Source organism: Patella vulgata, chromosome 4 (assembly GCF_932274485.2).
Source record: "Patella vulgata chromosome 4, xgPatVulg1.2, whole genome shotgun sequence".
Classification (NCBI taxonomy): Eukaryota; Metazoa; Mollusca; class Gastropoda; family Patellidae; genus Patella; species Patella vulgata.
Window position 1 is genome coordinate 8,407,519 of NC_065882.2, and position 144,179 is coordinate 8,551,697.

The 144,179-nt window shown below is 39.0% G+C and overlaps 1 long non-coding RNA gene across 1 annotated transcript; it reads right to left on the bottom strand.

Annotated features, from left to right (window-relative positions):
- Window positions 1–7,300: 7,300 nt before the first annotated feature.
- On the bottom strand, window positions 7,301–54,505 carry LOC126819142 (uncharacterized). Its single transcript, XR_007679516.2, has 5 exons — window positions 54,173–54,505; window positions 27,476–27,547; window positions 18,967–19,017; window positions 12,965–13,015; window positions 7,301–10,901 (listed from the first exon to the last, which is right to left on the bottom strand). It is a non-coding gene; the product is annotated as an uncharacterized LOC126819142 (long non-coding RNA).
- Between the last annotated feature and the right edge of the window lie 89,674 nt (window positions 54,506–144,179).

A 144,179-nucleotide genomic window follows, 5' to 3' on the forward strand; every position in this document is an offset into this window, starting at 1 on the left:
TATAAATAATTTAACAAGGATCATGAAGCTTACCTCCGAATTCTCTGAGTGTATTTTTAATTTTATACGCATTCTTTCGATCGAATAATAACCGCTTCAGTAACATCTTTAAGCGTGTTGCGGCAGACCTCAGCGTGTCTATTGGGTGCCCGGGTGGGTATATAATGCTACTAAGCCCGTATGACCCCGTAAGAAGCGGAACATTAATTCTCGATTCGACAGTTTTGACCGAAGTGTGATAAAGCCCGTAAAACGAATGTATAGTTGTGTTTGTGCTGCATGCGTGTTCAAAAGTAAATAATCCCATCCGAGTCGCTAATCAAATAATTAGAACAAAATATTTCAAAAAGTAAAGCTATAAAATTTGCAGAGATTTTACTAGAATGTAAAAGACGGTAACTAAATACAGGAATGCGGGTAGTTATGTGTGCGAACGCTCAAACTCAATGCCAATTGTCGTAGGTATCCAGACCACTCGGACCAAAGACTACTCGGACTAAGACCAGTCGGACCAAAACAAGACCAGTCGGACCAATTAAATTATATTATAAGGCTAGACAATATGCTATTTATTTATTATTAAATCACAATACAAAGAAGCAAATAATTCTTATACGGAATTCTTATATTTAGAGTTGTTTATCAATTTTGTGTACGGAAAATAAATCAACGATTAGTTTTAAAATTAATTAATAATGGTGCCAAAAAAAAATATCAATCTATTTTTTCTTATTTACAATGAGACTCGGTATGTCCAGACTTTTGACAGTTTCTACATATACGGGTATACTGTTCTTATCTGATAGCCTAATTTTACTTTTTCCACATTCGCGGTATCCCCAGTGGTTTCATTCCGTTCTACCCCACTAACCCCTGGGTTTATATATATGGGGGGAGACACGTTTTCAAGTTATCCGCCCTTGATGCGTTAATATATACAGCACATAATAATACGAAGACCGGACGTTTATATGCCCCTTTTTAAACGTGACTACAAGTGTGGTTCTCGATATTTTGCGATTTGGGATACAATTATCAATTTATTCAAACAACACGTTATTATTAGTTCGAGTAGTCATATTAAAACACACACAATTAGCAATTTATTCAAATAACACTTTATTATTGGTTCGAGTAGTCATATTAAAATAAACACAATTATCAATTTATTAAAATAACACTTTATTATTGGTTCGAGTAATCATATTAAAACAAACGCAATTATCAATTTATTAAAACAACACTTTATTATTGGTCCGAGTCGTCTTTTTGTTGGGTCCGAATAGTCTTTTTGTATGGTCCAAGTAGTCTATTTGTTTGGGCTGAGTGGTCTATCAGTTGGTCCGACTGGTCTTGAACCGAGTGGTCTTTGGTCCGAGTGGTCATGGATTCTTGTCGTAATTGTACTTGAATTTCCTATGCTGTCACCCCTAATACGAAATGATATCTTCCGCAGAGTGACGTAACCATCTTCCATATTGGTATTTTTCTCTGGGAAAAGTTTGTGATATTTCAATTTTTCAAGAGAGAACTTGTTTTCATCGTTGTGATAATTAGTTGTGCAATGGATTTTATCGAACGGGAGTTGATTACAAACACACAGGTAAGTTTATAATAACCAAAGTTAAGTAGTTTGTTCATAATCGAAGAAATCCGTTTAAAATTTACCAAGACTCAGACAGTAGCTACTTTAAGTCTAAGAATGCTTTGTGAATTCGGGGTCAGGAGGGTTAAATTTGTAATAAACAACAATACAGAGAAGCAGGTGTGTGTTTAATCAAGACATGATAAGCTCTTACAACTTCTTGCTGTATCTTATCTTTATTAAACATGTATTATGCAAGAGCTAAATCTGCCTATTGCAGATCTTTCTTTAGGCCTGAAATATTATCTAAATTATTAATTAGATATTTATTAACATGACAAGACCTTAATCAACTCTCGACGTCAACGCTAGCCTGCGATATTTGTGACAAAGTACTCTATAACTTTCATCAAATTGAACGATCATTTAGAATTAGAACTTTAAGACCTCCGCTGGTTTTTGATATACTTTTAAAAAAAGTAGGGGATATTCAGAAACAATACAAAACTGCGGAAATGCACTGCTGTTTTATTAAAGGTAACCAGTGTATGTTAATAACAGGCCAATTGCCTACACATTAACATAAACAGTTCATATGGGCGGCTTATCTGACGGCCCCATTTCACTCACAAAGAGATACACTGTCAAAAGTGAAAATGGACGTTTTTGATTTTTGTCTTATTAATGAGTAATTGCTCCACCAATTCTCAGACATCCAGCAATTCGTCGTGGCATAGCTCATAATCAACCGTCCAATTTGGGACAATCTGACCCACTCCTCTTGCAGTGCCAATTCTTGCAGTGTTGTCGGTTAACGTTGACGTCGACGAACACGACTCTCGATCATGTCCCAGACATGCTCTATAGGGGAAAGGCCAGGCTCATGGCTGGCCAAGGCATATGGACAATATGGTGACGCTGGAGGTAGTCATTCACGACACGGGCGCGGTGGGCACTGGTTTTATCATCTTGAAAGATGAAACGTGGTCCTGCACGTTGAGCAAAGGGCAGAACTATCGGTGCCAAGATGTGGTCACGGTAGTGCACACCAGTGACCCTTCCTTGAACAATATGCAAGTCCGTTCTGCCAGTCATGGTGATTCCTGTCCACACCATAACAGACCCACGCCCGAATCTGTCATGCTGTCTGACGATAACGTAAGCATGACGCTCATTTACACGCCTCCAAACGCGAGCACCCCTATCGGTGAAATCCAGAGTAAATCTGGACTCATCTGAGAACATTACGTCCATCGACGATTAGCCTAATTTCTACGCTCCCTACACCATTGACGCCTGTTTGCCATGTGCTGGCAAGTTAATGGAGGCATAACACGCGGTCGTCGCGCATGCAAATGGGCTGCATGTAGCTCGTATTCCTGTACAGAAAGCTGATTGGCTGTTTGTCCTCGATTTCGCAGGACCTGTGTACGAATGTATCGATCCTGGGCTTGTGTAGTGGCTCTAAGACGACCTGAACGAGGTCTATCATCAACATTAAGCATGTTGCTCGCTGTGTAAAACCCATTTGAAGCATGCTATAAATAGCACGTAGACGTGTATGGCTCTATTGCGTGTCGCACGTGCAGCTCAAAATGTCTAAAAGGCCCTGATTTTCATTGCTAATATAACTTAGATGGGATCTACAAGTTTATCAGGTTTAGAAATAGCCCCACAGAAAATTGAAAATCTGTAAAACTGAGTTAATAACGTACAAAATGTTCAAAACAGGGGTTGGCTCAATTTTGCTACTGTTTTACCCAGAACAAGCATTTTTTTCTTCTTTGTAACATTAAATTCTTGCATTTCCTTCACGTAGAAAGCAATATTCCAGTCTTTCTAGCCATTTTTAACTCCGCCATTTCCTTAAGAGAGGCTATAAATGTCCCGACCTTTTTTATTAATGTGTTTTGAGAGATTTAATTGCACCTGTGTTGACAATTAAATGATAGTAATTGGAATTTGTGGTTGAATTACAGCTAGGAATGTTGTTTTTCACTAATAAATAGCTATTTTGTACATTTCAAAGATTTCTAAGCTGTTTTGTTTAAAGTCAAACTTAGAACTCAGAGACATGTCAGGCCAATGAGACCACACCCTAATATAAAACTGGTGTAGATGTGTAAATGTCAGCTTAATGTCCAATATTTTCTTATCAAAGTCTAGGATTTGTGGTGATTGTTGCATTTATGTTACTTTTTTTATGTTACTTCATCTTGTCAACTCTGTCATAATTACTTTTTGGACTTCATTTTTTCAGGCAATTGATTTAAAGGTCCAGACATCTTGCTTCAGCACAAGAATTGCAATAAAGATTTGTATGGTGCTTCTGAGCCTTGAGATGTTGAAAACATTGAAATTTTCCCAAATTTGTGAAAATTGTGTATTCTGTGACCCTTTTGTTAGAGAGGGGTGGCCATAGACCAAATATGGCATTTTTTTCTTTCACCAAGGCCTATTTTAAACCATAATTCATATTTATTGCACATATTTTAGTTTATATGTACATATGTTCGCCAGGGATGGTAAAACATAGCTATTAGACAGATTGCTTTAATGATGTTACTTCTGCAACCAAAGATTAGATTCATTCAGTCAGTGACATATTTAGGGGGTGGGGATACATGTTTGAGTATAGATCTCTAATATTACAATCAATGCAACTGATTTGTGATTTTTCTGTTTGTATATTGGCCAGGGTTTCTAAATATATATCCCTTTTCTGCCTGGCTATCTAAAAAGTGGAAAATAATTGTTTTTTTTTGAAAGATGCTACATGTAAATTTTGTACATTTTTCATGACATGGCAGTAAAAAATTATATTTTTGAAAAAAAATCCAGCTTATGAGTGTTTTCTGTGTAATTTGTTTGTAACTTGTCTAATTTTTTCACAGAACTCAAATACTGTTTTTAATAAGAGAGATTTTTAAATTTTAGCACGAAAGGCCCATGGACCTGAGATGCACTACTGTACATAAAGCGGCATGTATACTTAAAGGGCAGTCATTTTTGCAGTTATTCTTTGATTTTGATTTCCTTTCACCGGTATGTTACCAGAACATATGGGAAGCATATAAAAAAGACTTTTTGGTGATACCTGAAGTTTCATCCCTATATAGGACACAGCTCACCAAATATTTCTACGCCGTCACCAACGAATGTAGGGCAAAAGTTATTTTTAGTCTTTCTCTCCCTTTCCCTTTTTCCCTCTTTTGCATGGCGATTTTTGTTGACTTTTTGGTGTAGAATCGAAGAAAAGGGGGTTTGAAAATACATTTTCTACCCGGTTTTGGTGAATATTCATGATTTTGAGGCGGAAGGATACAAGAGTTGAGAGGTTGGTTAGGTTGAAATGTAGAGTCCAAAATTGCATGTTTTCTTGTCTCTACTTCCAGCTTGTGTATCTCAAGTATTTCATGGTGAACCTCATACGTGCTTTTGGGCAAATGTTTAGTGATCTTTGGCCATCAACATTAAGCATGTTGCTCGCTGTGTAAAACCCATTTGAAGCATGCCAACAGCACGTAGACGTGTATGGCGCTAAATTGCGGGTCGCACGTGCAGCTCAGTGGTTCTGTTGGGGCGATAAATTCTTCATCTGTGAACATACTCTCAAAGCATGTCAAGTGTCCATGACTATTTATCATATCGCAACCTGCATAGGTATTTGCATTTCAATATCCCCTACTCTTTTTGAGGAGTATATATGATATTGGCGTTTCAACTCTGTATAAACTTCTGTTAAGGCACGAACTGGCTATGATCTAATTAAACATGTAATTAATCCCATATGTCATTTACCAACTTCATATGATCTGTGAACACTCCTTTACTTCAAAGGAATAGGCACTGGTAAGTAAGCATGCCATGACGAGATACAATAGACAATTGCATGTATGACCACGGGCTTATCTATTGTCCGAGGGTATATAATCGGGGGCTTGTTTCGCTAAGATAAAGTTACATATTTACTCGATTAGAATCCGAACTGCTGCTCAGCATTCATTGATAATTAAATTTAAAAAATGGATAATCGAGACTATGTTTTTTTTATCGTACCGACTTTAATACTGATGATCAAGGCTAGGCCCAAAATTCAATCGCTAAATTCTCGGTTCAGAGTGGATCAATTTGACGGAAATTTTCTGCAAATACCCTTTACATTATCTATTTTTACACTATTATAGTGAAAGAAAAAAGGAAAAAAATGTGCTGGGGCGAGACCTTTTTTTGCCCCCCCCCCCCAACATCCCCCGTTGTTTTCCAACACGAGTCATATTTAGATGATTCACTAGCAGATTGCGATAAAGCAAAAACTTTTGTAATACTTATATAAGATTCAAAGGAACAATAAGAAAGACCATGCATAATTGACCATTTCAATTTTGAACCTTGATATTCATGGGCCCCATAGACTCTTATGGGCCCTGGGCATAGCCGTACGGGGAAATGTTTGAATGGGGGGGGGCGGTGGTGGTTGGTGCCCAAAAAATGTAGTTAGGTTCTTAGTATGTTACATAATAATAATAAATTCGCTGTTAAACTGGACACATTCAAGAACGCAATATTATTTTATACAACTTTTACAAAGTACAATTGTGTGCCCAAATTTTCCCAGCATTTGGTGCCCAAAATCGCCCGAGCCCCCCCCCCCCCCCAGCTCGTACGCCTATGCCCCTGGGGCAAGGCAACGGCTGCACCCCACTCAGAGTAGCGACCATTCATAGGTTTTGACATAGCGACCTCCACGGAAACCTTGACATTGAACGAACTTTGAACTGTGCAACTCGATCATCACAGGTAGACATTTTGGCTGGATCGAGGAATCTGCTAGGCTCTCAAGCTAGGTGAATACCCAATCAACATTTAGTGTCGAAACATGCAGGGTATTACGTGAAGGCCTTGATAAGATATACGGAGTTAAAAGTGAGATCAAGTTTTCTATTGAAGTTGGTCTTCATTAGCAAAATGAAAAAATGAAATGGAGTTTAACGCCCTACTGTTCTGCTCCGAACTGGGCTAATGATGACGGGCATACGCCATACAGTGTGCTATGAGGGAAAATTTGCCCGGACAGCGGCACTCCGGCAAATGTGTACACGGGACCTCGGTTTTTCGTCCCAGCAGAACGACTAGACAGCTGTCCTTGTCCTGGATCACTGACAAGGGGAAACCACGCCGGAAAATCTGGATGAACTTTCTCGGCCAATGCAGTGATCTATCGTAACACCCGCCGTTCAGGCTAGCGAGCCAGCGTCTTACCCACCGTGACCACAGTCTTCATTATCCCGGTCTGTGCAGTAAAGTAGGAAGCTAAACCCCATTTCATTTCTAATTTGAAACAGAATATAATAACCCAGATGTTTTCAACCTTTTTTGCCAACGGCACACATTGGAACACATGAAAAAAATAGCGGCACACCTGGCTGAATTTTGCAGAATAAAAACATGGAAAGTCAGACGGCATACAACCGTAAACAGAGATTAGTCATAGACACATAGAAAGACTCAAATTAAATAAAGAAAAACACAGCTATGAACTTATCAGTAGACACCGCTGCAGTGAATATTCAATTGGGATCACGTGTTTTGTTGTTTTTTTCTCATTTTCTTAAGTGTCCCGTTCAAAATTTCGCGGCACACTCAGGAAGACCTCGCGGTACACTGGTTAAGAATCACGGCTATAACCCATGTATTTACATAAGACATAACACGTTTGTAGCATTGTGATAGCATATCATTTATTATCATAAAAGAGAAAAAAAAATCGTAAAAGCAAGGTTTGCCACAAAATTAAATTCGAATTATTGTAATTTACAATTATACAATCAAAGATATAATCTTAATAAAAATTAAGATTAGAATCAAGAACATAGGTCATTAACATGATAAATCTACTATAGTACAACAATTTGAGAAATACTAGTGTTAAAGGGACAATAACACTCTTGCTGGCTTGACAGCTCCAGAAAATAAATAATAGCCTTATTCTAAGTATTAGATGTTTATGTGTCCTACCTGTTGTGTAAATTATCCATTACATCCTATTTTACTTGTCCAGAGGGTTCGAAAATATTTTTTAAATCCAAGTCACATTTGAAAAGGTTTACGTTAGGCCTCTCAAATCATGTACTTGAATATTCCCAATTTTTTAAATTAGGTGTGCTAAGATGAAATTTGTATCATCAAGTAATTGGAAAATTGTAAAATAGTACAATTTGTTGACTAGAATAAAGATTGAGACATATTATTCAGTTACAACAAGAGTGGTATTGAGCCTTTAAAGAATTAGTTGCTAACGAATTTGACAAGGTGATACAGCTAGATTCAATAGGTTACATTGGTAGGAGGGGGTGGTAACTCTGTACTAAAAGCGGGTTTAAAAGGACATCATTCACAGGTGAGCCTTAGTCACGTGCTTTACAAATCAAAATGGAGATGGCGGCCATACTGTTTTTAACTACACGGAACCGTTGTTACGCCATGTTCATCACAATGGACGATGCTGTGGGGTGGGTGGGACTAATGAGACAACTGGATTCAGTAAATGCCGCCAAAAATCCAAAATTATCGGAAATTCGGAGACGGAGTGTAAAGTCTGTATAAATATTCAATAACAGGAATGAATACGTGCTTTCAGAAATCAAAATGGGGATTGCGACCATAATAACTCTTTTTATGGAAGAAAATCTTTGAGCGCATTAAATGTGTCAAACAATCCAGGAAACTGAAATTACTTTCTGATGAAATGTGGTTTGATAATATCTTTCGAAATATCAGAGATACTTGCAAATATTAGATGTTTGTGCTGGCTGAATAAAAACCGTGGGCTTAATCCCGTATCTCCATAAACTAAGATATATTTACAAAATCCTTAGATTGTATTTGTATAGGTAGAATAATGGAAGATCTTCCGTATCAGCTTGAAAAGTTTTTCCATCGTGTTATTGATATAATTTTGGTTAGAACCTCAACAATAATAAAAGAGCTTTATTATGTCTTTGGATGTTATTAAAAATCGTGGGATTATGCTATGCTACTATTGAAATGAGAGAGCTCGCCATTTTGTATAACCCAACACAGTAGTTGCATTTTACGTGGCAATGCAGTCGTGGTTCGTGTGAGGTGCTTGAAGCTGCGCACAGCGGTGTAGTAACGTGGTTGCCTTAGCCCGGAGCATGACAATTATTGACCCCCCCACCCTTAACCCGTGGGTCGCCATGACTCCCTAATGCCAGTCCAGTATCGACCCCCTGCCTCCCAAGTACACGTAAAACTACTGACGTAACCATTCTTTTCGTTTGCAATTTAGAACCCCATAACAATTTTGCGCTAAGGGCAACCACCCCGCTGACCCCGCGCAAGCCTCGTCTCTGTCTGCGCAGTATGGCAATCCAGGCAAAATGCTATCTACTATCATAGCTAACACATCCACTAACTGTCATAAAACATTAAACATCTCTTTAGCGTGCGATACACTTAGAAGTGCTTGGACATGAACTATGCACTTAAATGCACATTACTCATACAATACGAATCATGCAGTTAAAGGCCCATTATTTTTCACAGAATATCGAGATCCATTGCTCCCGGGGTGTGTATTAACGATTTGACCTCTTTAATTTAAGACAGATATAAAATTGTCGATGATGTCTGATTTTGTAAAGATAACGCCAATGTTGAGATACAGCCTATTTTTTTGTTTTACTGTCGACACAGGAAATCAATAATGGAACTAACATTTAATAACTAAGTCGACTTTCGCTTTCTATTTTGAAACAAATATTGCGTGGTTCGGACCTTGTCCCATCACTAATCCAAACAACACATTATATTAACCCAAATCAACATTTTATTTTGACTCAAATCAAGGAGGTTTAGCTGTTTTAAACACATTTTGGGCACCCATACACATTGAATTGGGGGTCTTACACGTGCGCTGTTGTAGATTACAGTGTCTGTCAGGTATGGAAGGTCGTGAGTTCCACCCCGGTATTTAAATACAAAGGATCAGAGACACTTACCGAACCTTCTAGATTTGGTCATGTTTCTACCCTAGCCTTGTACATGACAAAGAGGGGGAGCTATATGCCTAACCGCGTGGGTTGTTTTCAGCCACGCCCCCACTGATAGAAAACAACAAAAATACGCCTAAGCGAATTAATGAAATAGAAATATTTCCCCAATGACCTAGCTTATGTTAAGTGGACGTTAAACCCCATTCTTCCAATCTCTCTATTTTTTCACGTGACATGGGCCTGTGATAAAATTAGCACGCTGGGAAATCAAGACTAAATCATATTTATATACAAACGATATGATATGTTAATAAATACAGTCTAAAACACCTGTAAATGTAATTCTAGACTTTACACCTATATTAAAACGCAATATAAGGTAGGTAAAAAGCAGAAAACACACCTGTAAATGTAATTCTAGACTTTACACCTATATTTAAATGCAATAAGGTAGGTAAAAAGCAGAAAGCACATCTAATTTTTAAAATGTATACACAAAAAAGTGAAAATGTTGATTCATCATCGATGTACGGTTAGTACTAAATGATAAGGCCAGCTCAATTTTTCGTCATTGGTCACGAGATGTAAACAAGTCTAGCACTAATTCCAACGGTAACCCTAAGCCCCAATGCTTACCATAACCCTAACCTACCATCTCGCCAACAATCACGTGCCCTAACCTTATTTACATCTCAACGACCTTGACAAAAATTGAGCTGACTTTAACAAATAGATTTAGCCATCGATGTACGGATGCTGTTTGGTTTTCGGATCGTTTGTCTTCTTATCATCTGGCATCCTGCGATGCAATTGTTAAACCCCTTCTAGTGGGTTACACAAACAGCTTCTGTTTCAAACCATATAATAAATGAAGTTTCGATTCTATTCGTTTCGTTTAAAAGACGTTGTGTTTTTTGTTGTTGTTGAATAATGTCTGCTCTTATCAGTAATAAAACCTCCAACCAACCGTAAAGTCCATACGGAACAAACAGATAAATTAAAAGAGGGAGGAGGGGGGAGGAGGGGGGAGGGGGGGCTACTAGATGCAACGTATTGAAGGGCCTGTGTAAAAATGATACGATTTCACAATCCCTTAAAAGTTAACAAACAAATTTGCGTGAGTGATTAGGGCCTGACGCCTAACTCTTGCCAATATTATAGGCCGCTGTTGTGCGAAATCGTCCAACACTGTTTAGCGCATGCCCTATGTTGAAGTTTGCACGTGCCATATATCTCTTTTACGCCACTTGTCCTGGAGCATTCGATAAAATCAGGCACACAGTTTTCAACATAACAACCTGAAAAAAATAGAAGAAATCGTGGTAAGATAATTTAATCTCTGTATTTAAATGGCTTCACCGGGAATATCATATATATTGACCCCAAGTTTGCTTTGTCAAATGTGGGACGAAAAACCGAGGTCCCGTGAACACATTTACGTGCACGTAAAAATTCCTTGACAGTTGGAATTCGATATAAGAGTAGGCCGTAGTGGCGCTGTCCGGGCAATATTTCCCTCATAGCACACTGTATGGCGTATGCCCGTCTTCATTAGCCCAGTTCGGAGCAGAACAGTAGGACGTTAAACCCCATTTCATTTCACCGCCTGCTATATCACCTACGTGGTAGCAGACGTTAAATAAAGTTATTTCACACACATTAAATATCATTATCTGCGATATCATCCAAGGTGAAAGCGGACGTAAAATGTGATTGTTTGGATAACGATACTTGTCGCAATGTTGGACTTTCAGAATAAAACTGGTGATTGTTTCCCATAAAAATTGTGTTCTGTTAAGATTATTACGGTTTACAATTTGGGTTAAGTTCTTCTTGTCAGATTACCCAACGAAACTTTATTCAACAATGGATTTGGTCATAGGCTTATTAAGTTTACGGGGTTTTATGGTCAAATTACGAAACTATACTCAACAGGAGGTTTTACTGCAGTTCTAATACTGATTTCATGGATGTCAGGAGATTTGCGGAGATTAAACCTTAATCCCCGCATTAAGCCAATCAACCTCTCTTGGGGACTATGAAGATGTGGTGAAATGCTATCTTGAGAAATTGTGCAAGGTTTGTTTAGGCGTAATAGGTTTTCTTTCATCATTAAACCACTGTCAACAAGACACGATGGGAATGAAATGTGATGGGGTTTCACGTCCTGTTTCTCTCATCCGACAGGGCTAATGATGACCGGCATACGCCATACAGTGTGTTATGAGGGAAATATTGCCAAGGCAGCGGCGCTACATCCTAGTCTTATTTCCAAATTCCAACTGTCAAGGGATCTTTTTGCTGCTGTCCGGGCAAAATTTCTCTCATAGCACACTGTATGGCGTATGCCCGGTTTCATTAACCCAGTCGAAGCAGAACAGTAGGACGTTAAACCCCATTTCATTTCATTTACGTTACCGATGAATTGCTCTAAATAGTATACATTGGGTTTTTTTTTTTAAATTTTCTTATAATGTTTGTTTTGATTTTTCGTGACCAGGACAATAGTACAGCACTATATGACGTTAAACCCCATTTCATTAATTTACTTTTTTTTTTCTAAATTATATTGATAACATTTTGAGGGGTTGGTTGGGTTTTTTAATTTTTTTTAATATATCAACTATGCTCACTGTAATGATAAACCGAAACTCTTTCAACAGGATTGACTGCCGATATCAGGGTGAAATTCGCCCTAAAAGTACAGATTTGACGTCATCCTTTGATATTGGCAAACCATTATTTCAAAAAATGATACGGGCAGTGTACCAAGCGTACATTATTTATACTAGTTGCAATATTGGACCCGCGTGACGTATTTCATTGCAAAGCACGTGCGAGTGTCTGTATTTTAAGTTGTTTAATGGTCTCGAGCTTAAGGCGTGGTTTCGAATTCTCAGTTGTACATGACAAGGAGTAAAGTCGCCTGTCAAACCTTGTGGGTTTTCTCCGGGTCCACCGGTTTCCTCCCACTGCTAAAGACCCCTACACGCAAGCGAATTATTGAAATAAAAATTGAACCATCCATATGTCATTCCTGAAATGACCTCTCTCTCTCTCTCTCTCTCTCTCTCTCTGACAAAAACAAAGGTTATTTCGGGACTAACATATGGTTCTCTCTCTCTCTCTCTCTCCGGGTTGGGCAGCCGAGGTTGCTCATATATATGGAAACAACACGAGGGGTATTAGTCCCGAGTTGTTGTTTCAATTACTTAAAGTCTCGCGCTCGACCATTAAACTACACATATAGCACACTACACGACCTTAAACCCATTTTATTTATTAACGTTTATACTGATAATATATTCAGGGTTTGTTGTTTTGGGGTTTTTTTCTAAATATATAAACTTACTGTACTTACTGTAAAGATTAACCGAACCTCTTTCACCAGGATTGTCCGTTATCGAGTCACCTGCAAATAAAAATTCTATATAAACGAGTTGATCAAATAGACCTAATGACTACCTTAACTTGACCAGTGAATAGAGAATTTTACTCCACGTCATTACTGTGTTGTGATTACTTTTACGGAATGATGGTATCATTTCCTGTAACTCTGATTAATTCCAGGAGCGAAGGTTTGCTTGGCTTCCGTACAAAAGTGGTGTTTACATAACTGCGTTTAACGCTGTTTTCGTTTTGACCTTATTAGATTGAGTACACAATTTTACTGATACAATTTGTATGGGGAGATGGGCTTGGGGAATATGATGGAATCACGTTTACTAAAATTACACATTATCGGCTCGCTCACCTACATATATCTCGGTTATAGGTAATGACAGGTGAAATTAGATTCAAACAAAATGGCCGAGTAATCGTAAGATTTCAAATTGAATATATACCATAATTATATAACAATATAATTATATAACAATATAATTACGTCCTTAAAGGCTCAATACCACTCTTGTTGTAACTGAATAATATGTCCCAATCTTTATTCTGGTCAACAAATTGTACTATTTTACAATATTCCAATTAATTGATGATACAAATTTCATCTTAACACGCCTAATTTAAAAAAATTGGAAAAAATCAACTAAATGATTTGAAAAGGCTGACGTAAAGCTTTTCAAATGTAACTTGGATTTAAAAAATATTTTTGAACCCTCTGGACAAGTAAAATAGGATTTAATGGATAATTTACACAACAGGTAGGACACTAACACATGTACTTAGAATAAGGCTATTTTTTATTTTCTGGAGCTGTCAAGCCAGCAAGAGTGTTATTGTCCCTTTAAACAAAGGACCATAAACGCCAGATATCCGAAGAGTCCAGGGGAAGAACGATCTAAGTCGCATTTTTGTCTTTTCGCATAAAAGGCAAAACAAACTATTGGACGAGACTGCTTGACGCGAACAGAACAACGAGTGGGTTTAATTACAACTTCAAAATGATGTTTAATACGAATCATAATTACTAGTATAACAACTGACTTCCACTTTCCAGCCAAATTAAGGTCAAATAAAAGGTAGGATGGACGTATTGGTCCGGGAGGAAATTTCAGAAGGGACTTGGTTTTTGTCGATGTGACTCCGGTCGTTTTTACCTGAAATTGATTGTTCCACAGAAAGCTTATACAATTTGCTACCAGATGGCGCCGATAACTGGGATTCATTGAAAAAGTGACTTAGATCGTTCTTCCCCGGGGTCTTCCTGTAAACTCGCAATTGTGAATGTTGAGCTTATTGTGCAAATATCATTACTTTCTTATTGAAAACACCAATACCCTTGTGCAAAAAAAAATTCATTGCAATACCCTTGTGCAAAAATAATTCATTGCTTCCAGTTTTAATGTGGGGTTGGATAGCCGAACTTTAACGCGTGTACGCTGTATCATAAGTTCTATCATTGAGTCAATTGGTGTGGTTTCGATTCCACGGTTGTACGTGACAAGGAGGAGGGTCGCCTGTCCAACCTCGTGGGTTTTCTCCGGGTCCTCTGGTTCCCTTCCACAGCTAAAGACCCTTGAATTATTGAAATACTTAGACAATGTTTTCTCAAATAAAAAAATAAATACAATAACGTTTATTAATAATTCTATTATGGGCGTCGCAATAACAAAGACAATAATTTTAATGTTCACAAGATTTAAAAACCATGTTTAGAATAAAATACTGTTTAAATAGCATTTATTAATTGAACACAGAGAACTGTTGTATCTAATTTAATGTTTAGAATATCATAAATTAGCGATTTAGCACCCTTTAATGTTTAGAATACTATGAATTAGAGTTGTTAGATAGATAGGATTATTGATAGAGAAATGGCATGAACAGACATAAAGAAGTAATAACTATGTAGTTCATTAACAGGGTACGATTTTCATTTATTGATATTCTAGTTAAAATGGCGGTTTTCAAGGCCGCTAATTAGACTCATATTAAAGGAGCTAAGTCTCTATTCTTTGGAAACTAAAATGAACGTAAAACAAGAGCATATATTAAAGTTGTTATTTCATATTTTTAAGTTATATTTTTAAAATGTATTAAATAAAGCCTTAAAATAGATGGTATCTATAAACAGTCCTACCTTGTTAAAGAATAATCCTATTAATCCTATGATTCACTATTGCCAGTTGAGAAATTGGCAAAAATATCATTTTCAACTTCAAATTCAAACGTTTGAAGATAGCTTTTCCATGGTGGGGGGAATAGAAAAACAAGGGAGCTAATTGTGTTCTTATTTCCGGGGTCAAAGGATTTTTAAGTGGGAGAATAATACCTATGATCGTATAATCGTGATTTGACAACCTATTGAGCAAAAGACATAGAAATAATTATGTTTTGACTTCCTTAGAAAATATGAAATTATCGCTTTAATGTTTTATGAGTGTATATAAACTGATTTACATTCATTTTGTAAAACTGACATTTTGCCTCGTTCATCAAGACACCCCATTACAAATGATGCTCGAGAGTATAGAGTCCACGACGTCGTGTACCCATTTTAAAATTGAAATTGTAGTTTAATTATCATATATCAGGAGCCCCTGACCAATAATTCGGGTTTATAATGTCGGTGGGAGGTTGTACGAATGGTTAGCACGTGCGCGCTCTATCATAAGATCTGTCATTGAGTCAACTGGCGTGGTTTCGATTCCCCGGTTGTACGTGACAAGGAGTCCAACCTCGAGGGTTTTCTTCCACTGCTAAAGACCCCTACGCGCAATCGAATTATTGAAATAAAATTGTACCATTTCTTAGTCCCGAAATGACCTGTTTAAGTCGAGTGGACGTTAAACACCTCTCTCTCTCTCTCTCTTTCTCACTCTCTCTCAGTCTTATAATGTCGAAGACCGTGGATTATATTGAGTTAGAGCTCCACACCCTTTAATATATACCACAGTCTATCATATAGACCAGGTCAATAACTCGAATACACCACAGTAAGATTACTATACCAATTTAATTAAAAGGGATGTTTTTGATAATACCTAACTACAGGTTTAATGAAAGATAACACACAAATCATAATGACAAATGGAATTCTGTGTAGATTAAATTCAATGATTAAAGGGTTTCCGTTGATGGAGGTCTTTTGTTCCGAAAGCTAGGGATTTGATATGGACTGACGCGTTTTCTGTAGTAAACACATTAAAGGTAATGAAATGAAATGGGGTTTAACGTCCTACTGTTCTGCTCCGAACTGGGCTAGTGAAACGGGCATACGCTTTACAGTGTGCTATGAGGGAATTTTGTTATATCGCATTCCAACTACCAAGGTATCTTTTACATGCATGCTATGAGGGAAATTTTGCCCGGGCAGCGACACTTTCGCCTACTCTTATATCGAATTCCAACTGCCAAGGAATCTTTACTTGCATGCCAATGCATACACGCGACCGCGTTTTTTTCGTCCCTTCCGAAATACTAGACAACTGTCCTTGTCAGGACCTCCGTCCTGCACCACTGACAAGTGGAAACCACGTCGAAAAATCCTTATGAACTTTCTCGGCCAATGCAGGGATCGAACACGCGATCTGATCTCCAGGCTAGCGAGCCAGCGTCTTACCCACTTAGCCACTGTGGTCCCCAACTCTAACTCAATACAATCCATAATATTCAAAAGTAAAAATGAGAATTAGAATTGGCTGATTCACAAAACACAGAGACCCCCCACCCCACCCACCCCAAAAAACCCGTTTAGAATGGATTAAGCAGGTTCACATGACTGCCGTTCAATTTGGACTGTTCGCGCGTTTCACCAAACCTAATTGATTAGAAATTACAATAAAATATTTAACAATTGAATGTGAGTCACTTTATATATACTTATATTAAATTAATGTGTGCTTTTAAAACCATTTTCGTCTAGTTTGAGATTTCAAAAGGGGGATCACGAGGCTAAGTGGGTAAGACGCTGGCTCGCTAGCCTGGAGGTCGGGTGTTCGATCCCTGCATTGGCCGAGAAAGTTCATCCAGATTTTCCGGCGTGGTTCCCCCTTGTCAGTGATGCAGGACGGAGGGCCTGACAAGGACACTGTCTAGTCCTTCGGATGATACGAAAAACCGAGGTCCCGTGTATACATTGGAATGCACGTAAAAGATCCCTTGACAGTTGGAATTCGCTATAAGAGTAGGCGATAGTGTCGCTGCCCGGGCAAAATTTCCCTCATAGCACACTTTAGCCCAGCATAGGAGCAGAATAGTAGGACTTTAAACCCCATTTCAATTTCATTTGAGGTTTCAAAAAATAGAGCTATTCGCCCTGTAATAATACACCGCTTAGTCTTGTTCATTAAACATACATTATGCAAGCGCTAACTCTGCCTATTGCAGGCCTTTCTTCTAAATTATTAATAAGACATTAATTAACTTATCCATACCATAATCAACTCTCAATGTCATCGCTGGCCTGATATATTTACTGAATTTGAACTTCAATAGATTTTGTGAAGGATGATTTAACGTCAAAATGGATAATCGAAACTTTGTTTTTTTTATCGTACCGACTTTAGTAGTGATGAAACTATAATAGCGAGAACTGTTGTGACGAATTTAGTAATGATGATCGAGGCTAGGCCTAAAATTTAATCGCTAAATTCAGCATATTCTATTTACATTATCTAGTTTTTAACTATTATAGTGAGAACTGCCAGCTCTTTATCTAATCTCCCATAATGTATCTTTAAATCAAGTTATTTCAGATACAGATCTCATATTAGGGATTGCTGCTATATAATAGGTGCCACATAACGTAATATGAATAGCCTGCAATATTAACTGGGTTAGAACCCGGTCTGCTGCTTCTGATTAAATCAAAAAATGGATAATCGAGACTATGTTTTTTTTATCGTAACGATTTTAGAAATGATGATCGAGGCTAGGCCAAAAATTTCAGCAAATTCCCTTTACATTATCTAGTTTTTAACTATTATAGCGAGAACTGCCAGCTCTTTATCTAATCTCCCATAATGTATCTTTAAAAAAAAAAATTGTAACTATTGTGGTGAGAAGAGAAAAACCTTTCAGCGGCCATTAATCACTGTTGTATATACAGATTACACCAATCATCTATAGGGCTTTTATATAAAACAGAACTTATATAACATCGCTTGAACTATTCTCATTTATTAATTAGACAAGTTAGTGGCAGCTTTAGCAACCAGGGTTTTAAATGGATGCCTTATTAACACAATGGACTCATTTAGAAAGAAAATTGGTTGGGGAAGCAATACAAAGTGCTAATGTAAAGGTATTACTAGTCTACATGTGAAAAATGTGTTTTACGTAAGCATTTCGAGCGTGGGTCACACCCAAATTTCAAATTATAGAAATGGACGAGATTATAGTAAGATGGTCTGCGAACATTACATACGGGTCCAATAAACACAATCTCCTCCCCAACCGACCTGAACTAACTAACTGGATAGATCTCCCAGGCGGCCTGATCTCCTCCCCACCCGACCTGTGCAAATTAACCGGCCTGACCCCCTCCCCCACACACACACCCAAACTGACCTGATCTACCTAACGGGCCTGACCTCCTAAACAACCGGACTAATCTAACTAATCGGCCTGACCGCCAACCCAGCCGATCTGAACTACCTAACCGGCCTGACCTTCCACCCAACCAAACTGAACTACCTAACCGGCCTAACCAACTGGTCTGCTCTATCCAACTGGCCGGATCTACTCCCCAACCATTCTGATGTCCTCCCCAGCCTTTTTGATCTTCACGCCAAGCAATCTGATCTCTACAATCGACCGGTTCTACCCAACCGGACTGATCGCGAACCCGTTCGGCCTGATCTACCCTACCGACCTGATCTCGAACCCGTTCGGCCTGTTCTACCCAACCGGCCTGATCTACTCAACCGGCCTGACAATATACAACGTAAATACTAAACTACATACCTGGTTGTGATATCGTATTAAAATCGCCTACTGATTTTTTGCTCCACCATGCTGCAAATATAAAGAAAAAATAAAAATTCAATAAAATGGCAATTATTATATATTTTTGGGACTTCCAGATATGTACAAAAGTAAATAAATGAAATAAAATGAAATGGGGTTTAACGTCCTACTGTTCTCCCCCGACTGGTCTAATGAAGACGGGCATACGCCATACAGTGTGCTATTAGTGGGAAATTTTGCCCGGGCAGCGGCACTATGGCATACTCTTAAATCGAATTCCAACTGCTATTGTTTGTGTCAGACAGAGAGAGAGAGAGAGAGAGAGAGAGAGAAAGACTCTCTGGGTTCAAAATAAACGAGCGAAGTACAAAATACATTACGAAATAATTTGTTCTTAAGGCAAATTTAACTTTCAAGAAGTGTTTAAAGAAGGATCAATGCCATACATTTTCCAAGTACTCTTGAAGACATGCCAGTGCAAATAAACTCAAAAAAGAGACCACTTATGCTAGATCTGTTTCAAGCTGAGTTTACATTTTACCACCAAAATGAAACTCCAAAAAGTAAATTAATTAGGAAAAGTGCGTATGAAAGTGCGTCCTCGTGAACCCCTTCAAAATGTCCCGAAAGGTTCGGAACTTTGTACATTGTCCCGGATTAAACGATTTTGATTCTCTTCAAGAACAAATCGTCTACTCCAAACAACACAACCTTCCCCGTTGTTTAGCTTCTTGGCGCCATAAACCTATCCAGCCTATTAGGTCAGTGTAAAATCCTATCTCACAGTCGATGTAAAGACATAAGACATCGTGCTGGAAGTAATGTTTGTGTGCGCATTTTGTTTTCTTTTTTAAAAGAGCTACACACAAGAGCTAATATAACGGAATGTGACCAAATATATAATTGTTTGAACTATCTGAAATTGGTCCTTTAAAGACTCATCAGTACCATTTGTCGGTAATAAAATTAATTGCTAATTGGCCGTGGGTGGATTTTACCTTTACGTCAGGCATGTGTTTAAATTATATTGCATCCAAACTTGGAGAGAAATAAAATGTGGTTTAACGTCCTACTGTTCTGCTCCGACTGGTTTATTGAAGACGGGCATACGCCATAGTGTGCTAAGAGAGAAATTTTCGCCCGGGCAGCGGCGCTACAGTCTACTCTTATATCGAATTCTAACTGCCAAGGGATCTTTTACGTGCACGCCAACGTGTACACGAGACTTTGGTTTTTTGTACGATCCGAACGACTAGACAATTGTTCTTGGCAGGCCCTCCGTCCTGCATCACTGACAAGTGGAAACCACGTCGGAACATCCCGATGAACTTTCTCGGCCAATGCAGGGATCGAACACGCGACCTCCAGGCGAGCAAGCCAGCGTCTTACCCACTTAGTCACCGTGGGTCCCCAGACATGGAGAGAGATCCGTCTGTATACTGTCCTATACCTTGTTATTTGTTTTTATTTCCAAAAAAGGGCTTTAACGTCCACTCGACACAAACTATGTCATTTAGGGACTAACACATGGTTCAGTTGAATTCAAACTTCGCTTGCGAGTAGGGATATTTAGGTAGGACACGGCGAAAACGCAGGAGGTTTGACAGGCGACCCCACTCCTTATCACGTTTAACCAGGTATCGAAACCACGTCAGTTGACTCAATGACAGATCTTATGATACAACGCGTACACGTTAACCATTCGGCTATCCAACCCTCCCGAACGGATATGGGGTAGCTTCTGTAAAAGACACCGCCCATTCCGCACACGGAGAGCCGCACACTGATCCGCAGTGAATATTTGCTAGGCCGCTACAATCACTGATAAGGATGACATCGATGCGGCTTAATGAGCCAGTAATATTAACTTTTTTCCTGCGACAAATTAAATTCTAAAACATTTTTTTTATGTATTGGAAAAATAAATAAAGGCGTTTGACGTATTTGTAGGTAAAAATTATTTCCTATTTAGTGTAAATGGGTATTAAAATGACTAAAATGCAGCATTCTCTCCGAAGCAGTAACGTCTTATGTAAACAATGCAGGCGCCATTCAGCCAATGATTGACGCCGCGTGCTGTGACGGCACGTGTCAAGGCAGTCATCTTTGACAGAGATATATTACTAGACTCGTAATTCTCTGTGAAACAGATTGGGAGAGCCGTCTACTTCGTGAACAGACGCGGGGCTGTTTGTCGACAGACACCGATATTGTCACACGATGCTAGTCCGATCATTTCCAGTTCTTCCCACGTGCACTGCATTCTGATTCAAATACAGATCTATATTTCGTTTCGTTTTTTTTATACTTTGGATGTCATCTACTACATGAACATCTGACCGGTTGTAGTGGAAGGTCGCGCCAAGGGTCGCACGAGCGGCTTTTGACCGTATGACGTCAGACATTCGATTTACCAATCAGCGTTGATGTTTCTACTGAGATACCCACTGTTCCGTGCAACTCACTCCAATAACTCGCTATAACAGACCGTTTCAATGGCTAATCCCTCACATGAATCAGAACGCCTGTTATATAACAATTCTTCCAGATCCTAGTGTAGTAAAGACAAGTAAAACAAAATTTTGAACTATAAAAAACGAAACGAAATAGGATCTGTGTATTAATCAGATTGATTATTTCCAGTTCTTCTTATGGATCTTAACGTCCGCTTTCATCTAGGGTGCTAGAGGGAGAGAGAGAGAGAGAGAGAGAGAGAGGATCAAAAGTTCTTGGATGAGTTTCACTTTGGTACGCATGAGACCTTCCATTGTAAAGCTTTGGCCCATGCAATAGAATGTTAGAAAAACTCTTCCCCGTCGTGTTTTGATTAGCCAATCTGTCATAGATACAACGGAAATGAGATGGAATGAAATATTCGACTTCTCAGTAAAGTTAACTTATCGCGACCTTAGCAGAGAGAGAGAAATGGGGTTTAACGTCCACTCGACACAAACTAGGTCATTTCGGGACTAACATATGGTTTAATTTTATTTCAATCATTCGCATGCGCGTAAGGGTCTTTAGCAGTGGGAGGAAACCGGAGGACCCGGAGAAAACCCACGAGGTTGGACAGGCGACCCTACTCCTTGCCACGTACAACCGGGGATTCGAAACCACGCCAGGCGACTCAATGACAGACTGTATGATACAGCGCGCGCACGCTAACCATTCAGCCATTCACCCCCCACCCCCCATCTAGGGTGCAAACGCAGACTGTTTATTTATAACTGGAGTCGTACCCGACATTTTTTTTAATGATGCTTGCCTATAAATTTCACGTTATACTCAATTAACTTTCCACTTTATTTAATATTGCGAACTGGAGGTAAAATTTACGTTTTAAGAATCGCTTCATCAATATTTCTGTCTGATGATATCCATAGAAGTTAATTTGAATCATATTAATGGCTTCGAAGGGTAAAAATCTCTCTGGGTGATTTGGCAAGTCGCTGTGTGTAATTGCTTAAAGCAAGGTTTCAGAGACGAATTCACCCAAGCAACATTAACACCAATCGTGTCGTTAAGGAGTTTGCATGTTAACCAAGTCTTAAATGTATCTTGGTTAACGGTAAGCCAATATTTGGAGGATATGATGCACCATGGACGTAGGCTTAGAGCACTGATAACCACGCCCCCCAATGACAAAACGTGACTATGCATCTTTCTCTGACAACCTACGCTTTACGAGGTTTGTGAAAATTTATCTCAGAAAATTTTAATATTAGTCCCACCACCGTCTTCATTCTAAAGGAAAGTTATATTTTGCGTAGAAAACTTGATAATTTATTGAAATTTTAGACTATGGCGCCACTTTTACGACGTGTCAACGGCGACGCAAGGACGTCGTGTTCACACGTCATACGGATTAGGTTAGTTAGTTATCCATCTAACATTATCTTATATATATATTTGTGACTGTCGTTTGTCTGTCTGTCTGTCTGTTCGGGGTTGGCGGCTACACTAGGTCTGCCCCGAGTCTGAAATTTGGGGTATAGGGGTAGCTCGGACCGGGGAGTAACATAGGCCAGGTGGCGTTAGTCTACCACTTCCGGTTTTGGAGTTATGACCCCCGAGCGAAGCCGGTCTGTTCGGGGTTGGTGGCTACACTAGGTCTGCCCCGAGTCTGAAATTTGGGGTATAGGGGTAGCTCGGACCGGGGAGTAACATAGACCAAGTGGAGTTAGTCTACCACTTCCGGTTTCGGAGTTATGACCCCCGAGCGAAGTCTGTCTGTTCGGGGTTGGCGGCTACATCTGCCCCGAGTCTGAAATTTGGGGTATAGGGGTAGCTCGGACCGGGAAGTAACATAGGTCAGGTGGCGTTAGTCTACCACTTCCGGTTTCGGAGTTATGACCCCCGAGCGAAGCCGGTCTGTTCGGGGTTGGCGGCTACACTACGTCTGCCCCGAGTCTGAAATTTGGGGTATAGAGGTAGCTCGGACCTGGGAGTAACATAGGCCAGGTGGCGTTAGTCTACCACTTCCGGTTTCGGAGTTACGACCCCCGAGCGAAGTCTGTTCGGGGTTGGCGGCTACACTAGGTCTGCCCCGAGTCTGAAATTTGGGGTATAGGGGTAGCTCGGACCGTGGAGTAACATAGGCCAGGTGGCGTTAGTCTACCACTTCCGGTTTCGGAGTTATGACCCCCGAGCGAAGCCGGGTATCCTGCTAGTACATTATAAGAGAGAGAGAGAGATAGAGAAAGAGAGAGGGTGGGGGTTAACGTCCACTCGACACAAACTGACACATGGTTCAATTTTATTGCAACTGGCGTGGTTTTGATTCCCCGGTTGTGCCTGATAAGGAGTAGGGTCACCTGTCCAACCTCGTGGGGTTTCTCCGGTTCCCCGGTTTCCTCTCACTGCTAAAGACCCATACGCGCAAGCGAATTATTGAAATAAAATTGATCCATATGTTAGTTCCGAAATGACCTAGTTTGTGTCGAATAGACTTTACCCCCCCCTCTCTCTCTCTCTCCCTCTCTCTCTCTCTCTCTCTCTCTCTCTCTATCTCTGTATTTATGAAAAATAAATGAAATGGGCTAATGAAGACGGGTATACGCTATACAGTTTGCTATGAGGGACATTTTGCCTGAACAGCGGCGCTACGGCCTACTCTCTATTCTCTCTATCCCTGACAAGGAAAGCTGTCTAGTCGTTCGGATGGGACGAAAAACCGAGGTCCAGTGTACACTTTGGGGTGCACGTAAAAGATCCCTTGGAATTTGATATAAGAGTAGGGCGTAGTGCCGCTGTCCGGGCAAAATTTCCCTCATAGCACACTGTATGGCGTATGCCCGTCTTCATTAGCCCAGGTTAGGAGCAGAACCGTAGGACGTTAAACCCGATTTCAATTCATTTCATTTCTATTTTCTCTCTCTCGCTCATATAGTAAAATATTGGCTATTAACAAATTCGGAATTAATAGAAATTCTCACTTTACATTCCATATTAAACAATAGCCTTAATTAATCAATTAAAATGAACGAGTCATTCCATTGATGATAAACGCCTACACCAGGATATCGTCACGGAGAGTCGTCAACTATTCACGACCTTTCATCTTGTCCATAAATAAATACATATTATCACTTTCACCCTTTGTGAGTCTTTGTTACAAGCGAAACAAGTGATTATGTATCGATTGAAGCAGTTGATGCTGGTTATGGATACAGATTATCACGCAATACGAAGCTAGAGACCACTCTACGTGACACTGCCAATTTACGGTAATAAAATCGTCATTTGATAATCTTGTCCAACAAGGTATTTAAATTGCTCTGCTAATTAAAAAAAAAACACGCTAGGTTTTCTATGCGTATTTAATGATTGTAGGATTATTGAATGGGTAACTAGATATTCCTATTAAAGGGGGCAGTTAACTTACAGCTATATATGAACTAGCAGCATAAAGACTGTTTTTATGGGTTAGGTTTCTTAAAAAGGCCAGGATCACGAGATGTAGACAGGGCTAACGCTAACCCTTACCCTGGACCTAGCCCTAATGCTTACCCTAAGCTATTTACATCTCAGCGACCTTGACAAAAATTGAGCTGTCCTTAACAAATAGATTTAGCCTGTTTTCATGACGCTGCTGGCGGATCCAGAACTAGTAGCATCAAGACTGTTTTCATAAGGTTGGTGTCTGGCGGAACCAGATCTAGCAATACAAAGACTGTTTTCATAACGTTGCTGGCTGGCGGAACAAAACCTAGCAGCATAAAGACTGTTTCCATGACGTTGTTGGCTGGCGGACTGTTTTCGTGATGTTGCTGGCTTGTGGAACCAGCAACATAAGACTGTTTTCATGACGTTGCAAGCTGGCGGAACAAGAACTAGCCAACTAAAGACTATTTGCATAACGTTGCTGGCTGGTGGAAACAGAACTAGCAACACAAAGACTGTTTGCATGACGTTGCTGGTCGACCAGAATTAGCGATATAAAGCTGTTTAATTTTGGGGGGCCAGATTGGCCCAGTAGATGTGGCGCTAACTTCTTAACCAGGGGTTTGATCCACGTCTTGGCCGAAAAGGTTGTGTGTAATTTCCCGACTTAGTTTTCCCATAGTCAGTGTTGCAAGGCAGAAAACTGACAAGGAAACACATCCGGTCATTCGAATCGGACAAAATACCAGTGGTATACTGTGGAAAGTTCCGTAGCTCGGCAATCAGGGCAAAATATCGAGGTCACGTGTGTACCAGTGGTATCCTATGACAGGTTCGGTAGCTCCGCAGTCGTGGAAAGTTCCATAGCTCCGCGTTCAGGGCAAAACGATTCTCATGATTTATACACGTCTTCGATCAGTAGTTTAACCCCATTTCGGGGTTAGCGCGTGTGCGTTGTATTATAAGGTCTGTCGTTGATTTAACTGGCGTGGTTTCGATTCCCTGGATGTACTTGACAAGGAGTAGGGTCGCCTGTCCAACCCCGTGGTTTTCTCCGGGGCCTCCGGTTTTCTCCCGCTGCTGAAGACCCCCTACGCGCATGAGAATTATTGAAATAAATTTGAATCATATCTTGGTCCCGAAATGACCTAGTTTGTTCCGAGTGGACGTTAAACCCAATTTCTCTCTCTTAAACCCCATTTCATATCATTTGTTAGGTTTCAGCTATTGACAAAATCATCAACTATTAAAGCCACCCATGGCTTATCGTGCAAGATTTGCACGTCCCATACTGCGTGAAAAATATGTTAAGCTAATGAAACTATTCACAAACGTCATTCACGTCTTATCTTGCCGGATATGCACACCCCATACTGCGTGAAAAATATGTTAACCTCGAAAAAGACAATCCGAAATGAAATGAAATGGTTTAACGTCCTACTGTTCTGCTCCTAAACTGGGCTAATGAAGACGGGCATACGCCATACAGTGTGCTATGAGGGAAATTTTGCCCGGGCAGCGGCACTACGGCCTACTCTTATATCGAATTTCAACTGCCAAGTGATCTTTTACGTGCTCGCCAATGTGTACACAGGACCTTGGTTTTTCGTCTCATCCGAATGACTAGACAGCTGTCCTTGTCAGGCCCTCCGTCCTGCATCACGCCGGAAAATCTGGATGAACTTTCTCGGTCAATGCAGGGATCGAACACCCGACCTCCAGGCTAGCGAGCCAGCGTCTTACCCACTTAGCCCCCGTGATCCCCTTATTTCTACATAGTTTAGACAAACGATGTATAATGCATTCAGAACAATCAATTTTAAATAAAACATTTTTCTCACCAATCGTTTAATAAAACATTTTGACCAATTAAAGACAGCAGATAATTGCATGTGACATGCAATATTCAACAAAATACTTTACATAATCTTTTAGTGACATTTAGCTGTTGGAATCATTCCAAAGACTAACACAGTTGTATATGGTTTATTTTATACAAGCACAACGTTTCGCGATAAGTATTCTCTTATCTTTAGCAGTGGGAAGAAACTGGAGGACTCGGAGAAAACCCACGAGGTTGGACTGGCGATCCTACTCCTTGTCGCGTATAACAGAGGCATCAAAACCACGCCAGTTGACTCAATGACAGACGTTATGATACAACGCGCACCCACAAACCATTCGGCCATCCAACCCTCACCCCTTTCCAACAATATGGATAATTCTTACAAGTTCTCAAATAACCCATTCGAGTCATGTGACTTATTAACAACTAGATCTCTTAATATGGTTGACCTCTTGCACCACCTGGGAAGTAGCGGTGTGGTATGAGGAACATTATGCCCAGGCAGCGGTATTTTGGCCTACTTTTGTCAAGGGTTCTTCTATGAACATTCACTCCGGTGTGTACGTTGGTTGGGCCTCGGTTTCCTTCTCAGCCTCACGTGCGTTACCCCGGATATGTATCTCGAAAAATCCTAATGCACTTTGCGGCCTACGCCGGAATTCGAACCCTTACAGCTCGCCCCTCCTCCTCGCATGTTACTTCCCTCTCACGAAAGATTAACATCGTAAATTCAATAATTCTAGAACTGTAAAACAATTGATATACTCCAATACTTACAATTTCTTTTATCGATGTTATCCAACCAGTAACTGTCTTCAAGCGATGATAATGAACGTGCAAATGATAAACCTGGAAATAAATAAGAGATATTTTATAACATTAGACTATACTTTATAACTAAATGTTATTATTATATAACTAAATGTTATTATTATATAAATGATAAACCTGGATGTAAATAAGAGATTTTAGTACATTACACAATAATTTATAACTAAATGTTATTATTATATAACTAAATGTTATTATTATAATATAACTAAATATTATTATTATATAACTAAATATTATTATTATATAACCAAATGTTATTATTATATAACTAAATGTTATTTTAGTATATTAGACTATACTTTATAACTAAATGTAAGTATTACATAACTAAGAGTTATTTTAGTATATTATATTTTAATTCATATGTATATATGGCATTATTATATAACTAAGAGTTATTTTAGTATATCAGATTATAGTTCACATGGATATAATATGGTATTAGTATATAACTATTTTAGTATATCAGATTATAATTCATATGTATATCAGATTGTAATCTATGTATATCAGATTATAATTTATGTATATCAGATTATAATTCAAATGTATATCAGATTATAATTTATGTATATCAGATTATAATCTATGTATATCAGATTATAATTCAAATGTATATCAGATTATAATTTATGTATATCAGATTATAATTTATGTATATCAGATTATAATCTATGTATATCAGATTATAATTTTTGTATATCAGATTATAATATATGTATATCAGATTATAATATATGGATTTACATGTATATGTTATTCGTGAGTTATTGTAGTATATCAAATTATAATTTATGGGTGTATATTATATTTTTGAGTTCAAATAATATATCATAGAATTTTGAGTCAATTCGAGTCTAAGTAAGTAGTAGTTCTGGTTATAATAATATTATATATTACACCATGATCAATTGCTCTGGTTATAATATTATATAACACACCATGATCAATTATTGCAGTAACCATGTTCCTATTGTCCCGGGGGTGTGGATGGTCGAATGGTTAGCACGTGCGTGCTGTATCATAAGGCCTGTCATTGAGTTGTACGTGACAAGGAGTAGGGTCGCCTGTCCAACCTCGTGGGTTTTCTCCGGGTCGCCCGGTTTCCTCCCACTGCTAAAGACCCTACGCGCAAGCGAATTATGGAAATAAAATTAAACCATATGTTAGTCCCGAAATGACCTAGTTTGTGTCGAGTGGACGTTAAACCCCATTTCTCTCTCTCTCATATTGTCCCGCTCAGAATATAATTATAGGAGGAATGTGCTTCGTCCGTTCGCCCACCATTTCGTCTAGGATTTGGCATATCTCCTAAACTGTTAAAAATATCTTTATGAGAATTTGTATACATATATATCAACACAGGAAATAAATCAGATTTGCCGGTTTAGAAGTTTCTTAGACTTACAAAGATTTCTTAATGATTCTTTGTACGCACCTGTTACGGCAGTTTTGTCTTTAGCTAATTAGAAATTTCTCAGTTTTAGTGATGTTTGCATTTCTATGGCAACAAGCTGGGTCACTAGGGCACTCTGTTAAATTATTTAATGAATGATGAAGATAAAACATTCTATTTTTAAGAGGATTTAAGCCCCGAATAAAATTTTTGCGAGTAAAAGGTCACATAAAAGTAAACTCCCTGGACGTCCAAATCTTGTAAAAAGTATAGTAATTTCCGTCGATTCACAATCTTCTGTAAATCTCTGTTGAATGATTTTAAAACTTGATAGTATTCAATCTGATTAAAACACAGATCCTATTTCGTTTCGTTTTTTATAGTTCAAAATTTCGTTTTTACATGTCATTACTACACTAGGATCTGGAAGAGTTGTTATCATTGACATGTTCTGAATGGTGTGAGAGATTAGCCAATGAAACGGTCTGTTACGGCGAGCTTTAGGCGTGTTTTTCACGGAAATGTGGGTAATCCACTAGTAACATCAATGCTGTTTGGGTAATTAAATGTCTAACCTACCGCTACAACCGGTCAGATCTTCGTGTAGTGTAGGCCGTCGAAAGTATAAAAATAAGAATAATATTGTTCATCGGATTCCAAGTTTTGCATTTTAAATTAGGTTACAGTGCGAATTACTCGATCGGATTTTTTAAAAGATTTTTCTATAGGACAGGCGCCACGGTAGCTCACGAACCGGGTAGTCTGGGTTCGATCCCGAGATTTCCAGCTTGGTTTCGCACGTGTCAGTGGAGCAGGGCGAAAGGGTCAGGCAAGGAACGACCTTTAATTCGTTTTCACAGACACCCATTATTTCAATTATAGAATTTCGACAAACTTTCATCCTACAATAATTATACAATACTTGACACAGAGAGGTGGCTTTATATTACAGGATTCATGGTTGCTACGGTGGCTAAGTGAGTAAGTTGCTGGCGGTTTCGATCTCGGTGTTGGCCGAGGTGGTTCATCGGGTTTTTCCAACAAAGTTTCTCCTTGTCAGTGATGCAGGATGAAAGGCCTGACCAGGACAGTTGTCTAGTCGTTCGGGTGTTACGAACAACCGAGGTCCCGTATACACATTGGTGTGCACGTAAAAGATCCCTTGGTAGTTGAAATTCGATACAAGAGTAGACTGTATGACGTAAGCCCGTCTTCAATAGCCAAATCGGGGCAGAACAGTAGAACGTTAAACCTCATTTCATTTCATAGGATTCTTGGATTCATGGATTCATTTTAACGTCCTGCATTTTTGCGCCTACCAGGCTAATGCAGACTGGAACGCGTCGTCTCCAACAACTCCAAATCGAATTACAACTGCCAAGGGATTATTTACGTTTGCTCAAAACCTTCAACCAACTAGACGTTGTTCATACACCAGGGGAAACTACATGTAGGTTGAAAAAATCCCGACTGATTCAGCAGCTTAGTCACTGGTCCACCGTGGCTCCAGCTGTATTAGTGCATATCCTTCTACGATGCGTTAAGACAATTAGGGTGGATTTACCCTCCCCTCTTGGGAGCACGATAATGACACTCAACACAAATTACTGATTCATGACATGTATTCCGTGATGTGTCATCCGTCTGTAGCGTGCCATAATCCAAATTAATCACTGGATTACATTTGTTAATGGCGACGACAGATCACGGGGATTACATTTCACTTGTATCTTCCGGACTATGGTAATGAGTGTCTTGTATATTATCACATGCTAATATGTGTTTACATGTTTTCGTATTAACAGCATTGATCTGTTACGAATATGAGCGTGCAGGAGTAAACACGCGAACTGAGAGAGAGAGGGGGAGAAAAATGAAATGAAATGGGGTTTAACGTCCTACTGTTCTGCTCCTATACTGGGCTAATGAAGACGGGCATACGCCATACAGTGTGCTCTGAGGGAAATTTTGCCCGGGCAGCGGCACTATCGTCTACTCTTATATCGAATTCCAACTGCCAGGGGATCTTTTACGTGCATTCCAATATATACACGGGGCCTCGGTTTTTCGTCTCATCCGAAGGACTAGACAGCTGTCCTTGTCAGGCCCTCCGTCCTTCATCACTGACAAGGGGGAACCACGCCGGAAAATCTGGATGAACTTTCTCGGCCAATGCAGGGATCGAACACCCGACCTCCAGGCTAGCGAGCCAGCGTCTTACCCACTTAGCAACGTGATCCCCAGAGAGGGAGAGAGCGTACTGGTGGATCCGTAATAACGTAATGTAGAAATCGAAAGTGAAACAAATGAATGAAATCGATTATTGTTACTGAAGAGAGAAAGAGAGAGGGAGAGAAGAGAGAGAGAGAGGGAGAGAGTGAGAGAGAGAGTTTAACGTCTACTCGACACAAACTAGGTTATTTCGGGATTAACATATGGTTAAATTTTATTTCCATAATTCGCTTGCGCGTAGGGGTCTTAAACAGTGGGAGGAAACCGGAGGGCCAGAAGAAAACCCACGAGGTTGGACAGGCGACCCTACTCCTTGTCACGTACAACCGGGGATTCGAAACCACGCCAGTTGACTCAATGGCAGACTTTATGATACAGCCGCGCACGTGCTAACCATTCAGCCATCCAATCCCACAAAGCAAGAGTAAACAATTAGCAGAAGGGGGAGCCCTTGCATTAACTATTAGTGGGAGCCTAGCTCTCCGCTGTCAAAATCTGACGAAATACCAGACATACAATAATCATGTTTTTGTTTTAAATTTGAAGTGGGAATCATCATGTCTATCTTGCAAAAACAATCTCGATAATGAAAAAAATACCGTCCTTGTCAATCACAATACAAACAAACAATGACGTGGCATTTAAAGGACAATATTGGTGTCAGTCATAATTACATATGTAATAAAACTGGTTAAATACATTCCAAATATGATTTTAACACAGAGATCATTGCTGCGGTAGATGTGTAACAAGCACGTGAAAAAACGGAAAGTGACGCAAAACATGACAAACACGAGTTATCCTTCTATGTTTCTATGTATCTGACTGATGTAACAAGCGATAACAGACAAACGATCGAATTTCATTTCACTGATAATTCCGTTGAAGTTGAAAAGTTATTATATGGGGCGGTGAGAGGGTAACTCACAATTCAAAAATAGAATTGGCTGTCACTAGATAAGGGAAAACGAGAAAAATAGAAAAATCCCGTGCATTCCCCCGTTTTTATTCATTCTGTTCTTAATAAAATCATGGTAATGCACGGACTTTTTCTAATTTGTTCCTTATCTATTATCTAATGACAGCCAATTCTTTTTTTGAATTGTCAGATATCCTCTCACCGTCTCAGATAATAGCTTTTCATCTTCAACTGAATTATCAGTGAAATGAAATTCGATCGCGTGTCTATTATCGCTCGTTGCTTCAATCAGTTATATAGTAGGATAACTCGTGTTTGTCATGTTTGGCGTCACTTCCCGTTTCTTCACGTGCTTGTTACACATCTCCCGTAGCAATGATCTCTGTGTTAAATTTATATTTGGGATGTATTTAACCAGTTCTATCACATATTTTATAATGACTGACACCAATATTCTCCTTTAACGTTAAGTACAGAAAAAATTACGTCTGTCTGCGATCTGCTGGTGCCACCACAAATCGACGTCCAAACCATCGCTTCAGTTATCTAGTTTCGAATGTTGTACACGAGCCAGGATATGCTTATTCTTTCTAGAACCTCTCCATACCTCTTCCCTTCCCCATAAGCTTAGCCATTAGTAGTGAGGAATGTCGTACACGAGGCAGATCATGCTAACACTCTACGCGATGAATCATAAGGTCTGTCATTGAATCAACTGGCGTGGTGTCGATTCCCTTGTACGTGACAAGGAGTAGGGTCGCCTTCAAACCTTGTGGGTTTTCTCCGGGTCCTCCGGTTTCCTCACACTGCTAAAGACCACTACGCGCAAGCGAATTATTGAAATAAAATTGAACCATATATTAGTCCCGCGAAATGACTTGGTTTGTGTCGAGTGGACGTTAAACCCCATTTGTGTTTGTGTTGAGTGAACGTTAAACCCCATCTCTCTCTCTCTCTCTCCCTCTTGTTGGACATGGCAGGAGCATGTTTATAATGACAAGCCCTCTCTCTCTCTCTCTCTCTCTCACTCTCACACTCTCTCTCTCTCTTACTTTCTTGTTGGACATGACAGGACCATGTTTAAAATGACAAGCTCTCTCTCTCTCTCTCTCTCTCTCTCTGGTACTAACTGGGCTACCCTGGCTCCCGCGTGGTTCATGCTGGTGATATTATTTTATATGTTCTATAGTGTAATAATGCCCTATAGTCATTCGTTCATCCTACTCATTTAGCTGGAAACTTAACACAAACGTCACCAGGTGGAAGGTTACCCTGATCCGTGGCCCTAGGTTGTAATTTTTATTCAATAATGGCCATCATGGCTTCTAGCTAATGTCAGTTTTCCTCAAGGAGATATTTTCTGTCTTGATGACATAGCGTACTGAAGAAAACAATGAATACAATTCCATCATATTCAGCATCATTAAGTTTCAATGGCTTAGACATGTCCAGCCGATTACTTGCTTACAGCAAGAATGCTAATCTGAGTGTTAGGCCTATTTTCGTATTTAATGATGCCCAGTTTCGTATTTTCAGAAACAAATGGATTATATACACCTACCAAATTAACCCAATCAAACGAGTGGTAGACAGTGGTTGCATATCCGACAATTTGTGCTCACTCCGGCCATTTATATCAAGATGCCATTCCGGGGAATAACAGCTGTTTCGTGACCTGGGTCGTCTATGGAGTATTATAGGCCCCATGGCAAGCATGGCAACTTGGTCCTCTACCTACACAACCACTCACGGGAATAAACATGTAAATAATCGATAAACTTTATTTCATTTGTACTTACAAACAAATCAGTGTTTATACATTGGAAGATAAAAATTTGGAAGTAACAAAAAAATAAATATATTTATTTTTTTGGTACTTCCAACAAAATCAGTGTTTAGACCCCTCTGATTAAAATACAGATCTATATTTCGTTTCGTTTTTTTATACTTTTGATGGCCTACACTACATGAAGATCTGACCAGTTGTAGTGGAAGTTTGCGTCGGGTGTCGTATAAACGGCTTTGGACGCTATGACGTCAGACATTGATTAATCAATCAGCGTTATAGTTATTCCCGAAATGACCTGGTTTGTGTCGAGTGGACGTTACCCCCCCCCCCCTCTCTCTCCCCCCCGGTTGGAAAATCCCAAGGATCACGTGTGAACCCTTTACATCCTGGTCATTGATCCTGCGTACTGACCATTTCATTAATATGCATAATTGATGACGTTTCACAGGTCATATGATTTATAGCCATTAATCACTTAACACGTGTGACATGACCAATTAACAACTACTTTGTTTCCATGATAACGTAATTACCACGCTCCCGGTTATTTATTTATATCCTTTTTAGACATTATACCAGTAGTTATGCACTAAGAAGCACATATATTATTTAGAGGGTTAGTTTATTGCTAACTATTGTTAATTATGACCGCCTTTTTATGAACTCACTTATGAGAGAGAGAGAGAGAGAGAGAGGGGGGGGGGTATCGTTCACTCTACAAAAACTAGGTCATTTCGGGACTAACATATGGTTCAATTTTATTTTAATAATTCGTTTGCGCGTAGGTGTCTTTAGCAGTGATAGGAAACCCGAGGACCCGGAGAAATACCACGAGGCTGGACAGGCGGCCCTACTCCTTGTCACGTACAACCGGGGAATCGAAACCATGCCAGTTGACTCAATGACAGACCTTATGATATTATTTTATTTTCATTCTGAATCAACATTTATATGATGGATTCCACTAGCTCCGGCTTGCTGCGATCATTTTTCTGTCCGATAATTCGTTCAAAATGCTCTTTCAGACGTTTGAGATTATTGGACCATCGGACTATAGAATCTTTGGAGTGTTGGATCCTGTGACTATAAACCCGACACGGGAATAAACATATTCTGGCTAAGGTGTAAACAATTCTATTAGCTTAGCTTCGACTAATAGGATTTCTGTCATACCACATTTAGCACAACCATTATCTGTTGAAACAGCAGAAAATGAACATCACGAAAGCTGGAAAAATTCTCTGTTCGTGTCACAAAAAATCCCAATACGTGCCAATCAGAAACCGGAAATACGATCGACTGCGTGCTTTTATTTACATTCCTTTCTTCTCAAACTTGATATTTAAACCACGATTGAAACACATCCGGTTCATCGACGCAGACGCAACTCTCATAGATTTCATTTGTCACTAACTTCCGTTAATCAACATAGAAATTTGTTTTAAAACGGAAAACGAAACTTTGAACAAGTATAAAGAACTTTATTGGGCACTTCTACAAAGTGATGTCTCCCTTCATGTTGCTTTCCAAATAATATTCTAAACTAAAAGAAAATATTTGAGCTAGACGTAAAAATAATCAGGTCAAACCGCCGATAGCTCTGTATTGTTTAACAAAGTTTTCATTTAAATATTTGAATTGGACTTTCATGACTTCGAAGTATATTTGTACTTATTTCATTTTAAGGTTTTTATTGAACCGTTCTGAATTATAAACGGGTTTTGATATTGACAAAAGTGTTGGCGTTACATAGGAACGAGGCGGCCACCCATCTTTATTTTCCGTGAACCAAATTGATGGGCCTGTTTTAAAACGGAGCCGGTAGATTATCAAGAGATGGTATTTTGATTTTGTTTTTTAATTAAATGTTAAGTCATCAATCTGAGTACTTATTGCTTTAACAGATGGGGGTTGGATGGCTGAATGGTTAGCGTGCGCGCGCTGTATCATACAGTCTGTCATTGAGTCGACTGGCGTGGTTTCGAATCCCTGGTTGTACGTGACAAGGAGTTGGGTCGCCTGTCCAACCTCGTGGGTTTTCTCCGGGTCCTCCGGTTTCCTCCCACTGCTAAAGACCCCTACGCGCAAGAGAATTATTGAAATAAAATTAAACCATATGTTAGTCCCGAAATGACCTAGTTTGTGTCGAGTGGACGTTAAACCCCATTTCTCTCTCTCTCTCTCTCTCTCTCTCTCTCTCTCTCTCTCGCTCTAACAGATATTTAGACGGCATGCATGGTAAGCGGTAAGGCGTGGTCGTAGAACGGTCATGACACTGGACTCACGTATTCTCAATTCACGCTGGGATTCATCCAGTCATGTTATACGTAAGCCCTGTAAACATCTGGCACCGGTTGTTCAAAATCTCCCCGCTAACTTTTAACGACTCATTAACATGGAGATAATGGATCGTTATCTTTACCAGAGAGAAAGTCTTTTGCTGGAAGCCCAGTTAACTTTAACATGTCGTTAACATTCCGTTATCTTGCCGTTATATCTAACGGGTGTGTTGGGTTGCATTATCTGTTAAAGGGTTGCATTAGTCGGCTGTCAGTCGAAGTATACCCTTAGCAAAAAGTCAGTGTAATTTTCTATAGACCATTCTAGAGGGTTGGGCAATTGGGGAGGAGGAGGGGGGGGGGCGCCATTCCATTTTCTATAGGAGGAAAGTTTATAGTATTCTTTAGAATTTTGGGGATCTATTACGAAATAATGGTCCCAAATAGTACAATAAGTGTGTTCCCATAACTTACCCTAAATATAGCTTGGAAAAATCATTATACTACCCTTTCAATTTGCTGAAATATGAACTGGTTTACACGGGTTTAGGGGAAGCGGGGGACGGTGATTGGCTATCTCAGGCTCCAAGGAGACGAGTCCATAAATATTCAAAGGGGATTTCTGGTATGCACTTAGATAATTTACGCCCCCACCCCTTAGCCAGCACCCCTGTGTGAGTGCCCTGATTATGAAAGAGCTAAATGTGGATATTGCCGGTCTTTCTTTGGGTTTTAAATAGTATAGTATACAGACTATTATTTAGACATTTATTAACATGAAAAGACCATCATCAACCCTCGATGCCATCTGATGGGTCCGATATTAAACATATTTAAGCCCGATCTGCGGTTCAACGATGGTTGATGATTAACCGTAAAAATGGATAATCGAGACTTATTACCGTAACAACGGTAAAAATGACAATCGAGGCTACAGTGTTATTGAAATGATAATTTCTCGACTCTGAGTAAAGTAATTTGACCGAAATTTTCATCAGCATACTTCCTCTCTCTACATTATCTATTTTGTAACTATTATAGCTAGAATTTCAGCTCTTCATACAGCCATCCTTAATGTCGCTGTGAATAGCCGTGTTGAATTTCCAATATTTTATTCACTATAAATGAATGGGAGATCGGGCAAATGACCTTGTTCCCTAGCGGTGTTGAATTTCCAATATTTTATTCACTATAAATGAATGGGAGATCGGGCAAATGACCTTGTTCCCTACAATGAATGATAACCGGGGTCATTTAACGTACGGGTAGGGCCCTCTTTACGTCCTGATATTAGTTTCTTAAAACCGAAACTCTTTAGGTCCGGAAGTTGTAAGTCACCCCAATTTACAGTCTCGAGGCAACGACAGTGTATCCACCATCCCCGAACAGACAACCAACTGACAGTCACAAATACTTGTACAACTACTTTCTTGTTGAGGGGGTTGGATGGTTAGCGCGTGCGCGTTTTATCATAAGGTCTGTCATTGAGTCAACTGACGTGGTTTCGATTCCCCGGTTGTACGTGACAAGGAGTAGGGTTGCCTTCCAACCTCGTGGGTTTTCTCCGGGTCCTTCGGTGTCCTTTCTCTGCTAAAGACCCCTACGCACATGTGAATTATTTAAATAAAATTGAACCATTTGTTAGTCCCGAAATGTCCTGGTTTATGTCGAGTGGACGTTAAACACCCCTCTCTCTCTCGCCCTCTTTTTCTTGTTGGACATGACAGGACCGTCTTTAAAGTGAGCAACTAAAATGAATATCCCACTTCAAACGAGGACACTGTCTAGACTTTTAAAAACAGTCTTTTTCTTCGCCAATTCAAAATGCGCAGTCTTTAATATAAAGCGCGTGGACTATATTTAGTGAAAAGGTCGGGGACTATATTTAGTAAAAAGGAAGAAGTAATCAGGTCCATTACTACGCCATTTAGTCACCCAAACACACAAAACTAACCAACTTCATTAAACAGAAGAAGCCCGATATAAATACAACCCAGTTGATCTTGTTTGTTTAATTCGATAAACGAATCGCTGCCTTGTCTTATATATCGACTGACACTATTTCAATGGGTGATTTAAAGGTAGTCGTTAGCTCGTTGAGCTTAAAACCAGCTCTGATTTAAGTCAACGGACTTGTAGAACGAGTCTCAGGGGACTCGTAAGTGATGTCATTAGACTTGAAAGACTCATTGTCTGTGGTTTTTATTTGAACTTTTCAACACATAAACACGACAATCTGACTTTTATTATTCACGACTCTAACTCGGTAATAACACAAAAATAATGTATTTAAAAGTGAAAAATTAATCACGACCCCTGTCCAATAAACGGAAGCCTGGCGGTCCATTTATAAACTGCATCAACGAGATAAAAACCCTTAATGTGTTTTTTATATTTTATGGCCTATAGATATAATGTTATCGATCTTTAAGTTGTAGCATTATAAACGTCAATCAGATTAATTGTATGATATTTCAATTAATATGGAAGATTTAATTGTTCGGATTTTAAAAACTACGTCTTTGATCTTACCGCGTGAAGTTTACAGATAAAATTCCACATAAAACATTTCATTGTATCCACTAATGCTGATTTATCTACGCGGAGTTCATTCCCTTGGGTATTGTATTGTTAAAGGCGAATTTATCTTTTTAATTCCTGACAGAAAGCATTCAGTATTTTATAAGAATTGTCCTTTGTTGTCAAAAAGTGTTTTCGATCAAGAAAATCAAGCAGACAAGCAGACAAACGGATATGCTTCCAGTCAGAGATCCCCTTACTTTTTTTGTCATGTTGGCGCCTCGGGGGTGTTTTTCAGGTAATCCATTATTTTTCTAGTGGGGTTTAACGTCCACTCGATACAAACTAGGTCATTTCGGTACTAATATGTGATTCAATTTTAATTCAATTGTTCGCTTGCGCGTAGGAGTCTTTAGCAGTGGCAGGAAACCGGAGAACTCGAGGAAAACCCACGAGGTTGGACAGGCGACACTAGTCCTTGTCACATAGAACCGAAAAATCAAAACCACGTCAGTTGACTCAACGACAGACCTTTTTATAAAAAGCGCAAACGATAACATTCAATGTCGAAGTCAAGTCGAAACATGTCATGATCAGCGTCGCCCCCAAGAACAATATATAAAAAAGAAACGCAGTTATGGTCGACTTCGTTCGGCCATCGCGACTTTGCTACATATATCTCCCACAGTGCTCTAAAAAGTCTGGTAACATTCAATCAACTTGGCCCATCGCTACTCTCGAAAACATGCAGCGTGCACCCTTATCGACCCTGGACACCGTCCGCCCATCTCTAGTCTCGACACCCGTAGCTACGTCATAGGCTCTACAAGACGTGACGTGCAAAAGGACAGCACTACAGGGAAAAATATCTACAAGACAAACTACATAGACATTGCAAGAAATAAACAAAGTCTATCAGATCCATTAAAAAGCCTGGCGTATTTTTTGTACTGACACGCGTACTATTGATAATGTCGAGCGGCTATTAAGAGGAACACATCCTCCGTTTGCTTCTTTGTATTCAGTATTGTTTTTTTTCCTCCATGTTTGTGGTAAACAGGGCATATGCCCCAATCGGATTAAAATACAGATCTATAATTCGTTTCGGTTTTTTTATATACTTTCGATTGCCTCCGTTAGATGACGATTTGGCCAGTTGTAGTGGGAAGTCGCGTCAGGGGTCATTTAAGCGGTTTGTGACCCTATGACGTCAGACATTTGATTAACCAATCGGCGTTGGTGTTTCTAGTGGGATACCCACAGTTCCGTGCACTGCACGCCAAGACCTCGCCGTAACAGACCGTTTCATTGGCTAATCTCGCACATCAACCAGAATACGTGTTATATAACAACTCTTCCAGATCCTAGTACAGTAAAGACAAGTAAAACGAAATTTTTAACTATAAAAAACGAAACAAATTAGAATCGTGTTTTAAAGAGAATGGGGCATATGCCCTAACTTTGTAGTCTATACACCTCAATTATTTCGAAGGCTTATAATGTTTCTCACTATAAAATAAACCATTTATTAGTTGTAGGCTACCTGGGTTTTTTTTTATACATTTCACCGATATGGTTACTTGTATAGGTAATTTTTCCCTTCAATATGCTTACATTCATATTTCATGTGGCATATTGCAGATCATGATTCGTGCTAGTATTACACAATGGTTTTGGGATATATTCCTCCTTATTGTTAGTTTTCATTTTTGAGTGAAGTCTGTATCACAACAGGCCCGGGACTTTACAGCGCAGTGGAATCTTACGACTAGCCCCTGGATCCATTCACTTAATTTGAGATGTACGCTTGTTTGTGATTTCTGCGTATTGTGTCTGATCGGTAGATTTGTTTTGTGTAATTGTTGGTGGTGCAGCCCCCCCCCCCCCTTGCACTTACTATTAGCATCGACCAGACAGGGGGTTAAAGGGGGTATGGCTCTATATTTTGGAACCTTGAAATGGACCAAAATGGTTCTAAAAGCACATATTAATATGACTGTGTGTAAAGTATATTAATATTCAATTTTTGAAAGATAATATTGTAATTTCTAATCAATTATGTTCGGTGAAATACATGAACAGTTCAAATTGAACGGTAGTCGTTTACGCCTGCTTAGTGCATTCTACGCGATTTTAAAATTGTTATTTTGTCGTTTGTGAATAAGCCTTTACTAATTACTTCCACATTGTGTTGTAGGACGTGTTTTTGTACCATATGGTACACGACTCGTGTACAGATGTCAAAATGTTAAATGTTTTTTTTAAATATTGGATATTAGGATCCTATAGTTTCACGACGAGATAACAATATTGATTGATTAAAATTGGTCAATATTGAATTCTAATTCGTGTTTATATTTTCGAATATTCTGGAAAATATTGAGTTAGAGACTTAGCTCCTTTAATTGTGTGTTGTGCAGTCCCCCTGCTTTTGCTGTTTCAGTGATAGCATGACAGACTCTAGTAAATACTTATCTCTAATAAAAAATGTATGTAAGATATCTATAAATAAACGCGTGAGTTAATTAATCATCTAAGTTATGAACATGTACTAATAGAGTGCCTGCAAACTTAAATCAAATGGGGCTTAACGGCCTACTTTGCTGCACTGACTGGCCTAATGAAGAAGGACATAGCCATACAGTGTGCTATGTGCTATGAGGGAAATTTTGCCCGGTTAAGGATTCTTTTAGGGATTTCAATTTTTCGTAACATCCGAACGACTAGACACTGTCTTTGCCTCTTTGCCAGGCCCTCCGCACTACATCAATGGAAAGGAAAAAACTACACTGGTACCGTCATAGGTATATTGGTTATAATAGTCAGACTGTGTTGGAGAATCCGTTAAATAGTGAAATAAAGAGAGAGAGAGAGAGAGAGAGAGAGATGGGCTTTAACGTCCACTCGACACTAACAACTAGGTCATTTCGTAACTAACATATGGTTTAATTTTATTTCAATAATTCGCTTGCGCGTAGGGGTCTTTAGCGGTGGGGGAAGCTGGAGGACCCGGAGAAAACCAACGAGGTTGGACAGGTGATCCTACTCCTTCTCGGCCAATAACCGGGTATCATTTTACAGATATAAAAATGGTCGATACAAAATCTCACGTCCGATTTTAGCCAGTCACGGATATTCGTAATATCACACAATATATTATAAACGCAGGATTACATTCGGAAATTATACACGGAGTTTATTCCCTTTACTCGTTCCGGATGAGTGGTGTGAAGGGGTTTGGCGATGCCCGGGGCCAGCTCCTGGATTGTATGTCAGAAATGTAAGAACGGAAGCCATTTCAAACATGTAAAAACTGATGAACTAAACGTGTTATTCAAATAAAGTTTTCAGATACAGTTTAAGACAATAACTTTACTTAAAATAACTCACTCTTTAATTGGATGTCCCCCTCCTCATCCCCCTCCTCTCCCTCAAATTCAAATGGATGTCCGGCGCCGTCTCCCCTACCCCTCTCTCTGTGCACATAACTGTCTTGGACAGCGCCACGCCACTGTTTCGGATAGCGCCACGCCACGGTTTCGGACAACGATAGTTCCCGCAAGTGAATATTTTAAAAAGTACTGATTATATAAAGCAAGGCTACGGGTAGCTTTAAAATGAAATACGAAACTATAGCTTATGAAAGACTTCCCAATCTGATCCCGTCCATGGTTGGTGATTTCCGTAACTCATTATCGCATGTTGATTACATGAGGAAACCTTGCAACAGACAGACATTGTTGGGTGTCTGTGTGCGGTTAGGTTGTAATTTGTTACGTCATTATCTACCGCTCGAGATACGTGACGACTGCCTCACGTGAGTTGATTAACTGATCATTTGATCTATATCTGGTCATCAATCCTATTGTCAACATAAGATAAACCTCGGAGACACAGACAAATTAAGGCTTCAGAAAAAGAAGATGCAAAAATAAATATATCTATCATATTGGATTCTGTTTACTGGTTTTCCTAATTGATCTTGAAGTTGGGAGCCGCAAGAGAGAGAGAGAGAGAGAGAGAGAGAGAGAGAGAGAGATGTCATTTTGAGACTAACATATGGTTCAATTTTATTTTAATAATTGGCTTGCGCGGAGGGGTCTTTAGCAGTGGAGGAAACCGGAGGACACGGCGAAAAACCACGAGGTTGGACAGGCGATACTACTCCTTGTCACGTACAACCTGGGAATCGAAACCCCGCCAGTTAACTAAACGACAGACCTTATGATACAGCGTGCACGTGCTAACCATTCGGCCATCCAAGCCCCCTCAGCCGCAATGGCCCGGTTAAAAAGAAGCTGGTTCGCTAACCACGAGGTCTTGTGTTCGCTCCCGGTGATGTCCGAGACAGTTCCTCGGTAATTTCCAGCGTGGTTCCCCCTTTTCAGTTGTACATGACGGAGGGCCGGACAAGCAACAGTGTCTAATCGTTCGGATGTGACAGAAACCCTAAGCCCGTTTACACATTGGCGTGCACGTAAAATAACCCTTGACAGTTGGAATTCGAAATAAAGGTAGGCCGTAGTACCGCTGTCAAGGGGAAAACTTCCCTCATAGCACACTTCACATCGCTGTCTTCATTAGCCTAGTTTACTTCTGTTGTAAGAATGCCCTTAAAGAACCCACGTCTGTCACAAACTAAAAGAAACTCTATAAAAACTAAATGAGAAATCTCAAACAATCAAGACCTTCTAGTGACAACTGCCTACTTTCTATTTCGGTCTTGAATTATATTGGATTTCAGTCAAATTTGCGCAAAGGAAAATGCGCTGATTTGATGCAATATTAACATTTTTGATGGTTCCAACATTATTCCATTAAATTATTGGAAATCCGTCGCGTTAAAATAAGAAAACAATTTAAAATCGCGGATTTTCATTTGCATTCATCTATGACTTTTCTTATAATAGTACCGAGGTTTCTTCCCTTTTGTTGAGTCGGACCAGTGTTATGCAAAGGTTTGGTGATGCCCGAGTTAAACTCCTGGATTTTATTCCCTTAAGACCCCTGGATTGTATACCCTCAAAATTTCCTGGATTTGCATACCCTCTAGACTCCTGGATTGCATACCCTCAAAGACTCCTGAATAGCATACCCTTAAGACGATATAAACAAGACTTAAGTGTGTTTAGTTAAACTGGCATTTGGTTTGCATATAAGTTCGTTTTAAAGACAATGAAATGAAATGGGGCTGAGTTTCCTCCTTTTTTGCACCAACGCCATTGGTTTCGAGCCCCCATTTGTATATGACAAGAAAAAGGGGTTGCTTGTCCGATCGTGTTGCCTACTTGCCCGAACCCGTACGTAAGCAGACTTTGTTTAACCCTCTGCGTCATCGTTACAGCTACCTGTTTTCAGAACATATCAATGACTCATTCCAGCATTACGTGCTGTTAATAATAAAACAGGTCCCATAATGATTCATTAATGTTATTAGAATTCACAGTATTAATATTAAATATATAGGTAACTTCTTTCAATGATGTTGTGTCAAAGTGAAGTATATCCTCCAGACATTCGTGTCTGAACTCATAGTAGAAGAGATTCTACCTCCTATAATACAATCAGCCCATGGCACATTGCCATATAGTACAGTGTAATCATCAGCTCATGGCATTTTGTTTTAAATAACAGGGAAGATTAGAAAATAAACAACAATTATATGTACATTGATGGAATTGAGAGAGAGAGAGAGAGAGCGAGAGAGGGGGAGAGAGAGGGGATAAACGTCCACTCGACACAAACTAGGTCATTTGGGACTAACATATGATTCAATTCTATTTCAAGAATTAGCTTGTGCGTAGGGGGTTTTAGTAGTGGGAGGAAACCTAGGTCATTTGGGGTCCTTAATAGTGGGAGGAAACCTAGGCCATTTGGGACTGACATATGATTCAATTTTATTTCAAGAATTAGCTTAAGCGTAGGGGTCTTTAGTAGTGGGAGGAAATCGGGGGACACGGAGAACCCTGATGGAATTGAATGGAATAATATTATGATTATCAACTAACAAACACACACACACACACACTGCAACTGTTCTATTCTTTTGGCCTTTTAGATTAGAAGGTATGTCATTAAGTCAAATGGCGTGGTGTCGATCCCAAGCTTGTTTGTGACAGGAGTAGGGTCGCTAAAGACCCCTACGCGCGATCGAATTGTTGAAATAAGCCCGTACCATTTGTTTCTCTCTCTCTCCCTCTCCCTCTCTCTCTACTAGTATTAGGAAGGTGGTAGAAGAAAATTAGAAAACACTCGAGTTGACCATCGCGAGGTTTTAATCCAGTCTGATTCCTTGAAGGATAATATTACGTTCCTACCTAATCCTCCTAGATTACATAGCTGTCGAAAACCTCATACATATTCATGACTTGTAAATTAAATCACAAAATTGAATCTGGTATACGATATCAACTATAATGAGGAGACAACCACTTTATTAATTAGTAATTAGTCCAGCGAAACTCGCAACTCGTCGCTCCAGCCTCTCAGAAAACAGTGTGAAGAGTCCTCGAGAGAATAAGCCGCTGTATACAATGTTAGCAAGAATTAGTCCAGCGAGACTCGCAACTCTTCGCTACATCCTCTTAGAAACACGACGTGAAGGGTGCTCGTGAGAATTAGCCACTGTATACAATATTCGCAGGGTGTTATACGAGAATTCCTAGTGGATTTAAGCATTTATCGGATAATTTACTTTCATGGATATCAATACTTTGGTGTCATCTATTTTAATGACAGATTGGATTGCGGCGCTTCATCGGATACAGTTATTCGATCCAAAGTTTGATATTTCGGTTGACGATGCTGAACATGTTGAGTCAACTGAGGTAAACAGAAATGAAATGAAGCGAGTTTAACTTTCGACTGTTCTGCACCGACTGGGCTAATGAAGATAGGAAAGCGAATAGAGTAGACCCTATAGATCAGCACGGGCACGGAGCGGCGCGACTGGACAAATATATAAGTTCTATCCATGATTAATTACGAAGATTACCGAGAGTCAAGGTGAATTAGTGAGTTAACCGGGATTGTCAGTGGAACAAGGTCTAGTCGTGCGGATGAGATTGGAGTTTTTTCTCACCCTAACGACTAGGCGCCTCCTCGGTTCTGCAACTTTGACAAAGGGATGAAGGACTCGAAAATCCCGAGCAACGTCCTTCTGTCATTGACAGTGGGCGGAAACCGGAGAACCCAGGGGGTTAGACAGGCGACCCCACACCTTGTCACGTACAATCGGGGAATCGAAACCACACCAGTTGACTCAATGACAGACCTTATGTTCTACAGCATTGCTGTTAGCACAATCTGACGTTGCATATTACAGCGGCGGACATCATACCATCATACCTATTGCTCGTGGTTCAATGTGGAACAAAAAAACTGTGTTGACCCTGTAGTGTCAACCCTAACGGCAGAGATCACGCCGCCGTCCGCCATCTTGGATTGATTATCGATTTTCGCCTAGACCCGCAAATCCGATTTTGGAAGACTTTTGGTATGTACCATAAATACAAAAACAGTTGAATCCAGCGTCCTGCAAATTTATTCCGGGTCATAGTTGGTATGTTTCATAGATTAACTGGTCTATCTATGTTTTGGGAGTTTTTATTAGCAACTCGTAACACAAAAGTAACCATTTAAAATCTCAACCCCGCAAAGGTCTGATTAATATTGTCACCGGCATTCCTTAATGTGTATAGATATTTATTTTCACCAATAATAAAGAAATCTTTAGATTCGGTTTTATTTTGCTTGTGCACTTCAACTTTGATAGCTATGTGAAATCCTCAAATGAGGAGTGATTTTAATTGTACTAGAAAGACAGGAATGAAATGAATTGGGATTTAACGACCTACTCCAATTAACAAGGGTTCTTTTACCTGCACGACAATGTGTACACGGGACCGCGGTTTTTCATTCCATCCGAACGACTAGACACGGCCATTATCGGGCCCTCCGATCTGCACTATTGACAAGGGGAAACCGCGCCGGAATATTGCGAGGAAATATCTCGGCCAGGGATCGCAATCAGATCTATATTCATTTTGAATGCTGAACTGTTAAAGGTGTTATTGTTCACACAAATGTGTTGTTGTTCCCATGGAAATTCTCATTTTAATTGTTATTATTCTACAAACACGGGAAGAGATACTATTTTACGAAAAACAATATGTAATAAAAACACTTATGCGCAATTGAATTAATGAAATAAAATTGAACCATATTTTAGTCCCGAAACGACCTAGTTGGTGCTCAGTGGACGTCAACCCCATTTCTATATATAGACTATACACCTGGCCCGTAGAGTGGCTAGTCGTTCGGATTGGACGAAAAACCGTGCTCCCGGGTACACATTGGCGTGGACGTAAAAGAACCCTTGACAGTTGGCATTCGAAATAAAATTAGGCCGTAGTGCTAATGTCCCTCAGAGCACACTGTATGCCCGCCATGATTAGCCCAGTCGGTGTTGAAAAGTATCTAAACCCCATTTAATTTCACCTTCTGTTTTCATACAATCATTCATATAATATTTAATATGTCAAGTACTTATCGCATATTATCACCCAAGAATACATTCTACAGCAGATAAATTTCATAATCGCTTTAAATGAATTTGATTGGTCAATTAAAAAGGAACTACTTTTATTATTTTCAAAGAACACTTCATTTTTTTTTAAAGTAACTTCTTTCTTATTAAAAGGGAACTATTTTTATTTAAATGACCTTGATAGAAACACTGGGTCAACATAAAGGACTTTGCAATGGTTGAATTGCTGTCAAAAAAAATGATGTATCACTACGCCGTAATCTAATCAGGTTCAGTAAAAGTGAAATCTAGCAAAGAATAATATTTATGTATTTGTGCATGTAAGAAAGGATTAGGTGATAAATTATTATTATTATTATTATTACAGCATATTTATAGTGCGCCCTTTCATATAACGCGTTCAGTGGCACTTTACAAAGTAACAATGTAATTATAAATAAACAACAAAATTATGGACATGTTAACGATTGTATACAGAGTCAGTTAAAAGCCTGATTAAATAAATGTGTTTTAAGTTGTTTTTTTTTAAAAGAATATAGAGATGTACAACATCTTAAACTAAATAAAACCTCCTACCCGTCTTTTTTAATATAAAAGAATCTCAACACTCGGTTTTTTGGGTTTTTTTTTAATTTTTTGTTTGCTTTATCGATATCAAAAAGAGACTCGTTGGAGATTCATTCTTTATTACCAGCGAATTGCCCGGATCATCTTTTCAATATGGAAATAATTAGACATCGTGTACTATTAGTATCAACCTTTATGCTACTTTAGAAAATCTTTCAGCAATAACACTCTCGTATCATCCTTGCCTGTTCAAATATTACAGTTTCGTTTCAAGTTCATATTAACTGTCCTACCTCGACAAAAATACTCCAATTACCGTGAAATTGATATAACCTGTGTCGATCGAGATTATTATCTTTATCTAGAACATGATGGAGTCTTTTTATTTTGCGGTCACTATGTAATTTCATTAACTCCTTTAAAGAGATGCATTACTTTGGCCGTATCCCAGATAATGCTAGCTTCCCACAGTCGCGCGATGCTTTACGATAGGAGAGAGAGAGAGAGGGGAGAGTGAGAGAGAAGAAATGGGGTTTAACGTCCACTCGACACAAACTAGGTCATTTCGGGACTAACACATGGTTCAATTTTATTTCAATAATTCGCTTGCGCATAGGGGTCTTTAGCAGTTGGAGGAAACCGGAGGACCCGGAGAAAACCCACGAGGTTGGACAGGCGACCCGACTCCTTGTCACGAAACCACGCCAGTTGACCCAATGACAGGCCTTATGATACAGCACGCACGTGCTAACCATTCGGCCATCAATCGTTACGATAGGATTGTTCCTATTGAGTGCACAATCGGGTTCGGGTACATGCAGATACGTTCGGATACGTTTCGATACGATCAACACGATTGCTACGACTATAAGATCGCCACGATTTCAATCGCAGGGTGCTAGTAGGAACCTATCATTAAAGAACGGCATTTACTCTGGCCATATCCCAGCTAACCGATAAATTCAGGTTTTCATTTGACTTGATTTGAGACCAAAGAGGAAGTGCTGCCCGATTGGACTTTCAGACATCTCGATTAACGAACAACGGGGTGGTATAGAAACCAGAAAGTGTGAATCATTTGATAAGGAATAACAGATATTTTAATGGCCGACGGGGGTTGGGTGGGTATAGCGCTAACGGAGGATGTCGATTTCGTTGTTGAACGAGAAAATTACACGGGATAGTCCAGCCCGGTCTCCTCTTCTCATTGGTGTAGGACTGGGGTCCTTTCTTGGAAAAATGTCTTGTCGGTCTGATGGAACGACAAACCGAGAAATCTTGTATACCATTAAAAGCACGTTAAAGCAGAATCCACGACAGTTGGATATTGTAATAAGAAGTCCAATCTGATCTATATTTCGTTTCGTTCTTTTTTTATACTTTCGATGCCCTACACTACATGAAGATCTGACCAGTCGTCAGGCGTCATACGAGCGGCTTTTGACCTTATGACGTCAGACATTGATTAATCAATCATCGTTGACGTTTCTTGTGGTTTACCCAAGTTTCCGTTCACCTCACGCCAAAAACTCGCCGTAACAGACCGTTTCATTGGCTAATCCCTCACATCATCCAGAAAGCAGGTTATATAACAACCTTTCCAGATCCTAGTGTAGTAATGTTGAACCATAAAAAAAAACGAAACGAAACAGAATCTGTGTTTAAATCAGATTGTGAGAAGTCGCCCAAAGCTCACAATTTCTCTCGTTTTCAGTCGCTAGTCCATTTGTTGTAAGATGTTCAGAAATTTCATTCAGACATATTTAACGTCTAGATAGAATACTTGATTGTCCGGTTATTGCTGATCACCAACGGCCAGAATGAGATACCGTATATAGATAATTGGGCGATGATTCGACACTAAATGGTTAATGTAGCGAATATTGCCACAAACGACGGGCTTATATACTCTAAACACAAAACATTACCTTTAAATACAAAGCATTACCTATAAATTGCCACCTAGGAAACGGAATGAAATGAAATAGGGTTTAACGTCCTACTGTTCTGCTCCGACTGTTTCGAATCCCCGGTTGTACGTGGCAAGGATTAGGGTCGCCCGTCCAACATCGTGGGTTTTCTCGGGGTCCTCCGGTTTCCTCCCACTGCTAAGACCCCTACGCGCAAGCGAATTATTGAAATAAAATTGAACCATATGTTAGTCCCGAAATGACCTGGTTTGTGTCGAGTGGACGTTAAACCCCATTTCTCTCTCTCTCTCTCTGCTCCGACTGGGTTAATGCTAATGAAGGTGGGTATACGCCATACAGTGTGCGCTATGAGGGCAATAATGACGGGTTTATATAACCCAAACACAAAGCACTACTTTTAAATTGCCAGCTAGGAACCGGAATGAAATGAAATGGGGTTTAACGTCCTACTGTTCTGCAGTGTGTGCTATGAAGGCAATAACGACGGGTTTATTTAACCCCAAATACAAAGCATTACCTTTAAATTGCCAGCTAGGAAACGAAATGAAATGAAATGGGGTTTAACGTCCTACTGTTCTGCTCCGACTGTGTTAATCCTAATGAAGGTGGGCATACGCCATGCAGTGTGTGCTATGAGGGCAATAACGACGGGTTTTATAACCCAAACACAAAGCCTTACTTTTAAATTGCCAGCTAGAAAACGGAATGAAATGAAATGGGGTTTAACGTCCTACTGTTCTGCTCCGACTGGGTTAATGCTAATGAAGATGGGAATGCGCCATACAGTGTGTGCTATGACGGCAATTTTTCTCTCGGGCAGCGGCGCTACGGCCTACTCTTATATTGAATTCCAACTGTCAAGGGATCTTTTATGTATACGCCAATGAGTACACGGGACCATGGTGTTTTATTCCATCCGAACGACTATACGTCGCCTCTTGCCAGGCCCTCTACCCTGCACCACTGACAAGGGGTGATCACACCGGAAAATTACTAGGAAAAGACATTATGCCAGAAAAGCCCATCGGCGAGAACGTGATTTGGCCCTGTTAATGGTACAGCACGGATAGCCGAGCTCGAGAAACTGTCTTGTCGTTCGGATGGAAAGACAAACCGAGCACGTTAAAGATCCCTTGGCATTTGGTCTATTCCCATCTCCATTGCCTCAGTCTGCGCATTCTTTATAATAAAACCTGAATCCCGGCCATAAATGATTGATACACGATATTACGTCCCCTGTGAGATCTTCTTTTTTAATTTCCAAAGCAGATACAATTGTTTTTAATGAAAGCAGAATTAATCCTAGTCTGCCAACCAAGTTTTAAACCCAATTCTGTCAATTAAATCCTTTTCAATTGAATAAAAGCTTCGATAAAACGGTTTGCGAAAAATTCTAATTGGTGAAAATACTAAATGTTATAGGCACCATAGTCCACACAGAAATGCAATATTTTGACTTTCTTTCACAATGCATTGGTCCAAATATTATTATAAACGACCAATAAGATGTCCATCGAAATATTCTGATTACATTCCATTGATTTCCCATCGCCATCTTTATTATCCTATAATCATCAGTGGGCTACTGAAGGATAATACATTTTTATCCCGGGACATCAGCCCCAAGATGGTAATTTAGAGAGAGAGAGAGAGAGGGGGGAGAGAGAGAGAGAAAGAGCTTAACGTCCACTTGACACAAAATAGGTTATTTCAAGACTAACATATGGTTCAATTTTATTTCCATAATTCGCTTGCGCGTAGGAGTCTTTAGCAGTTTGGTAAAGCGATCCTATTCATTGTCACGTATAACCCGGGAATTAAAACCACGCCAGTTGACTGAATGACGAACCTTATGATACAGCACTAACGTGCTATTCATTCGGCCATCCAACCCCGTAAATGCCTTCAAAGGTTTATTAATATATTAATGAAATATGTTGGTCCAGAGAGTTCCTCGGGTTCTTTAGCGTGGCTTCCACTTGTCAAGCATATGTAGGAAGGAGGGACTGACAAGGAACGGTGCCTAGGTCTTCGGATTGGGCGAAAACCTATGTCCCCTGTACAGGTTGGCGAACTTTCCTCGATAGAACACTGCATGATGTATGATCAGTAACCCGATATCATTTTAGTTCATTTCAATTATAAAATGTTCATTCATAATTTAAAAGCCGGACGGAATGCAGAGGGTTTTCTCAGGGTCCTCCGGTTTTCTCCCACTGCTAAAGACCCCTAAGCGCAAGCAATGATTGAAATAAAATTAAACCATGTGTTAGTCCCAAAATGATCTAGTTTGTGTCGAGTGGACGTTAAACCCCGTTTCTCCTCCTCTCTCTCTCTCTCTCTCTCTCTCTCTCTCTTATCGTTTTTTTGTTTTCCAGATGAACGATCTTGTTTGTGTTTTGTTTAGTTTGCACAACTTAATAAACGTCGGAATTTACTTTTTCAGGATTCTGACTTTTAGAAATAAGTAAACATGACAAATAATGTTAGATGTTCTGATATTCTATGATTTGTTTTGTGTTTTAAGATAACATATGAAAGCCTATAATGTTTACAGAAACAACGGACTCGTCTACTAAAATCATAGTTTGCTTTTAAAAACTAGTTTACTAAGTAAATATATAACATGACCCTAGCTTCTGATGAGAGAGAGAGAGAGAGAGAGAGAGAGAGAGAGATTTAACATCCACTCGACACAGACTAGGTCATTTTGGGACTAACATATGGTTTATTTTATTTCAATAATTCGCTTGCGCGTAGGGTTCTTTAGCAGTGAGAGGAAGAAGGAGGACCCGGAGAAAACCCACGAGGTTGGACAGGCAACCACTCGACACAAATTAGGCGATTTCGGCGATCCTACTCCTTGTCACGTACAACCGGAGAATCACAATTTTGAGATAAGAGAGTGCGGTGACAGATTTATCCAAAGTTTTGCGCTGATATAGGATTTTCTAAAATTTCATAAGAAAAATGAATCCAAGTCTGAATTTCGAAATGGTTTTCTTTTTCAGTTATCGTGAATAAAGTTTATCTTTTTTTAAAATTAAAGATTAAACAAACTTTAGTGAAAGTTAAAATAATATTATAAATATCAATGTCGGCACCTAAAAAACACTGTATTCCATAAACTATAACACGTACTTATGGAAAAACAGTTACCAATTTATTAAAAAGTTATAATAATATTATAAATATCAATGTCGGAACTTATGGGAAAACAGATAACGATTTATTGAAAAGTTATAATAATATCATAAATATCAATTTCGGCACTTAAAAACTATTGTATTTCATAAACTATAATACGTACTTATGGAAAAGGGCTACTAATTTATTTGGGCGACGTTTCGAACGAAGAGTATTCTCTCATTGTTTTCAATGTCGGAATTTAAAAATTATTGTACTCTAGTTTGTTCCGTCAGTGTTCAATAGAGATAAATTGAATTGGTTTTTGTTTTATCATAAAATGTTCATTGATCGATTATTATTAATAATTTGTGCTGATCTGTGATTTATTTGTAGTACGTTTAAGGAGTTTATAAAAAAAGGGACATTAATTTGACAATGTTTTTTTCTTTTTTTCCGGATGAATCTTCTAATGATGTGAAGGGTTTTAAGAATTTGGTTAATGAACGAGAAACCATTAATCAAAAATCGTTCGAAACCTCCGCTATTGATCTGGTTCATTATTTTAGAAAAAAAATCCACACGGTCGCCTTTTAAAGGATTGTATCGCCAATGTATTTTTACTTTATATATAAAAAAAAAAAAAATTAAAATGTCGCTATGTCTGAAATTTAAGGTCGTAACATAACTTTGGAAAAACATAAGTTACGCTTCGCATATACATTTTTTTTTTGAAAGTTCTCGAAAATTAAAAACTTTTGAGTTTAAGACATTTGGGTGGGTTTGCGATGGGAACCGGATTGGGTCTTCAATAAATGACGGTATGTCTTAAATTCAAGGTCTTAACATAACTTCAGAAAAACAAAAGTTACGCTTCGCAAAAACGTGGCTTAACTTATTTTAAAAGTTCTTGAAAATTAAAAACTTTGGAGTTTTAGACATTTGGGTGAGTTTGCAATGGGAACGGATTGGGTCTTCAAGAAATGACGGTATGTCTTAAGTTAAGACTCTTAACATAACGTCAGAAAAACAAAGTTACTCTTCGCAAAAACGTGGCTTAACTTGTTTTAAAAGTTGTCGAAAATTAAAAACTCTGGAGTTTAAGACATTTGGGTGAGTTTGCGATGGGAACCGGATTGGGTCTTCAATAAATGACGGTATGTCTTAAATTCAAGGTCTTAACATAACGTCAGAAAAACAAAGTTACGCTTCGCAAAAACGTGGCATAACTTATTTTAAAAGTTCTTGAAAATTAAAAACTTTGGAGTTTTAGACATTTGGGTGAGTTTGCGATGGGAACCGGATTGGATCATTAATAAATGAACTTTCTTACCTGTGTGTGTAAATAGTAGAACAGTTGTTAACATAGCTGTTAAAGGCACAATACTTTGAGACACCATATCTGGTTAATAGTCAGGCTGCAATCAGAAACACGCACCAATATTTTTAAAATTATATTAATTATGAATAACAACGGAATAAAAACGTTTATCAAATGTTGTTCATCCTCATGTAAAGCAATTCTTATCCCTCCTTTTAGTGACTGTGTATGATACTTGCTGTCACTTCAGTCTCTTTAATACGCCTTACTATGTGACGTCACGATGGCACGCGGTATCATCTATTGATCCTGGAAGACCGGTGGGAGTCGGTTACCTATCGTACCTTAGTCTATACCCACGACCTGAACCAATCTCTTAATGCGATGAAAGAGTCTAATTGGCTAATTACAAATGGGTTTTATTACAACGACGGGAAAGCCCGCGTGTTAAGTGCCGCGTGTTTCTCTGTATAAATATAAGCTACAGAGCTAACACTTTACAGGAAATAAACGTTCATATCCACCATCACCGCACTGTGTAGTTAATGGAATAATTGACACTAGAAGGCATTAAACTATTACAATAAATAATCATTAACAAATCGTTGAGGTGTTAATAGGTTGTTATTGAAAACTGGCTATATGGATATTTGGTATTGATACCACAAGCAACCCAACCAGGCACTGGCCGTAACGGAAATGAAATGAAATGGGTTTATCTGTTCTGCTCCGACATGGCTAATGGAGACGGACATCGCCATACAGTGTGCTACGACCGACACTTATATCGAATTCCAACTGCCAAGGGATATTTTACGCGCACGCCAATGTGTACAAAGAACCTCGGTTTATCGTCCCATCCAAACGACTAGACAACTGTGCTTAGGCGCTGTCAGATATGACTATCAGAGCAGTGTACCCTACAAAAAAATGGACTCTGATACCCCTTGGGCCTTATTCACGAAAACGTAAGCTAAAATATTTTAAGAATGCAGCCTTTTAATTGGCTAAAAGCTAATATTGTACTAGGATTTTGTCGAAATTATAAGTCACTGACAATGAAAAATGAATGAATTCTATATCCTTGCTATTAATTAACGTGTCAAAGGTTAGAATATTCAGAAGAGGGGCAAATTTGCAAACGAACAGATAGAATTGAATTGTATAACTATATTTAAAGATTGCCGAATAAGGAGCCACAATGGCCCAATGGGTATGGCGCTGGTTCAGTAACTAGGAGGGTGTGGTTTGTATCCGGATGTTGGCCGAGAAAGGTCCTCAAGATTTTTGAGGCGTTGAGACTTTACGACCCGTGTAGAGAGAGAGAGAGAGAGAGAAATGGGGTTTAACGCCCACTCGACACAAACTAGGCCATTTCGGAACTAACACATGGTTCAATTTTTTATTTCAATAATTCGCTTGCGCGTAGGGGTCTTTATCAGTGGGAGGAAACCGGAGGACCCGGAGAAAACCCACGAGGATGGACAGGCGACCCTACTCCTTGTCACGTACAAACGGGGAATCGAAACCCCGCCAGTTGACTCAATGACAGACCGTGTGATACAGCGCGCGCACGTGCTAGCCATTCGGCCATCCAACCCCCTGTTAACATAGGAGTAGGGCCTACCACTGGAAATTTGGAAGTCGATTAAAAATACGCCATAACCGCGATCACCGAGCAACATTTACCCCACAGCACACGGTATGGCTTATGCTCGTCTCTTTTGGCCCGGTCGATGAAGAAAAGTAAGGCGTTAAGACATTTTCTTTTTATTTCTTATCGATTAAAAACGTTTATCTGGGGCACCGTGTCTTTTAAGACTGCCATAATTGTTGTCCCTCTTTGTGTAAATATATATATATATATATTTAATAAAGAAAGAAAATTTTTCTCGGCAGCTACTTAATCCATTTTTATTATAATCTTAAAAGACTATGGACATTCAAATTCAACATGGAGATGAATTTATATAAGCTATGGCTTGTTTTTCCAGATCGACAATATCAGTATTGTAAATAATCATGATAGAATAGAAATATTGTTTAAACCACATTCAACACGATAAAATTATAAAATTTCAAAAACAGAAGTTCGTTGACGTCACATTTGAGACACCAGACGCTGTTACTTAGTAACCTACTAGGAAACTACTTGACTTTACAGAAAAATCAACACAGAAAACAGCTTAGAATCATTTAAAGTTATATATCCCGGATTTCCAATATTTGTTGAATACTTGTCCCGTCGCTATTTAATGGATGTGCATTGATCGGCGGAAGGGTATGAATGCGCTCACGATGAATGAAAAGAAAGAAAGAAGTTTCTTCCTGTAGTTTTTAAGTGTAAACTGAAACTCGACTTTATTACAATGGGAGACGGGTTGATTCATAAATAAACGTTTTTGTTAAAGTAACGGAGCGTGATTTGAATTCTTCGGAAAATATTTAATTAAGAAATAAAACTAAAACTACCAACGCTACATAACCTGCAGGCTTGGATTCAATTGGATTTTAAACAGGCTTATCAATGCTGGTGGCCGTCTTGTTACACAGGGTGCCACAGAGCCCATAAAGTGTACGATTCCACTCTTATATAATCATTTCATATATTTCATATATTAATTCGTTATAAGGAAATAATTGATTAGAAATAATTAATTAGTTTAAACGAAATACTATTTCGTATTAACTATATAAGATTTCGTATTAACTATATAAGATTTCGTATTAACGAATAATTAATTCGCTTAAACGAAATAAGATTTGGTATTAACGAAATAAGATTTGGTATTAACGAAATAAGATTTGGTATTAACGAAATAAGATTTCGTATTAACGAAATGAGATTTCGTATTAACGCAATAAGATTTTGGATTAATGATATAAGATTTCGTTATAACAATATAATTTTTCGTTATTTTCATTAGAACAAATTAATATTCCGTTATACCAAATTAATATTTCGTTAGAACACCTTAATATTTCGTTATAACAAATCAATATTTCGAATAACGAATCAATATTTCGTTATAACGAATTCATGGTTCGTTATAACGAATTAATGGTTCGTTATAACGAATTAATGGTTCGTTATAACGAATTAATAGTTAGTTATAACGAATTAATAGTTCGTTATAACGAATAAACAGTTCGTAATAACGAATAAACAGTTCGTTTAAATGATATAATTATATAAGAGTGGAATTGTGCACTTAAGGGGACTCTTAAGTGTAAACCGAACCTCGACTTTATTACGTTGGGAGACGGATTAATTAATAAATAAACAATTTTGTTAAAGTATCGGAATGTGATTTGAATTCGCATTTTAATGCAACTAAGATCGCCAAATTGTTGTTCCAAACTTTGTCAGAATATTTTAGAACATCGTTTTGTGTGCGTCTTGTAAACATTTTTGATAATCGAGCATGCACGATACTGTATTGTGGTGAACGTAAACAATGACGCTAAGACTGGTATGTAAACTGCTTTTTGATTGGTTTGTAGAACCAACCTACGTGGCCAATGAATTCGCCAAAGGCACATAATTTGAATCGTGAAAACTCTGTAAAGCGACCCAGGGGTTAGTGGCGTAGAACGGAACGATGCGACTCGGTCTTACTAAGGATGCGCCACTGCTAAAGACCCCTAAGCACAAGCCATTTATTGAAATAAAAAATGAAGATGTTAGTCCCGCAATGACCTAGTTTGTGTCTAGTAGACGCTACCCCCCTCTCTCTCTCCCTCTCTCTCTCTCTCTCTCTCATTAGTTCATCAACAAAATACAGTTGTTGACAGTATGTATGGATTAACACGATGTCTCGTGAGAGGGTATATGTCATAACTGATAACTTCTCCCACTTATACAGCTAAATCTGTCGCCAATTCAACTACAAACAATAATATTCGTTATGGAGGCTTAAGTACCATGTTTTGAATATGACGACAGTGAGACTTCAACATTTCTAAGCTAACAACCACCTCCGTACATGCCAGGTACTTAAAATATATAGTCCACACACGCACTGTTGAATATACACCGGGGAGAGTCTGATAAGATATAACACATTGTTTATATTAAGATGACTATAAACAACATTGTTCATGATAAGATGACTATAAACAACATTGTTCATAAGATATAACAACATTGTTCATATTAAGATGACTATAAACAACACTGTTCAAGATACTTGACTCAATGGCTGGCCGTGAGATCTAAAGTGCATGTATTCGATCATTCGTCCACCTGCTAACCCTCCACCATTTAGACAATAATGGCAGTTTTCCTGGTAGATTAGAAATTATTAGAAATTGGCAAATAACTACTTGTTCCCTAACTACATTATCATTTTACCTGTTCTATTTCTACCTATTCCATAACTACCTGTACCAATTTTTACCTGTTCAATAACTACCTGTATCATTTTATCTGCTTAATGGCTACCTACATCATTTGTACTTATTCTAAAACTACCTGTACCATTTATTCTGTTTCATAACTACCTGCACCATTCCTATTTGTTGCATAACTACCTGTACCATGTTTACCCTTTCCAAAACTACCTGTGCCATGTTTACCAGTTCCATAACTACCTGTGCCATGTTTACCTGTTCCCTTCTGTGCCAGAACTACCTTTTTGGCGAACTTGTACCTGTACCTTTTTACCCTTTCCATAATTACCTGAGCCCCAATTGGATATCCCCCCACCTTCCTGCTGCATTTATATAACCTGTATAATTGCAGTTATATAAAGGTATTATTTCATATCAGTTTGTTATTTGAGACAAATAAAGGTAAAACGGCAGACATATTAAAAGTAGTATGTTAAATTAATTTGTTATCGAGACTCAGTTATTTTTTTTATTAAATTTGGTAAGACAGTGGGCGTCGCGTATTAAGTGTCGCGTATTAAATGTTTTTCACACCCACGGACCTACTGCAACAAAATACGAGCAGAGCGGTAAAAACAAAAAAAAGACTGTGTGAATCAACATATACCGTTTCCTTCCGGCGTACAAACTGTGTGGTTTGATGATATGTTTGGACTGACAATTAATTCATCTATCATGAAAGTGGGGCTCGGTTGTTAGTACAATCCTAGCACTCGATGACATCACCCTCAGTAACAACCGGGGTTGACAGACCCCGACGGCCTTTCTCAGGCCATGACGATTCGAACCCCTGGCCATTCTAGCGAAATACCGGTTCCCCTACTACTCGACCATAACGACCCTAACTGTATTTAAAGTAGTTAATTAAGTCTCGATAGCATCCAAAGTCTTCAACATTGAAAACACGAATTATTGATGTTGTGATCTTACCAGGAAAAGATGGACTTCTGATATCCAATATTTAAGACTAAATAAACATTTTACCATTGGTACACGGATCGTGTACCATAATGCGTTTCAGCGCCATTTGTAACAAGGGACTCGAAGAATGAAGCTAGACATATTCCACAAGCCATATCAAATGGTGAGCATCCGCAATAAATACTATCGGTTTAGACTGGAATAACTAGACGCTAGCGATTGTCATTCGAATGAGACTTTTGTCATAATTCCCCGAACATAACTGATTTGAAATTAGAGTAAAAGCGGAAACGATTGAATGTAGATCAGTTTATATTACTATAATAATTTGTGTCAATTTATAGGTTCCAAATATTAGGGATCTAGCTCCTTTAAGCCGGGGGGGGGGGCGAGAATAACGCACGGTTCTATTTGATAATGAGTGCGTTTAAAATGATTGTGGCATTACCGGCATTTCATTTATTTACCCGTAACACTGCTGAGCTGGCAAAATATCCCATATCCTACGAAGTACATAGTGAATGCCCGTCTTCATTTCCCCAGGGGTTGCAGGAAAGACCGACGTTAAATCTCACTGTATGAAAAACCAGAGGTCCGATGAACATGTGTGTATGTACATTAACGAACCCTTGACAGTAAGAATTCGAAATAAGAGTGGGACGTAGCGCGGCTGTCAGAGACGTAAAGTAACGCATTGAATGTAGGCATTGAATTTATTTATGTTGCCTTCCCACCAAGTGCATTTCTCCGTGCTCTCTCTCTCTCTCTCTCTCTCTCTCTCTCTCAACCAAATCAATCAATTACCATTTGTACATAACAACTTTGTTGGATGGTGCCAATCAAGAGATAATAACACTTACTACTTTTTTTTCTTTTTTGCTTTTTTTAAAAAAAATAAAATAGAAACAACAATTTGTTATATTTCGATCAACAGGAGACTCGTAATGCATCTCTGATATGGATCTTGGTAATTCTAGTAGATGCCATACTATGATGAGCGGATATGGTAATGGGTGCTTATCTCATAAAAAATCATAAATCGTGTATCGTGAATAGAGTAAAATGTATATACCATTTTAAAATAGAAATATTCATATATTATTTACAGTAGTTTAAGTACTGTTCACAGAATGCCAATAAAACAGACATTTCGGAATAGCGACCAGGTCTGTATTAAAGATACGTTATGGGAGATTAGATAAAGAGTTAACAGAGTTCTCACTTTGATAGTTAAAAACTAGATAGTGTAAAGGGAATTTGCTAAAAATTTCAGTCAAATTGCTCCACTTTGGACCGAGAATTAGAGATTGATTTTAAGGTCTAGCTTCGATCATCGTTAGCTTCGATAAGTCGGTACGATAAACAAAACATAGTCCCCATTATCCATTTTTTTGATTTAATCATCAATGAGCGTTGAGCAGCAGATCGAATTCTAATCCATTAAATATCGTAGGCTAGCGATGCCATCGGGAGTTGATTATGGCCTGGATAAGTTAATAAAAGTCTATTTAATAGTTTATAAAACAATTCAGGCCTAAAGAAAGAACTGCAACACATTAACAGGCAGATTGGGAGTTGAATATGGCCTGGATAAGTTAATAAAAGTTTAATAGTTTATAAAACAATTCAGGCGCAAAGAAAGAACTGCAACACAGCAACAGGCAGATTGGGAGTTGAATATGGCCTGGATAAGTTAATAAAAGTTTAATAGTTTATAAAACATTTCAGGCCTAAAGAAAGAACTGCAACACAGCAACAGGCAGATTGGGAGTTGAATATGGCCTGGATAAGTTAATAAAAGTTTAATAGTTTATAAAACATTTCAGGCCTAAAGAAAGAACTGCAACACAGCAACAGGCAGATTTAGCTCTTGTATAATGTATATCTAATATCTGATTTATCTATTTATCTGACTTTTAATTTGATTTGAATACACGGTTTATTACCTGGTTCTACTAACCAAGAGTTCGATCCCAGTGATGGCCAAGGAAGTTTTTCGTAATTTTATAGCTTAGTTTCTAATCGCCACTGGTGTAGTCACGGACCAAGCCCCAGTTTCACAAAGCATTCTCAGAATTTACTCAGACGTTTGAGAGATGTCTTTGATCTAGAAACACAGAAAGAGAGAGAGAGAGGGTGGGGGGTAACGTCTACTCCACACAAACTAGGTCATTTCAGTACTAACATACGGCTCACATTTAATTCAATAATTCGCTTGCGCGTAGACGTCTTTAGCATTCGGGGGAAACTGGAGGACCCGAAGAAAACCCATGAGGTTGGACAGGCGACCCTACACCTTGTCACGTATAACTGGAGAATCGAAACCACGCCACTTGACTCAATGACAGACCTTTTGATACAACGCCTAAACTTAAGTCTGAGAATGTTTTGTAAAACCGGGACTTGAAACTACGATATTTTAAGAATTCAGCCTTTTAATTAGTTGAGCGTCAAATTCCTAGAACAAAATTTACCTCTTGGCCAATCGGTGCATTCTTAAAACATTTTAGACTTTGGTGAATCCGGCCCAAAAGCAAAGAAAGCATGAAATGAAATGGGGTTTAACGTCCTATTTTCTGCTCCAACTGGGATAATGAAGACTGACTTACGCCATCCAGTGTAATATGAGTGAAATTTTTCCCGGGTAGTGGCACTATGGCATACTTTTATATAAGATTTCGTATTAATGAAATACGATTTCGTATTAACGATATACTATTTCGTTATAGCTTAATAAGATTTTGGATTTCGTTATAACGATTTAATTTTTCGTTATAACAAATTAATATTTCGTTATAACAAATTAATATTTCGTTATAACATATTAATATTTCGTTATAACAAATCAATATTTTGAATAACGAATCAATATTTCGTTATAACTAATTAATATTCCAGAACAAAATACAGTTGTTGACAGTATGTATGTAGAATATACACGATGTCTCGTGAGAGGTATATGTCATCAGCCCTGATAACTTCTCCCACTTAGAGCTCAAACTGTCGCCAATTCAACTACAAACAATAATGGAGGCTTAAGTACCATGTTTTAAACATGCTTTAATATACTTCTGACGACAGTCGGTCTTCAAAATTTCTAAGCTAACAACCACCTCCGTACATGTCAAGTACTTAAAATATATAGTCCACAACCGCACTGTTGAATATTCACCGGGGAGAGTCTGATAAGATATAACACATTTTTTATATTAAGATGACTATAAACAACATTGTTCATGATAAGATAAACAAAATTGTTCATAATAAGATAAACAACATTGTTCACGATAAGATAAACAACACTGTTCATGATAAGATAAACAACATTGTTCATGATAAGATAAACAACATTGTTCATGATAAGATAAACAACATTGTTCATGATAAGATAAACAACACTGTTCATGATAAGATAAACAACATTGTTTATGATAAGATAAACAACATTGTTTATGATAAGATAAACAACATTGTTTATGATAAGATAAACAATATTGTTCATAATAAGATAAACAACATTGTTAATGATAAAATGACTATAAACAACATTGTTAATGATAAAATGACTATAAACAACATTGTTCATGATAAAATGACTATAAACAACATTGTTCATGATAAGAATGACTATAAACTGTTCATAATAAGATAAACAAGAGAGAGAGAGGGAGAGAGAGAGCTGGGTTTAACGTTGGGGTTAACATATAGTAATTTATTTATTTGAATTTCAATTATTCTCTTGCGCGTAGGGGTCTTTAGTAGTGGAGGGGAACCGGGGGGGGGGGTAGAACATTTACAGTTGGTACAGTTTTATTTCAATAATTCGCTTGCTCTTTGGGGTCTATAGCAAAAGTCACACGAGGTTGGACAGGAGAACCCATTCCTTGTCGGGTACAAATGTGGAAACTAAACCACGCTACTTGACTCAATGACAGACCTTATGATCTAAAGCGCATGCAATGTATTCCATCATTCGTCCACCTAACCCTCCACCATTTAGACAATAGACAATAATGACATAGCCCTTAGCAGTTTTCCTGGTAGATCCGTTATTAGAAATTGGCGAATAACTAACTGTTCTTTAAATACATGTATCATTTTTACCTGTTCTATTTTTACCTGTTCCATAACTACCTGTACCAATTTTTACCTGTTCAATAACTACCTGTACCGTTTTATCTGTTCAATGGCTACCTACATCATTTTTAACTGTTCCATTTCTACCTATTCTATAACTACCCGTACCATTTCCATTTGTTCCATAACTACCTGTGCCATTTTTACCTGTGCCATTTGTAACTGTTCCATAACTACCTGTACCATGTCTGCGTAATGTTTACCAGTTCCATAACTACCTGTGTCATTTTTACCTGTTCTCTTCTGTTCCATAATTACCTTTTCGGTGAACTTGTACCTGAACCATTTTACCTTTTCCATATTCACCTGTACCCCAATTCAATACCCCCACCAATCCCGTCTGAAATGATAGCCTGGGGTCGTTGTCCTCCAATCCCACCCACCTTCCTGCTGCATTTATATAACCTCTATAATGGCAGATATATAAATATAGTATTTCATATTGTTTTGTTATTGAGATAAATTTAGGTAAAACGTCAGACATATTAAAGTATTATGTTAAATTAATTTGTTATCGAAACTCAATTTATTTTATTAGGTGTGGCAAGACAGTGGGCGTAAGTCTCGCGTATTAAAGATGGGTTCCCAGAAAAGTATTTATCGGGTGGTTATTTCCAATAAAAGTATGGCAATTTTGGTATACATGTATATGGAAAGTAGAGATATCCAATCTTACTACAAAAATACTGGATTCCTCGAAAAAAACTCATGGAGCGTATACAGGACAAAAATGTAAGGGTTTTGCACGCGTGATGTCAAAGGTCACACGCGAACATTGAGCGCTTGATGTACAAGTTGATAAACTTTATGAAGAGTTAGACGTACAACACTTTCTGAGATAAAAATGACGGAAAAAGAAGTGGGTAGTGGATAATCCGGGAATTTAATTAGGATTCGATATTTGTAATAAACAGTAAGCGATGAAAGACAACATCGTCTTGTGTATGCAATGAATTCTCCTCTGACTTGTAAGTCACGTGACGTAAACATGACCTGGTTTGATCGAATTTTTATAGCAGGGCATTCCTTCGCAATTACAATGTTTGAGAAGGAATTGAAGCAAAATTATGACAAATTAATTAGTTTGAATTTGTTTTTAGTCCATATATACCATTAAATCACCCAGATTGTACGCGGGAATGTATCTTTAAATGTTTTTCACACCCACTGACGTACAACAACAAAATACGAGCAGAGCGGTAAAAACAAAAAAAAAAAAACCGTGTGAATCAACAAATACCGTTTCCTTCGGGCGTACAAACTGTGTGGTTTGATGATATATTTGGACTGACAACTAAGACATCTATCATGAAAGTGGAGCTCGGTTGTTAGTACAATCCTACCACTCGAAGACATCACCCTCAGTAACAACCGGTGTTGACAGATCCCGAAGGCCTTTCTCTGGCCATGACGATTTGAACCAAGGGCCATTATAGCGAGATACCAGTTCCCCTACTACTCGGCCATAACGATCCTATCTGTATTTAAAGTATTTAATTAATTCTCAATATCATCCAAAGTCTTCGACATTAAAAACACGAATTATTGATGCTGTGATCTTACCCGGAAAAGATGGACTCCTAATATCCAATATTTATGACTAAATAAACATTTTACCATGGGTACACGAATCGTGTACCATAATGCGTTTCAGCGCCATTTGTAACAAGGGACTCGAAGAACAAGGCTAGACATGTCAAACGGTGAGCATCCGCAATAAATACTATCGGTGTAGACTGGAATAACCATGCAGACTCTAGAGATTGCCATTCGATTGAGACTTCTGGCATATTTCACCGAACATAACTGATTTGAAATTAGAGTAAAAACGGAAACGATTGAATGTAGATCAGTTTATATACATTCATATTATATTATTATAATAATTTGTGTCAATTTCTAGATCCCAAATATTAGGGATCTAGCTCCTTTAAACCAGGGAGTGAGAATAATTGTGGTATTACCGGCATTTCATTTATTTACCCGTAACACTGCTTGGCTGGCAAAATATCCCACATCCTACAGAGAACATAGTGCATGCCCGTCTTCATTTCCCTAGGGGTTGCAGAAAAGACGGACGTTAAATCTCACTGTATGAAAAAACAGAGGTCCGATGAATTCGAAATAAGAGTGGGACGTAGCGCGGCTGTCAGGGACGAAAAGTAACGCATTGAATGTAGGCATTGCATTGAATTTATTTATGTTGCCTTCCCACCAAGTGCATTTCTCCGTGCTCTCTGTCTGTCTCTCTCTCTCTCTCTCTCTCAACCAAATCAATCAATTGCCATTTGTACATAACAACGTTGTTGGATGGTGCCAATCAAGAGATAATAACACTTACTGCTTTTTTTTTTTTTTTTTTTTTTTTTTTTTTGCTTTTTTTAAAAAAATAAAATAGAAACAACAATTTGTTATATTTCGATCAACAGGAGACTCGTAATGTATCTCTGATATGGATCTTGGTAATTCTAGTAGATGCCATACTATGATGAGCGGATATGGTAATGGGTGCTTATCTCATAAAACATCATAAATCGTGTATCGTGAATAGAGTAAAATGTATATACCATTTTAAAATAGAAATATTCATATATTATTTACAGTAGTTTAAGTACTGTTCACAGAATGCCAATAAAACAGACATTTCGGAATAGCGACCAGGTCTGTATTAAAGATACATTATGGGAGATTAGATAAAGAGCTGACAGTTCTCACTATAATAGTTAAAAACGTGCTGAAAATTTCAGTCAAATTGCTCCACTTTGAACCGAGAATTTCGAGATTGATTTTAAGGTCTAGCATCGATCATCGTTAGCTTCGATAAGTCGGTACGATAAACAAAACATAGTCTCGATTATCCATTTTTTTATTTAATCATCAATGAGTGTTGAGCAGCAGATCGGATTCTAATCCAGTAAATATCTAAGGCTAGCGATGCCATTGGGAGTTGATTATGGCCTGGATAAGTTAATAAAAGTCTATTTAATAGTTTATAAAACAATTCAGGCCTAAAGAAAGAACTGCAACACATTAACAGGCAGATTGGGAGTTGAATATGGCCTGGATAAGTTAATAAAAGTTTAATAGTTTATAAAACAATTCAGGCGCAAAGAAAGAACTGTAACACAGCAACAGGCAGATTGGGAGTTGAATATGGCCTGGATAAGTTAATAAAAGTTTAATAGTTTATAAAACATTTCAGGCCTAACGAAAGAACTGCAACACAGCAACAGGCAGATTTAGCTCTTGTATAATGTATATCTAATATCTGATTTATCTATTTATCTGACTTTTAATTTGATTTGAATACACGGTTTATTACCTGGTTCTACTAACCAAGAGTTCGATCCCAGTGATGGCCAAGGAAGTTTTTCGTAATTTTATTGCTTAGTCTCTAATCGCCACTGGTGTAGTCACGGACCAAGCCCCAGTTTCACAATGCATTTTTAGACTTAAGTTGAGAATTTACTCAGACTTATGTGAGAGATTTCTTTGATCCAGAAACACAAAACACAAACTAGGTCATTTCGGGACTAACATACGGCCCAAATTTATTTCAGAAAACCCATGAGGTTGGACAGGCGACCCTACACCTTGTGACGTATAACTGGAGAATCGAAATCACGCCACTTGACTCAATGACATACCTTTTGATGTTTTGTGAAACCGGGAATTAAACTACGATATTTTAAGAATTCAGCCTTTTAATTAGTTGGGCGTTAAAATCCTAGCACAAAATTTGCCTCTTAGCCAATCGGTGCAATCTTAAAATATTTTAGACTTTGGTGAATCCGGCCCAAAAGCAAAGAAAGCACGAAATAAAATGGGGTTTAACGTCCTACTGTTCTGCTCCAACTGGGATAATGAAGACGGACTTACGTCATCCAGTGTGATATGAGTGGAATATTTCCCGGGCAGTGGCACTATGGCATACTTTTATATCGAATTCCAACTGCCAAGGGATCTTTAATGTGCACGCCAATGTATACACAGGACCTCGGTTTGTCGTGTCATTCGAACAACTAGACAGCTGTCCTTATCAGGCCCTCTGTCATGCACCACTGACAAGTGGAAACCACGTCGGGAAACGCCAAGAAAGAACGAAACAGTATATGCAATAGTGTAATGGGTGAAGGCACGATGGAAGACCGATGCGTGTCCAGGGGGTGTCCGGGGGCTCCGAGGGCCCAACTCTGCTTCAACAGAGCATAATGCATTTCTTCTTTATCCTTCGAAATGATCAACAAAGAAACAAATCAGATAATGCCAGATTGTCACGTGGGGTGCCACAGGGCTCGGTGCTTGGTCCTGTATTATTTATAGTATACACTACATCCCTTGGTATAATTACTGACCAACATTTTATCCGGCATTACTATCCTACGTCGATGACACTCAGCTAATTGAAGTTTTCAACCACACTCAAATTAAAGAATCCTTAAATCGTATAGCAACATGTTCACAGTCCATTAAGTACTGGATGACTTACAACAGTCTAAACCTGAATGATGCAAAAACTGAAAATATGTTAGTTGAAACCTTTAATAAACTACGGAAAATATCAGAAAAGAATGCAAAGATCGGCAACGCAATGATCGACTGAACATGCTTGGTGTTATCCTCGAGCCAACGTTTACTATGGAAACACACGTTGATGAATTGTGCCGTATATGTGTCTATCATAGGAAGAGTCCAGGGGAAGAACGATCGACGGCACATCTTTGTCTTTTCCCATAAAAGGCAAAACAGACTTTTGGAAGAGAATGCTTGTCGCGAACAGAACAACGAGTAGGTTTAATTACAACTTCAAAATGATGTTTAATACGAATCATAATTACCAGTACAACAACTGACTTCCACTTTCGGCCCAATTATGGCCAAATAAATACGATGGACTTGTATTTGTCCGGGAGGACATTTCAGAAGGGCCTTGGTTCGATGTGACGCCGATCGTTTTTACCCAAAATTGATTGTTCCACAGAAAGCGTATACAATTTGCTACCAGATGGCGCCATTAACTGGGGTTCGTTGAAAAAGTGACTTAGACCGTTCTTCCCCGGGGCTCTTCATAAACGTTGCATCAGAGACATTCGCCACCACATCATGACAGGTGCTGATGCATGTCCCGTATTGATTATGCAAACAGTCGGCTTGTCGGACTCACCCAAACTACAGAGAATTCAGAATATCGCTGTCAGGACATCGTTGTAACAAGAACTTCAAAATATCTACCCATATTATCGGTGTTAAAGTCTCTTCGCTAGCTGCTTGTCTTACCCCGGATTCATTAGAAAGTTCTGTCAACAGCTTACCAATGTCAAAATGATCTCGCTGCCTTATATTTGTCTGAACTTATGACAAACTATAAACCTTAACGTACTCTAAATGCGCATAACAAAAATAAACTTGCTGTTCATAAAACAAAACTAAAACAATTTGGTGCTACAAGTTCCATTGCTGTTGCGCCTCGCCTTTGGAATCTCAAACTTTTAAGTCACAACTAAAACGTCATTTGTTTAGACTCTTATATCCAGATGAGAACCAGAGCGACTCCTTAAATGTTGAACTTTGAGCATATGTAAATGGGTGGATTATTAAAGATACATTATGGAAGATAAGATAAAGAACTGACAGTTCTCACTATAATAGTTAAAAACTAGATAACGTAAAGGAAATTTGTAGAAAATTTCAGTCAAATTGATCCACTCTGAACCGAGATTTTAGCGATTGAATTTTGGGTCTAGCCTCGATCATCATTACTAATGTCGGTACCATAAAAACATAGTCTCGATTATCCATTTTTTATTTAATTATCAATAAGCGTTAAGCAGCAGCTGGGATTCTAATCCAGAAAATATCACAGGCTAGCGATGGCTTCGAGAGTTGATTATGGCATGGATAAGTTAATTAATGTCTAATTAATAATTTAAAAAACATTTCAGTCGTAAAGAAAGACGTGCAATTAGCAGATTTAGCTCTTGATACATGTTTAAACGCATTACAAATATACATTATATTATATAAATAATATAAATGCATGAACAAACATACATTGCCCCGTTTGGCCTCGCTCCACTCTAAGAGAGAGAGAAAAATGGGTTTAACGTCCACTCGACACAAACTAGGTCATTTCGGGACTAAAATAAGGTTCAATTTTATTTTAATAATTCGCTTTAGCAGTGGGAGGAAACCGGAGAAAACCCACGAGGTTGGACAGGCGACCCTACTCCTTGTCACGAACAACCGGGGAATCGAAACCACGCCAGTTGACTCAATGACAGACATTATGATAAAACGCTAACCCTTCAGCCATCCAACCCTCATGATACATCACTTCACTCTAATTCTATACATGTATGTACCTAAATGGGAGACATATTGTCTCAGAATTCCTGATTTCATAAAATTCGCCGGTAATCCACTGGGCATTACGCTGTGCAAATCCCGAACACGCCCCTGCTGTTACTGATATTACAACGAACAGTCATTACAGATATTACAACGAACAGTCATTACTGATATTACAACGAACAGTGTAGTAATGCTGATATTAAAGGCGTTAAATCGCTTATATTGTGCCAGTAATGCCACAATAATTTAAAACAATGATTATCAAATAGAATCATGTGTTATTCTCAACCTCCTGGTTTAAAGGAGCTAAAATTTGGAGGTCGCCTGTCCAACCTCGTGGGGTTTCTCCGGGTCCTCCGGTTTCCTCCCACTGCTAAAGACCCCTATGCGCAAGCGAATTATTGAAATAAAATTAAACCATATGTTAGTCCCGAAATGACCTAGTTTGTGTCGAGTGGACGTTAAACCCCATTTCTCTCTCTCGCTAATATTTGGAACCTAGAAATTGACACAAATGGGTCGCAACGCATATAATAATGTAATATGAATGTATATAAACTGGTATACATTCAATCGTTCCTGTTTTTACTGTAATTTCTAATCTGTTATGTTCGGCGAAAAACGTCAGAAGTCTCAATCGAATTGCAATCTCTTGCGTCTGGTTATTCCAGTCTACACCGATTGTATTTATCGCGCATTTCAAATCCGTTTATTTTCGGCGAAATACGCCAGAAGTCTCAACTGAATGGCAATCTCTAGCGTCTAGTTATTCCAGTCTACACCGATAGTATTTATTGAGCATGCTTTCTAGATAAGAATATGGCGTCACCGTTTGGCATGACTTATGGAATATGTCTTTCTCTCTCTCTCTCTCTCTCTCTCTCTCAATCTCTCACACTTTAAAAGCCTGTAATAATTCTTGGGTTTCCAAGAAATTTACACGAACAAACATTATACCCATACTTCTGTATTCTCCAAAACTACACATAGATGGTTGGTATTTTATCCCAGTATTGCTGATGTTAAAATAGAGAGGATTAATCGAGAACAATATTGGTGTTCTATAATTGCTAGCTCGGAGTGAAACCACAGACACACTGATAACACCGAGAGACTAACTAAAATGAGTCTGGTTGACATTCAAACAGAGACAAGTCCGTTATAATCTCTCTTCCTTAGAAAGTGATCGCTATACCAGTCCACACACTAGGTAAATGTGTTGAAAGCGGACTAGTGACTTAGTTTTTTTTTTATTTATTTTAGAGGATGTGACGACTAATGGACATTTTATCTCGGATAAATTAGGGTATGGTTTGTATGCCAACCTAACCTTTAACGATATATAAAACATTTTGAAAAGTGTCGATGGTGTAACGAGAATATACAGATAGCAATGTCAAGAATCGTTTAAAGAATTTACACAAAAATTAGTATATATATATATATATATATATATATATATATATACTAATGAGGGGTCGGGGTCTAGGTGGCCCAGCGAGTAAGACGCTGGCTCCCGGTGTTGGTCGAGAAAGTTTACCCTTGTCAGTGGTGCTGGACGGGGGGCCTGACAAGGACTGCTGTCTAGTGGTTCGGATGGGACGAAAATCTGATGTCCCGTGTACACATTGTCGTAAATGACCCCTTGGCAGTTGGAATTCGATATGAAAGTAGGCCGTAGCGCCGCTATCCGGGCAAAATTTCCCTCATAGCACACTGTATGTGGTATGCCCGTCTTCATTACCCTTGTCGGAGCAGAACAGTAGGGCGTTAAACCCCATTTCGTTTTATTTACACAGGGTTCCCGCGGTCCTTGAAAATCCTTGAATATCCTTAAATTTAAAATTTCATTTTCAAGGTCTTGAATATCCTTGAATTTCGCGGAAATTGGAAAAATATCCTTGAATTTCAGTTGAGATCCTTAATTTTGTTTCAAATGTCTTCAATTCCTTTTAAATATGAGATTATAACGATAGTTGGTAATGTTTTGGGTTTTTTTAAGATGAAAAAATTGTAACTTTAGGCTAAAAAATGTCCTTGAAAATCCTTGAATTTGATGTATATTTATCCTTGAATATCCTTGAAAAAATGTTTGACGAAGCCGCGGGAACCCTGTTACAATTCCGTTCAGTATTTACACAATCTGATTAAAATACTGGGGCCTGTTTCACGAAATTTTAACTAAGATAAAATCCAAATTATAGCAATTTGATTGGATAATATTAGACTGATTTTAGTGCTTAGCCAATCAAAACTGAAGTATCTGCTAAAATTTGGATTTTATCTTTAGTGAAGATTTCGAGAAACAGCACCCAGATCTTTATTTCGTTTCGTTGTTTTATACTTTCGATGGCCTACACTACAAGAAGATCTGGCTGATTGTAGTTGGAGGGTTGCAGCAGAGGTCATGGGAGCGGCTTTTGACCCTATGACGTCAGACATTTATTAATCAACCAGCTGTAGACGTCTCTAGAACTCACCGTAACAGACCGTTTCATTGGCTAATCCCCCACATTAACCAGAACGCGGCTTATTTAACAACACTTCCAGATCCTAGTGTAGTAAAGACAAGTAAAACGAAATTTTGAACTATAAAAAACGAAACGAAATAGGATCTATGTTTTAATCAGATTGGTATTTTTACAACAATATGATAGATTGAACATTTATCAATATTTTGCATCCAGGGGGGTGGGGGCTGAATGGTTAGCGTGCGCGCGCTTTATCATAAAGTCGGTCATTGAGTCGACTGGCGTGCTTTCGAATCCCCGGTTGTACGTGACAAGGAGTAGGGTCGCCTGTCCAACCTCGTGGGTTTTCTCCGGTTTTCCTCCCACTTGCTAAAGATCCCTATGCGCAAGCGAATTATTGAAATAAAATTAAAACATATGTTAGTCCCGAAATGACCTAGTTTGTGTCGAGTGGACGTTAAACCCTCCATTTCTCTCTCTCTCTCTCTCTCTCTCTCTCTCTCTCCCTCTCTCTCTTGCATCCACTGCCGGCGATATAAATGGTCACGACGTGCCTGTTTCTTTTGTATTCGATTGATATTTTCATTTTGTGTCCTAAATTAAATGTTAAGCAATCCATTACAATTGAAAATTTGATATTTTTTGCGAAACATGCAAAATGACGCTCAGAAAATTTCGATGAAGCCCAAACGATCCTGATCGGTAGCAGTGACATTTAAGATATACTGGGCCTAATGATTGGGCAAAATCGCCGCTCGCCAAGAACAATTTCATTTCGCTCGGAGGGGTGTGTGTATGACAGTGTGTGTGGGGGGGGGGGGGGGGCTTCAAAGAGCGGAATTAAGTTGTTTCTTTTTAAATATGGAATTATCGCTGTTTTTGATGTGCAAACTACCCCATTTAACTTGCTCAGCTACATAATGTTTTTGTAAAACAACCTTTTTTTATGAGAAAAGGGTCGTAATTGTGCATTATCCTTTATCGTCAGATGATGCGACAGGATGGGCACTCAAAGTGCCAGATAATGATATAGACATATGTGATATCACAATTAATGCTTTGCATCAATAAAATTGAATCACAATGTCATTGTATTAATTCATAATAAAAATTGACGTCAACCGAGGTGTTAAATTTCTCTGTTTAAAAAGCGCAATGTGTATGTATATACGCTATACGACGATAGAGACCATGTATTTCTCAAAAAATTTCAAGTCGAGGGGAGGGGGGGGGGGGATACATTTTCTCAGGAACCTGGCAAACCCCCTCATGTAAAAATTCCTGGATCCGCCCCTATTATTACATATTAGAGTAGATTAAGTCGTGAGAAGTTTGATATTTTTCCGAAAAATGTCAACCACGCGCAAGTGAATATCGGAGCTAAAGCTAGGTTCCCACTATCACGATTCGAGCTACGATTGAAATCGTGGTTTTAATCGTGGAGTAATCGTGGTGATCCTATCCTATCAAGTCTTATCATATATTGAGGTCAGTCGTAGCAATCGTATTGATCGTATTGAAACGTATCCGAACGTACCAGATCGTGGACTAAATAGGGATCCATCCTGTCGTACAGTGGGAACCTAGCATAAGATATTGTACATTCCTCTATTGAAGGGTGCTCTTCAGCCGTGGGTGAATGACAGAGGTTGGACAGTCGATCATGCCTCTTGTCACGTAAGCCCGTGATGGATCTGTGAATTCTCAATAACGGCATCTTAAGGTGTGTTACTCAAACCCGTAACAGGATACAAATACAGTATTTTATGACCCTAGGCAAACCGTGACTTTAATAATATCACGTACGATAGAACAAAATGTCAATGTTACAGTGAAAGAAATTTCGAAATGGACCCGTCGTATTCAGGGTGCCATAATTACTGTCCAATTCACGACCCAATAAACCAAAGGATATGTTATTTAAAACGCGGTCAGTTAATGGGAGGACGGGTGTGCCAGTTGCAGGGCACCATAATTACTGTCTAATTCATGTCTAATCGAGCTAAAGAATATGTTATTTAAAACACGGTCAGTTAGTGTGCCATTTCCAGACCATCCATATCATTGTAGTTAATTGGGCTGCATGATCAGGGTTGTTTCGTTTACATCATTAGATTCGTGTTCGTGATTTGACTTCAGTGGTTGTTCCATCACCCGTGTAATCTTTTAGCTGAAAGTATGTCATACACCCAAAACCTGCCAGGACACCCCTCACTTGTAACGTCCTTAGAAATAGGTGCATCGGAATGCTCGTTAATAGCGATGGACCGAGCTAGACGCTTTAATGCCAATCTGATTAAAACACAGATCCTATTTCGTTTCGTTTTTAGAGTTCAAAATTTCGTTTTACTTGTCTTTACTACATGTAGTGTAGGCCATCGAAAGTATAAAAAACGAAACGAAATATAGATCTGTATTTTAATTAGATAGCTTTAATGACAAGGGGATGGTCCCAACTTAACAGCATTATAGGTGTATCGGAATGCTCGTTATTAGTGATAGACCGGGCTAGACACTCTGATAAGAAGATGATGGTCCAAACTTAACAGCATTATAGGTGTATCGGAATGCTCATTATTAGTGATAGACCGGGCTAGACACTCTGATAAGAAGATGATGGTCCCAACTTAACAGCATTATAGGTTTATGGGATTTGCTCCTTACTAGCGATGGACCGGGCTAGACACTCTGATAAGAAGATGATGGTCCCAACTTAACAGCATTATAGGTTTATGGGATTTGCTCCTTACTAGCGATGGACCGGGCTAGACACTCTGATAAGAAGATGATGGTCCCAACTTAACAGCATTATAGGTGTATTGGAATGCTCGTTATTAGTGATAGACCGGGCTAGACACTCTGATAAGAAGATGATGGTCCCAACTTAACAGCATTATAGGTGCATCGGAATGCTCCTTACTAGCGATGGACCGGGCTAGACACTCTGATAAGAAGATGATGGTCCCAACTTAACAGCATTATAGGTGTATCGGAATGCTCGTTATTAGTGATAGACCGGGCTAGACACTCTGATAAGAAGATGATGGTCCCAACTTAACAGCATTATAGGTGTATCGGAATGCTCGTTATTAGTGATAGACCGGGCTAGACACTCTGATAAGAAGATGATGGTCCCAACTTAACAGCATTATAGGTGTATCGGAATGCTCGTTATTAGTGATAGACCGGGCTAGACACTCTGATAAGAAGATGATGGTCCCAACTTAACAGCATTATAGGTGCATCGGAATGCTCCTTACTAGCGATGGACCGGGCTAGACACTCTGATAAGAAGATGATGGTCCCAACTTAACAGCATTATAGGTGCATCGGAATGCTCCTTACTAGCGATGGACCGGGCTAGACACTCTGATAAGAAGATGATGGTCCCAACTTAACAGCATTATAGGTGCATCGGAATGCTCCTTACTAGCGATGGACCGGGCTAGACACTCTGATGAGAAGCTGATGGTCCCAATTTAACAGTGTAGCACTTTGGTCCTTAAGAAATTGGTTCTTTGAAAAATTGTTGCTTCATTCTGTCTATAGAGTCAAATCACGCGTACTTAATGAAGTGAGTATATATTTATACATAAAAAACAGTAATATCTTGGTAAAAGCATAACCATTTTCAAAATATCCATCAAATTCTATCTGTTTATTGACCTATGGTTGGTAGACCAAATAAGGTAATGTTCCCTCCTTTAGTCGTGTGAAATAAAGAGGTTTATTCTGTATTTGGGATGGAAATAATTGTCAAGGCTATCTAAGACGTGCAGAAATTAGGGGGTTATAAAAGACGGTGTTGAGCGAGACTGGGCAGAGCCCCCCCCCCCCCCCCAGGTATTCCAAGCAGCTATTATTATTGAGAACGAGGAACCTTCGAAGCCATTACAGCTTAACAATAAAGTTGTAAGAACCATTTAACCTGTAGTGTTATATATTACGATCACGAAGAAAACAAACAAGGAAAGAAGTACGACAGTACTACAACATCAGTCGGTGGAACAGATTGTTACAACCTCCGACCATTGATTGTAGTTTACAGATTGACAATCCAGTTAATATCTCGATCAGACAAATCTACACAACAACCGATTTAATAATTTATAATAATTTAATAATAAAATGATATTAGAACAAATGAGTACAATTATGAATATAACAACTAGAAATAATAGTAGAACAAATATAACAACTTTGATCAGAACAATGTACAAAAGAAATGAAATGGGATTTAACGTCCTACTGTTCTGCTCCTAAACTAGGCTAATGAAGACGGACGAGAACAATGTACAAGATTACTCATAGTATTCTGTCCAATTTTACCACTATTCGGTTGAAGTCTTCTTTGCTCTCGTGGTTAGCACGTGTGCGCTGTATCATAAGGTCTGTCATTGAGTCAACTGGCGTGGTTTCGATTCCTCGGTTGTATGTGACAAGGAGTAGGGTCGCCTGTCCAACCTCCTGGGTCTTTTCCGGGTCCTCCAGTTTCTTCCCACTGCTAAAGACCCCTACGCGCAAACGAATTATTGAAATAAAATTGAGCCATAGGTTAGTCTCGCGAAATGACCTAGTATGTGTTGAGTGGACGTTAAACCCCATTCCTCTCTCACCTCTCTTTGCTCTCAGCTTTGAAGTAGCATTTTGTTGATGTCTTTTACAGATGTATTCTCGGTGTTTCCGTAGTAATTCCAAAGTTAGCAGAATTACACAGGATCTTGTTGATCCAATCTAACAGGATGAATAATACTTGAATCGGTATAATCCGACGTGGTAATAATCTTACAACAATAACCCTAAACTGCGCCGAAATTCCCACAAAAAAAATTTGTTTATGACGAATTAGGGTGGGAACCACTGTTCAAACGCCGTCAAAAGCACAAACTCATCTATTTTTATAAAATCATTAATTGCCATAGTCCTCAGGATTTGTCCGATATTCTAATGAAAATACAACCCGAAACAAATTATCACAATCTTAGAAACCACAAACTGAAAATATCACAATGTAAAACGTCTTTTTATATAAAAAGCTTTTTCCCAAATACAATCAAATTATGGTATGCAATAGTCTTCTTGTGCACGTGCAGTTATCGCCGTCTCTAAATACTTTTAAGCCCAGTCTCCTAAGTCAGTATCCCACATAAAAAAGTCCAGTCTCCTAAGTCAATATCCTATACATAAAAAAACCTAGTTACTTTCATTATGGAAACCGTAAGGAAAATATCATTCACTGCCAACAAAGAAATATATCTAGTAATCTCAATAATCATCTTTTCCACCACTACCTATCTGAATCAAAAATATGTCCAAAATGCAATTCTTCGGATGAAGATAACTACAACTTCTTCTCTTGTCCATCTTATTCAGCTATCAGAATCGAACTATTAAATTTATTAAAAGTAATCACAGAAACTATTAATCTAATTTTGAATGGCTCTACAGACCTTTCGAACAACTCTAATATTTTGATTTTTGAAGCAGTACATAATTTTATAAAAAGTACCAAAAGGTTTTGATTCGCTTTTACATATTGTTGTATAATATCAAATAATTGCATCAACTATATTTCGTATACATCATTTCCACATGAAACTGTATATATGTTCGGTTTTACAGGGGGGGGGGCGAATGGTTAACACGTGCGCGCTGTATCATAAGGTCTGTCATTGAGTCAAGTGCCGTGGTTTCCATTCCCCGGTTGTACATGACAAAAAGTAGGGTCGCCTGTCCAACCTTGTGGGTTTTCTCCGGGTCCTCCGGTTTCCCCCCACAGCTAAAGACACCTACGGGCAAGCGAATTATTCAAATAAAATTAAACCATGTGTTAATCCTGAAATGACTTAGTTTGTGTCGAGTGGACGCTAAACCCCATCTCTCTCTCTCTCTCTCTCTCTTACGCTTTTACAATTTATTACCTTTGATTGTATCTTTATGTATATGTTTATAGTTGTATCGTTTATTATTTTCTGTATCTGTATAAAGACTTTGCCCGTTGTTCTTTTCAAATGAATAAAATATTGTTTAAACTAACTTGGATTACCAAAGAGATAACGTCTCTTAAAACAGCACAATGTAAAAATGGCAATAATAGATATCGGCGGACTAGTGCACCAACGGACTAGTGAACCCGCGAACTAGTGCACCTGCGGACTAGACAGTGCACCAATGGAATAATGAGCTTCCCCCGCCCCCACCCGGATTCAGCCTACAAACAGTATTAGTCCATGTTCGGGTATTTCCGGAGTCTAAAATGGCCGCTTTATATAAATGAGAATTTTGGGGAATACTAACCCTAGCCCTTTTTAGAAGATTGAACTTGGATCCAATTTACCATTTTACCTATGTAATTATAATGTTTGTATTTACTTGCCGGTACAAATGTTTTCATTTGATATATAAAAAAATATAAAAAAATTCGTTGTATTTTTTATTTTTCTACTCAGAATATTTATTATAGGTTCTTTTTTGGGACTGATATTGAAAGCAGTTTCCTAAATTTAATAAATTAGACGTCTACCCACTACCCATTAATGGCAAAACATTGTTTAGATTTATCCGAAAATGGAAAGATTATGAATGAACTGATATAAATATGGTATTTAATCTTATCATATATATCATACAAAAACATATTAAAATCAACTCTGTATAGAATTAGAAATAGAATGCTATATTCGTATTCGTTTTTATATTTATGTAATTATCATGTTCGGAAGTAGGCATCTAGCATTAACGATCAATTCATTATATTTATGTCTTTATTTCACCCAAACGGTCGGTGTATTCGCATATCGGCGTTTCTGTAAAACAATGATTTTCAACCCTGTGCCCGCGTCACACAGGTGTGTCGCGAGATCTTGCTTAGTGTGCCGCGAAATGTTGAACAGCACACTAAGAAACTGCGAAAAACAACGTGATCCCAATTGAGCATTCACTGATGTCTACTGGTAGGTTCATAGCTGTGTTTTTCGTTATTTAGTTTGAGTCATTCTATGTGTCTATGACTAGTCTCTGTTAACGGTTGTATTCCGTCTATGACTTTCCATGATATTTTTAATTTGCAAAATTCAAATATTTTTATATGTAGTCAGGTGTGCCGCTTTATTTTCATATGGCAAGAAAAGGTTGAGAACCACTGCTGTAAAAGGACAAAATTCGCAAAAGGGCGTAGGGTGAAATCCGCCGGATTTCTTTGATGAGCGGCTGTTGCTAAACAATATGCGAAGGTGACTAAAATATATTTAATTTTTATTTCAATAATTCGCTAGCGCGTCGGGGTATTTAGCAGTGGGAGGAAACCGGAGGATCCGGAGATAATCCACGAGGTTGGACAGGCGGTCCTACTCCTTGTGACGTACAGCCGGGTAATCGAAACCACGCTAGTGGTCTTGAAGGTGTCTTCATCATGGGAATAATGACACCTTTGTGGATAGCTTATTGATAGTTTGCAAATCCTGTAGAAGTGAGTTAATTTTCAGTTTTGCCCTTTCTTCAACATCTATATATTTGTCCAGGGTAAGATTATCCGATTCTCCTATTATCCATGCTAATATGTTAATCAACACATTCCTGAAGCAATGGCCCGAGAAATCCATATGGTTAAACAATGGAATTGGAATGATTGACATAGCAGCATCTCGGTGTTTTCAAATTCACAGTTAAGCTTTATTGCCGCAGTATACATAATATGTAAAGTATTGTGCTGCCCGGGCAAAATTTCCTTCATAGCACACTGTATGGCGTATGCCTGTCTTCTTTAGCCTAGTCGGAGCAGAACAGTAGGACGTTAAACCCCATTCGTTTCATTTCATTTTCAATTCCGTTCAGTATTTATACAATCTGATTAAAGACATTGATTAACTAATCAGCGTTGACGTAACTATTAGTTTACCCACAGTTCCGTGCATGGCACGCCAAGAAGTCGCCGTTACAGTCCGTTTCATTGGCTAATCCCTCACATTAACCAACATCCACTGCGGGCGATATAAACAGCACACGACTTTGAAGTTGCCTACCTCTTGGGGAGGGCGATGTCTTCATTATCGCAGTCCGAGCAGATCAGTAGGACGTTAAACTCCATTTCATTCCATTTCATTGTCATCAACATCATGCCCTGGAGTTATAACTATATCCTTGTCTGACATCCCTGATGCATCTGTTGTTTCTGCTGATGATTCACTCGAGCTTAGAAGGTTTTTCTAATACATCACCCTGTGGCATATCCTCCACAAATACCATTTCAATTTTAAATTTCTTACATCTTAAATGAAAAACCAATTGTGAATGGGAGCCACGGTGGCTAGGTGGATAAGGCGCTGGCTCGCTAGCCTGGAGGTCGGGTGTTCGATCCCTGCATTGGCCGAGAAAGTTCATCCCGATTTTCCGACGTGGTTTCCCCTTGTCAGTGAAGCAGGACGGAGGGCCTGACAGGGGCAGCTGTCTAGTCCTTCGGATGATACGAAAACCCGAGGTCCCGTGTAAACATTGGAATGCACGTAAAAGATCCTTGGCAGTTGGAATTCGATATAAGAGTAGGCGATAGTGCCGCTGCCCGGGCAAAATTTCCCTCATAGCACATTGTATGGCGTATGCCCGTCTTCATTAGCCCAGTATAGGAGCAGAACAGTAGGACGTTAAACTCCATTTCATTTCATTTCCAATTGTGGATATATTGATTGCAATCGGCGCTTTAGCGCCGAAGGCACTGACATGTGCCAAAATAAACATTACTTAATGTACCAACAACAATGTTATCAGATATATATGAATCGTCATTGTTTAAAAAAGAAGAAAAAGGTAACACCCACCTGTAGTTGGAAATGTCAACATTATCTCTACCTTTCTTGCCATTGACATGAAAATATTAAGTATTTTTTTCATTCGCAAACTTGCACAGCCATGATCATTTGTTTGTATATACATCAAATTTTTTCATCGTCAGATCTGTAATAACAGTTTGAATCATTAAATAAATATTCCAAATGATGTCTTTATATTTACAGTAATACACGTACATTAAGCAATATTTATATTTCAAGTTAGGGAGCTAAGTGGGTAAGACTCTGGCTCGCTAGCCTGGAGGTTGCGTGTTCGACCCCTGCATTGGCTGAGAAAGTTCAACAGGATTTTTCGACGAGGCTCCACCTTGTCAGTGATGCAGGACGCAGGAATTCCCGAGATCCTGTGCATACATTGTCGTAAACGTTAAAGATCCCTAGGAAGTTGGAATTCGATATAAGAGTAGGCCATAGTGCCGCTGCCCGGGTCAAATTTTCCCTCATAGCTCACTGTATAGCGTATGCCCGTCTTCATTTGCCCAGTCTGAGCAGAACAGTAGGAGGTTAAACCCTATTTCATTTCGTTTATATTTCTGTTATAGTACATATTTTGATATACATGTAATTACTTATCTAATTTAACTTATTGCTTTAAAGTGAATAAGTTTCATTATGGGAGATTTTTATAGAGAGTTTTCCATTCTTGCTATAACAGTTCAAAAGTAGATGATGAAAGAAGAATATATTGAAAATTTTAGTCAAATTACTTTATTCTGAACATAGTTATCATCGTTGTAATATTTGACTAAAAATGGTAGCGAAATGCGTCTTCACCTTCGCCGATCGTTTGATTGACAGGCGTTAACTCCACCTACATATCTCGATTATCAAGTAAAGTTTTCAATGGCATACGGAAACGCTTTACAGCGGCCTCGCTAAGTACACTCTATCATTTAGCCTCGATCATCAGGTTACCCCTTATTTGATTTAATCAATTAGTGAAATCCTATTTAAATCCGAGCTGTAGCCGAGCCATCCGTGGGTCTACAGAGTTGATTTTGGTCTTGTTGTTTAAATAAAGATCTAATTTATAATTTCTATAACATCTGAAGCCTAAATTAAGACTTGCAATAATCAGATTTAGCTCTTGCTTAATGCATGTTTAATCTTTATTCCGAACCCTGATCGTTCTAATCTGAACACACTGTCTTATCTATTTACCTTTTCTGAACATCTATCTTAAAATAATTTAATATTACTTAACATGCATCTTAGTCATTGATTTAGTATGTACCTATATTTGAGTTAGGTCTCAGTAATGCAAATATGTTAATTTATATCACATTTTGTATTATATGTTTAACCCTTATCATGTATATGTTCAAACATTTCTAGTTTAATTATTATTATGATATTAAATTGGCGCTAGGGACTGGGTATAAATATAAGAGACAATTATACGGACAATTATGTTCATTCGTTAATAAACCCAGTTCGACGTCAAATAATTAGTACTTATGTTTCTTATAGGTGAGTTAGTTTAGAATTGTGTCGCCTAATAATTCATTTGGTATATATGTTTATTTTATGTATAAAAGTATGATGCGAAATAGTTTACTACACTTATTCACATAGTATGATAATACTTTATAATCGCTTATTGATTAATGTATGTTTCTTTTATGCATAATATGATAATGTGAAATAGCTTAGAATTACACTTGGTCACATAATGTATGCTAAAATTATATATTAAATTATTCATTAATAGATAATTTGTAATTGATGTTTTGATTTCAATATATCTTTATTTGTGTTATCATGTTCGGGGTCTTCCCATATCGCCGACTCACCGAGTTTGGGAAAGTCGACCGCGGCACCCTTTGATGGGATTAAAACGGATTAAAAGCGTTAAAAAGGCAGGGACCAGTTATTATTATTATAGTTCACTGAAATTGATTTTTATCAGGATTCGACTCACTCACTAATTGATAAAATTAATTGGAAAAGCTCATCCTAATATTTTTGAAGTGATGGCATTTTTGCAAGAAGAGCAAAAGACGATTGAAATTCAGTTACTGCAGTATGCAAGTGGCCAGCGACAACCACACAAAAAGAAAAAATACACCGATATCAACAGGAAGATTGAAGATTCCAAGCACAGATATGAACAAGGAAGACTGAATTTATAGAATTTTTGGACTATGTTGGACACTTTATGCGTGCAAAAATTAAAAAATTTGTTATGTTAGGTGTTAAAGGTTGTTATAAATTAAAAAGAAAATTAATGCTCCCAAAAATATCTGCTTAATGAGGTTTATCCTTCAGCTTGGGTCTATTGTTCTTAGTCACTCATTCCCATAACGTCGACCAAAAGTTTTCCCCTAAAACTCGGTGAGTCGGCGATATGGGAATGAACCTCATGTTCATTCGTTAATAAACCCAATCCGACGTACTAAATAATTAGTACTTATGTTTCTTATAGATTGAAGCTCATTAAATAACAAATATTGTGAGAGCGCTGTGCTTCGACGTATTACAGCTACGCACCCCCAGCATAAGAAGTCCTAAAATACGTCAAGCTAGTACAAACAAAAAGAGCACGCTCACATTTCAAATTTTGGCATATAAAAGATATACCAGACTGTGTAGATTGAGAATCGGCCTAAGGATGTTAAACCCCATGACCCTTGCATTTTAGTGCTGTGAGCATCCCGGGAGGGGGTTGGATGGCCGAATGGTTAGCACGTGCGCATTCTATCATAAGGTCTGTCATTGAGTCAACTGTTGTGGTTTCGATTTCCTGGTTCTACGTGCATATTTATATGCGTATTCCCTTTACATTATCTATTCTTTAACTATTATAGCGATAACGGTCAGCTCTTTACATAATCTTTCATACTGCCGCAATAACCATGATCATTTCAATTTACAAAATGCATATAAATATTATATGTGCATACATGTACTTACAAGCTTACTTAAAGTTGCAATTTCATATTTTTAAGTTATATTTTTAAAATTTATTAAAATAAAGCCTTAAAATAGATGGTATCTATAAACAGTCCTACCTTGTTAAAGAATAATCCTATTAATCTTATAATTCACTATTGCCAGTTGAGAAATTGGCAAAAATATCATTTTCATCTTCAAATTCCAACGTATGAAGATAACTACTCCATGGTGGAGAATAGAAAACAAGGGAGGTAATTGTGTTATTATTTCCGGTGTAAATGAGTTTTAAGTGTGAGAATGACACCTATGATCGTATAATAGTGAGTTGACAACCTATTGAGCAAAAGACATAGAAATAATTATGTTTTGACTTTCTTAGAAAATATGAAATTGTAACTTTAAAGACACAGTCTCGTGTACAAACTGGGTGATTTGATGAAATATTTGGACTAAAAACATATTCAAACTAATTAATCTATTAAAAACTTTCTTCAAATTCCGCTCAATACATTGTATTCGTGAAGAAATACCCCAAGCTATAAACAAACAAAGTGACTATTGTTACGACGAGTTTGAGCCACGTTTAGAACTAATTCCAAAATGGCTGCCAATCTCCCCTACACCAGCTTTGAAAAAGGAGCAGTATTTTCAACGTTTTCAGAACTGAAGGCAGCAATTAAGAGATGGGAAGGGTTAGGGTTAGGGCTATTTTTACGACTATTCAGTTTTTAACTTCGCCGACGGCGGGCTGTGAAAGCATTGTCGTAACAATAAACTGAGGACTATTTTTACGACTCGTCGTAACAATAGCCACTGCCATAAACAAATCTATTGAAAGTAGTCATGTTTGTGTCACTTAACTTGGCTGTCACGGTACCTAGCAAACCCCATTTCATTCATTCATAACTGTCTCTATGATGTTAAACCCCATTTCATTCATTCATAACTGTCTCTATGATGTTAAACCCCATTTCATTCATTCATAACTGTCTCTATGACGTTAAACCCCATTTCATTAATTCATAACTGTCTCTATGATGTTAAACCCCATTTCATTCATTCATAACTGTCTCTATGACGTTAAACCACATTTCATTAATTCATAACTGTCTCTATGATGTTAAACCCCATTTCATTCATTCATAACTGTCTCTATGACGTTAAACCCCATTTCATTAATTCATAACTGTCTCTATGATGTTAAACCCCATTTCATTCATTCATAACTGTCTCCATGACGTTAAACCCCATTTCATTCATTCATAACTGTCTCTAGGACGTTAAACCCCATTTCATTTACCCAGTCTCGTGTGATACAACCTTTCAGAATTAAAAGTTAATTTCTTATTCCATGAAAAACATTTCTAACGCAAAACATTAATCTTTGGTTCAGTTACAAAAGGAACATTCGTATTTCTCAGTTCATTTAAGCTATTGGCAGACCTATACCCCAGTCAACCATTAGAACATGCTGTATCAATTGTTAGCGCATCAATAATTGTGATCTGTTTCCTGCATTTTTTGGCCGCCATCTTAGAATCAGCACGACAATATACATCATTTCCGACGAGAGTTCTACTGTGAATGTATTTTCTTATCTCCGAGGTGAATTCCATTCATTTTCCAATAAAAGAAACGGATTGTCAGACAAATCCTCACAGCGAATAATTTTAACACGGCCTGAATGAGCCTACGCAATCCCCAGATCTTCTGACAAATTCTTACAAAACGTCGTAGCATAGGTTAACAGTTACTGTCTTCGAAATTTTCCAGAACGTAATTCAGACATCAAAATTCCTGTTGGATCTCGTATTAAATGTATGATGGCTGAATGGTAAGCACGTGCGAGCTGTATCATAAAGTCTGTCCTTGAGTCAACTGGCGTGGTTTCGAATCCCCGGTTGTACGTGACAAGGAGTAGGGTCGCCTGTCCAACCTCGTGGGTTTTCTCCGGGCCTTCCGGTTTCCTCCCACTGCTAAAGACCCCTATGCCTATGCGCAAGCGAATTATGGAAATACAATTGAACCATATGTTAGTCCCGAAATGGCCTAGTTTGTGTCGAGTGGACGTTAACCCCCCCTCCCTCCCTCTCCCTTTTGATTGGCTAAGCACTAAAATCAATCTAATATTATCCAATCAAATTACTAAAATTTGGATTTTATCTTAGTTAAAATTTCGTGAAACAGGCCCCAGGTACAAACCGTCTTAGCGATAGATACCCAGGGGCTCTGGTACTTGTCGTACAGATGAGGCAAACACCGAAATACGAAATACACCAGATACACCTTTGTAATGTTTCGTGCAATTATAAAGGGGGGGGGGGGTAAATGGGGTTTAACGTCCACTCGACACAAACTAGGTCATTGGTTCAATTTTATTTCAATAAATTCACTGGCGCGTAGTGATCTTTAGCAGTAGGAGGAAACCGGCGGACCCGGACAAAATTTGGACAGGCGACCCTACTCCTTGTCACGTACAACCGGGGAATCGAAACCTCGCCACAGACCTTCTGATACAGTGCGCACGCGCTAACCATTCGGCCATCCAAGCCCCCGATTATAAAAGGATAATGTTGTTAAACTGATTATAAATGGAACTGTACAAGTGTGTCGACGTCAACCAGAGAAAAGACGCAAGTGAGAAAGCATTCAGGCGACGTTTTGATAATACCTTGAAATAAACTATTTTGTATAGATGATATATGAAAAGTCAAATACAACAAAAATCATTAGGTATTGATTTAGAATCTAATTAAATAATTTGATAAATTGTCCTCCGTTAATTCGCCCATTTGGGATCCTGTAAATATTAAAAGTCAGGACTTACAGATCACATTTATTTGTGTGGCCCCCGCCACCTTTCCGTCTAGAACTATTTTAAACATCAGCGTGTAGATAAGGAGTCTGCTTAATAGGTTCGTAATGCCGATAACGTACACATATCAATTCAAATTACATGGCAGAAAGGAGGGTGGGGGAGGGGCGAATGGTTAGCGCATGCGCCCTGTATCATAAGGTCTGCCATTGAGTCAACTGGCGTGGTTTCGATTTCCCGGTTGTACGTGACAAGGAGTGGGGTGGCCTGTCCAACCTCGTGGGTTTTCTGCAGGTCCTCCGGTTTCCTTCCACTGCTAAAGACCCTTACGCGCAAGCGAATTATTGAAATAGAAATTGAACCATATGTTAGTCCCGAAATGACCTAATTTGTGTCAAGTGGACGTTAAACCCCATTTCTCTCTATCATGTTAGAGATATGCTTCTACCACAACAAGAGAGGTCATAATGCACGGCATGTCTCTAGCAGGAACTCATTATGCGGCAGTAATACTTATTTACGATTATTTTTCGAGCTGTTTCTAAACGTTTCTTGCAAAACAAATACATTTATTGTTACATTATCAATATTTTTTTGCGTGTCTGTATGTATGTGTGTGTGTGTGTGTGTGGGGGGGGGGGTTGGATGGGGGTGTTGGTTAACGGTATTTTAATATTCCTTAAAGATATTCATAGTATTGGCATGTCTACCAAAATGTTCCTAACAGAACATTTATTTTCAACACTGGACACTGCATGGTAATCTTTCGGATAAAGTTTAATAATTTTATATTTGTGTACTTTCACATACAAGGTCAGGCGGAGGATCGGTTTTGGGAAGCGGGCAAGTTGGGGGAAGACGTATTACCAGTTGGGATTTCGTTCGGGAGTGACAGCGATTTCGAATGTCGGAGTGATGGGAGTGAGAGCGAGTTTGAGTGTCGAAGTGATGGGAGTGAGAGCGAGTTCGAGTGTCGAAGTGATGGGAGTGACGGCGAGTTTGAGTGTCGGAGTGATGGGAGTGAGAGGGAGTTTGAGTGTTGGAGTGATGGGAGTGACAGCGAGTTCGAGTGTCGGAGTGATGAGAGTGACAGCGAGTTCGAGTGTCGGAGTGATGAGAGTGACAGCGAGTTCGAGTGTCGAAGTGATGGGAGTGGCAGTGAGTTCGAGTGTCGGAGTGATGAGAGTTACAGCGAGTTTGAGTGTCGGAGTAATGGGAGTGACAGCGAGTTCGAGTGTCGGAGTAATGAGAGTTACAGCGAGTTCGAGTGTCGGAGTAATGAGAGTTACAGCGAGTCTGAATGATTGGAGTGACAGCTAGTTGGAGTGATGGGAGGGACAACGAGTTCGAGTGTCGGAGTGATGGGAGGGACAGTGAGTTCGAGTGTCGGAGTAATGAGAGTTACAGCGAGTTTGAGTGTCGAAGTGATGGGAGTGACGGCGAGTTTGAGTGTCGAAGTGATGGGAGTGGCAGTGAGTTCGAGTGTCGGAGTGATGGGAGTGACAGCGAGTTCGAGTGTCGGAGTGATGAGAGTGACAGCGAATTCGAGTGTCGGAGTGATGGGAGTGACAGCGAGTTCGAGTGTCGAAGTGATGGGAGTGGCAGTGAGTTCGAGTGTCGGAGTTATGGGAGTGACAGCGAGTTCGAGTGTCTGAGTGATGAGAGTGACAGCGAGTTCGAGTGTCGGAGTGATGAGAGTGACAGCGAGTTCGAGTATCGGAATGATGGGAGGAACAACGAGTTCGAGTATGGGAGTGAAGATGTGAGCACTGGTGATATAAACGTGCGTATGTGACTGCTGTGCTCACTTTGGGTTCCATTTTTTTCCGCCATTTTTTTATTTTAATTTATTAACCATATATGTTTTCCGCCCAAACAATAAATGAAAATATCTATTAGTTTTTTTTCAGTAATTTTTATTACATTTTTTACTTTCAAATACATACAATTACGATGTTACAATTTACAGAGGCCATATTTTGAAGAAGGCTGTTCAGTTGTTTGACATAATACGATTTGATAATAATTAGAGAATATCAAGACTATTTACGCATTTATAAAGCTGGCTTCATTTATTAACGGTACCGGCAATTGCAGTTAGAAAAAGACCAAACAGAAGGTATAATCCCAAACAAGGCGATTGAGTATTGTTTATATAATGTCTGCCATTTTGATTATATATAGAACCATCAAAAAAGCCACCGATTCGTATTTGAAGACAAATAATTAAATCTTTTGTCTCTTAATTAGTTTTTTACTACTCTTACTGTAAATACTGTGAGGATCCACCGGGAACCAGCTGATTAAAATACAGATCCTACTTCGTTTCGTTTTTTATAGTTCAAAATTTCGTTTAACTTGTCTTCACAACATTAGGATCTCGAAGAGTTGTTATATAGCCCGCGTTATGGATGATGTCAGGGATTAGCCAATGAAACGGTCTGTTACGGCGAGTTTTTGGGGTGAGGTGCCCGGAACTGTGGATGACCCGCTAGAAACTTCAACGCTGATTGATTAATCCAATGTCTGACTACACTACCGTAAGATTTTCATGTAGTAGAGGCATTCGACAGAATAAAAAAAAAACGAAACGAAATATAGATCTGTATTTTAATCAGACAGCACTGGGAAGAGAATCGGATGCGATTGTGGATTGGGTGGACTGTGATTTGTGTGAAATGTGGATGTGTGTGAAGTTTACTGGGAGAGAGATTAATGTAAGGGCACGTGTGTTGAAGTGCGTAAATTGTATAATAAATAACATGACTGTGTGTGTGTGTGTCTTTATTAACCAACATTCGAAAACATATATATAAGAGAGAGAGAGAGAAATGGGGTTTAACGTCCACTCGACACAAACTAGGTCATTCGGGACTAACATATGGTTCAATTTTATTTCAATAATTCGCTGGTGTGTAGGGGTCTATAGCAGTTGGGGGGAGGCGGAGAAAACTTACGAGGTCGGGCAGGCGTCCCTACTCCTTGTCACGTACAACCGGGGAATCGAAACCACGCCAGATGAGTCAACGACAGACCTTATGACAGACCATTCGGCCATTCACCCCCCTAGTCTGAATGTAGGCCAGACATTTGTTATATGTATTGTATATAGTCGGAGCAATGTCTGAGATATGTTTTGTGTAAATAAACGATTTCTGTTGAACACTTAATTTTCTGTTTACTTGTTGAATGGTTTATATCGTGACGAGACTAGAAAGCATTTTAACCAAGCGCTGATAATTACGGTTGACGGACGTTCGGTTAGGATATTTCGGCCAGTGGACATTTCAACCTAGGACGTTATATCGCGAAGCCCACTTCAGTACAATATCAGGTTAAATCTCGTATTTAGTTTATATCAATATCCAAATCGGGTTGAGGCCAATTTAATATTCAAGTCAGTGGAACAAACAAATGGGGACTAGAACCAAATGGCAAATAGCTCTTTGCAACAAGTTATATTCTACTGGATCGAAACGACTATCTAAACATGTAAGTAGGGCGTAACGGCTCCAAGCCAAACCGACACCCCTGGTCCGCTTGTTGGAATGTGCCAAATAACTAGGCAAAACATGGCTATCTTCAGTACAGGGAAAGTAAATAACCACGATTTTTAAAAGGGGGGGGGGGGAGGTTATAAAGCTTCGTTTGAAATAATTTCCCATGCGGTAGAAAGCAAAGGGGTGAAAATTCCAGGTAGGTCGTTAGGTTTTAACCATTTTAATTAAAAAGTATCTTACTGACTTACAAAACGTAATATCTTACTGATCTTACTGACTTACCAGACGTAGTATCTTACTGACTTACCAGACGTAATATCTTACTGACTTACCAGACGTAGTATCTTACTGACTTACCAGACATTTTTTCTTACTGACTTAGACGTAGTATCTTACTGACTTACCAGACGTAACATCTGACTTACCAGACGTAATATTGTACTGACTTACTAGACATTTTATCTTTCTTACTTACAAGACATAGTATCTTACTAACTTCCAAGACATAATATCTTATTAACTTACCAGACGTAGTATCTTACTGACTTACCAGACGTAGTATCTTACTGACTTACGAGACGTAATATCTTACTGACTAACCAGACGTAATATCTTACTGACTCGCAAGCCATATTATCTTACTGACTTAAAGACATATTATCTTACTGACTTGCAAGACATAATATCTTATTGACTTACAAGACATGTTATCTCACTGACTTGCTAGACATATTATGTTACTGACTTGCAAGGCATATTATCTTACTGACTTACAAGACATATTATCTTACTGACTTGCTAGACATATTATCTTATTGACTTGCAAGACATATTATCTTGCTGACTTACAAGCAATAGTACGAATTTATAGTCGACAAAGTGTACAGTTTATATACCAGTCATTGTAACATAACAGTAAGTTATATACTGGTAATTGTATCAGGGATTGACTTGTAACATGTCTGTACCATTGTTAGGATCTTCGACTACAGTCCACTTGTTGGAATCTCATAAACAGTAAGTTACAATACAATTCTGTTGGTTTACTTGGTTATGTTCACACCACTACAGAAGTCTGTTAAACGTTCACTTGAAAGTCCTCGCACACTCTCCCCTGAACATAAACTGTGCAAGATGACTGACGGATAGAACAAAGGGATTGATATCGATACCTCGTTACGCGATTTTAAAAAACGAGCAGAATATATGCCAGGGCGCTTAAAGGTACATTACGTAAGATTTAGATAAAGAGCTGACCATTCTTGCTATAATAGCTCAAAAATAGATAATGTAACATGAAAATTTCATTCAAATTACTTCATTCTGAGCCGAATTATCACTGTTTGTTGTTTTGACAAGATGTACGCATTGTTGTAACCAGGGCACTGGTATATTCGAGACTTTAAATTAAATCAAAATATGGCTGAATCGTTCTAATCTAGTTATGGTCAGTATAAGTTAATTAAAAATGTCTAATTAATAATTTAGATAACATTTCGGCCAGCGTCTTACCCGCTTAGCCACCGTGACCCCTTAAAACGCTAGAAAACAATATGAAAACACTATATAGTTTGACGGATGACACAAATAGCGGTATCAAACTGATCTTATTCAAGAAACTGGTAGACGTATTGGGTGCTGATAGGAAGGGTTGTTATATTAAAATCTAGATTCCTAATAAACCGGGGGATCGCGGTGGCTAAGTGGGTAAGACGCTGGCTCGCTAGCCTGGAGGTTGGGTGTTCGATCCCTGCATTGGCCGAGAAAGTTTATCCAGATTTTCCGGCGTGGTTCCCCCTTGTCAATGATACAGGATGGAGGGCCTGACAAGGATAGCTGTCTAGTCGTTCGGATGGGACGAAAAACCAAGGTCCCGTGTACACATTTCCCTCATAGCACACTGTTTTGCATATGCCCGTCTTCATTAGCCCAGGTAAGGAGCAGAACAGTAGGACGTTAAACCCCATTTCATTTCATTTCATTTATATTAAAATCTAGATTCCTTATAAACCTGGATCGTTAAAAATTGCACTCGGTTGTTTAGAACAGACAACTATTGTCCTGTTTAATACTCCCGTCAGAACGGGGCGGCGTCTTTTCTGTGCTACGGCGACGGAAAATGGCTTTAGAGCGCGCCAAGATCGCAATATGCGTGGTAAAACCTTGATGGAAACGCCAGCTATCGTGCTGTGGTCTCCATGGTCGCCAATGATCGTCGAGTCACGGCGTTTGTTTTGAGCATGTTCAAAACAAACGCTATGGTTCTGCGAACTGAAATGGAAAGCTATGAGAAGTTTGTAATTTTTTGGGGATATTTTCTCGCGTTGTGTTCAGGTTTGCCGACGAACTTGTGCATTTTCTGGTCGCCGTACGGTCGCAGCAGCGCAGTAAGGACGGGACCCCAGTCTTACGGGGTCATACGAAAATGACCATGGTCAATTCACAGATGTTTGTATTCCCAGTAGCAAAACTAATATCACACGTGTTATTGAACTAAACGATTAACAATTCTTGAGGGAATATCTAACGGTCACTCAACTGGCGGGGTTTCGATTCCCCGGTTGTACGTGACAAGGAGTAGGGTCGCCTGTCCAACCTCGTGGGTTTTTTCCGGGTCCTCCCACTGCTAAAGACCCCTACGCGCAAGCGAATTATTGAAATAAAAAAATTAAACCATATGTTAGTCCCGAACTGACCTTGTTTGTGTCGAGTGGACGTTAAACCTCATTTCTCTCTCTCTCTCTCTCTCCCTCTCTCTCTCCCTAACGGTCACAAGCATCGAGTGAATAGGAATGACACGATCACTAAGACAACAAACGACCCCACCCATGTCCTAAGATTGATATAAAACAATCGGCCCAATTGAACACAAAAAAATTAACGGATGGACAGTTCATAATAAACTATTACCTGAAAATCTAAAAACCTTTGAGAAGTCTGATATTATTTTTGTAAATGAAACACATTTGAATGAAAAACTCAAAGCAAAGCTTAATGATTATTATTCAATAGGCCATATGTTCACATTAAAGCTCCCAAACCCTCAGGTGGCGTCCAACCACGTGGGTATTTTCCTGGTTTCCGGTTTCTTACCACTGCTACGCGCAAGCGAATTATTGAAATAAAATTGAACCATATGTTAGTCCCGTAATGACCTAATTTGTGTTGATTTGAGTTATACCACCCCCCCTCTCTCTCTCTCTCTCTCTCTCTCTCGGGTGGCGTTGTGATATTTGTAAATAAACGTTTTTCGTTTTTTAATCATTTTTAAATGAAATGAAATGAAATGAAATGGGGTTTAACGTCCTACTGTTTTGCTTAATCATTTTTAAATAACAGTAGTTAATAAGAATTATGAAGGGATAATAGGATTATCTTTTGACAGCAAATGTGTTTAAAAAAAAATTCTCGTTTATAGTGCTTCCCTACTTCCGGAAAACTCACACTGGGGACGAGATATTAGTGATTTTTTCGCCCACATTCTGACGCAGATATATTTATTGTCAGAGTCGGATGTGCTTATATGCAGTGATTTAAATGCGTGGATAGGGGATACAAGCGACAATCAAGACAAGGTACTTAATCACCATGGTAGAGCATTTTTAGAATTTTTATCTGATGCTAAGTTTTTTTTTCGTTTTAAATGGCCGGTTGCTGTTGTTCTTAATGTTTAACGTCCGCTTCCACTGAAGGTAATATCGCAGACAAGTCTTTTTTTTTCCATTTCTTTATAATCTCAGTATGTAAACCCACGAGGTTGAGAAGGCGCTCCTATCTCCAAACCACATACGCCAACACCAGGAATCGAAACCACAATCGCAAGCCGGAGGTGACCGGCCAGCTAGAGATTGAAGCGCGGCATCCTAAGACCACTAGGAGGGGGTCACGAGGCTAAGTGGGTAAGACGCTGGCTCGCTAGCCTGGAGGTCGGGTTTTCGCTCCCTGCATTGGCTGAGAAAGTTCATCCAGATTTTCCGGCGTGATTCTCCCTTGTCAGCGATGAAGGACAGAGCGCCTGACAAGGACAGCTGTCTAGTCCTTCGGATGAGACGAAAAACCGAGGTCCCGTGTATACATTGGAATGCACGTAAAAGATCCCTTGGCAGTTGGAATTCGATATAAGAGTAGGCGATAGTGCCGCTGTCCGGGCAAAATTTCCCACAGAGCACACTGTATGGCGTATGCCCGTCTTCATTAGCCCAGCATAGGAGCAGAACAGTAGGACGTTAAACCCCATTTCATTTCATTTCCTAAGACCACTAGGCCATCCCAACTCCCGAATGGCAGTATCACGGGATAGTAGTTGGTTTACATACTTCGATGAGCACAAAGGTAGGCATCCGTTGATTGCACTTGTGTCGCTCACGATTGTCTGATTTTAAGACTACTTCCCCAGAATCTATAGTTCAAGATGAAAAGATAGAGGGGGGGGGGGGTTAACGTCCACTCGACACAAACTAGGTCATTTGGGACTAACATATGATTCAGTTTTATTCAATAACTCACTTGCGCTTAAGGGTCTTTAACAGTGGGAGGAAACCGGAGGACCCGGAGAAAACCCACGAGGTTGGACAGGCGAACCTACTCCTTGTCACGTACAACCGGGGAATCGAGACAAACCTTATAATGCAGCACGTACGAGCTTACCATTTGGCCATCCACCCCCTAAGATGAACAGCCAACACAACGTAGCCTTCTTTAACGTTCCGTAATAATAGAAGAATGCCAGATTATTTTAGAATTCCACAACTAATATGCCCAAAGATGATACTTACATCAGCTCTCGTCCATCTGATGATGTTACATTATGGGATGCTGAAGTGATTATTCCACTTCCACAACAGGTCTACCTCAAAAAGTCCGCGGCAGAGAACAAATTCGACAAGCGTAAAATTTAAGTGCATTTGGAAAAGGTAGATCTTTTAGGGATGAATGGAAATTTTCAAATTCTTGGTTATGGTATGATGCAGCTACCAAAACAATGTTTGTTCCACTTGTGAAACAGCTAACTTTACAAATTGATTCACAACTGGTTGTGGTGTATTAAAAAGATTTCAAAAAGAGCAGAGAAGAATTTTGTAAATTGTAACATCGTAAGAATATTGTATGAATTTATATTGAAAGTAAAAATGCAATAAAAATTACTGATTAATAATTTTTTGGGCGGTAGAAATTATATGGTCAATTAATTAAAATGGAAAATTGGGGGAGAAAATGGAACCCAGAGTGAGCACTGGCTAAAATTTATATACACGACGTTTGAACATAATATAACACAATACAGTTCTATGGATAACTACCGCTATATAATATACACAACGTTTAAACATAATATAACACTATACAGTTCTATGGATAACTACCGCTATATAATATACACTCGACATTTGAAAATAATATAACACAAAACAGTTCTATGGATAACTATCACTATAATATATACACTCGACATTTGAACATAATATAAAACAACACAGTTCTATGGATAACTATCACTATATAATATACATAACGTTTAAACATAATATAACACTATACAGTTCTATAGATAACTATCACTATATAATATATACACACGATGTTTGAACATAATATAACACAACACAGTTCTACGGATAACAATCACTGTTATAGCAATAGAGCTGTGTTATATTATGTTCAATACCGTAGAAGGTCCTGCACAAACAAAGTTTTCTTCCGGTTGGTCTGCGAGCTACCAATACCCTACATGCATTTCAACTTCGAAGATACATTTCATAATTATTTTCCTTTCATCACTTAACATGCATAATGCAGAGCAATAAACTTTGTTGTCGTTTTCATCCAACTACATACAATACATGCTAGCGACTAGACTCGAGACGTCTGGAGCTGGTCTGTCCTGCCCCTCGACAGTGGTTCAGAACCTGTTTTGCCAACGGCACACCTTGGGACACATGAACAAACAGCAGCACCCCTAGCTAAATATATATGAAAAATATTTGAATTTTACAAAAGAAAAACATGGGAAGTCGTAGAGGCCATACAACCGTCATAGACATATAGAATGACTCAAACTAAATAAATAAAGCTATGGACTTACCAGTAGACACGTACCAGTGAATGCTCAATTGGTATCACGTAGGTTTTCGCACTATCTTAATGTGCTCAATTGGGATCACATGGCTTTTCGCATTTTCTTTGTGTGCCGTTCGAAATTTCGCTGCACATAACAAAATCTCGTGTGCCGGGGCACACTGTTTGAGGATCACTGACCTACGGTCTAGGCCTTAAATAATCAGCCGTGATCTGAACACGCCATATCTTTGTATTTGGATTTTTAACTGGTTATTTGACCGCGGTATATGTTTCAGTGAGGTAGGGCTACGGCTATGTAGGCTATACCCCAACTGATTTGTGTTTGCAATATTAATTTTTATTTATTTGCAAAATATTGGCCCGAAAAATACAGACATTTCCTCCCATGCCATAAAAACGGAAGTAGAACTGAACGTGCGCGCAAAGTTATCGGTTCGGTAAAGCGGTTGAACCTGATTAACCGCGCCACACTCCAATTTTGACTGCGAATAACCCGATTCGGAATAGTTGTTGCAGATTGAATTTAGAAAAATATACGAACTCGTTATTTCAGAATCAGTTCCGATTACAGCAAATTGGGTGTGACGATCTATTTAGAATAAACCCCCAGTGTGAACGCACCAGTAGTTGCACTATTTTTCACAAAAATTAATTCGAATTTATATTATAATTATCAGAGGCTCAGGGATAGAGACTCAATACAAACTTGCGCGAAGGGGTCTTTAGCAGTGGTAGAAAACCGGAAGGTCCGTTGAAAACCCCACAAGACTGGACAGACGACCATACTCTTTGAACTTGACCTTCTAATTGAACCATTTGCCCCACACCCCACACACATCCTCCCCGTCAGCCACAAGCGTCCTATGCGCTGTACACGTGTTGTGTCGTAATGTGTGTGTGCCGTGTACCCAGCCCACTGATATGAATACAAACACATAAATATAGCATATATTTTGGCCCTAGTGAATAAAAAAAAATCTTTAAAAACATTTATTAGCACGTTTTTCACTACATTAATGGGATTTTAATATCAAGAGTAGGTTGACAATGAATTACATTTAGGACTTTAAAACTGTGCGTGGGGGAGGGGATGTGTGGGGGCACCAGCCGACAAAATGTCTTAATTAGACAGGCTTATGTTCCTACCTGTAGAGAAATTCAATATTCTGTTTTTCACAGAATTAATGGGATTTTAATTTTAAGGAAGGCGTGGATTGAAAAGAATATTAAAAAGTTTTCTATTTAAAGTGGTTTAAAACGACATAATGACTCTCATTACGGATATCGATTTTATACAAAATCTTATTTAAAGGGGTTATACCGATTTGAACAGAGTCTCAAAAATAAAAGTCCGAGTAAGTATAATATTTAAGCGCCAAAATATAGAGGAATGGTGTATTTATCCTGTCCCAAAAATTCAGCTCAAAATATTGGGTCGTTTGGACGTGAACGCCAAAACTGCTTATCCGGACACGTAATCCTTTTAAGATTTCGGATCAATTTTTTCGTTGGGTGACCTGATAATCGACTCCTTTAGAGGTCTATACAGTGAATGATCCATGTGCTGTTCTTGATAACGAAAGGTAAATTTCACCTACACATTATTTTTATAAAATAAAAGTCTGGTTTTATTCAGACACCAAATAATACAGCTTGGGACACCGGTCTCCATTTCTAGATTAAGACTGGCGGGTTGAAGTTGTTTGAAAATGTATCACATATACTGAGTTAGTTGCTCGGCCCTAAGGTAGAGGATTTTGTGGGATTTTAACACAAAACTAAGCCGTTTTATTCTCCAAAATATTTTCGGGATTGGTCTTTTAAAAAAGAACGTAGTTTTAAACACCCTGGTTCTGGTCTACTTTTATTGACCCGGGGATTGGGTAATCTACTGATTTAACGCGTGAGCGTGAAATCTTAAGGTCTGTCATTGAGTCAAATAGCGTGGTGTCGCATGTACGTGACCAGGAGTAGGGTCGTGTGTCCAACCTCGTGAGATTTCCTTTGGGACCTCAGTTTTCCTCCCACTGCCATAGCGAATTATTGAAGTAAAATTGAACCATATATTAGCCTCTGTCTCTCTCTAGAACAGTTTTAAAAGATACATAGTCTCTAGCGTTATTTTGGCGAATATCTGGACTGACAGAATCCGATTCAAATACTTCCCACTAGGTACCCACATTCAGAAGAGTCATCGATTTTCTTCTACTTTAGGCTCGAGTAACAGTGTATTTTTTTTTCAATAATTTATACCAATTTATACCAACAATTTTTTTAAAGATACATTATGGGAGTTAAGATAAAGAGCTGGCATTTCTCACTATAATATTTAAAAACTAGATAATATAAAGGGGATTTGCTGAAAATTTTAGTCAAATTGATCCACTATGAACCGAAATTTTAGCGATTGCATTTTCGGCATAGCCTCGATCATCATTACTAAAGTCGGTAGGATAAAAAACATAGTCTCGATTATCCATTTCACGATTTAATAATGAATGGAAGTCGAACAGCAAATCAGAACCTAATCCAATAAACATCGCAGCCTAGCGATGCCATCGAGAGTTGATTATGGTCTGGATAAGTTAAATCCAATCTAAAGAAAGATCTGAATCAGGCAGATTTAGCTCTTGCATAATGTATGTTTAAATAAACATTACTCGGCATACCTACGGGCACCTCTAAACCCCGGGCCCCCAGACAAGCGTCCCAGCTGTCCCGCCCTTTCTCGGACCCTGCTGTTGATAAGTCCAAGGCCGTATCACGCGTACAGGCCTCCACGCCTGCTATCGTTACGGTCATAGGGGGTCACGGTGGCTAAGTGGGTAAGGCACTGGCTCGCTAGCCTGGAGGTCGGGTGTTCGATACCCGCATTGGCCGAGAAAGTTCATCCAGATTTTCCGCCGTGGATCCCCCTTGTCTGTGATGCAGGACAGAGGGCCTGACAAGGACAGCTGTCTAGTCGTTCGGATAGGACGATAAACTTAGGTCCCGTGTACACATTGGCGTGCACGTAAAAGGTCCCTTGACAGTTGGAATTCGATATAAGAGTAGGCCGTAGTGCCACTGATCGGGCAAAATTTCCCTCATAGCACACTGTCCGTCTTCCTTAGCCCAGTTCGGAGCAGAAAAGTAGCACGTTAAACCCCATTTCATTTCATTTCATTACAGGTGTATCTAGACAGTCAATTTAATGTTTCTATTAAAGGGTAACTATGGGAGATTAGAGAGAGAGAGAGAGAGAGAGAGAGAGAAATGGGGTTTAACGTCCACTCGACACAAACTAGGTCATTTCGGGACTAACATATGGTTTAATTTTATTTCAATAATTCGCTTGCGCGTAGGGGTCTTTAGCAGTGGGAGGAAACCGGAGGAACCGGAAAAAAACCCACGAGGTTGGACAGGCGACCCAACTCCTTGTCACGCACAACCGGCGATTCGAAACCACGCCAGTTGACTCAATGACAGGCCGTATGATACAGCGCGCACGTGCTAACCACTCGACCATCCAACCCCCCCCCATGGGAGATTAGATAAAGAGTTGACAATTCTCGCCATAATAATCAAAACATAGATAACATAAAGAGAATATGCTGAAAATTTCAGTGAAACCGAGATATTTGCTTTTGAATTTTAGGCTAGCATCGATCCCCATCAGACTGGAATTGCGTCCTTACTGCGACGGAAAATGTCCGCAGAGCGCGTCAAGATCGCCATAAGCGCGGTAAAAGCGTGGTGGAAACGCTAGATATCGTGCTGTGGTCTCCGTGGTTGTTTTAAGCATGTTCAAAACAAACGTCAAGGCCCTGCGATCTAACCTGGAAAGTTGTAATGCCCCCGTCAGATCGTGTGGCGTCCTTACTGCGCTGCAGCGACCGTACGGCGACCAGAAAATGCACAAGGTCGCCGGCAAACGTGAACACAACGTACGGAAATGTCTCAAAATATTACAAACTTGAAAAAAAATTGCGTTTTCACATCTTTCCAGGGCAGATCGCAGAACCTTGGCGTTTATTTTGAACGCGACCATCGAGATATCTGGCGTTTCCTTCACGCATTTACCACGCTTTTACAACGCTTATGGCGATCTTGACGCGCTCTGGGCCATATTCTGTCGCCGTAGCAGCGCAGCAAAGGCGCCACCCCAGTCTGATGGGGTAAAGAACGCGACTTCTTTCAAGTTTGTAAATTTTTTGGGACATTTTCTCGCGTTGTGTTTATGTTTCAGGCCTAAAGAAAGACCTACAATAGGCAGATTTGGCTCTTGTATAATGTATGTTTAACCGTTTGTAAAATTAACTTCAAAAATGTAATTCCTTATTGGAAGAAAAAGTAAAATAATTGCACACAAAAAACCCAAAGAAATACAAATTGAATCGGATTATCTAATCAAGGACACCACGAATTCCTGTAGATATAATTATTGTTGGTAATATTTAAGGGATGGATTTGACTATTTGATTAATTTACGACTCGTATTCTATCTTTACGACTCCTCACTGATTGACAATCATATCACTTGAAATACCATTGAACACGAACAAGGTGATGATGTCGAGAGAAATTAATGATTTCAAAGACTCGTATAAATCTAATGTCTTGTTCATTATTTGAACACGACCTTTACAACCGTGTAGGCGATAACTTCAATTGCCTTATCCTTTCTTTCACACACGTTATTTTTGCTCTGTTTGGTGTTTGGTTTGTGTTTCTCTTGAAAGCGTTTTCCTCTTGACTGATTTTCACCATTGCTTTAATTGTCTTGGAAGATAAATCTCGTAGTGTTGATGTGGTGTAACTGATATCTGGTAGAGCTAAATGGAATACACGTAGATTGACATCTTGGACATAGTCCTTATTTAACTGGTACTCTCTGGAGCTTTCTCAGCTGGCACAGGGCCTAAAATAACGTGCCTTGGCTTAGAGCACGAACGTGCTTCGAAATGGAACAGCACATTGACAGTAGTCAATAACCATACTGTTTTAAAATTGCAGCACAGTTCCAAAGTTTTTCGTAACTGGTATAAGATTGCTCTGCGCTACGTAGAAGAATTGTTTTAATATTTTAGGGGCAGTTCCATGAATTTTCTTAGTTGGTATACAATGACGCTACGTAGGACCATACGGGTTTAAAATCTCAGAGGTAGTTTCAGGAGTTTTCTTAGGTGGCATACAATTACGCTACGTAGAACCATACGGTTTTAAAATCTCAGAGGCAGTTTCAGGAGTTTTCTTAGCTGGCATACAATGACGCTACGTTTTTAAATCTCTGAGGCAGTTTCGGGAGTTGTTTTCTTAGTTGGCATACAGTTACGCTACGTAGAATCATATTGTTTTAAAATCTCAGAGACAGAGACAGTTTCAGGAGTTTTCTTAACGGACACAGGAAGCAGTCACTGTAATAGAAAGCACATGTCGTTCGGCTGACATGGCACACCGAGTTCCAATGTAGACGTTGACGTGTACGTATCAGTGGCGGATTCAGGAATTTTTGCAGGAGGGTCTGTGCCAGTTCCTGTTAAGTAAATTTGACAGCTGACAATGTATGATGCCATCATCCTCTCCAAATTACGTAGGTATACACACTAAGCTTTTTAAAGCGAGAAATCCAACACCCCGTTTGACCTCAATTTTTATTATGAATTGGTAGGATCACATTGTGATTCAATTCCATTATTGCAAACCATTATTTGTGATATCACGTATGTCAGTATCATTATATCGCGCTTTGAATGATCATACCACGTCAGTATCATTATATCGCGCTTTGAATGCCCATCCTATCCCACCATCTGACGATAAAGGATAAAGCACACGACCGTGACACTTTTCCCATAAAAGTTCTGTTTCAAAAACAAAATTATAGCTGAGCACCCCCACCTCCCACAAACCCTCCCTGTGGATCCGCCCTTGCGTATAAAAATCCGAGGTAATTGGAAATCTTAAATTGCTAAACCATAGCTACAGTTGTAGAGTTTATCGTCGTTTCAACAAAAACTGAGTCTATCTTTATGGGAAACCTCGTGGGTTTTCTCCGGCTCCTCCGGCTTCCTCCCACTGCAAAAGACCCCTACGCGCAAGCGAATTATTGAAATAAAATTGAACCATATGTTAGTCCGAAATGATCTATTTTCTCTCTCTCTCTCGATTACAGTGAATAATACATCCTCCATGGTTAGATATAGGTGAAATGGGTAGGGTTGACGACTGATCTACAGACCAGGATCCACAACACATACAGTATTAATTGGCTAATGGAGACATACGAACTTTATGCGGTGTACTATAGGGGGCATTTTACTGTGACAGCGCCGCTGCGGCGTACACTTATTTCAACTGTCAATGTTTTTTTACGTCCACGCCAACGGGTATACGGGACCTTAGTTTATCGTCACACCCCTAAAGGTGGACACTGCCAAGCCCACCGTCCTACACAAATGACAACACGCTGTAAAACAATATTCCCCCCTCCCACCGACCCGTATTCCTTTACTTGAACGGATGTCAAAAATGTATTAAATACATTAAACGAATTCAACGTGAGCGGTCCCAGGCCATTTAATAATAAAGTATTAAAGTACAACAATACCTCCCCCCCCCCCCCCCCGTATTCCTTTACTTTAACGGAAATCAAAAAAAATGTATTACACGAATCCAAAGTGAGCGGTCGCGGGCCAGTTAGTAATAAAGCATTACAATCTGTAAAACATAAAACATCTTTATTTACTTATCTAAGTTATTATAAAACAGAGAATATCTCCGAATAAATTGAAACCAGCCATTGTTATTCCACTGTATAAAGAAGGGCGATATGTCAGATCCCAAAAATTATAGGCCCATTTCCCTGTTAAATATATCTAAGGTTTTTGAACGATTAATTTAGATTATCGTCACACCCCAAAAGGTGGACACTGTTGTTTGCCAAGACCACCGCTCTGCACCATTGACAAATGGAAACCACGCCGGAAACGCCCGAAGAACGCCCTCCTGGTTAGCGGAGCAAGTATTTTACTCACTGAACCACCCTGGCTTCTACAAGACAATATGTGCCAAGTCACAAACGCTAACATGATCAGAATTAATGACTGAAATAATTCGATGAGTCGGGTTCCTCTCGTGCTCATTACCGATAATATATACAAAATATTTACAATAATTCTTAAAGACCACTAAGCTGTCGTCCATTAAGCCTTTCTGTAAACTAGGAAGTCTAATACTATTATGATTCATTTCGTAAACAAACATTCTAGATAATTTTCTGAAAAACTTTGCTTGAATGTCTGGTGATCAGGTCTATAAGAACTGTAGATTTGGATATATTTATTTTATCATGAAAACCATTTGCATCAGGATTTTATATCTCAAGCCTTTAATCATGGTTGCTTATAAAAGATAGATAGTGACCATGACAAAAATAGACATATTTAGTATAGGAAGGTAAAGACAAAAGGTTTCTGATAATTATAAAATGACGATTGATACGGATTCCACTGTAATGAGAATGACAATGGTGTTAACTCATATTTTCATGATAACCATTTCCGTGTGATAGTATATCTCAAGTATGTAATCATATTTACTTATAAAAAGGAAAACTAAAACAGTAACCATGACGAAAACAGACAAAATTAGTCATGAATGGTGAAAAAAGGGTGTTTATGATATAACAAAAAAGTTATGCGAAGATTGATATGGATTCCACTGTAATGAGAATTGCAATGGAATTAACTTAGATTCATCCATAGCTTTAGTCAGAAAATTGAATTTGAGGAAATTTACGGTCTTATTTAAAAAGGAGCAATATTCGAGGTCTCTATGCAATAACCTACTGCTATTAAAGCCCCAATCACAGTGTTCATTTATAATTCAAAACCTGTTTCCTATAATGGCGCCAATAACACGTTTTAAATAGACAACTTTATGCCAAAACAAATCCTAATCGTCACCGTAAATTCAATCAAGTCAGCTCTTTCGCACTCTTTTGGACTCCGGTTTGTAGAGCTAACGATAAAAAGACGTTAAAACAGATTGACGGTGTCAGAATAAATGTCATTATAATGCTGGGTAGAATAGTGGACTATTCTTCAGGGAATCGTTCTTGGTTTGGAGGTTCTTTTTATTGGAAAACGTTCGAAAAAAAGAACCAGCAGTTTTTAAATCCACATGAAATGTTTAGGCACCATTGGTTCTTGTATTGAAGTTAATTAACCGCTTAACTCAATAAATTGGGGTTTAACGTCCTACTGTAAGGCAGTGTCATGGGGACGTAAATGCGCACTTTTCCTAGAATTCCAACTGCCAAGGGTTCCTTTACGTGTAAGTCAACGTGTACACAGACCTTGACACGCCATTCCGGTTTCTTTCATGACCAGGTGGCTGGATCGTTCGCCTTGTTTATTTTTATCTCAATATTACAATGTTATATAAACAGGGAGGTTGGCTGGTCGAATGGTATAACGCATGCGCTTTAGATAGATCATAAGATCTGCGCGTGAGTCAGGTGGCGTGGTTTCGATTAAGAGCTTATATACGAATAGGAAGTACGGTCGCCTATCCACTATCGTGGGTTTTCTCCGGGTCCTCCGGGTTCCTCTCAATGGTAAAGACACCTACACGCAAGCGAATTATTGAAATATAATTAAACCATATGATATTCACGAAACGACCTAGTGTTTACGAGTGGATGTTAAACTCTCTCTCTCTCTCTCTCTCTCTGCCCCCCACTCTCTCTCTGCCCCCCCACTCTCTCTCTCTCTCTCTCTGCCCCCCACTATTTAATAAGGAATACAGATTAATACTCTCTCTCTCTCTCTTTCTTATCTCTATCCTTGCACACCCTTGTCTTTACCCCTCCCCCCCGTCTCCCTCTCTCTCTCTTCTGTACCCCTCCCTCTCCCATCTCTCTCTCTCTCTCTCTCTTTCTTATCTCTATCCTTGCACACCCTTGTCTTTACCCCTCCCCCCCGTCTCCCTCTCTCTCTCTTCTGTACCCCTCCCTCTCCCATCTCTCTCTCTCTCTCTCTCTTTCTTATCTCTATCCTTGCTCACCCCTTGTCTTTACCCCCCCCCCCCGTCTCCGTCTCTCTTCTGTACCCCTCCCTCTCCCCTCTCTCTCTCTCTCCCTCTCTCTCTCTCCCCTTTTTTCTCTACCTCTCCCTCGCCCGTCTCTCTCTCTCCCTTTCTCTCTCTCTCCCCGCTCGCCCCTTGTCTCTACCTCTCCCTCTCCCCGTCTCGCTCTCTCCCTTCTGTACCCCTCCCTCCCCCGTCTCTCTCTCTCTCCCTCTCTCTCTCTCTCTCTCCCCGCTCGTCCCTTGTCTCTACCTCTCCCCGTCTCGCTCTCTCTCTCCCACTCTCTCTCTCTCTCTCTCTCTCTCTCGGTTATATATACGCTGAATTTAACATGTTATTAGTATTATTTGACCTTACAGTTGACTTGCAGGAATGGCTCCCAGACCTTTATTACCGATTTACCCCTTTCCGCTATTTAACATTACACGGATCAACCAATATATGTCACCCAACCTTCCTGTTGAAAATAAACCATGTCAGCTTACTGCCCGACCTCCGTAAATGGCCTCGAGACCGAGAGAGAATATTATAAGAGCAGTACTGTGTGGTTCTCGAGACATCGTGTTATGGACAGACTGAGACAAACGATTTGATGTAATTACGAGTTGTTAATTTCCTTCAATAACTTTCCAAGACAATCATAGACGCTGTCGACACTATAATGGGGAATAGCATTGGCTGATTTGGTCAAGCATGGGTAATTAGTACAAAGCTTTCTTCGTTATCTTTGGGATCTGCGACCAATTTGACACGTAACCCTCCTTTCAACCAAAGTCCAATGGTTTACTAATTCAATCAACGTGGGTTTCTGGTTCTCTTGTCGCGCGCTTCCAGATTCCATCTCGTGTGATTTACCGATTTGTATGGAGCTGTATGCCTTTATTAATATCTCATCAGCGACAGTAAAATTGAACATAAAAACGTGTCCGACCCACGCTAATTTATTGTTTACTCGTTTCAGATTACACTCCGAAAATAAATGAACGGCTGAGAAAGCGACAAAGACAACATTATCGAAAATAGAAATAGGGTTAATTGTTTCATGTTTGTTTGGTTATCTTCTACACGATTCTATTTCGTTTCGTTTTTTTTTATATAGTTCAAAATTTTGTTTTACTTGTCTTTACTACACTAGGATCTGGAAGAGTTGTACTGGATGATGTGAATGGAACTGTCTGTTACCGTCTGTGGGTAATCGACGAGAAACACGGAACTGTGGGTAACCCACATTAATCAAATGTCTGACGTCATAGGGTCAAAGGCCGCTCGTATGACCTCTGACGCGACCTTCACTACAACCAGTCAGATCTTCATGAAGTAGAGGCCATCGAAAGTATAAAAAAATTATGGATCTGTATGTTAATGAGATTGTGTTTTACTATTATGGCTTTACACAACTAGAGGGTGGCCGAATACTTTAAAGTTACAATTTCATATTTTCTAAGAAAGTCAAAACATAATTATTTCTATGTCTGTTGCTCAATAGGTTGTCAACTCACTATTATACGATCATAGGTTAACTTTCTCACACTTAAATCTTCACACCGGAAATAATAACACAATTACCTCCCAATTACCTCCCTTGTTTTCCTATTCCCCACCATGGAATAGCTATCTTCAAACGTTTGAATTTGAAGTTGAAAATGATATTTTTGGCAATTTCTCAACTGCCAATAGTGAATTATAGAATTAATAGGATTATCCTTTAACAAGGTCGGACTATTTATACATACCATCTATTTTAAGACTGTATTTTAATACATTTTAAAAATATAACTTAAAAATATGAAATTGTAACTTTACGCGTTTAAGTTAGAGCGTTAGGTTTGTCATTTGCGTAAGTTGCGTGGTTTCGATTCCCTACATGACAAGTAGTAGGATCGCCTGTCCAACCTCGTGGGTTTTCAATCAGAATGAATCCAAGCGTTGTTTTGGGGGTTGGGTGGCCAAATGTTATGACGCGTGCGAGTTAGAGCATACGGTATGCCGTTGAGAGAGAGAGGGAGAAATGGGGTTTAACGTCCACTCGACACAAACTAGGTCATTTCGGGACTAACATATGGTTTAATTTTATTTCAATAATTCGCTTGCGCGTAGGGGTCTTTAGCAGTGGGAGGAAACCGGAGGACCCGGAGAAAACCCACGAGGATGGACAGGCGACCCTACTCCTTGTCACGTACAACCGGGGATTCGGTATGCCGTTGAGTCAACTCCTACAATTATTAAAATAGAATTGAACCATATGTTAGTCCCGAAATGACCTAATCTCTGTCTCTCTTTACATCGAGATGGCGTGGATGGCCGAATGGTTAGCGCGTACGCGTTGTATCATAAGTTCAGTCATTGAGTCAACTGGCGTGGTTTTGATTCCCCGGTTGTATGTGACAGGGAGTAGGGTCGCCTGTTCAACCTTGTGGGTTATCTCCAGGTCCTCCGGTTTCCTGCCACTACTAAAGACCCCTACGCGCAAGTAGATTATTGAAATAAAATAGAACCATATGTTAGTCCCGAAATGACCTTATATAGTGTTCAAATATGATCTGGCTCGTATGATGATAGTTGAAACGTAATGCATGTTATCGTAATGGGCTTTGGTTTTTAGATTTTGTCTTCAGCTCTCTCTCTCTCTCTCTCTCTCTCTCTCTCTCCCGTCTTCATTATCCCAGCATAGGAGCAGAACATTAGGACGTTAAACCCCATTTCATCTCTCTCTCTCTCTCTCTCTCTCTCTCTCTCTCTCTCTCTCTCATAATGTGTTTTTTTTTAACATTTTTTTTAGGTCTCTCTGCATGTTTATTTCTCGTTATCTACATGAAAATGTAATTGATGTATTTTAAATCGCCCCCTGGATATTTTATCTGTGATACTTTAATGTTTTATTTTTTTTTTTTTTTTTGAATTATATTTTGTATGATGTATTATTTGTGTGAAAGCGTCTTAGAGGAAGTTGTGTTTTAATATGTACTCTGTGCATTTGATTTTTTTTTACTGTCATGTTTTCTGTGGTTTTTTTATTTCTTTTTTATGGATTAAACATACATTATGCAAGAGCTAAATCTGCCCATTGCAGGTCTTTCTTTAGGCCGGAAATGTTTTTTTAAATTATTAATTAGACATTAATTAACTTATCCAGGCCATAATCAACTCCCGATGGCATCGGATTTCTTCGATATTAAACAGATTAGGACAGTTCAGCCATATTTTGATTTAATCTAAAAATGGAGGAGCGAGACTCAGCTTCGAACAACCAGTGCGGTGGTTGAAATTATTGCACATGTGTTGCCAAACCTTTAAAGGCTAATATAAATTATTCATTTTACATTATCTACTTTCGAACTATTATAGCAAGAATGGCTATCTCTTTATCTAAATCTTACATAATGTATCTTTAATGTGTTGCTGAATTGAATGAATGAAATGAAATGAAATGGGGTTTAACGTCCTACTGTTCTGCTCCTAAACTGGGCTAATGAAGACGGGCATACGCCATACAGTGTGCTATGAGGGAAATTTTGCCCGGACAGCGGCACTACGGCCTACGCTTATATCGAATTCCAACTGCCAAGGGATCTTTTACGTGCACGCCAATGTGTACACGGGACCTCGGTTTTTCGTCCCATCCGAACGACTAGACAGCTTTCCTTGTCAGCCCCTCCGTCCTGCATCACTGACAAGGGAGAACCATGCCGGAAAATCTGGATGAACTTTCTCGACCAATGCAGGGATCGAACACCCGACCTCCAGGCTAGCGAGCTAGCGTCTTACCCACTTAGCCACGTGATCCCCGTGTTGCTGAATTGAATTGTCGGTGCTTTATAAATTATTATTATTATTATTATTATTATTATCAAATAAAAGATAAAACAAAATGGTGCTGTGTCTCGGGTTTGATCCCAGTGTTAGCCTATAATGTTCATTGATGTGGTTTTCAGTATATGTCTTTCTGATTTACTTGTCTTGTGTGCTTTATCACAAGGGGGGTTGGGTGGCTGAATGGTTAGCACGTGCGCGCTGTACCATAAAGTCTGTCATTGAGTCAACTGGCGTGGTTTCGAATCCCCGGTTGTACGTGGCAAGGAGTAGGGTCGCCTGTCCAACCTCGTGGGTTTTCTCCGGGTCCTCCGGTTTCCTCCCACTGCTAAAGACTCCTACGCGCAAGCGAATTATTGAAATAAAATTAAACCATATGTTAGTCCCGAAATGACCTAGTTTGTGTCGAGTGGACGTTAAACCCCATTTCTCTCTCTCTCTCTCTCGCTTTATCACAATCTGTATAGTAGGATTTATCATGGATTCTACACGCGGTGGCATGCACGTAAAAGATCCCTTGACAGTTGGAACTGAATACACGAGAGAGAGAGAGAGAGGGGGGGGGGGGGGTTAAACTCCTTGTCACATACAACCGGTGAATCGAAACCAGGCTAGTTGACTCAATGACAAACCGTGTGATACGCGCACGCGCTAACCATTCGGCTATCCGGCAGTTCTCACTATAATAGTTAAAAACTAGATAATGTAAAGGCAATTTGCTGATAATTTCATTCAAATTGATCCACTATGAACCGAGAACTAAGCGATTGAAATTCCCGCCTAGCCTCGATCAATATTATTAAAGTCAGTACGATAAACAGCATAGTCTCGATTATCCATTTAATCGTAAAATCGTGAAGGAAAGTTATGCTGTAAATCGGCTCATAATCCACTAAAGGTCACAGGCTAGCGATGCCATCTAGAGTTGATTGTGGTCTGGATAGGTTAATTTAGATAAGATTTCAGGCCTAAAGAAAGACGCACAATAGACACATTTAGCTCTTGCATAATGTATGTTTAAGCGAGATTATAATGACTTATTTTGACTGGAGTACACAATGCCGTAACAGGCGCGTAATGGCGATTTTAAAAGTTAGGGGATTGAGAATGAAACAAAGACAATGTCGCCGAGCGTCGCTGCCCTCAAACTTTTATTTTCATCATCAGCTTTGAAATGAAATGAAATGGGGTTTAACGTCCTACTGTTCTGCTCCGAGCTGGGCTAATGAAGACGGACATACGCCATACAGTGTGCTATGAGGGAAATTTTGCCCGGACAGCGGCACTATGGCCTACTCTTATATCGAATTCCAATTGTCAAGGGATCTTTTACGTGCATGCCAATGTGTACACGGGACCTCTGTTTTTTGTTCCATCCGTACGACTAGACAACTGTCCTTGTCAGGCCCTCCGTCCTGCATCAGCTTTGATGTTGTAGTGCCACAATAGTGTATAAGGATATATTTTTTCCGATCAATTTCATCTTTTTCGTATTGATTATTCACGTTTTCCACGACTGTCTTATAAAATTTGGGGGGGTTGGATGGCTGAATGGTTAGCGTGCGCGCGCTGTATCATAAAGTATGTCATTGAGTCGACTGGCGTGGTTTCAAATCCCCGGTTGTACGTGACAAGGAGTAGGGTCGCCTGTCCAACCTCGTGGGTTTTTTCCGGGTCCTCCGGTTTCCTCCCACTGCTAAAGACCCCTACGCGCAAGCGAATTAATGAAATAAAATTAATCATATGTTAGTCCCGAAGTGACCTAGTTTGTGTCGAGTGGACGTTAAACCCATTTCTCTCTCTCTTATAAAATTTGATATAGTGATGACATTTTATTTCAGATTTCCACAAACAATTATCATGAAAATAAGGTCAAGACTTTTTTTAAAAAAAACTTATACTGCGAATTGGCAGTAGTATTGTTTGCAACATGTTCTTGTCTTCGTTTGTATATAAATTTACAAATTATAATGATGATGATTGCTGGCCGCAGGGTGCCACCAATGTTTTACAATTAATTTCTTGTATTACTGATAGCGTTTAAATCAGTAGTGTTTAGTTAGGAAGAAAATAACGTCACGTGCATTTTTCTTAAACACAATGTACCATCAACGCCGGAAGGCGTTTTGGATTCTAAAGTGTAGGCACTGACACAACAATTTCTATGAATTTCTCAAATGATAGATTGATAAACAACATTGATTGATTAGTTCAGTCTAACTCTAAAGCCAAAGGGCCCTGCGTGTTGCTAAGATGTTGTTTTATGTTCGTTTTACATCAATCAGATTAAAAACAGATCCTATTTCGTTTCGTTTCTTATAGTTCAAAATTTCGTTTTACTTGTCTTCACAATACTAGGATCTAGAATTGTTGTTGTATAACGTGCGTTCTGATTGATGTAAGGAATTAGCCAATGAAACCATCTGTTACGGCGAGTTCTTGGTGTGCTCTGCATGGAACAGTGGGTAAACCCCTAGAAATGTCAACGCTGATTGAGTAATCAATGTTTGAGGTCATAGGGTCAAAAGCCGCTCGTATACCTTCTGAAAGCGTTGTATCACAAGGTCTGTCATTGAGTCAACTGGCCTGGTTTCGATTCCCCGGTTGTACGTGACTAGGAGTAGGGTTGCCTGTCCATCCTCGTGGGTATTCTCCGGGTCCTCCAGTTTTCTCCCGCTACTAAAGACCTAGTTCCTAGTTTGTGTCGAGTGGGCGTTAAACCCTTATCTCTCTCTCTCTCTCTCTCTCATTTCAAGGTTATTGTTTTACAGTAAAGGCCCCAACGCGCAAGCGAATTATTGAAATTCATAAAGTCTGTCATTGAGTCGACTGGCGTGGTTTCGAATCCCCGGTTGTACGTGGCAAGGAGTAGGGTCGCCTGTCCAACCTCGTGGGTTTTCTTCGGGTCCTCCGGTTTCCTCCTACTGCTAAAGACCCCTACGCGCAAGCGAATTATGAAAATAAAATTAAACCATATGTTAGTCCCAAAATGACCTAGTTTGTGTCGAGTGAACGTTAAACCTCATTTCTCTCTCTCTCTCTCTCTCTCTCTCTCTCTCGAATTATTTAAATAAAATTGAACCGTGTGTTAGTCTGGAAATGACCTAGTTTGTGTTGAGTGGACGTTAAACTCTCTTTCTCTCTCTCTCTCTCTCTCTTTCGCTCTAAAAGAGACAAACGCTTAAAAGTTAATGCAGCTTAACTTAACACTGCCTTTGGATATCACTTACCCTTAACTTACAGGAAGTTATGTATAGTTAAGTGACTCCCTCCCTCTCTCTCTCTCTCTCTCTCATGCACACACATCCATGACTCATGAATCAATACCTCATGGGGAGAATGAAGTTCTACCGTTTATTCTCTATGTAATGATTTCAATAAATATTTAATAAGGAATAAAGATTAATACCAGTGGATACCACCCTATAATCTCAGATATCCCAAATCTCTTTTCATATCCATTATGTATGGTATGCATCAAGTTATGGGACAAATGTGTTAGCAATAAAGGTCTGACTTAAACAGTAATTGTCATAAAAAAAAGCTGAGTGTTCCCAATAGTGTCAATCGGAGGGTTGGATGGCTGAATGGTTAGCGTGCGCGCGCTGTATCATAAAGTCTATCATTGAGTCGACTGGCGTGGTTTCGAATCCCCGGTTGTACGTGACAAGGAGTAGAGTCGCCTGTCCAACCTCGTGGGTTTTCTCCGGGTCCTCCGGTTTCCTCCCACTGCTAAAGACCCCTATGCGCAAGCGAATTATTGAAATAAAGTTGGACCATATGTTAGTCCCGAAATGACCTAGTTGTGTCGAGTGGACGTTAAACCCCATTTCTCTCTCTCTCTCTCCAATAGTGTCAATCAACATGTGTAGTAATAATGAAAAAACTCATAATAAATCAAATTATCAATGACAATCAAATTAATACATTAATGGATATACAAACTGTTTCCTTTTTATACGCCCACATGTTCGTGTCCGTCGTGTTCGTTCGTGTTCGCCCCTGTCCGTCCGTAAGTCCAACTCATGGACACTACACAGGTCACAATTTTTATCCGATTTTGACGAAACTTGAAATATAGCTTTATATCCCAACGATCTCGGTTCCTTTCGATATTGGCATGTATCGGACCGTAACTTCATGGATTATGACCCCTGATTGTACGAACAATCATGTTGTTAGCTTGTGGACACTCTAGAGGTCACAGGTTTGATCCAATTTTGATGAAACTTTAAATCTATGTTTATATCATAAAGATCTTTCGATAATCGCGCATATCCAAACGAAACTGCCTGAATTATGGCCCCTGATTGTTAAAACAAAATCGCTAAGTGTGCCGCGAAATTTTGAACGGCACACTAAGAAAATGCGAAAAACCACGTGATTCCAAGTTTGCGTGATCCCAATTGAGTTTTCACCGGTGTCTACTGGTAAGTTCATAGCTGTGTTTTTCTTTATTTAGTTTGAGTCATTCTATGTGTCTATGACTACTCTCTGTCTACGGTTGTATGCCGTCTATGACTTGCCATGTATTTATTGTGCAAAATGCAAATGTTTTTCATATATATTTAGCCAGGCGTGCCGCTATTTGTTCATATGTTCCAAGGTGTGCCGTGGGCAAATAAACGTTGAGAACCACCGTGGTAGGAGCAGATAACCGTGTAATAGCTTTTACTTTCCACACGATAACCGTGCTGTATTTCACTCTTCTAGCTGTTTCTCCAACACGATCTGACTATTATAACAAATATACCTATGACGGTTTATCGTGGTGACGGAAAGAGCTATCAAATATTTATATCTCTATTAAGGACAGCTAGGCCAGTAATTGGAATTAAGTGTAGCTGGACGATGTTGTAGCTGAAGTCGATCTACATGAACATAAACCTTAATAGCGGGGATAATCTAATATTGCAGTCGCTCCTGTCGTTTGAGTACAGGCGTACGGCTTTAAAAGACCTTAAATCAGTGCAACAACAATCCGGGGCACTGGGGCATTAGGGTCCCGATGAGAGTCTCTATGTTATGGCGCGAAATTTTGTTATTATTTCGCCATACTTTACAATAGTTCCGGGATGTAAACGCCCCAGGTGCTACAAGCGTCGTCTCTGTCAAATAATACCAAAGGCGCCTACTTTTAAAGATAATTTCCCGCGTACAAACTGTGTGATGTGATGATATATTTAGGATAAAAAAAATTTCAAACTAATTAATCTGTCAAAACTTTGCTTCTAATCCCTCTCAAGACTTTGTATCCGCCAGGAAATTCCTATAGTAATAAATAAACTGTTGTTAGACGCCATGACTGACAAGTCATATCTTCATTGTGGGAGGGTCCAATTTTCGGAGTGTATTTTTCGTTACCTACTGGCCATTTACAATACATATTGAGGCCTAAGTAAATTCATAATTATTTTCTGTCAACTTCTTTTTCCACCGTTTAATTGCAGAGTCTTTTGTATGCTTACACCCCTCAATGTTCCCAAACCACCTAATAATTTGATCAAGAAATAACAACCGCTCCCTCAGTCAAGCTAGCACACAATAAGCTGGCAGACAACAGTCGGGTTGCCAGTTAGTCATACACTGACATTTTCGCCCAGTGCTTGCCGCATGGGTGATTTTCGGGTAATCCAGTATTTTTCTAATATGATTGGGTGTCTGTATTTTCCATATGCACCAAACATGGCATACTTTTATTCGAAACAACCACCCGATAAATACTTTCGGAACAATTCATCTTTAACTTGATATCATCGGTATTGGCCTACTGCTCCATTATGTTCTGTTTTATTGCTATTATTTTATTATATATATTTATTTTTTTTTTGTCGGGGAGGGGGGGGGGGTAAAATCAAAGCAACATGATAGAGTTGACTACGAATTTGGATATCTGTCGCTGTCCCTGGATAACTGGCGATGGTTTTAGCTGGATATCTCGTGCTGTTTTAACTGGATAACTAGCGCTGCACATATTTAGTAGGGGTAGAGTAGCGAACCTGAATGTCTTCAGGCCATTAGAGTTTGGCGTGCTATTGGCACATAACACCCTACAACCAAATAGTTCTAGTGGCATAGAGGTAATGAATTGGTCGCTAATGCTAGCTGCCTACTTCCAAACATGATAATTAGATAAATATAAAAACGAATACGAATATAGCATTCTATTTCTAATTTTATACAGAAATAAAATGCCATATTAATATCAGTTCATTTATTTACTTTCTATTTTCGGTTAAATGTAAAAAAAAATGTTTTTCTAAAAATGGGTAGTGATAGAGGTGTATTTTATTTAATTTAGGAAACGGCTTTCAAAATCAGTGACAATAATACAAAATAAAAAATACAACCAATTTTTTTTTTTTTTATATCAAATGAAAACTTCTGTGCCAGAGAGAGAGAGAGAGAGAGAGATGGGGTTTAACGTCCACTCGACACAAACTAGGTCATTTCGGGACTAACATATGGTTGAATTTTATTTCAATAATTCGCTTGCGCGTAGGGGTCTTTAGTAGAGGGAAGAAACCGGAGGACCCGGAGAAAACCCACGAGGTTTGACCAGCGACCCTACTCCTTGTCACGTACAACCGGGGATTCGAAACCACGCCAGTTGACGCAATGACAGGCCTAATGATACAGCGCGCACGTGCTCACCATTCTTCCATCCAACACCCACCCCACCCCCACCCGGTGCCTACCATTTTACTTGCATAAAATGTGAAGACTAATGTCGCCTTTTTATATAAGAAGTCAGGGCGGGTTGGATGACCGAATAGTTAGCGCGTGTGTGCTGTAGTATAAGGTCTGTCATTGAGTCAACTGGCGTATTTTCAATTCCGCGGTTGTACGTGACAAGGAGTAGGGTCGCCTGTCCAACCTCGTGGGTTTTCTCCGGGTCCTCCGGTTTCCTACCACTGCTAAAGACCAAGCCAAGTCGCTAAATCAATTACTAATTCGCTTATATTATTTTTTATAAGCACTAAAAAGTGATTATTTTCTATGACTACGTGAGTGTTGGGCTGGCAGCTGAACAGTAGGATGTTAAACCCAGTTTGTTTACTCAACTTTAATTCAAGAACCAATGGTGCCTGAACATTTCCCTGGAGGTCGGGTGTTCTATCCCTGTATTGGCCGAGAGAGTTCATTCCGATTTTCCAGCATGGTTCCCCTTGTCAGTGATGCAGGACGGAGGGTCTGACAAGGATAGCTGTCTAGTCGTTCGGATGGGACAAAAAACCGAGGTCCCGTGTATACATTGACGTGCACGGAAAAGATCCATTGACAGTTGGAATTCGATATAAGAGTAGGCCATAGTGCCGCTGTCCGGGCAAAATTGCCCTCATAGCACACTGTATGGCGTAGGCCGTCTTCATTAGCCCAGTTCGAAGCAGAACAGTAGCACGTTAAACCCCATTTCATTTCATTTCATTTCTGAACATTTCATGTGGTTTTAAAAGCTGCTGGTTCTTTTCTCGAGCGTTTTCCAGTGAAAAGAAAGTCCAAACCAAGAAGAATTCCCCAAAGAATAGTCCACTATTCTCCCCAGCAATATAATCACATCTATTGTGACATCGTCAATCAGTTTTAGTGCCTTTTTATCTTTAAATCCACACACAAGAGTCAAAAAAGGTGTGAAAGAGCTGACTTGATTGAATTTACGGTGTCTATTAAGGAATTGGTTTGGCAGAAAGTTGTCTATTTTAAACGTGTTATTGGCGCCATTATAGAAAACAGGGTTGGAATTATCAATGAATACTCTGCTTGGTGTTGTAGTAGCAGCAGGTTATTGTATAGAGAGACCAAGGATATTGCTCCTTTTCAAATAAGACCGTAAATTTCCTCAAATTCAATTTTCTGACTAAAGCCATGGATGAATCGAAGTTAATTCCTTTGCAATTCTCATTACAATGGAATCCATATCAATCTTCGCTTGACTTTTTTGTTATATTATAAACTCTTTTTTCACCATTCATGACTAATTTTGTCTGTTTTCGTCATGGTTACTGTTTTAGTTTTCCTTTTTATAAGTAAATATGATTACATACTTGAGATATACTATCACAGGGAAATGGTTATCTTGAAAATCTGAGTTAACACCATTGTCATTCTCATTACAGTGGAATCCGTATCAGTCGTCATTTTATAATTATCAGAAACCTTTTGTCTTTACCTTCCTATACTAAATATGTCTATTTTTGTCATGGCTACTATCTATTTTCCCTTTTATAAATATACATTATGCAAGAGTTAAATCTGCCTATTGCAGGTCTTTCTTTAGACCTGAAATGGTATCTAAATTATTAACTAGTCATTAATTAACTTATCCAGATCATAATCATCTCTCGATGACATCGCTAGCCTGCGATATATACTGGATTAGAACCCAGTCTGCTGCTTCGGATTAAATCAAACAAAATTGATAATCGAGACTATTTTTTTTATCGTACCGACTCTAGTAATGATGATCGAGGCTTGGCCCAAAACACAATCACTAAATACTCTTTTCAGGGTGGATTAATTTGACAGAAATTTCAGCAAATTCTCTTTACATGGAGTTTAACGTCCACTCGACACAAACTTGGTCATTTCGGGACTAACTTATGGTTTAATTTTATTTCAATAATACCCACGAGGTTGGACAGGCGACCCTACTCCTTGTCACGTACAACCGGGGATTCTTTCATGACAAATCAACAATCTCCCATAATGTATCTTTTATAAGTAACTATGGTTAAAGGCTTGAGATATAATACCCTGATACAAATGGTTTTCATATCCAGATCTACAGTTCTTATAAACCTGATCAATAGACATTCAAGCAAAGTTTTCTATAAAATTATCTGGAATGTTTGTTTACGAAATGAATCATAAAACTATCAGACTTCTTAGTTTACAGAAAGGCTTAATGGACGACAGCTTAGGGGTCTTTAAGAATTATTGTAAATATTTTGTATATATTATCGGTAAAGAGCACGAGAGGAACCCGACTCATCGAATTATTTCAGTCATTAAATTCTTATCATGTTAGCGTTTGTGACTTGGCACATATTGTCTTGTAGAAGCCAATGAGGTCTCAGTGAGTAAACCACTTGCCCGGTAAGGATAAATAGAGAATCTCCTACCAGTCTTTTTTGATATCAAAAAATATCAACACAAGTTGATAAAGTAAAAAAAAACGAGACTCTGCCGAGTTTTTTTTACTTTATCAACGAGTGTTGATATTTTTTGATATCAAAAAAGACGAGTAGGAGATTTTATTTATCACCCAATTCCTTCTTACATGCACAAATAGATAATATAATTCTTTGCTGTAGATTTAACTTTTACTGAACATTATGGCGTAGTTGTACATCATTTTTTGACAGCAATTCAACCATTGCAAAGTCCTTTATATTGACCCAGTGTTTCCATAAAGGTCAATTGAATAACAATAGTTCATTTTTAATAAAAAAAAAAAGTTACTTTTAATAAGAAATGAACTATTCTTTGAAAATAAAAAAAAAGTAGTTCCTTTTCAACTGACCAATCAAATTCATGTAATGCGAAATCTCCTAAGGAGATATCGCAGTAGATTATGAAATATATCACACAAGCGATATCTTCTGTAGAATGTATTATTGGGTGATAAACTAAATTAATCGTACAAAAACTTTAGATATATATATTTAACAGGGAAATGAGTCTATAATTTTTTTGATCCGATCTTTTTATATGCCCACATTTTCTCAGCGGTGGCTCAGTGGGTAAGGTGCTGGCTCACTACCCAGGAACTTCGGGTTCATTACTTAGGATATTAATAGGTCGCATATTTGATTCTCTGCATTGTCCGGGAAAGTTTATCGGGATTTTCCGACGTGGTTTCCCCCTTGTCAGCGATGCATGACAAGAGGGCCGGACAAGGACAGCTGTCTAGTCGTTCGGATGGGACGAAAACCCGAAGTCCTGCGTATACATTAGCGTGCACGTAAAAGATCCCTTCGCAGTTGGAATTCGATATAAGATCCCTTCGCAGTTGGAATTCGATATAAGAGTAGGTCATAGTGCCGCTGCCAGGGCAAAATTTCCCTAATAGGACACTGAATGGCGTATGCCCGTCTTCATTCGCCCAGAATAGGAGCAGGACAGTAGGACGTTAAACCCCATTTTATTTCTTTTTAAGGGATTTTTCTGCATTTTTTCCACTTTTCAGTGGTTCATGACGGGGAGTTTGACAAGCAACAGTGTCTAGGTCCGGTGTTCACGTGGGCATGCACGTAAAATAACCCTTGACAGTTGGAGTGCAATTGCTGCCCTGACAAAATTTCACTCATAAACTAAATTGCATCATTCAGTCCTCAGTTGTAGTTCTATAGCTACTATATTGTAATCGTGTCGTCAGTCTTCAGTTAAGTCAGTCTGATTAAACACAGATCCTATTTCGTTTCGTTTTTATTGTTCAAAATTTCTTTTTACTTGTCTTTACTACACTAGGATCTGGAAGAGTTGATACATAAACCGCGTTTTGATTTATGTGACGGATTAGGCAATGAAACGGTCTGTTACGCGAGTTTTTGGCGTAAGGTGCACGGAACTGTGGGTAACCTACTAGAATTATCAACGCTGTCTGACGTCATAGGTCAAAAGCCGCCCGAACTTCCACGACAACCGGTCAGATCTCCATGTAGTGTAGGACATCGAAAGTATAAAAAAACGAAACGAAATATAGATCTGTATTTGAATCATATTACAATTAAGTCACCTAGATCTAAATCTGAAGGTTGCCTCATTGTAACATACAGATCACGGTATAGGTCGTGGATTGCAACAGAAAGAAAATGAAATGGGGTTTAACGTCCTACTGCTCTGCTCCTAACTGGGCTAATGAAGACGGGCATACGTCATACAGTGTGCTATGAGGGAAATTCTGCCCGGACAGCGGCACTACGGCCTACTCTGATATCGAATTCCAACTGTTAAGAGATCTTTCACGTGCACGCCAATGTGTACACGGGACCTCGGTTTTTCGTCCCATCCATCCTGCACACTGACAAGGGGGACCCACGCCTGAAAATCTGAATGAATTTTCTCGGCCAAGGCAGGGATCGAACACCCGACCTCCAGGCTAGCGAACCAGCGCCTTACCCACTTAGTCAACGTTATCCACTGTGGATTGCTATCTTATCCATGGCACCAGATCGCAACACTCATTTGAACTAATAGCGATTCGGACTAGCTGATCTTTGGACGGTAGATCTGGCCCCATAAAGATATTCCAAATGGTCTTGTTTTTGTTGAGTCGACGATACATTCCACCTTTGGTTCTGAGTTAACCCGCTGATCTTTGGACTAAAGGTCTGACGCTATAAAGTATTCCAAATTTTTTGGTTGAGTCGACGATAAATCCTATCTTTATCTGTGATTTAACAGGCTATAGGTTTCCAACTGCCAAGAATTCTTATACGTCCTCGTCAGTGCTTATATGGGACCTCGGTTTTCCCGACGACTTGTGCCTATTATTTCAGTGAGATGTTAATGCTTCTCATATTATAAAATTTATTGTTAAACGTATTGAGTAGCGCAATCTTTTGTCAGTTAACAAAACTCCTGAGATCCATTACAATCTTTATCCATTTTTAAAACAATGCGTAGCTCAATCTGGTGATAGGTAAGAAAACATATGAAACGTCCTCTCTGAAATTGTAAAACAGTTGTTCTATGTAGTGCAGCGTCATTTTATGTCAGTTCATAAAAACTCCCGAAACTACCTCTGAAATTTTAAAACCATAATGCCAGCTATGAAAATTCACGAAACATCCGCTGAAAAATGTTAAAACGTAGCGCCATTTTATGTCAGTTAATAAAGCCTTCTGAAACTGCCTCTGAAATTTAAAAACAATATGGTTCTACGTTGTTCTATGTAGTGCAGTGCCATCGTATACCACTTAATAAAAACTCCCGAAACTGCCTCGGAAATTTGAAAACAATATGGTTCTACGTAGCGTAGAGCAATCGTATGCCAGCTAAGAAAATTCACGTAACTGCCTCTGAAAAATGTTAAAACGTGGAACAATCTGATGTCAGTTAATAAAAACTCCTAAAACTGCCTCTCAAATTAATTTCAAAACAATATGGTTCTAAGTAGCGTAGAGCAATTTTATTCCAGCTAAGTTAATTGAAAAATGTTAAACGTCGCGCAATCTTATGTCAGTTAAGAAAACTCCAGAAACTACCTCTAGAATTTGACGACAATTGTACCAGTTAAAAAGGGACTATGTCCAAGATGTCAATCAGCTTGTATTTCAGTGACAATGTCACCGAACGCGGTTCCATTTAGCTCTACCAGATATCAGTTACACCACATCAACACTACGAGATTTATCTTCCAAGACAATTAAAGCAATGGTGAAAATCAGCCAAGAGGAAAAAGCTTTCAACAGAAACACAAACCAAACACCAAACAGAGCAAAAATAACGTGTGTGAAAGAAAGGATAAGGCAATTGAAGTTATCGCCTACACGGTTGTAAAGGTCGTGTTCAAATAATGAACAAGACATTAGATTTATACGAGTCTTTGAAATCATTAATTTCTCTCGACATCATCACCTTGTTCGTGTTCAATGGCATTTCAAGTGATATGATTGTCAATCAGTGAGGAGTCGTAAAGATTGAATACGAGTCGTAAATTAATCAAATAGTCAAATCCATCCCTTAAAGGGCAATATTGGTGTCAGACATTATCATTTGTAGAAATCTCCATTACGCATCTATCGTAGCAATGATCTCGGTGTTAAAATTATATTTGGAACGTGTTTAACGAGCTCTATCACATATGCGATAATGACTGACACCCACAACAATTTCATTTATCTATAGGAATCCCTGGATTTCTTCATCAAATAATCCCAAGTCAATTTGTTTGGGTTTTTGTAGGTTTTTTGGTTTTTTTTTAGTTTATTATTTTCAGTATTAAAAATTACACTTTTGTGGTTATTTTTACAAACTTTTAAACCGGAACATGAACCTAAACACCTGCAACGATAATTGTTAGTATGAACGAACGTATATATTTGTAGCGCGCTATTCACCCGACAAGGACATGGACGTTGTAACAGAGACGTGGGTATCTTTACGACCATGGACGTTGTAACAGAGACGTGGGTATCTCTACAGCCATGGAGGTACATCAAAGGCGTAGGTATTGGTATCTTTACAGCCGTGGAGGTATATCGACTTAATGGTCTATGCGCCCGATACGGCCATGGACATTCTAACAGAGTCGTAGCTGTCTATACTCCCATCACGGCCATGGACATATGAACAGATTCGTAGTTCTTCGATAAGACCATGGACATACTAGCAGGGGCATAGGTTCTTTAAGGCCATGGACTTGTTCTCCAAGTAATTTTCGAGTTGACATCGAGGAGGTTCAAAGTAGACCGTGGCGGAATTTGAGAGTTGGGCGCCAAGACATCGATGAGAACGTCCACTCGATACAAACTAGGTAATTTCGGGACTAACACATGGTTCAATTTTATTTCAACAATTCGCTTTAGCAGTGGGAGGAAACCGGAGGACCCGAAGAAGATCAACGAGTTTGGACAGGCGACCCTACTTATTCGGGAGGGTTAATAAAAGTTGACCAGATTTTGTATAAAATCGATATCCTTATTGAGAGTTATTATGTCGTTTTAAGACAAAAATGGAAAACATTTTAATATTCTTTTCAATCCACGCTTTCCTTAAAATTAAAATCCCATTATTTCTGTGAAAACAGAATATACCGGTAGGAATATAAGCATGTACAATTAAGACATTTTGTCCTAAATGTGATTTATTTGCAATTTATTCAACCTACGATTGTCTTCCACCAATTAAAATCCCATTAATCTTGTGAAAAACTTGATTTTATTTTTTTTTTCCAATATAGACTTTATTCACTGGGGTAGAGAAACAATGCTGTTGTTTTTCCCATATCGTGAATCCCTCGTACGTTTCACAATATATGCTATATTTATGTGTTTGTACACCCACACACGCACACACACACACACATTTTTAAGATGGGTGCCGCGATATCCGTTGGCTCGCTAATCTAGGGCGGGGGGGGGGGGCTGGAGGGTGGATAGCGCGTGTGCGTTGTATCATAAGGTCTGTCATTGAGTCAACTGGCGTGGTTTCATTTCCCCGGTTGTACGTGACAAGGAGTAAGGTCGCCTGTCCAACCTCGTGGGTTTTCTCCGGTTTCCTCCCACTGCTAAAGACCCCCTCTCTCTCTCTCTCTCTCTCTCTCTCTCTCGCTAATCTGGGGTTCCCGTGTTCGATCCCTGCATTGACAGAGGAAGTTTATAGGGATTTTCCGGCGTGCACCCCCCTTGTCAGCGATGTAGGAAGGTGGGCCTGGCATGGAATAACGTATAATCTTTCGGATTACTTGGCTTGCACGTAAAAAAAAACACTTGACAGATGGACTTCGAAACAGAAGTCTGTCCTGGAAAACGTCCCACATACCCACTGCAGAAAAGTAGGGTTGAATCCATTTCATTTATTTGTTAAAGACACAAAATGTGTACAGCGCAGTGGACGCTCATGGATGACACCCGAGTCTATTCACTTGATCTGATGTATGCGTTTTCTTTGGTGTCTGGGTATATTGTGTCGTGTCCGTAGGTTTGTCTTGTGTAATTGTTTATGTGTGGTGCGGTCGTCCTGCACTCTGTTCTTCTGATAATTAAATTCACATTAATGTTGTGAAAAACACGAGTACATGTATGTTTATTTGATAAATGTTGTTGTATTTTTCTTTTGTGTTTTTAAAGGTCAGAATATTCGGAAAACAGGTGCTGAAAAACAAGACAAGCGGATTGTGCGTTTGTTTTTTGTTTTTAATTTTGTTTTTGATATTCTGATCAGTGCATTCAGGAAGGTCAAACAATCGGACAAGGATGACCTCTGTCGATACTTAGAGGAATGAATTACCTAGTCATGTAAAGAAAACTCTACTAATGTTGCTGTTTTTAAAAAAAAAATCTTAAAACCGAACTTTTTAAACGTGCTTTTAAACTATGAACATGTTGACTTTTTAATGTTTTAGAACTATTTATTTTACATTGTATGTATTTTAATTGTGAAGAGCGCCCTGGAGCAGCTGTTAGCTGGAGCGAGAGAGAGGGAGAGAGAGAGAGAGAAAGAGAGGGTTTAACGTCCACTCGACACAAACTAGGTCATTTTGGGACTAACATATAGTTTAATTTTATTTCAATAATTCGCTTGGGCGTAGGGGTCTTTAGCAGTGGGAGGAAACCAGAGGACCCGGAGAAAACCCACGAGGTTGGACAGGCGACCCCACTCCTTGTCACGTACAACCGGGGATTCGAAACCGAGATAGTTTATCGGGATTTTCCGGGGTGGTTCCCCCTTGTCAGTGGTACAGAACAAAATAAAATGTCCTACTTCATGGTGATTTTCAGGTGTGGTTCCTCTTTGTCAATAGTACAGGACGGCAGGGGTGACAACGTATAGTCGTTCGGATGGGACAAAAGAACGAGGTCCCGTGTACAAATTGGCGTGAAATTCCCCTCATAGCACACTGTATGGCATATCCCCTTCTTCGTTAGCGCGGTCGGAGCAGAACAGTAGGACGTTAAACCCCAGTTCATTTCTTTTTTGATGACTAGAATTCAAGTTGGCAAACAATAGGATTTCGGTTGGAAAACGATTGGACAACTTTGAAGTTGCTTACCTCTTGGGCCAGAACAGGAGAAAAATGTTCTCAGGGAGAACTGTATGACGTATGCCCTTCTTCATTAGCGCGGTCAGGAGCAGAACAGTAGGACGTTAAACCCCATTTCATTTCATTTCATTCTGCTTTCGAATAAGTCCCTTACATCCGACAAATGTGTTAATAACGTCTGAACTGTTATGTGTGAGGGGGGTTGGGTGGCCAAATGATTAGCACGTGCGCGCTGTATCATAAGGCCTGTCATTGAGTCAGCTGGCGTGGTTTCAAATCCCCGGTTGTACGTGACAAGGAGTAGGGTCGCCTGTCCAACCTCGTAGGTTTTCTTCAGGTCCTCCGGTTTCTCCCCACTGCTAAAGACTCCTAAGCGCAAGCGAATTATTGAAATAAAATAAAACCATATGTTAGTCCCGAAATGACCTAGTTTGTGTCGAGTGGACGTTAAACCCCATTCCTCTCTCTCTCTCTCTCTCTCTCTCTCTTTCTCTCTCTGCTTTCGAATAAGTCCCTTACATCCGACAAATGTGTTTATAATGTCTGAACTGTTATCTGTGATTCATATTGTTGATTTGTGTCACTCACTAAGTAGAAATTAATTGGGGCCCACTGTTCATTAATGATGTCTTGTTTCGTAATTAAAGGAAAACATTTTTGACGAGAAGGAAAAATAACAACAGCCAAAGAACAATAATATGTACAAGAGCGACAGAATGATACCCTTGAGGGACAGAACTGAAAAGGCCAAAGTTTATGGCAAAGTAAGGGAATATATTTAACAAGCATTTGATGTATTGATGTTCTGGTATTTGTCTGTATTGTCCAATAGAGATAACGGTAAATATATATTTATGTATATAGTGTTATTTGAAGTACATTGCTCGGTAGGAAATGAATTGAAATGGGGTTTAACGTCCTACTGTTCTGCTCCGAACTGGGCTAATGAAGACGGGCATACGCCATACAGTGTGCTATGGGGAACTTTTATCCGGACAGCGGCACTACGGCCTATTCGTATACCGAATTCCAACTGTCAAGGGATCTTTTACGTGCTCGCCAATGTGTACACGGGACCTCGGTCTTTCGTCCCATCCGAACGACTAGACAGCTGTTCTTGTTCGGCCCTCCGTTCTGCATCACTGACAAGGGGGAATCACGCCGGAAAATCTGGATGAACCCACTAAGCCACCGTGACCCCTTGCACAGTATCCACAGTGGTCTCATTCCGTTCTACTAGACTGACCACCGGGTTAATTATTCAAGTTATTTGCCCTTAATGGTTGTGCTATTTTTGTCGACCAATCCCATAAATCGTTAATTAAAAAGGAAGTTGGCAACGGGAAGTAACTCTCACCGGATAAAGTAAGCAAAACGGAACGACTCCCCTTCACGAGAGAATAGAATGCCAGAAGGTAGCCTAAATGAGTGAAGTACAAATTATACTAAATGCGTATTTAATTAACAACAAATTACAATTATTATATAGTATATTAATGGTGACCAGGCGGGTATTTAAAGCGACAATAAAACTCTTGCTGGCTTGACAGCTCCAGAACATAAAAAAATAGCCTTATTCTAAGTACTAGATGTGTTAGTGTCTTACCTGTTGTGTAAATTATCCATTAAATCCTATTTTACTTGTCCGGAGGGTTCAAAAATATTTTTAAATCCAACTCACATTTGAAAAGCTTTACGTCAGGTTTTTCAAATCATTTAGTTGAATTTTTCCAATTTTTTAAATTAGGTGTGTTAAGATAAAATTTATATCACCAATTAATTGGAATATTGTACAATAGTACAATTTGTTGACCAAAATAAAGATTGGGGCATATTATTCAGTTACACCAAGAGTGGTATTGAGCCTTTAAATATTTATAAGTTAAGGGTTTGCCAAGTATAAATTCAATAATATTAAACACAACAGAATGAAACATTTCAGACAAAGAACGAATAGTAATAATAACAACGTAAGTCAGACATATAGATGTTATACATATTTGAAATCAGAGAAACATACTACAGATTTTGATAATACAATTCAATTAAATATAAATGAAATAGAAACATATACATTATTTATATAAATCATTCAGTAAATGGACATACATATGGTTATCTACCCTTATAAAATCATGGCAAGTCAGACGGCACAGAGACTAGTCATAGAAACATAGAATGACTCAAATTAAATAAAGAAAAACACAACTATGAACTTATGAGTAGACATCAGTGTGATCAGGTGATTTTGCACATTTTCTTAGTGTGCCGTTCAAAATTTCGCGGCACACTTAGGAAGATCTTACGACACACACACACACACTGGTTGAGAATCACTGAGTTAACCATCCTCGGTTACCCAGTGTACTCATTCCGTTCTACTCCACTATACCCTGGGTTAATCTATGGGGAGACACGTTTTCAAGTTATCCGCCCTTGATGATTGTGCTATTTTTATCGACCAATCCAATAAATTGTTATTTGAAAAGGAAGTTGGCAAAGGTAACTCTCATCGGACAATGTTAGGAGTTGGCCTATTCTAAATGCTTAATTATTAACAACAAATTATATATTATGTTATTGAAGACCAGACGTTCGTATATTAATGTAGGGTCATTAGTTTTATTTAGAATCGTTCGTTCGTTCCCTGAATTTTATGTCCACGTGATAACGTAGACAAGTTACTGAGAATTAGTTGTCTTTTACGTCCGTTTCCACCGAGGTGATATCGCAGTTATTCAGAATCAAATTGCCATGTATAAGTTCAATAATAATAAACATAACAGAATGACATATTTCAAACAAAGAACGAATAGTAATAATAATAACAAAAGTCAAACATATAGATGTTATACATATTTGAAATCAACAACACATACTACAGATTTTGATAATACAATTAAATATAAATAAATTATAAATATATACATTATTTACATAAATCATTCAGTAAATGGACATGAATATGGTTATCTACCCTTATAAAAACGTAGGCGAAACGATTGGTTTGTAAACTGTTTTCTGATTGGTTCGTAGACTGTAGCTACATTCTAGGGAAGGGCAGATAATTTGAAATCGTGGAAACCCTATGGATTAACCCAGGGTATAGTGGAGTAGAACGGAATGAGAACACTGGGTAACTGAGGTTGTGAGTTAACGGGAAATATATATAGTGTTAGTTGAAGTATTTTACCCACTAGTAATTAACGCGGCTCCCTATATAAAAACAGTGTGCCATGGGCTGATTGTATTATCTGAAAGTAGATAAATAAAAGACACTAACATTGTTTTCATCGTCAGATATTATTAAACCAACGCTTCGAAGAGGTTGGAAACGTTGATTCAATAATATCTGACGATAAAAAGAGGTTCGAAACGTTGGTTTAGTAATATCTGCACCTCTTCGAAATGTTGGTTTAATAATATATATACCTCTTTGAAATGTTGGTTTAAAAATATCTGACGATGAAAACAGTGTTCGTGTCTCTTTTATTTATCTACTTCAATATTTATCTAATGATGGACACTTCCGTATCGGATTCCTCGATCCATTGTCTTCATATTCATGTTGGACGCAGAGTCTACACACGTTTTGTTATGACTTCTACTATGACTTCAGACACGAATGTCTGGAGGATATACTTCACTTTGACACAACATCATTGGAAGAAGTTACCTATATATTTAATATTAATACTGTAAATTCTAATAACATTAATGAATCATTATGTGGCGTACTTATAATTAACAGCACGTAATGCTGGAATGAATCGTTGATATGTTCTGAAAACGGGTAACTGTGACGATGACGCAAAGGATTGAACAAAGTCTGCTTCCCGGTAAATAGGAGAAAAATGTGTATTTTAATTTCAATAAGGTATAGTAAATATAACTAATTCGTTCAAACTGATCGGAGTCATAATTAGGAGCAGTAAGAAATGAAACAAAATGAAATGAAATGGGGTTTAAGGTTCTACTGTTCTGCTCCGACTGGGCTAATGAAGAGGGGCAAACGCCATACAGTGTGCTATGAGGGAAATTTTGCCCGGGCAGAGGGACTATGGCCTACGCTTATATAGAATTCCAACTGCCAAGGGATCTTTTACGTGCCCCCAAATGTATACACGGGACTTCGGTTTTTTGCCCAATCCGAACGAAGGAGTGGTAAGTATGGTGCTGACTCAATAACTAGGGGGGGGGGGACTAGATTCGATGTTGAACAGTGTCTAGTCGTTTGGATAGGACGCAAACCCGTGGATATGTTTACGTGCACGTAAAAGATGTCTTGGCAGCTAGAATTCGATGATTTCATTGGACCTACGCCTATGATGATCACATTTAATGAATGAACAGTTGTGCCTTTGTGGATCGCTCTACTAATGGGGTAACTAATATCTGTTTTAGGGTTAGGGTTAGGGTTATCGAAATAGTTTAAATAAATAGGTTTCTTTGACGTATATACATGTAGATTGATTGTCCATATAAATTTCATGAAGATTGGTTGATAATTGTAGTCCCTGGAGAATTACCCAGGTTTGGGTACAAAGGGGCATAACTCCCGACTAATGAATTTAGAAATGGAATGGGGTTTAACGTCTTACTGTTATTCTCCGTCCTACGGGCTAATGAAGACGGTCCTACGCCATACAATGTGCCATGATAGAAATGTTACCCTCCGTCCAGCACCACTTACAAGAGAAAACCACGCCGGAAAATTCCGATCAACTTTCTCGGCCAATGCAGGTACCGAACACGCGATCTCTAGGCTAGCAAAACATTGTCTTACCTACTTAGCCACCGTGGTTCCATGAATTTAGAACTTGTTGCAAATAAATAGTTGGGTTATCACTCGGCAAACCTCGGGAAATTCAAGTACCCTACATATATCTATGTAGGGTACTGGAATATGCTGGGGTTTGCCGACATAGATGTAGGGTACTGGAATCTGCCGAGGTTTGCCGACATAGATGTAGGGTACTGGAATCTGCCGAGGTTTGCCGACATAGATGTAGGGTACTGGAATTTGCCGAGGTTTGCCGACCCTACATATATGTATGGTACTGGAATCTGCCGAGGTTTGCCGAGTTTGTTCAATTTTAAGCACTGCATTTTATGTGCATGCAATTTATGAATGACATATATATAGGTACGAATATATATTAATATTCCAACAATCAAATTGCCCGCAGTTCGTGATGAAACAATCAATTATTGGCTTTAGGAGACATCAACCTGGATTCTGTTCATTATTATTCAGATTACGATATCTCTCATGTTTAATATTATTGAAAGCATGGACTTATATCTTAGACTTTACGTTAGAATTAAACTGCTTACGTTATACTGACATAGGATAAGCATATCTAATCTTATCAAATACAAATAAACAGTTGCCTTTGTTACGTCACGAAGTTGATGGTGTACATTACTAAGAGTCAATATTGACTCTGCATTATTTCGAAATAGTAAATTACATCGACAATACTTTGAATAGACGGTAAATCTCTTTGATCTTTTAGAGGATTAATTACACTTGCATATAAAAGTTATACAGATAAAGATCATGGCGGTTTGTGTGTGGGCTGCTGGTCATTCATTTTATTAATTAAGAGAACCGATATAGTTGGTCACTTTTAGCAACATTATTAGTGAGTGGGAGATTAGCTGGAATATAAGACATACAACCTTTAATAAAAAGATAATCCCCATGTGGGAGAGGGACAATTAAAGTGCTGACCTGTCATCTGTGATGAAATGAAATGGGATTTAAAGTAGCTAAGTCGCTAACTCAATATCATCCAAAGTCTTCGACATTAAAAACATGAATTATTTTTCAGTTTAAATCAACATTGATGTTGTGATCTTTATGGAAGACCAAACAGCTCTTTATTCGGTGTTTTTAGTTTTTAATTTATAGTCCTTAATTCTTATTTCTTCATTTGTTGTCGTATTTCGACATTTGTACAGTAAAATTAACATTTGTATCTTTCAAATCAGATTTGTAAAATGTATTTTTGTTTAACTTAAACATACATTATACAAGAGCTAAATCTGTCCATTGCAGGTCTTTCTTTAGGCCTGAAATGTTACCTAAATTATTAATTAGACATTAATTAACTAATCCAGACCATAATCAACTTTAGATGGCATCGCTAGCCTGCGATCTTAAGTGGATTGTGATCCGATTTACTGCATAACTTTCCTTCTCGATTAAACGATTAAATGGATAATCGAGACTATGCTGTTTAACGTACTGACTTTAGTAATGATGACCGAGGCTAGACAGAAATTTCATTCTGTTAGTTCTCGGTTCATAGGGGATCAATTTGAATGAAATTTTCAGCAAATTGCCTTTACGTTATCTAGTTTTTAATAATTATAGCGAGAACTGCCAACTCGTTATCGAATCTCTCATAATGTATCTTTAATTGTATTTTAACATAAAGATTTTTTTTTTTTTTTTTTTTTAGAAATTCAAAAAATTAGCCTACATTTCCATTTCATCAGATAAATACAACGAAAAACAAATCTCGAACAACAAATTACCAAATATAAATCTCCAGTTGTACGTGACAAGGATCGCCTGTCCTGGGTTTGCAATGTATTAGTCCCGGAATGACCTAGTTTGTGTCGAGTGGACGTTAAACCCCATTTCTTCCTCGCTCTCTCCATTTCTAGGTGCCAAAGATTTAGCTCCTTTAAAACAGTGCAGTGGACGGCTGCCCCCCCCCCCCCCCCGTCCATTCATTTATTTGTCTTGTCCGCAGGTTTGTTTGCCGGTTTTGTTTTTCGTATAGAGCCGTCCTCCTACGTAATCGAGAGAGAGAGAGAGAACTCGGCAGAAACTAGGTCATTTCGGGACTGACATATGGTTCGGTTTTATTTCCGCTGGCTCGCTAGCCTGGAGGTCGGGTGTTCCATCCCTGCATTGCTCGAGAAAGTTCATCCAGATTTTCCGGCGTGGTTTCCCTTGTCAGTGATGTAGGACGGAGGGCCTGACAAGGACAGCTGTCTAGTCGTTCGGATGGGACGAAAAACCGAGATCCTGTGTATACATTGGCGTGCACGTAAAAGATCCCTTGACAGTTGGAATTCGATATAAGAGTAGGCGATAGTGCCGCTGCCCGGGCAAAATTTCCCTCATAGCACACTGTATGGCGTATGCCCGTCTTCATTAGCCCAGTTTAGGAGCAGAACAGTAGGACGTTAAACCCCATTTCATTTCATTTCATTGCTATTCACTAGCTTCTGTTTATATAGTACGATTGAAAAAAAGATCCACTTAATGCCAGGGCTCACGCTGTCGGTCGCCAAAGTCGCAATTTGCGATAAAAATATGAAAGTGGCGATTAAAATTTGATTTTAGCGATAATTTTGGCGATAACGTTTTGTGGTACTGGCGATTCTTTTTGAGAACTGGCGGAAAAAAAATCTTAAAATTCTAATCGTATTTATCCTAGCTGGATTAACCATTAATTGATCGAGTGTCAATCACTTGGATGAAAACTATAAATTAAACAATTGGCTTATAATCCGGATTGCGCGTCAATTACTAATCAGTTGTCTTGGATTAATGATTAGTTGATTGATAATTGCCATGATGTATATAAAGTCTATCGCAAGTCATTATTTACTCCTAATGATTAAACCAAGCGGTGATTATTTGATGTTTCGTTTCGTCTTAAAAAAAATGGTAATACATGTAATCAAAATGGCCGACAGATCCTTTCGAAGAGAATTAAATATTTTGATAGTTGAACTGTGGCTTCATATACGGCATATACAAGCATGCCGATCGGATATCATTAGTTCAAATTATATCATCACCTGATCGAAAACGTAAGAAAGAGATGAATAGAGACGATTCTTGAGCGAGGAACCATTTCGCCATATGTATCATATTACCGTCGCAAAAATGCTCTAAAGGTGAACGACGGGTATAATTGTAAACATCTCTTACAAATAAAACCAAAATTTATATCGTTCTATCAGTCATTCAGATTCTGATACCTTTACGGTACCTGGAAATAACTATAGGCCTATTGTACACGTAACACATAAATTTACTGAAAATATATTGTGCAGTACGGTGTTCAAATAGACTAAATTCCCCCCCCCCCCCCACAAAAAAAAAGATCTTCTTAAATCCAAAGTTGTTGTATATTGTATTGTATATATCGGTAATTGTTTTAGAATGTTAATAAGCCTAGCTGAGATATAAATTCGTTGGATGTTGTCTTTTTTATCACACATTTTTGGCAGATAAAATTTCCAGTTGGCGGAAAAAAAATATGAACATTTTTTTATATAAAAATTATCATCCATTTTGGCGAAAAAAAATTGAAAGCCAGTGTGAGCCCTGCTTAATGCATTATGCAAGAGCTAAATCTGCCTATTACAGATCTTTCTTTAGGCCTGAAATGTTATCTTAACTATTAATTAGACATTAATTAACTTAGCCATACCATAATCAACTCTCGATATTTACTGGATTGGAATCCGATCTGCTGCTCAATGCCCATTGGTGATTAAATTAAAAAAATGGATAATCAAGACTATGTTTTTTTATCGTACCGACTTTAGTAATGATGACCGAGTCTAGGCCTAAAAGTCAATCGCTAAATTCTCGGTTCGGAGTGGATCAATTTGACTGATATTTTCATCATATTCCCTTTACATTATCTAGTTTTTATACGCCCCTGTCCGTCCGTCCACAATTTGTTTGTGGACATTCTACATGTCACAATTCTTTTCCGATTTTGACGAAACTTGAAATATAGGTTTATCTCCAAAAGATCTCGGTTCCTTTCGATATTGGCATGTATCGGATCGAAATTGTGGGCGTATCCTGCCTGGCAGTCGCTGGTTAACTATTATAGTGAGAACTGTCAGCTCTTTATCTAATCTCCCATAATGTATATTTAATGAACTATATCGTCTATGTAGAACTATATATTACACAACTAATCTATTGACATTCACCATATCTCCTTATTTTGTATATTTATTAAGACGCAGTAAGAAATGTCACATTATGTTTTTTTTCCCGATACCATTTGTATATATTCCATTGTCATGACAATCTATTATTCTATTACGTATAACGGGGTTGGATGACCGAATGGTTTATGGTAAACACGTGCGCGTTTAATCATACATTATGCAAGAGCTAAATCTGACAAGTGGAAACAATGCTGGAAAATCCCTTAAACATACATTATACAAGAGTTAAATCTGCCCATTGCAGGTCTTTCTTTAGGCCTGAAATGTTTTCTAAATTATTAATTAGACATTATTTAACTTATCCAGGCCATAATCAACCCTCGATAGTATCGGATTTCTCCGATATTAAATAGATTACAACAGTTCAGACATATTTTGCACACGTCTTGTCAAACCTTCAAAGACTAATATCTTCGCTCGCAATAAAGTAATTTGAATAAGAGAGAGAGAGAGAGAGAGGTCATTTCGGGACTAACATATGGTTCAATTTTATTCAATAATTCGCTTGTGCGTAGGGATCTTTAGCAGTTGGGGGAAACCGGAGGACACGGAGAAAACCCACGAGCTTGGACAGGTGACCCTACTCCTTGTCACGTACAACCAGGGAATCGAAACCCCGCCAGTTGACTCAATGACAGACCGTATAACACAGCGCAGCGCGCACGTGCCAACCATTCAGCCATCCCCCCCGCTCCACCCCCCCACCCCTAATTTGAATGAAATTTTCAAATTATTCATTATCTATTTTCAAACTATTATAACAAGAATGGCTAGTTCTTTCTAGCTCTTTATCTAAATCTTACATAATGTATCTTTAATTATAAGGTCTGTCATTGAGTCAACTGGCTTGGTTTCGATTCCTCGCTTGCAAGTTAATACATATTGTACAAATCTCTCAGAAAATAGATCCAGCATACCACGGTTTATCTAGAAATGATTCAAATGGGGTTGGTAATGAACATTTGCCTTGAGCAAAATTTTGCCCCGAACAGCGACACCCTGATCTGGAATTCTAACTGTCAAATGTTCTGTTATGTGCAGGCCAATGTGTACACGGTAGTTTCGTCCAACCCTGTGGCGTGGTTTCGATTTCCCGTTTGTACTTGACAAGGAGTAGAGTTGCCTGTAAAACCTCGTGGGTTTTCTCCGGGTCCTCTGACCCCTCCACCTCCCCACTGCTAAAGACTCTTACTCACAAGCGAATTATTGAAATAAAAATGAACCAAATGTTAGTCTCGAAATGACGTAGTTTGTGTTGAATGGACGTTAAACCCCGTTTTTCTGTCTTGATCTGTCCCCTGCCAGGCACTCGGTCCTACACTACTGACAAGGGGGGGGGGGGGCACGATGGGAAATTTCGATAAACTTTCTCGGCTAATACGGGGATCTAAAACTGGACCTCTAGGTTGCCGAGCCAACGTCTTATTCACCGAGCCACTGCGGCTCCCCGAGTCTATCTAGAATACAATACAAACTTCTGGACTGACGGGGGGGGGGGGGGGTTATCGAATGGTTAGCACGTGCGTGCTGTATCATAAAGCCTGTCATTAAGTCAACTGGCGTGATTTCGAATCCCCGGTTGTACGTGACAAGGAGTAGGGTCGCCTGTCCAACCTCGTGGGTTTTCTCCGGGTCCTCCGGTTTCCTCCCACTGCTAAAGACCCCTACGCACATGCGAATTATTGAAATAAAATTGAACCATATGTTAGTCCCGAAATGACCTAGTTTGTGTCGAGTGGACGTTAAACCCCACTTCTCTCTCTCTCCCTCTCTCTCTCTCTCTCTCTCTCTCTGACTGACAGTTACATTTTCAACTTCTTCGGAACCAAATGGAGGGGGCCTATTACGATTTCTTTAATGGAACATTTAGAATTTTTCCTATTATATAATGATGGGTCCCAATCTGATTAAAATACAGATCTATATTTCGTTTCGTTTTTTTTTAATTTTATACTTTCGATGGCCTACACTACATGAAGATCTGACCGGTTGTAGGTCGCGTCAAAGGTCATACGAGCGACTTTTGACCCTATAGTGGATTACCCACAGTTCCGTGCAAAACACGCCTAAAGCTCGCCGTAAAAGACCGTTTCATTGGTTAATCCCTCACAGTGGCTCACACCATTCATAACAATGATAACAACTTTTCCAGCTCCTAGTGAAGTAAAGACAAGTAAAACGAAATTTTGAACTATAAAAAAAACGAAATAGGATCTGGATGGATCTAAATTTTGGATCAAGCTGATGACATTAAGTATTTTTTTTGGGACCAGATATGCGTCACAAATCTACGCTGACACCCAGAACTTATTATGGTTAGCGAACCGATTATTTGATGCCAGGGGCCTGTTTCACAAAATTTTAACTAAGATATAATTTGATTGGATACTATTAGATTGATTTTAGTGCTTGGTCAATCAAAATTGAAGTATCTACTAAAATTTGGATTTTATCTTTAGTTAAAATTGACTCACAACCCATCCTACGGATCGTGGGGTTTGGTAGCTCGCAGACAGTCTGCAAGAAACCGGATCTTCTACGGTGCCGAACACACGCAAATGACGCGCATGGGTTGACTAAAATTTCCCCCGTAGACCGTCCGTAGACCGTCCGTAGTCGCACGTGCGACGGGTTGTGAGCTATACTTTAGACAGAACACGACAAGAATCATCCGTCAATATGGTTTATTTTGTTTTCTTCAGTAAATGATTTAAAGGAGCTAAATCGCTAATATTTGGGACCTAGAAATTGACACAAATGGGTCGCAACGCATATAATAATGTAATGTGAATGTATATAAACTGATTTACATTCAACCGTTTCTGTTTTTACTGTAATTTCTAATCAGTTATGTTCGGCGAAATACGCCAGAAGTCTCAATTGAATGGCAAGCTTTAGCGTCTGGTTATTCCAGTCTACACCGATGATATTTATTGCGCATGCTCTCCAGATAAGAATATAGCGTCTCCATTTGACATGACTTGTGGAATATGTCTAGCCGCGTTCTTTGAGTTTCTTGTTCCAAATGGCACTGAAACGCATTATTAGAATCCCATCTTTTCCCTGTAAGATCACAAGACCAATGTTGATTTGAATTGACAAATAATTTGTGTTTTTAATGTCGAAGATTTTTGATGATATTGAGTTAGAGACTTAGCTACTTTAAACAAACATTATGCAAGAGCTTAATCTGCCTATTTCAAGTCTTTATTTAGGCTTCAGATGTTATAGAAATTATTAATTAGATCTTTTTTTACACGACAAGCTCAAAATCAACTCGGTAGATCCACGGATGGCTTGGATACAGTTTGGATTTAAACAGTCGTCCATTTAAAATTAAATCAATAAATGGCGGACCGAGCTAACGTTTACCGTTAGTCGCTGATGTCACTACCGGAAACTGGTAATGAAAGGCCTGCCAAGCGAGGCTACCATAGCCATCGAGCATGTTACTTGATAATCGAGAATATGTGGGTGGAGTTATCGTCTGTCAATCAAACGATCGCGAATTCTCATAGACGGTGCAGACACAATTGATGCTTATTTCTAGTCCAAACTTCCAACAGTGACAATTCCGTTCAGAACAAAGTGATTTGACTGTAATTATGAACATTTTCTTTTTTTATCATCTATTTTTGAATTATTATAACAAGAATGGCCAACTCTTTATAAAACTCTTAACTAATGTATCTTTAAACATAAAAATTAATATCTGTGGAATCAAACGAGAAAATCATTAAATTCGGACACTATATTAGTATTCCTTGCGGTCGTTGATCAGTGCAGATTATTTGGTGTGGAAATACCTCGGGCTACAAACAACTGAGAAATGGAAGCCATATCTATGAAGATTTGTAAGTTTTCTTTGCCTTCAGGGATCAATACAATAGCTGTAGTAATGAAGTCATATGAGATAATGAACGTGGTCCTTTTTTGCAGCAGTTGTGCTACTGCACTGTGGAGAGAGAGAGAGAGAGAGAGAGAGACGTCCACTCGACACACACACACACCGACAGACAGAAATGGTTGAACGTCCACTCGACACAAATAAGGTTATTTCGGTACTAACATCGGGTTCAATCATGTTTTCAATGATTCCCAAGGCGTTGGGAGGAAACCGGCGGAACTGGGGAAAATCCACGAAGTTGGACAGGCGACCTTATTCCTTGTCACGGTACAAATGGGATCAAAACCACTTGACTCAATAAAAGATCTTATGATCTTATTCTCCTGGGGACAGGAACATGACCACGATATTCTTTTGAACATTCCTAAAGCATTAACGGAGGCTGTGTGCCAGTCGTTCCTGACAATAATCAGCCATTGTTGAAACTTGTTGAAAACCATGAGGTTGTTCTAGATCAGTGTTTCCCAACCATTTATTGATTGCGTCCCAATTCTAGAAACCAGCATCTGATCGCTTCATTCTCCAGATCAAAATGGTGTAATGAAAGACTGAGGAAAGAAATCGTGAGGGATGAAAGAGCATTGACAATGTGGTTAGAAGAGGTGCATAGGGTCGCGACCCAGAGATTGGGAACCCAGGTTCTAGATGAATTTCTTTTAGAAACATTATTTTTTTAATCCCGATTCAATTGTCAAATTAACAGTTTTGTCCCTTTCATGAAGCTAATGTAGCATGTTTCGGCCATAGATGTTTGTTTAACCCTTACATGAAATGAAATGGGGTTTAACGCCCTCCTGATCCGGGTAATGAAGATGGGCATCCGCCATACTGTGTGCTATGAGGGATATTTTGCCCGAGCAAATATCGAATTCCAACTGCCAAGGGATCTTTCACGTGCACGCCAATGTATACACAGGACCACGGTTTTTCGTCCAATCCGAACGACTAGACATCTGTCCTTGTCAGGCCCTCCGTCCTGCACGACTGACAAGAGGTAATGCAGGGATCGAACACCCGACCTCCAGGCTAGTGAGCCAGCGTTTAACCCACTTAGCCGACTTGGCCCCTTTAACCCTTACAAGTTAGCTCCTGTTAGCACGAATTACCATCTAATTAATCTCCCTGACGTAAACCGCTTATTGGACTTACTACTAAAGATGTAATGTCAGAAAGACGTTGACTCGCTAACCTAGATGACACGTGGTCGATCCATGCGTTGGCCACGCAAGCTCATCGGGATTATCCGACGTACCCGGTTGTAAGTGACAAGGAGTAGAGACGCCTGTCCAACCTCGTGGGTTTTCACCGAGTTCTCCGGTTTCCCCCCACTGCTAAAGACCCCTACACAGAAGCGAATTATTGAAATAAAATGGAACCATATGTTAGTCCCGTAATGACCTCTCTCTCTGTCTCTCTCTCTCTCTCTCTCTATCCCTTGATGAAATGGCGAAACCCAACATGCGATATATCGTGCTTTGATCGTATAAAATCTCGATGTTGATTTAGCGACTGTTATTATGTGAAACTCTAATCAAATATTGATAAGATACCAATATATTTGGGCTTTAAATCGTTTAGTGTTAAATGATTCTTACGCGATTGCCACCACCCACGAGTAGTAGTTATGAGATGGCGTGATTGTCAGCCAAATGCCGTAAAGATAAATGTCTTTCAATGTACTCAGCTAAAACGACGATAAACGTCAATTCGCTTAAAGATTCCAGCAATAAAGACCAATCTATTATACACGGTGTTACTGTCTGGGATAACAAAGGCTGACCCTCGCGCATGTCGCCGGTTTTGATTATCCAGAAAACAAATTAATGAACAAAGAATGAAAACATAATTGTCTCAAATTATGATAATTCTTAAAGTCTAGGATGTCTGAAGTCGTTAAGTCGCACAACTCGTCAGTCAATGATGTTCTTGTGCGATAATCTCGAATCATGGAGTGTGTAAATGGCTTTATTTAACGTCCGCTTCCACAGAAAAGACATCGTCAACAATAGAGAAGATGACCAGCTTATATGAAATGAAATGGGGTTTAACGTTCTGCTGTTCAGCTCCGAACTGAACAAGCTTATATTCACTGAGATTTAAATCTAATGCTTAATTTGCTTATGCATGACGGATGGGACAACACCGAGGTCCAGTGTACACATTGGCGTGCATGCAAAAGAGCCCAAGATCTAATGACGAGTCATGTTGTGTATTCTGAGATTTAGATCTAATGACAGTCATGCGTTGTGTATACTGAGATTTAGATCTAATGACAGTCACTGAGGTTTAGATCTAATGACAGTCACTGAGATTTAGATCTAATGACAGCCATGTTGTGTATACTGAGCTTTGGATCTAATGACAGTCATGTTGTGTATACTGAGATTTAGATCTAATGACAGTCATGTTGTGTATAATGAGATTTAGATCTAATGGTAGCCATGTTGTGTATAATGAGATTTAGATCTAATGGTAGCCATGTTGTGTATAATGAGATTTAGATCTAATGGTAGCCATGTTGTGTATACAGAGATTTAGATCTAATGACAGTCATGTTGTGCATACTGAGACTTCGACATAATGGTAGCCATGATGTATCTATTGAGACTTCTATATAATGCCATCGATAGAGATGACCCTTTATTTTATCATCTTACCGCGAAGACAACCCATTTGGTACATCCAGCTTACAAGCACGGTGTGTTTGTCGTTCATGATAATCATCCATTGATGAAGCTCGCTGAAAACTAAGAAGTTGTTGCCCCGAGTTCACAAAGCATTCTCAGACTTAAATTTAAGAATTTTCTCAACTTTCAATCACTGATTATAAAAAAATACCTTTGATGTAGAAACTTTGCACATAGTTTCTTATTGATGTATTTGATACATTAAAACAACAAAAGTTTCATAAAGGGCTATATATTAGTAAAAATAAAGCGAACAATTTTGAGTAAATTCTTAACTGAAGTCTAAGAATGCTTTGTGAACTTGGGGCCAGGAGAAAACCCAGGAGATTGGAAAGACGACCCTACTCCTTGTCACGTACAAGCGGAGAATCGAAACCGCGCCACTTGAATCAACGCGTTAACCATTCGCCCCACACACCCCCATCCACCGTATCCAGAGAGGGTAAGGGGGTCGTAATTTTTATTTCTCCTACATTCATAGTCGCCGAAATAAGCACAAAAATACCTCCAGACCTCGGACCCTCCTCTGCTCAAATTCCTTACCACACCCCTGATCGGGAAGGAAGCGTGGGGGGGGGGGGCATGTTCCTGAAGCAACGACTGCGAATTTTACAACATCTGGATAAAGGTTGCGGGGGGGGGGGGGGCATTTGTAATTTCTACAGATTCTTAACAGCCTATCATTCATTTCAATCGCTGGCGGAAAGATTCCATTATTCCAGTTCACCATTCACAAAACATTCGTCAATCAGTGATTTAAAGGCTCAATACCACTCTTGTTGTAACTGAATATCTCCCAATCTTTATTCTGGTCAACAAATTGTACTATTTTAGAATATTTCCATAAATTGATGACACAAATTTCATCTTAACACACCTTATTTAAAATTTTTGAAAAATTCAACATAATGGTTTGAAACGTCTAACGTAAACTTTTTCAAATGAAACTTCGATTTAAAAATATTTTCGAACCCTCTGGACAAGTAAAATAGGATGTAATGGATAATTTACACAACAGGTAGGACACTTAAACATCTAGTACTTAGATAGAGATATTATTTATTTTCTGGAGCTTTCAAGCCAGCAAGAGTGTTATTGTCCCTTTAAGTATTGTCTATTTTAAATACCACTGATCGAGATCTTGTCAACAGGTATGTGTTATATAAATATCATGCTTTTAACAATTCCTTTACAGATCAAATCTCATTGTTGTCTTCTCACAACTGTAGCATATTTTATCCTACTAACATCAACTAGTTTAATACCCTTGGTAGTAGTATCCCTATAGTAATTTATTGTTATTATTATTATTACAGCATATTTATAGTGCGCCCTTTCATATAACACGTTCATGGGCACTTTACAAAGTGACAATGTAATCATAAATAAACAGGTATTAAGGCATTGGGTTTTAATTTAAAATAACAAATGATGTTAATAGCTATGCCTGATATGTCATGTGAGCATGCATGGATACATTGGAACCAAATGAAATAAATAGCTATGCCTGATAAGGCATGTGAACACGCATGTATACATTCATTGGAACCAAATGTACATGTAGAAGACGGGACTTATCGTCGACCACTTTACAAATACCATAAACAAAAAAATGGTTAAAGATGCATTACGTAATGATTAAAGAGAGAGAGAGAACCGGTGGACCCGGAGAAAACCCACGAGGTTGGTCAGGTGATCCAATCGAAACCGCAGACCTTCTGATCTAACGCGCACGCCAACCCCCGCAAAGATCCATTATATACTCAGCCAAATTAAAAACTTGACACTCGGGATTTTTGGGACTAGATTTTTAATATTTGGTTTAAGGCAACTATTTTAGTGTTATGTTGTGCACAGACGACCATGACATCAACAGAAAGCAAGAATACGTCTCGCCGAAAGTCCTTGACATTGATAACGTTCGTGATGTCACAGTACCCCCCAAAATGAAATTCACAGACTTGGAGAACAATCGGAATAAAGTGTTTAATAACGGTTGTGGCCTCCTCTAGCGTCTCGTACTGCCACACAACGTCTTCTCATGGATCTCAGAACATTAGTAAACACTACCCGAGGAAGACTTCGCCACTGCTCAGCAAGAGCATGTTGAAGGTCCTGCAACGTCAGTGGTGGATTCACTTGCCGACGAACACGTCGACCCAGTTCGCCCCAGATGTGTTCAATAGGATTAAGGTCGGGGCTAAGCGACGGCCAATCCAGGACTTGGGACACCAGCATTTCTTAAAAAATTCTGGGTAGCAATTGCTGTTTGGGGTCGAGCATTGTCTTGTTGAAACGTTAGTCTAGGCCCATGTCTCTGCATAAACGGAAGAAGAACAGGTTGCAAAATCTGACCCCTGTACTGGACAGCATTTAAGTTCCTATTAGACAACAACAAGAGGAGAACGTCCATGTGCACAAAAAAAAACCCAAACCATGACGCTGCCGCCACCAAATCGGTCAACTTCTCTGACGCATACTTGAGCGTAACGTTCACCTCGTCTGCGGTACACTCGGACCCTGCCATCGGCAAATCTCAAAGTGAATCGAGATTCGTCACTAAAGACAACCGAATTCCACTGTCTTTGAGTAAATCTTATGTGTCTTGTGGCCCACAAAAGTCGGTTACGGCGATGAAGAGGTGTCAATATTGGTCCATTATAGGGCCTCCGAGCTCGAAGACCAGCAGCCTGCAAGCGATTTCGAATAGTTTGTGCAGTTACCCTTCCACCAAACATCTCTCTACATGTTTGAGGTTGCAGTGACAAATCTGTTTCTAAGATGACGTAATCGTATTGCTTGATCTTCCTGGAGTGACGTCACACGTGGCGCTCCCGCCCTTGGGCGGTCGGCAATAGTTCTAATTTGAAGCACTCTCATTCTAAGATTAATTATTGTCTGGCGTGAACAATTAAAGGCTCTTGCAACAATGACCACAGACTGACCAGCATAGAGCCTACCTATAGCACGTAGACGTTGTACATTTGAAAGGCGCGGCATTTTCTAACAAAGATGAAAATGACAATTTTAATTTGTTTTTCCAGGTCAAGTTACGTGTGCGTGTTCAGTTTAAGCAAACTTGCATCGATTGACCTCACGAGTTTGTGTTTGAACGGATTTTTCATGTTTTTCATCTTTATATGCTCAAAAGTCACGTGATCCACGTGACTTTACAATTTTATGAAATTAAAGGCTTCTTACTACTTACTATCGTTAGAAACACTTTAAAATTTATTTGACTTACCTGAAAAAAAAATTTGTTGAAATTCATCAGTGTCAAGTTTTTAAGTTGGCTGAGTATATAAGATTTAGATGCTGAGTAGATACTAAAAAGTTTCTTAATTGACTTAGAGCATTTAGTTTTTAGACTACCTGTTTTTTTTTATACATTTCACCTGGTTACCTGTATTGTTAATTTTACTACAATATGC